The 127,479-nt window shown below is 36.2% G+C and overlaps 1 protein-coding gene across 2 annotated transcripts; it reads right to left on the bottom strand.

Moving 5' to 3' along the window:
- Positions 1 to 7,186: 7,186 nt before the first annotated feature.
- LOC148950003 (uncharacterized) lies at positions 7,187 to 65,978 on the bottom strand. Of its 2 annotated transcripts, none has more exons than XM_089092061.1 (8): positions 65,918 to 65,978; positions 54,572 to 54,701; positions 49,738 to 49,858; positions 47,936 to 48,074; positions 42,197 to 42,343; positions 37,580 to 37,735; positions 15,745 to 15,971; positions 7,187 to 12,773 (listed from the first exon to the last, which is right to left on the bottom strand). In XM_089092061.1, exons 2-8 carry the CDS (start codon positions 54,663 to 54,665, stop codon positions 12,659 to 12,661), a joined length of 999 nt encoding a protein of 332 aa, XP_088948187.1. In that variant the 5' UTR covers positions 54,666 to 54,701; positions 65,918 to 65,978; the 3' UTR covers positions 7,187 to 12,658. The 2 variants fall into 2 exon arrangements, with proteins under 2 accessions (XP_088948187.1, XP_088948188.1); XM_089092062.1 differs by lacking the exon at positions 65,918 to 65,978 and adding an exon at positions 62,685 to 62,708.
- Positions 65,979 to 127,479: the final 61,501 nt, after the last annotated feature.

Raw genomic sequence — 127,479 nt, 5'->3', positions numbered from 1 at the left:
TTAACAATGGACAACTTGCAAATCTTACAGCCCTTGCTTCGGGGGCTGGAAGGGGTTTGTCAAACCCGGAGGCATGATTATTTAGCCTTTGGACTGTTTTGAACAAAGTGGCTATCTCAAAAATTTGATCTGATGCGTTTGGGGAAAGAACGGTATGGGTTGTGGCTTCCCTTCCTCCAATCACTTTTAGCTCTTAAAGAGTACTACAACTTCTAAATTGCGATTGAACGAGCCCTTTCCAAAGTTTATACGACTACCCCTTCCATGTGAAGTGCTTCTGGGAAAAAGAATAATAATACATCGAACCCTTATGGTTCTTTACTATAGGCAACGCTATAGCATTAACTGTGACTTTAACAGGCTTGTAAAACTTTCAATTTCCCTTCAAATGAATATCCAAAAATATCCAGGGGAATTATGCAGGGGGGGGCCTAGACCCATCCTAAATAAGCAAGGGGTACCTTTTTTTCAAACCCCGGTCTGTACACCTTGTTCCACGCTGGCAGAAAAATGCTTCGACATACAGAGCTCATTTATTCAGTCTTCTTTTCAATAAAGAATAATTTTTCAAAATAAAGTAACGTGTCCGTAATAAGAGGGGAACTTCCATCCTCTTAGTATCTATACCGCAAACTACTCATCCATATGTATAATTAGATAAGGTCATAGCTTAAATCCGTAATCACCTGAATATTTATTTGTTTCGCTTAAACACTTTTAATAGAAAGTTTGAAAATGTGTACCCAGATAGTTTCTCTTAGGCCTTAAGCACCCCCTCCCCATAAAACAATCCAATGGCCAACACTAGTTTTTCTGGATAAAAGGTTTGAAGAGGAACTGTATAGCACACGCTAGAATAATCTCTGAGACTAAGAAGCTTTACATTTACCCTTCCAACTGCTCTAAGAATTTCCGCTTGAAAGCATTTCAACCCTATTTTAGCCGAAATCGATGTTTATTGGCAAAAATTTAGCCCTTTTCTATTAAGGAATGTCTTTTGCTACTTAAAAAGTGTTGTAAATCGTTTTATTAGAAAATACCCTCCTTCAAACAACCTAAGACTACTGGTTCGATGTGGTAACGCCTGGGAGAATGAACAAACACGCATGTGTGACGGTCCCTCTTTGGAAAAAATGTGAAATCTAATTTTCTGTACATACTCTTTTTGGCAGTTTCATACTCTTTACGTTTCCAGCAGTTTACCGAAAAAAACAACATTTTTTCCTCATGTTGTATATGATATGGAAACAAAACTATCGTAGGCGGGAAAGTAAACTTTTCAGAACAATTTCATGTCGTACTCCTGCAGAACATTAAATTATCTTTCTGAGAACGGAGTAACGAAATTCTGCATCTCTTCTAGATTTTTAGGAGAATGTTCTGAAAAAGTTGACCCCGAATTCCAATTTTCGGGTTGTTTTCTGAAATATTTGATGCGACATGTATTTTTATTTGAGTACTACTGAGAAAAGTAAGCAAGATGACACGAACTTGCCTATATATGAAATTACTTTGTTCATTTAGACATAATTTACAAAGTTATCATTACGCATCAAACGTTGTTGATATCCTAGAGATATATTTTTTCTAGACAAGGTAGATTTTTTTTTTTCGACCTCGGATAGACAGATCTTGATCTTTTAAGAACTCGATCTGTCGTTAAGTTGAAATAATACCCGTTCTGTCTTCTGTTACTTTTTCTATTTTTAAGTTTGGTTTTGCAAATTCCCTACATTTTGGATGATGTTAACCTGAAGACTATTCGATCAATTTTGGTATACGTTCTTTCTGTGCTAGTGCACCTAATAAATTTGTCAATTGAAAAGTAATTTTTTCCTGAATTATTGAAAACAGCAAAGATTCTTCCTCCCTACAAAGGGGGCACTAAAATGGATATATCGAATTGGAGGCTTATATCCATTTTGCTAGTGTTTTCGAAAACTTATATGAAATTTATCCATGGAAGACTTTATGATCACCTTACGAGCCTGCATGCATTGTATGATGGTCCGTTCAGATTCTGGAAGGGTCATTCGACTTCGCATACTGTACAACATTTTTTGGAAAATATTAATTTAGCTTTGGAAAAGGTGAGTATTGTATTAGTATTTTTATAGATTTAAAAAAAGGGTTTGATACCGTTGATTTCACTATTTTATTGGATACATTAAGATATTTGGGGGTAACACAGAGATGTTTACATTGGTTTAGTTCGTATTTAAAAGGTGGGTCAGTGAGGGTAAATCTACGAGAGAAGTTTTCTAAGTTTTTTTCCTGTGGAGTTCCTCAGGGTTCCGTCTTAGGACCCCTGTTGTATTTAATGTTTGTCGACAGTATGTGGTTCTATATTCATGGTGCGTCTATGACATCTTTCGCCGATGATACAGCACTTATTGTGACAGCGAACTGTTAAAGAATTGGTGCAGAAAGCAAACAGAGCTCTGCAAGGGTTGAGTGAGTTTATAGGAACTAGCTTACTTAGCATTAACGCGGCAAAGAGTAACTATATTCTGTTTAATCGGACTGGCGTACGCCCGAATCTTCCCAGTGAAATAGCAATAAATGGTTCTTTATTAAAGCGGATTGAGGTGTGGTACCTAGGATTCATTCTTGATCAGAACCTTAGCTGGAGAAGACACGCTGATGTGGTTGTTTGTGAGGTAGCGCTTGGCCTTGGGATTTTAAGAAGTTTTCAACATTTTCTACCTTCTCATATTTTCTTCTTTTATATCATCCTTTGATTGCGCCGTATATAAATTATGGATGTATGATTTGGGCTAGTATTTTACGTGCAATTTTAAACGAGTGCAGATTCAGAAAAATAAAGCAGTGAGGTTAATTTGTAAGTATGATACAGGAGTTTTAAGTACAGAGTTGATTTTGTAGGAAACTTAGGATTTTGAATGCGAGTCAGTTTAGAGATTTTCAGAATGGTATTTTTGTGTTGCAGAGTTTGAATGGTTTCGAGCCTGATATTTTTAATATTTGTTTTCGTTCTAATTCATTTTATCACGGATATGCTATGAGAAATACTGATGACCTAGTAAGTGAGCCAAGAAGTTCGATCTAGCCATGTAGCAAGGAACAAGGGTCCGGTGGTCTGGAATACCTTTCCAGACTCAATTCGGCAAGTGGAAAGTGTGCCGCAACTTAAAAACCGATTAAAGAAGCATCTCCTAGCGGGCGGTTGGTGAGTGTGGGGCTATAAGACGAGAGGACATAGCAATTTCGGCTTTTCTTCTGTTATTAATATATTCATTTTTCTTACATATATATGTTTTTAATTTATTATTCAGTAATTTTTTACTATTATCGCTTTTTTTATTGCTCTTTATTTATGTTTATTTCAGTGATGATTTGGTTAGTTGTATAATTAGTAAATATGTACTGGTTGCGTTTTTCAAGCATATTTGTGCTTTGTTTGTAACCGGTCGTCAAGCCGGCATGAATTATTTTTAGTAAAGTTGTTGAATCCTTTTTTTTTACTTTCAGGAATGAATGTCTATATATTAAACTGCTAATATAAATTCATTTGTTATTTTCAGTTGTCTTGCTGATTATTATAGTGATTAAAAAGTTTTTTTGTTGACTTTAATACAAATGAAACATACAGCTCGAAATAAAAATTCTTTTCAGTAAAGCGTAAACTCAGAATTGCTGCAACACTCGTGGAGGTCTAGGACGCACTGGAGGTCTAATTTTCACCCAGATCGCACCCCTTTTTAGTGTGGTTTAACTCCTTATATAACATTATGCAAATTTTTACTTGCTATTAGCTGTTGGTGACGATTTATAGAATTACCAGATTCTGCATATTTAGGATCAACATAGGCAATAGACTTTGTTATTTTGATTCAGCTTCTACTGTCCTGTCAACTGTCCTTGTGAATGTCTTAGGAAGGAAATTATTTATTCATGTGGCTGATATTTACAATAATACATCTCGCAATAAGGATTTCGCAAAGCTTTAAAAATAAGGATTTATACCACCAGTAGAAAATGAAGCAAGAACACTATTTGCTTTTATAATGTTAAACCAATAACAAAATCCCTCATTTTATACAATCTGCCATTGTTGATTGATTTAAAATTCAGCGACATCCGTCAATGTGATAACATTTTGAGCTTGTTGGCGTGCCTCTATTTTAGGTCCTTCGCTACCCTTTTGGCAAAAATTGTACGAGTCTCTCGACAACAGCTAGACTAATTGTGCAAAATATTTTTTTTCTCTGTTTGTTGTTTATTTACTTTTGCTGTTTGATAATTTACTTTTACTACTTTCTCTGTTAATGACCTTAGTCCAGGATCGTTATATATAGAGACAGTTACGCAGAACTTATACCAGTCTATAATGGGATCCCCGAGGAAGTAGTATTAGCTTTACTATAAACAGGTCCCACGTGTTTAACATAAAGTTAGTTATTCTGAACATTTGCCAATGTATATTGCAGTTCCATAATGAAGTATTATTGGTTTTGTTTCGGAATGGTCCGAGGTCGTCAAGTATAAGGACAGTTAAGCGGAACCCTTGCCAATTTATAGTGGATTCTCACAAGGAAGTGTTATAACAGATCGGTCCAAGGTGGTTAATGTAAAGATAGTCATTCTGAACATTTGCCAATTTATATTGCAGTTCCATAACGAAGTATTATTGGTTTTGTTTCAGAATGGTCCGAGGTCATTAAGTAAAAGGACAGTTATGCCGAACCTTTGCCAATTTATAGTGGATTCTCACAACAAAGTGTTATAACAGATCGATCCAAGGTGTTTAATATAAAGATAGTCATTCTGAACATTTGCAAATTTACTCCTTTTTTTTTACAAATTTTTTTTTTTGGGCGATGGAATCGCCCAAGGAAGCAGTATAGGGTTAATTATAGACCTGTCCCGGGTGTTTCAATATAAATTTATTCTGAATCCTTGCAAATTTATATCGGAGTTCCCTAACGAAGTACTAACGGCTTTATTACAGATTGGTCAGAGGTCGTTAAATATAAATACAGTTATGCAGAGCCTTTGTTAACATATAGCAGAAATCACAAGGAAGTGGTTTTTATTGGCTTTATACAGATCAGTTTAAGGTGGTTAAATATAGAGACAGTTATGTAGAGCCTTTGTTAATTTATAGCAGAAACTGCGAGGAAGTGGTTTTTATTGGCTTTATACAGATCGGTTTAAGGTGGTTAAATATAAAGACCGTTATGCAAAGCCCTTGTTAATATATAGCAGAAATCACAACGAAGTGGTTTTTATTGGCTTTATACAGATCGGTTTAAGGTGGTTAAATATAAAGACAGTTATGCAGAGCCTTTGTTAATTTATAGCAGAAACCGCAAGGAAGTGGTTTTTATTGGCTTTATACAGATCGGTTTAAGGTGGTTAAATATAAAGACAGTTATGCAGAGCCTTTGTTAATTTATAGCAGAAACCGCAAGGAAGCGGTTTTTATTGGCTTTATACAGATCGGTTTAAGGTGGTTAAATATAAAGACAGTTATGCACAGCCTTTGTCAATATATAGCAGAATTCACAAGGAAGTGGTTTTTATTGGCTTTATACAGATAGGTTTAAGGTGGTTAAATATAAAGACAGCTATGCAGAGCCTTTGTTAATATATAGCAGAAACCATAAGGAAATGGTTTTTATTGGCCTTATACAGATCGGTTTAAATTGGTTAAATATAAAGACAGTTATACAGAGCCTTTGTTAATTTATAGCAGAAATCGCAAGGAAGTGGTTTTTATTGGCTTTATACAGATCGGTTTAAGGTGGTTAAATATAAAGACAGTTATGCAGAGCCTTTGTTAATTTATAGCAGAAATCGCAAGGAAGTGGTTTTTATTGGCTTTATACAGATAGGTTTAAGGTGGTTAAATATAATGACAGTTATGCAGAGCCTTTGTTAATATATAGCAGAAATCACAAGGAAGTGGTTTTTATTGGCTTTATACATATCGGTTTAAGGTGGTTAAATATAAAGACAGTTATGCAGAGCCTTTGTTAATTTATAACAGAAATCACAAGGAAGTGGTTTTTATTGGCTTTATACAGATCGGTTTAAGGTGGTTAAATATAAAAAATAATCATTCAGAGCTCTTTTCAAGGCAAAATGGAACTCCCAAAGGAAGTGTTATTCGACCTTCGCTCTTCTGCATAATGGTTACTAATTGGCAAATGATATTTTCAGGGGATAAAAGTTCGTTGGCCAATATTTACCTCTTCTATTCCTGGGTACACATCAGCGATCTAAAATAGGATTTCTTATAATGTTAAACAAGCTGTAAATATTAATATTAGACATGCAACATCAATTTTTCAAGAATTCTAGTTTAGACCAAAATCTCCCATTCCCGTTCACTCAAAATTTAAAAATCACTCATTTATAACATGCTTACCTTCTTTGTTATTTTTCTTTATCAAACTATTGTTCCATTTTGGAGTGTTCAAGAAACGGAATTGGGAATAATAGCAAGAGAAGATGAACTGCCGTTCCATTATTTATTCAAAAACTTGAAATTCAAACTTTAGATAAAAGAATCGAGGACTTGTGACTCTCATCTTGAGTCTTGGGATTCTTTGGACATGGAGTCTTTAGACTTGTGATTCTGATTTGGAGTCTTGTGATTCTTTGGACATGGAGTCTTTGGACTTGTGATTCTGATTTGGAGTCTTGTGATTCTTTGGACATGGAGTCTTTGACTTGTAATTCTGATTTGGAATGAGATTCTGATTCTACTCGGTACTTCATCTTCTCGAAGAAAAGAAGAATCCATACCCAACCAATGCGATGTACTCAACCGTAGACTTACACGTTTCAGGTTACACAGGGAGAAGTTACAAACTTATTATCATAAACATATAAATTTTAGAATAAATTGGGAGAAGATAAAAATTGGGAGATAGAAAAACAATATTCTCCTTTTTAAAAAGTTGTTTTGGAGAAGTTATCTTACTATTACCTCAAAAATTAATTACGAACTTTATAATAATCTTATATATTGTAATTAACAATTTATTAAGCATCTTTAAATGCTTAGTAGTTCCACTTGTTACGTTCCTTGCTGTTCTACCTGACCACTGAGAATTGCTCTTCTAATTTTTCTGTAAAATTAACTGATGGATTTTTTTAATTGATTGATTGAAATTCATTGACTGACTATGTTCCCAAATCTATCCTAAAGCTCACTCAAAATTAGTTTTTATTTTAATTTTCAACAGTATATAAAACAATAATCAGCACTTAAAATCCTTAGCTTCTACATATATAAGGCACAGAAATGCTCCATTTTAAACATAAGGACACTTTGCTTATAGCACCACTAGAAATACTATTTCTAACACAAGGACCTGATTAATGATACATTACAAAATTCCGAACAAGCAAACAAATATAAATTTTCTTCTCTGCTAAGTCTTCTTTAATCATGAACCAGAATCGCGTACAGATATGACGCAATGGGACAGAGGAGGGGGGGCCCGGGTCCCGCCTCCACCAAATCCTAAAATTTTCTCTCTTTACATATTCTAATTATTGTATATACTCCCCCCCCACTCCCAAAAAATCCTACGTACATATATGGCCAGGGACGTTCTGTAAGTAGTTTACATGGTTATCAAAACCTAAATGAAAGTATATGATTCTCGTATTAAGGCTATATATCTTATAGCTGCGATTCCGTTTGGAGTTCTACAGACAAAACACCCATTCTCTTTTGTCTACAGACAAAAGACAAAATTCGAATTCGTATCGGCGAAGAAAACACCCATTCCATCTAACGTTACTCAGAAGATCCCAAAGTCAACTTAAAAAACCTAAATAAAACCTTTCCCGAGTTAATTTTTATTTTTATATTCTTTTTTTTTTATTTGGAAGCGCAGAGCATGGAAAACAATAACAGGGGAACTCAAGTTTGTCTCAGAAAAAGAAAGAATGTTGCTACCTGTCGTTACCACGTAAAATCACAAAGTTAATAACAAAAACTAAATATAATATATTGCCAAGTTTATCTCTTCCTTTACTATATAAGTCTATTGGGCAGAAGATACAAGCATTGCTTCTACAAAAAAGGCAGAGATCAATTGTTTTTGGTTTTTCTATCAAAATTGTATCTATATTAAAACTTTTTTTTTTACGCAAAAACTTTTCCCAACAATCCAAAACATATGCTATCTAATACCTTTTTTCTCCTCAGACAAGGTTACTCAAACAAATCAAAACATTGCTCTCCTGATTGTGAGACATACGGCCTTTTGAATTACCGCTAGCGAATTACCAATTTATCAAAACCTAATTACGAATTGTGAGACATAAAGCCTTTTGAATTATCGCAACAGAATTACCAATTTACCAAAACCGAATTACCAATTGTGATATATACGGTATTTTGAATTACCGCAACCGAATTACCAATTTACCAAAACCAAATTACCAATTGTGAGACATACGGCCTTTTGAATTACCGTAACCGAATAACCAAAAATATCATCAAGTAGTTAATAACTAATAATATGCAATAGCAATACAAATAATGCTCTACAGACCGCTGGTGGGCAAAGAATACGAAACTAATAGGAAATAAAATTCAAATTTGTCTCATTGAGAAAAGCAACCAACACTATCTACCGTTGCTCACCTAAGTTACAAAGTAGATTATAAAACCAACATAAAACTTTTGTCCTGTTTATTATTTTCTATCCCTTCCTTTACTTTTGTACTCCGTTGAGCCCAAAATAAAAGAACTACTTCCGTCAATTTTTTTTTTTTTTTGAAATTTTTGTCCCTTAGTAATACTCATTTCAATAGCAGCGTAGAGTAATGAACGTTTTTTCTTGAAGAAATTACTTTTTTAAATGAAATATGCAGGCAACGACTGCAATATGCAGTCTTCCAAGACGAGTCAAACGAAGTAAGAAGACGATTTTATTAGGAAGATATTAGCAAAAGGCATATATTTTCTGGTTTGTTTTTAGAATCTCAAAAATATTTGCAAATATTGTTAAATCACCACTAATAATCTACTAAAGAAAGTTTGAACTGACCATTTGATAGACTATTCTATTTTTTGTGAACTCCACTTTGTGGAAATAAGTGACGCTTGATACAAAATGAGTTGTATATTTTTGAAAACAGGTTCATGTTCCTGTCTTTACGGGAAGGTAAAGAACTGTTTAATGTCTGAAACTAACATAAATTACCTGAACATTAAGATTAAACACAGAAACACAGATAAATACACAGAAACAAACTAGACTAAATATAACAGGCTCATAACAAAACAGCCATGAAAAAAAGAAAAAAAGCTATAACCCTTTCAAAATATATTAAAACACAAAAAGTAAATATTTAAACACTAAAAAATGAAAGTAAACACAAACAGTGAATAAGCCCCATTCCAATTCAACCTCATTGCCGAAAGCACCTATATTATATTCACCAGGAAAATCTCGCAAACATTTTACATGTCAAATGGTCAAGTGTCAAATGATTAGATCTGCAAAATCTATCCTCAGTGCCGTCGATGTCGCACAGACGAAACATCTCCGAAGAATCGAAAGACTTCACTGGACTGACTTCGTTAGCAACCAGACTCTCCTGTCACGTACCGCTCAAACTCGCTTCTCGATGCAGCTCGCCCAGCATACTGTTTGGTGGTACGGCCACCTCCTTCGCATGCCACGCGACGCCCCAGCACGGGTCGCATTCGACTTCGACCCCACCCTACACGGATGGAAGCGACTCAGAGGACGCCCACCCACTAGGTGGTCAGACAAATTCGATGAATTCCTCATCCAATCCCACATCCCGGTGGAAAAAGCTGCGAGCCTGGAAAGCGATAGGTCAACCTGGAGGCGCCTAGTCTCATCGTTCTCTACGCCGAACCCTCAGCAGGAGCCTTAAGTCAAGTAAGTCAAGTCAAATGGTTAAAAAGTTTAATTCGAAAGCATTCACCAGGACTTTAACCTAATTGAATTACAATTGAGTTTGGTGCAACGTTGGTGTAACGATTGAGTCGGGAAACCCCAATTTATACTACAAAAAAATACATGAAGATTAAAAAATGCACAAAAAATAAGCGGAGCAACTTCTCCGAATGTCTAAGGGCAAAATAAAGCTTTTAATACTTCTCAGTTCTGAATAACTATTTGCTAAAACCCAACAGTTAGCCTTTTGAACATTATTCATTTTTGTCGCATCAAATACTATATTTAATATTTTTGTTATTATTTTATGGATTTTACAAATGATTTTTTTTATATGGAGGAAAAACAACTAAACCTAACACACGAAGCAATCGTGTCAACAACAAATTACGTGTAAACTGGGATTCCGACACCACAACTTTTTTACCAAGTTTTTTTTTACCAATTTTCTAACACTTGAAATCGTGAAACGGAATGGTTGGAACATCATTGAATTTCGAATAAGATTTTTGGACTCGTTCCAAGACCCGAATCCTGCGTCTGTACACCGCCTAAGCAGATTTGAAGACTAGACTTTAAACCCACATTACGTGAACAAAATGACTTAAGAAATAAATCTTAAAAAAAGACAATTACAGTCAATTCCATTTTCATACATCTTGGGTATATAACCGAAAGTGGCCAAAGAAAAAGATGATGAACTAGCAGAGAAAAACAGCTCATAGCTATTTTCTGTTATCAAAAGCACCGAAGTCTCGCATTTTGCAGAAAATAAGGAAAACTAATTTGTCCACGAGTATTAAGTTTGGACATTTTTAGAGACTTTTGATGCATAAAGTCTTAATTGAAGAAAATTTTGTTTAAATGCAACATAAACTGATATTAAAGCAAATGCAATATTAATAAAGCACATAATTGTCTTGGATTTAAGGGTTTATAGTTTCAAAAAGTTGTACTTTCCTTGACCGATTTGGAAACGGCTAGAAAATAGATCTCTTAAAAAAAACAACAAAAAAACGCCAAGGTTTCGATGAAAATAAAAAGATATATTTTCATATTAATCACTTTGTCAAATTAACTACCTGACGACAGCAACATTGATGTGGGAGAGCAATATATTTTTTACCTCCTATCCAATTCTTACTGACTAATCAAAGCCCTTAATAAACTATAAGCACTAAATAAATTATTTAAACCTATCTCCAAGAGTTGTTCTCCACGATTAGAAGCCTAAAATTCTAACAATGAAGTTACACTTTAACCCATCAATCCAAAAATTCTTCTAACAGAAGAAGGATAAAAAATACTGCACTTTATCCTGTACATTCTTCCAGCATGGAAATAAAACTATTTTGATTTTATAAATGCAATTTTATCGACAATTGGTGTCTAGTGATATAATGTCTTTGGCTTTAATGAACAACTCAAAACTTTGAATTCACTAAAGCTGCGTCTTAATTGGTGTAGTACTAGTTGGTGTAACTGGTGTAATTAATATAGTGTTAGTTAGTTTAACTGGTGTAGTTAGTGTAGTGCTAGTTAGTTTAACTGGTGTAATTAGTGTAGTGCTAGTTGGTGTAATCAGTGTAGTGTTAGTAGGTGCTTAGTAGGTGTAATCAGTGTAGTGTTAGTAGGTTCTTAATTGGTGTAATTAGTGTAGGCCATGCAGGGGAATAACAGTATAAATAGTCATCAACTTATAGGTGATATCGTGAATAGAGCAAATAGCAGTAATAAGACTTAATTAGAACTCTGTTCTATTTTATCCATGTTATAACTGATGTAATACCTGGTTACAGGTTCCGAATGGCTTTTCTAATCAGCTAATATCTACCAATAAGAAACCAGTAAAGAAGAGATAAAGCAAGGTCTCTTCTAACAGCCTTAAACGTAAGTTAGCACAAGACAAAATCTACGATCCACATTTTGTGCATAAGCTTCCTAAGGTTTAGCCAACCCTTATGACCCTTAATAAACCAATAATACACCTTATTATACCAATTGTCTTTTTAAGACCGGGCTTAAAAACACAATTTTAAGCGTCTTTCAGATCAACGATAAGGTAAGTTAAGACAAGTTAAGTTAACGTAAGTTAAGTCTTAATAAGTCTTAGTTGAGTCTTATCTTAACGTAAGTTAAGACAAGGCAAAATCTACAATCCACATTTTGTGCATAAGTTTCCTAAGGTTTAGCCAACCCTTATGACCCTTATTACACCAATTAAATTTATAATACACCTCATTACATTAATGATGCACCAATAATACACCTTATTACACCTTTTTAAGACAGGGCCTAAAAACACAATTTTAAGCGTCTCTTAGATTAACGATAAGGCAAGTTTCAATAAATAAATTAATGGTATTTCTAATTTTTACGTATATCCTTGCACAACACAAATTCACCTAACCAGTAAATGCAAACATACACAAAAAAAAGTTGTCATGATAAACCCGTCCGTTTAGATATACCTGTCATTCGAAATGTGATTCAGTGACTCACTTAATCAATTAACTAATAAATAGATACTTAAGCAAGAATTGATCGCCAGAGTCCCATCAACCTTCGCCTATATGGACCTCTATATACAGTTAACACCTCTATGGAAATTCACACATACACAAAAACTTGTCAAGATGAGTTAAAATTAGGTCAATTCTCCTTGAAATCAAACTATTAATATTTAAAGTGAGAAAAGAAAAGAAACATAAAAAAAAACTAAAAAAGAGAAAAACGGTTCACGGTTTTTGATTTGCACTATCAGCATCATCTTTGGTAGCTGTATCCAAATAGCTTGTGACCAAATCCAAACAAGTCTTAATCTCTTCAAATTCTGAAATAAAATCATCAAGCCTAAAAAAGAAAAAGAAGTTAAACATTAGATGCAGCACTAAGGCAGCTAGTTGAAAGAAGGCAATATATGGGGAAGAGCCGCGGAGGACATTGTTCCCCAGGATTTATCGATTAGAATGTGTGATAAAAATTTACCATCGTAGGTATTTTAAGTTTACTAGCAACTAAGAAGACTATCTACAATAAATTAAAAATCAATTAATCAAAGCTGATCCGATAAAAGCACATGGATCTATTAAAAAAAGTAAAAAAAAAGGACGAGAACTTGGCACTCGACTTTAGAGTCCCTAACGGTAGTGCAAACCCACGTTTCTTAGCCCTTCAACCAAGAATTGCAATGGGGGTTGGGGGCCTACCATCCTTTGCTATCGCACAAATTTCCTGTTTACCTCTCCAAATTTCTGCAGGTCCCGTTTGAAGCTGAATGGACTCTGGTTAAGCTTGAAAAGTCACACCACTGACCCCCGTCCCAAACACAAGTGGCGACACCAGGACTTTAGCCCTGTCTTGAGGGACATAGGAATACAGGTCTAGCACATCAAATACTCAGCTTGCCCAGCTGAGCCTACTCAGCTTTTTTGGCCCATGCAATGATTTACAAGTGTGCAGGAACAAACATGTACATGTGTGCAGGAACAAAGATGTAGAAGTGTGCAGGAACAGAGCAGTTTTTACTGACATAAAATCTAGGTTATTGTCAGACTTAGGGAAAAAAGTAATTCTCTATTACTTTTCTTCCCGGATTTGATCACGTGAAATGCATCTTGCCCTTTCTTATTTTTACTAACATAATAACAAATTGCAATAAATTTAATAGACAGAAAATGTTAGCATTAAATGGGCAACTATTCAATTTTTCAACCTCAGTAATTGAGCCTCTACCCTAGGTAGCAGAACAATGTGGGCTTGACTTCCACCCGTGGCAAGTTTTTATAGCAAGATGCTGACAATTATATTTCTATCAATTACTTATTTTATTTTTATTCTGGTCCTCATCTATGACTGAATGTTCTCCCATTTTTATTTTAAATTTAAATATAGTCAATGCATTTTCACTGCAACAATGAAATTGTAAATTAAGGATACAGAAAAACCGCCCTTACTTTTTGTAGAGCAGAATAGCCTTATTTCCACAGTCTTTGTCTTAGAATTTGCCTAATTGCTATTGGAGAATTCTTCCTTGAATTCTTAATGTTACAAAAAAAAAATTACATTTAATACGCTATGTAGTTAGGATACAAAAAAAACTTAATGGTAGCACACAAAAAGCAAAATCCAGCTACTTAACCTAACATTATTAAACTAAAAGAAACAAAATTACGGGACATCACTTTTTGTTTATACTTATTAACTGGCTAACAAAAGAGCCTATGGAACAACTGGCACAGGAAAAAAAAAAAAAAAAAAAAAAAAAAAAAAAAAAAGTTCCGCATGCCAGAGAAAAAATAGTCTGCACGGGCCCTCAAATATCCAAGGCCCCAAAAAACCCTCCGCCAACAAAACTTGTCCTCAAATTTTCAAACGGATTTTCGAGCCATGGGACGAATCAAGGTACATTTACCAAACGACACATAAAGTTCTTTATTTAGGTTTGTTAGCTTTTAATTTAGTTTAAGTTACTTTTAAATTACGAGTCGTTACCTTTAAATGAAGCCTATTGACTGCTCCACTATGAGATGTAATCGCTTGGCTTTAGGCCAAAAAAAGAGAAGAAAAATGCATACTTTATTGCGAGCATCTAAAAAGAATCTGGCGGTAAAAGTATCTACCTTTGGTAGAGACTGTTACCCGTTCAATAGCATCTTTAGCATTACATCATAGTTTTCGCAAAAATTTTAAAGCCCTTTGTTACGGACACCAATCCTATAAAGCGGATTCTACTCCTAAATGCCACGCTTTAGCGACACGGCATAAGAACTAATTCACAAACGGAAGCAGTTATGGGAAACATAGTTGTGAGTAGCATAGTTGTATTGGCATAACTATATGTTACTGGCATAGCTATAACACGGTTATTTTGGAATTTCGAAGAACTACTATTGGAAACCAATTATTCTTTTAATTCTCAATAGTAAAGGGTTATTCAACCTACAGTTAAGGAATTATTGGGGGAGACAAGAAAAATCGACGGTGCCACGCAAAAGCAATCCAGAAACTGAAGTAAACGACACTAAGGATTTATACTTCCATTGTCCACCCGCTCTTGAATATGTTTGTACAGTTTGGCATCCTGGCATCTACCGTGAAGAATCAGGAAAAAATTGAATAAAAAAAGCCCTAGGAATAATTTTCAAAGAACCTAAGGTTCTAAACTCGCTCCTTCTAAACAAAGACAGGTTGGAAATACTTGAGCAGAGGAGAGCTATGTTGTACCTCCTTTTTGCAAAAAAAATGCAATAGCGAATCCTCACACAAAAAACGTTTCCCACAAAAGACACTCCCCAAACAGATATCAACCGCCTCGGATTGTTTCTGAACCCATTCCTATCTTGTCCCCCATTCATTGCTTTATCCCCAGATAGAAAAAAGTTTGCCCCTTCATTACAGATAAAATAAACCGCTACTTTTCCTTTTTAATTTTGTACTGGTAATACCCAAGTTTTATGTTCGTTCGTTTGTCTTGTTCCCTCTCCCTTTTATATGTTACTTTATCAGCCTTTTTCAGTATATATATTACTTCATTCTTTTAAAGTTTTATCAGTTTTTATCTTTTTAACTTGCTGACATTTTGCAGTTTAAAAATTTTGACTAAGGAATGACTTGTCATTCTGATATTATTGTTTTGGCACTGACTGCACATTTTTTAGTTGTTGTGTTTTTCTTATGATTTTTTTTTTGCTAGTATTGTTTTTTATGACTCCAAAATTTAAATTCGGCCTTCGGGGCTTTTGAATTTTTTAAAATAGATATATTATCTCTAATACTATTACATAAAAAATTACAGATAAAAGAAAAAATTAGAGCAATTCACCTTTCTTTTATATTTAAAAGTTGATTCCTCTCCCAGATGCCACGCTTTAACGCCATGGTGCAACAATTAACCAGCATTCGGAAACAGTGTCGCCGTACATAGTTGTGAGTGGCATTCTCCCAAATAGGAGTCGCCCTTACATAGTTGAAGGCAATAAGACAATAGCGAACTGCAGCTTGCCATTGCTGGCTATCCGTTAGGGTGCGTCCATGATCATGAATGGCTTTCTGAAAATATGAATAACTAGAGGTAGGGAAGCAGATACAAGAGTCGATAAGGAAAACCAGGAAGGACAAAATTAACTGTTCCCTCCTCCCCCCCCCCAAAAAAAAAATTCCAGTTACTGAATGGCAAAAAAAAAACTACAATCCTCCAACGAGCCGTTCACAATAATATTTTGCTAATTCTGAAATCCCTACAATGCAAAGATTACAACAAGAAAAGTGCAATTTCATTTTTTTTTTGTTTTGAACTTCGGAGGAAGGGGAAGGGTCCTTCAGACTAATATTAGGGTAATTTTATACACAAAAATACTTTGCAGTAACTGTATGTTTTGACCTGCTAAGACCTCTTTAGCAGGGGTCTTCCCCTTATCCTCAGTAACAGAACCAAATCCAACGAACGGTGACGCACAATACAAGCAAAATTAATATTCAGAATTGATTTTCAATTGGCCGGTTTCATCTGTTTCTATAAAAAAAAAACTTCTACTATTTAAGGCCTTCACCTTCAAATTTGAGTTTCTGAAGAAAATAAATATTGAAATCATATGATCAAACAATTCGTGGTAACAAACTGTAAGTAAGGAACGACCCAGCTCAATAGCAACCGAAACTCTAAAAAACGATATTTTGATACCAATAGATACACCAAAAGAATCAGATTTTTATGTTGATTGCAAATATATAAGTTTCATCATGTTTAGTATCAAAATACCCATCAAAAGTTAGGTACCTGAGAAAACTAGCCTTATTTTCGAAAAAAGGAGGAAGAAAAGTCATAGAATCTTAGAACCAAAAAGTCATAGAACCAAAAAGTCATAGAATCTTACTGGAAATCACACAATCAGATTCAGCGTATCAGAGAACCCTACTATAGAGGTTTCAAGCTCCTATCTGCAAAAATGTGGAATTTTGTATTTTTTGCCAGAAGAAAGATCACGGATGCGTATTTATTTATTTTTTTTTTCCAGGGGTGATCGTATTAACCCAGTGGTCCTATAATATCGCGGGAGGGCTCATTCGAACGGAAATTTTTCAGGAAGATTTTTTCTGGTCGGGGGGGGGGGGCGGGGGTTACGTGGGAGGATCTTTCCAGGGAGGAAGTTTTCATGGGGGAAGAGACATTGCTATGACGAGGGCGCCAGATTTCCCAGCATTATTTAAAAAACGATCAAAAAAAAAAATTCAACTGAAAGTAAGGAGCAACATCAAAACATAAAACGAACAGAAATTATTAAGTATATGATTGGGTTCGCCCCCTGGTCAATACCTCGCTCTTTACGCTTAAACTTTCTTTCATAAGAACTATTTATTCTAATTAGCTGCCTTTGTAATTAAGGGGTCATTTTTAAAGAATTGGAACAAAATTCGAACTTTAGCGTAAAGAGCGAGGTATTGACTAGGGGCGAACCCCCAATATACGTAATAAAAATATATAAATATAGAAGTTCGCTACGTAAGTTAATTCGTAAGTTACGTATATTTATTACTAACAAAAACGTTCGTAAATAAAATTAAACAGCTTTCGAGAAAGCCATTTAACCAAAAAAAAGTAAAGTTAATATGCAAATTTCGTTTTAATTATTCATGTACGGTGAGCCAAAATCAAAACCTACATTAATTCAAAAACTTTCAGAAATTAAATAAAAAAAAACATTAATTTAAAGTAAGGAGTAACATTAGAACTTAAAAAAAGACAGAAATTATTCCGTATATGAAAGGGACTGTCCCCTACTCCACGCCTCGCTCTTTACGCTAAAGTTTGACTCTTTCTCACAACTCTGTTTTTTTTAAACAATAAAAAACTTTACAAAATTTTACTCGAACGACAGGCATTGATGCTAGTAAGCAATCGTTTCCCCCAGAAAAGCTTAGAAATTATCTTTTTTTCATGTTTCAATCGAGCAAAAAAAAATATAATAAAAATGATCTTTCGTTAATTGCAAAATTTACTTCATATCTTCATTAAAAAAAAACAAAAAAAACGAAAAACTCGGTATCATTTTCGGTTTTTCATTGAACAAAATCGAAAAAAAAACAAAACTGACGTCACAGTCAATCTAACGTAATTATTGAAGGGGTTCTGACGTTCTTTTTGAAAGCCCAAGTGATACCCTAATTAAGAAATTAGCCTGTATATTTAGTTAACACGTAATTAATTTCAGTTCGTAATATTCAGAGCTTACTAAGCGAAACAGAGGGGTATATAACCATAATTTACATGAGTTGAGGGGAGGGGGGCTACTTTTTGTCACACCATGGGTTCGGGCAGATGTAGTTTTTTTTTTGCAAATGGTAGTGATTATTTACCGTACTAGCGAAATGGGTAGCACGTTGGACTTGTGTCGGTTAGGGCAGGCATTGAAGTCCTGGTGTTAGTAAGCTCAGCCGGACTCGATCCAGCTCCAAAGGGGCACTCGGAGAAATCTGGAGGAAAAGCGCGGGAATTGTCGGATGATTTACCCCAAACCTCGCATTACACTCCCGGCCGAGGGCAGTGAATCAAGAGATAAGTACCTGCACAATACGGACAATTGGTTAGCATGCCAAAACATTTTTTTTTAGCAATTATTTGGCTGGTAAATTGCCAGCCCCCAAAAAAGTATCTCAGGCCCCATTTATATATGATAGCCTTCTCATAAAAAAAATCCTAAAAAGAGGTGATTGAACAGTAATTAATTTCAGTTCTTAACTTTCAGAATTTACATAGCGGAATAAAGGTGCATATATCAAAAATTTACACGCCTTAGACTTAGCGAAGAATTTTGGGTGACTTGTTGCCTTACCCTGTGTTCACGGGAATACAATTTTTCTCATATGACAATTTCTTTTTTTTTTTTTTTTTTTTTTTTTACCAGAGATTCAGTAATTGCGCTTGTCTACGAAATGAAATGGATGCAATTTCGAAAAGTATCGTCAAAGTTCATTATTTTCCGATTCTGCTAAAAACTGGACATAATTCGATTAAGAATCGAAGTAGATTGTAAGAAATCATTCTTTTTTGTACTCGAAAGCTAATATTGGCTATAAAATAAGCAGCTGGTACATGAGCGCGAATTCATGAGAACATGACCGTATCCAGGGTGATAGGGATTTCGAGCCCCCTCCCCAAAAAAAAGAAAATTTGTCCGATGCCTTAAAAACTTAAAAAAAAATATAAATACATTTTGATGTGTTTCTTAAAGATTTTTATACCCTTCTGAAAAAAAATGGATACGGCCCTGCACGAGAGTAGTGTGGTAATAGGCACTACTGAACTTACATGTAAACTTACATCTGAGGCAATAGGCACTACTGAACTTACATGCAATTACACATGAATTGCGCAAGGAAAACCCATGCCTGAGACATTAGACTTACGCGTGAACATTTTAAAAAGATAATCTGCCTTGGAAACAGTTTGATGTTTTCGGGGAAATTACGTTCCTTGGTGTTGATTGGCATTTGGAAAAAAGGGGTGATTAGTAATAGGATAATTTTTTAACATGAAATCTCCGAATAAAATATTTTTGGAGCATGTATTTAACGATGGAGAAAAAAGTTTAAGGTGATTAGCAATTACGAGCGAGGGTTCCCCACCTGTTCTTAAACATTGCAAAAAAGATAGTAAAATTGCGTATTTAGGAATGGTTTTTTAGGGAAACCTGTCAAACACCCAATTTGCAAATACTTCAATGTGTTGTCAATTTTGGAGGGAAAATCAAAAATACTCAGAATCGAAAATAAATGGGATCTGCCTCAAGGGGAAGGCTCAGAGGCCCTTCGTCCCCCCATTTCTGAGGGCGGGGGGGGTCAATTTTGGAGGGAAAACCAAAAATACTCAGAATCGAAAATAAATGGGATCTGCCTCACGGGCAAGGCTCATCGTCCCTTCGTTCCCCCACACCTGAGGGCAGGGGAGGGGGGGGGTCAATTTTGGAGGTAAAACCCAAAATACACAGAATCGAAAATAATTGTGTTCGGCCTCACGGGGATGGCTATGATGCCCTTCCTGCCCCCTTTTATGAGAGCAGGGGAGGGGGGGGGTGAAATTGTGAGTGACAACAAAAAAAGATACGAGGAAAAACTAAACATGAGAGGCCTCAAGGTCACGGCTCAGAGGGCCATCGGCCACCCATATCTGAGGGCAGGGGAGGGGGGGTCAATTTTGGAGGGAGAACGAAAACTGCTCAGAATCGAAAATAAATGGGATCTGCCTCAAGGGGAAGGCTCAGAGGCCCTTCGTTCCCCCATTTCTGAGAGCAGGGGAGGGGGGGTCAATTTCGGAGGGAAAACCAAAAATGCTCACAATCGAAAATAAACGGGATCTGCCTCAAGGGGAAGGCTCAGAGGCCCTTCGTTCCCCCATTTCTGAGAGCAGGGGAGGGGGGGGGGAGGTCAATTTTGGAGGGAAAACCAAAAATACTCAGAATCGAAAATAAATGGGATCTGCATCAAGGGCAAGGCTCAGAGGCCCCTCCTTCCCCCATTTCTGAGGGCAGGGGAGGGGGTCAATTTTGGAGGTAAAACCAAAAATACTCAGAATATAAAATAAACGAGATCTGCCTCAAGGGGAAGACTCAAAGGCCCATCTTTCCCCCATTTCTGTGGGCAGGGGAGGGAAGGGTCAATTTTGAAGGGAAAAACAAAAATACTCAGAATCGAAAATAAATGGGATATGCATCAAGGGCAATGCTCAGACGCCCTTCGTTCCCCCTTTTCTGAGGGCAGGGGAGGGGGGGGGTCAAGTGTGGAGGTAAAACCAAAAATACTCAGAATCTAAAATAAACGGGATCGGCCTCAATGGGAAGGCTCATAGGCCCTTCCTTCCCCCTTATCTGAGGGCAGGGGAGGGGGGTCAATTTTGGAGGGAAAACCAAAAATACTCAGAATCGAAAATAAACGGGATCTGCCTCAAGGGCAAGGCTCAGAGGTCCCTTCCTTCCCCCATTTCTGAGGGCAGGGGAGGAGGGGTCAATTTTGGAGGGGAAACAAAAATACTCAGAATCGAAGATAATTTCCATCTGTCTTAGTTTTTTTAACGATGCTCCTTATTTCTAGTTGAAAAGGCTTATTTTTTAACTTAATTAGGAATGAAAAGTCAAACTCTAACATAAAGAACAAGATATTTTGGAGGGGGTAGCTAACTTCATATACGGGATAATGTCCATTCGTCTTAGTTTTTAACGATGCTCCTTATTTCTAGTTGAAAATGCTTATTTTTTAATTTAATTGGGACTGAAAAGTCAAAGTCTAACATAAAGAACAAGGTATTTCGGAGGGGGTACCTAACTTCATATACCGGATAATTTCCATTCGTCTTAGTTTTTAACGATGCTCCTTATTTCTAGTTGAAAATGCTTATTTTTTTAATTTAATTGGGAATGAAAAGTCAAAGTGCTAGAATGGTTGAAATCCACTAGCTCAGAAGTGGGGTCTCAGTCCACCAGCCAGAATGGTTGAAATCCACTAGCTCAGAAGTGGGGTCCCAGTCCACCAGCCTGAATGGTGGAAATTCACTAGCTCAGAATTGGGGTCTTAGTCCACCAGCCTGAATGGTGGAAATCCACTAACTCAGTATTGGGGTCTTAGTCCACCAGCCTGAATGGTGGAAATCCACTAGCTCAGTATTGTGGTCTCAGTCCACCAGCCTGAATGGTGGAAATCCACTAGCTCAGTATTGGGGTCTTAGTCCACCAGCCTGAATAGTGGAAATCCACTAGCTCAGTATTGAGGTCTCAGTCCACCAGCCTGAATGGTGGAAATTCACTAGCTCAGAATTGGGGTCTTAGTCAGTGTTCAGATTGGAGTGTTGGGGTCCGACTATCTGGGCTTTATTTGTCAAGACCTGAATGCTAAGCGATGGACATGAGCTCGATTGGGACCCCATTGTGAAAGCGGAAAACAAAAAACATATTGTTGGTATGTGTGTAGAGCATGGCATGGTTACAGCTAGGGGCAATAGTCTAACCGTTGACGGTTTTAGGTATCCGTGAATAAGTTCTAAGGCGAGAGTGGAAGTTGGGACAAATTTTTGGAGGTGCCCACAATTCACTAGCTCAGAGTCTCAGGCAAGTGACCCTAAATTTGAAAAAGTGGAAATTGGCTCAGATTTTCTAAACTGAGCTGAGACAATGAATAGATACTATTGGGAAAGTGATTGGAGACGCTGGGCATCCGTGAACAAGTGCTAAATTGAGAGAAGAGTCTCCGGCAGGTGACCCAAAAATTAAAAAAAAAACACAGAGACGACAGACACAAAGAGACGAATCACACACAGAGAGGACAAACACACAGAAACGACACATAGAGACGACACATACACAGAGACGATACACACACACAGAGTCAACACACACACAGAGATGAGACGCACACACACAAATGACAAAAATACATAGAGACGACACATACACAGACACGTCAAACACACACAGATACGAAACACACATAAAGACCACACACACATAGAGACAACACACACACACACAGACAAAATCCACACAGAGACAACACACACACACACACAGAGACAACACACACAAAGTGACAATTTACACGTAGAGACGATACACACACAGAGACGACACACACACAGAGACGACACACATAGAGAGACGACACACACACAGAGACGACACACTCAAAGTGACGACTTGCACATAGAGACGACACACACACAGAGACGACAAACACACAGAGACGACAGACACAAAGAGACGAATCACACACAGAGAGGACAAACACACAGAAATGACACATGCACAGAGACGATACACACACACAGAGTCAACACACACAGAGAGACGAGACACACACACACAGAACGGACAAAACACACATAGAGACGACACATACAAAGAGACGTCACAAACACACAGATACGAAACACACATAGAGACGACACACACATAGAGACAACACACACACACACAGAGACAACATCCACACAGAGACGACATACACACACACAGAGACGACACACTCAAAGTGACGACTTACACATAGAGACGACACACACAGAGAGACGACAAACACACAGACGACACACATAGAGAGACGACACACACACACAGAGACGACTTACACATAGAGACGACACACACACACAGAGACGACACACATAGAGAGACAACACGCACACAGTGGGGGGCTTAAAAAGGCAAAAATGGGTGAACTACATGAGTTTATCTGCCTTAACTTGAGAGTAGTTTTTTAGAAATGCGTCGGTGATAATTAAAAAATCGGATGCTAAACTCAGACAAACAAAAGGATTGTAACAACTGATTGGCTCGTATATTTTGCATGATATTTCTAGCCAATTAAGATGAAGCAATGTCGGAGTGTAGGATTGACATCACCAGGCAAGGAGGAGGGAAATTTTTTGTTGGTGGGGGGGCTTAAAACGGCAAAAATGGGTGAACTACATGAGTTTATAAGACGGTTCGTGAAAATCCCAAGGTTTTTTCTGATTTTTTTGGACAATACCCATACTCCTATTGATGAGGACTGATGGTTTTAATTCAATATTTTTTTCATGAAAACAAACTATTTTTTTAACAAATTTTTTTTTTTACTTCGAAATTATTCAACTTTTTGTTAGAGTTCTAGTTTAGTTTAGTTTTAGTTAAGAGTTTAGAGTTTTACCTTAGAGTATTAGCTTAGAGTTTTTGTTAGAGTTCTAGTTTATTTTAATTTTATTTAAGAGTTTGGTGTTTTATCTTTGAGTTTCAGTTAGAGTTTTAGTTTATGTTAGTTTTAGTTATGAGTTTGGAGTTTTACCTTATAGTCTAAGCTTAGAGTTTTATATTGAGTTCTAGTTTAGTTTTGTTTTAGTTAAGAGTTTAGAGTTTTAGCTTAGAGTCATATCTTAGAGTTTTAGTTAGAGTTCTAGTTTAGTTTAGTTAAGAGTGTAGAGTTTAACGTTAGACTCTCATCTTACAGTATTACTAAGAGTTCTAGTTGAGTTTGTTTTTATTTAATAGTTTAGAGTTTTTACATTAGATTCATAGCTAATAGTTTTTGTTTAATGTCTATTTTAGTTTATTTTTAGTTAAAAGTTTAAAGTTTTAGCTTGGAGTCATAACTTTCAGTTTTTGTGAGAGTTGAAGTTTATTCATGATATTTCTAAATTCGATTCCGATGAAGAATGTTTGTAAAGTCGTTTTGATATTACCCGGAACGTTTAAGGGTAATTTTGTTTCGCGTAGGACTTAAAAAGGCAAAATTGGTTGAATTAAATGAGTTTACAAGAAGGCTCGTGAAAATCACAACTTTTTTTATGATTTTTTGGACAATACCCATACTCCTATTGATGAGGACTGATGGTTCTAATTCAATGTTTTTTTCATGAAAACAAACTAATTTTTTAACAAATTTTTTTTGGACTTCGAAATTATTCAACTTTTTGTTAGAGTTCTAGTTTAGTTTAGTTTTAGTTAAGAGTTTGTGTTTTACCTTAGAGTCTTAGCTTAGAGTTTTTGTTAGAGTTCTAGTTTAGTTTAGTTTTAGTTAAGAGTTTGATGTTTTAATGTTGAGTTTAAGTTAGAGTTCTAGTTTAGTTTTAGTTAAGAGTTTGGTGTTTTACCTTAGAGTCTTAGATTAGAGTTTTAGTTAGAGTTCTAGTTTAGTTTAGTTTTAGTTAAGAGTTTAGAGTTTTAGCTTAGAGTCTTAGCTTAGAGTTTTAGTTAGAGTTCTAGTTTAGTTTAGTTTTAGTTAACAGTTTAGAGTTTTAGCTTAGAGTTTTTCTTAGAGTTCTAGTTTAGTTTAGTTTTTGTTAAGAGTTTAGAATTTTTAGCTTATAGTCTTAGATTATAATTTTTTTTAAATTTCTAGTTTATTTTAGTTGTAGTTAAGAGTTTAAAGTTTTAGCTTAGAGTCTTAGCTTAGAGTTTTTGTTAGAGTTGAAGTTTAGTTATGATATTTCTAAAGTCAATTAAGATGAAGAAATGTCGGAGTGTAGGTTTGACATCACCAAGCACATGCGAGGGAAATTTTCGTTGGTGGGGGGCTTAAAAAGGCAAAAAATTGGTGAACTACATGAGTTTATAAGACGGTTCGTGAAAATCCCAATGTGTTTTCTGATTTTTTGGACAATACCCATACTCTTAAGATGAAGAAATGTCGGAGTGTAGGTTTGACATCACCAAGCACGTGCGAGGAGAATTTTTGTTGGTGGGGGGCTTAAAAAGGCTAAAAATAGGTGAACTACATGAGTTTATAAGACGGTTCGTGAAAATCCCAAGGTTTTTTCTGATTTTTTGGACAATACCCATGCTCCTATTGATGAGGACTGATGGTTCTAATTCAATATTTTTTTCATGAAAACACACTTTTTTTTTTTAGTTAGAGTTCTAGTTTAGTTTAGTTTTAGTTAAGAGTTTAGAGTTTTAGCTTAGAGTCTTAGCTTAGAGTTTTTGTTAGAGTTCTAGATTAGTTAAGTTTTAGTAAAGAGTTTAGAATTTTTAGATTAGAGTATTATCTTATAGTTTTTGTTGAAGTTCTAGTTTATTTTTAGTTAAGAGTTTAAATTTTTAGCTTAGAGTCTTAGCTTAGAGTTTTTGTTAGAGTTGAAGTTTAGTTATGATATTTCTAAGGTCAATTAAGATGAAAAAATGTCGGAGTGTAGGTTTGACATCACCAAGCACGTGCGAGTGAAATTTTTTGTTGGTGGGGGGCTTAAAAAGGCAAAAATGGGTGAACTACATGAGTTTATAAGACGATTCGTGAAAATTCCAAGTTTTTTTCTGATTTTTTGGACAATACCCATACTCCTATTGATGAGGACTGATTGTTCTAATTCAATATTGTTTTCATGTAAACAAACTGTTTTTTTAACAATTTTTTTTTTGGATTTAGAAATTATTCAACTGTTTTTCATAGTTATAGTTTAGTTTAGTTTTTTCTAAGAGTTTGGAGTTTTACATTATACTCTTATATTAGATTGTTAGTTAGATATCTAGTTCATTTTAGTTTTATTTAAGATTTATAAGTTTTTAATCTTTTTTTAATATATAGTTATTTTTTATTTTAGTTTTTTTTAATAATTTTTTTTTTTAAATTATAGTCTTAGCTTAGAGTTTTTTTTAGAGTTCTAGTTTAGTTTAGTTTTAGTTAAGAGTTTAGAGTTTTAGCTTAGAGTCTTAGCTTAGAGTTTTTGTTAGAGTTCTAGTTTAGTTTTAGTTAAGAGTTTAGAATTTTACCTTAGAGTCTTAGCTTAGAGTTTTTGTTAGAGTTCTAGTTTAGTTTGGTTTTAGTTAATAGTTTTTAGAATTTTTAGGTTAGAGTATTACATTATAGTTTTTGTTGAAGTTCTAGTTTAGTTTAGTTTTAGTTAAGAGTTTAAAGTTTTAGCAGAGTCTTAGCTTAGAGTTTTTGTTAGAGTTGAAGTTTAGTTATGATATTTGTAAAGTCAATTAAGATGAAGAAATGTCGGAGTGTAGGTTTGACATCACCCGGCACGTGCGAGGGAAATTTTTTGTTGGTGGAGGGCTTAAAAAGGCAAAAATGGGTGAACTACATGAGTTTATAAGACGATTCATGAAAATCCCAAGTTGTTTTCTGATTTTTTAGACAATATCCATACTCCTATTGATGAGGACTGATGGTTCTAATTCAAAATTTTTTTCATGAAAACAAACTGTTTTTTTAACAAATTTTTTTTTGGACTTCGAAATTATTCAACTTTTTGTTAGAGTTCTAGTTTAGTTTAGTTTTAGTTAAGAGTTTGATGTTTTACTGTTGAGTTTCAGTTAGAGTTCTAGTTTAGTTTAGTTTTAGTTAAGAGTTTGGTGTTTTACCTTAGTCTTAGCTTAGAGTTTTAGTTAGAGTTCTAACTGTTACGTGCGCGAGGTTACGTGCGCGCACGTAACCTCATCTAAATTAACCTTAAAAAATGAAATAAAGCTATGTCGACTTTGCATATTTTATTCAACATATCCGACAATTGATGCAGAAAAAGCATAGTTTGTTACTTACTTACTTAAAAAATTTTTTTCAAAATTTCTTGAATTAAATTTCTGTATTGTGCATCCAAATGGGGAATTCAAGAAAAAAAATTAGACGGGGTTACGTGCGCGCACGTAACACCGTCAAAATGTTTGTTTTTTTTCATAATTTCCTGAATTAAATTTCTATAAGCTATAAGCTAAAACTCTAAACTCTTAACTATTACTAAACTAAACTTCAACTCTAACATAAACTCTAAGATAAAACTTTAAACTCTTAACTAAAACTAAACTAAACTAGAACTTCAACGAAAACTCTAAGCTAAGACTCTACGCTACAAATTCTATAATCTTTACTAAAACTAAAATAAACTATAACACTAACAAAAACTTGAATAATTTCGAAATCAAAAAAAAATAATTTGTTAAAAAAGTATTTGTTTTCATGAAAAAAATCTTGAATTAGAACCATCAGTCCTCATCAATAGGAGTATGGGTATTGTCCCAAAAATCAGAAAAAACCTTGGGATTTTCACGAACCGTCTTATAAACTCATGCAGTTCACCCATTTTTGTTTTTTTAAGCCCCCCATCAACAAAAAATTTCCCTCGCACGTGCCTGGTGATGTCAAACCTACACTCCGACATTTCTTCATCTTAATTGACTTTAGAAATATCATAACTAAACTTCAACTCTAACATAAACTCAAAGTTAAGACTCGAAACTAAAACTTTAAGCTCTTAACTAAAACTAAACTGAACTAAAAATTCAACAAAAACTCTAAGCTAAGACTCTAAGTTAAAAATTCTAAACTCTTAACTAAAACTAAACTAAACTAGAACTCTAACAAAAACTCTAAGCTAAGACTCTAAGCTAAAACTCTAAACTCTTAACTAAAACTAAACTAGAACTCTAACTAAAAAAAAAAGTCTGTTTTCATGAAAAAAATTTTGAATTAGAACCATCAGTCCTCATCAATAGGAGTATGGGTATTGTCCAAATATCAGAAAAAACCTTGGGATTTTCACGAACCGTCTTATAAACTCATGTAGTTCACCCATTTTTTGCCTTTTTAAGCCCCCCACCAACAAAAATTTCCCTCGCACGTGCTTGGTGATGTCAAACCTACACTCCGACATTTCTTCATCGTAATTGACTTTAGAAATATCATAACTAAACTTTAACTCTAACAAAACTCTAAGATAAGACTCTAAGCTAAAACTTTAAACTCTTAACTAAAACTAAACTAGAACTTCAACAAAAATTCCAAGCTAAGACTCTAAGGTAAAACTCTTAACTAAAACTAAACTAGAACTCTAACTAAAAAAAAAAATAGTGTGTTTTCATTGAAAAAATATTGAATTAGAACCATCAGTCCTCATCAATAGGAGTATGGGTATTGTCCAAAAAATCAGAAAAAACCTTGGGATTATCACGAACCGTCTTATAAACTCATGTAGTTCACCCATTTTTAGCCTTTTTAAGCCCCCCACCAACGAAAATTTCCCTCGCACGTGCTTGGTGATGTGAAACCGACACTCCGACATTTCTTCATCTTAATTGACTTTAGAAATATCATAACTAAACTTCAACTCTAACAAAAACTCTAAGCTAACACTCTAAGCTAAAACTTTAAGCTCTTAACTAAAACTAAACTAAACTAAAACTTCAACAAAAACTCTAGGCTAAGACTCTGATCAAAAAATTCTAAACTCTTAACTAAAACTAAACTAAACTAGAACTCTTACAAAAACTCCAAGTTAAAACTCTAAGCTAAAACTCTAAACTCTTAACTTAAACTAAAATAAACTAGAACTCTAACAAAAACTCTAAGATAAGACTCTAAGCTAAAATTCTAAACTCTTAACTAAAACTAAACTAAACTAGAACTCTAAGTAAAACTATAAGCTAAGACTCTAAGGTAAAACACCAAACTCTTAACTAAAACTAAACTAGAACTCTAACTGAAACTCAACAGTAAAACATCAAACTCTTAACTAAAACTAAACTAAACTAGAACTCTAACAAAAACTCTAAGCTAAAACTCTAAGGTAAAACTCTAAACTCTTAACTAAAACTAAACTAAACTAGAACTCTAACAAAAAGTTGAATAATTTCGAAGTCCAAAAAAAAAATTTGTTAAAAAAATAGTTTCTTTTCACGAAAAAAATATTGAATTAGAACCATCAGTCCTCATCAATAGGAGTATGGGTATTGTCCAAAAAATCAGAAAAAACCTTGGGATTTTCATGAACCGTCTTATAAACTCATGTAGTTCACCCATTTTTGCCTTTTTAAGCCCCCCACCAACAAAAAATTTCCCTCACACGTGCCTGGTCATGCCAAACCTACACTCCGACATTTCTTCATCTTAATTGACTTTAGAAATATCGTAACTAAACTTCAACTCTAACAAAAACTCTAAGCTAAGACTCTAAGCTAAAACTTTCAACTCTTAACTAAAACTAAATTAAACTAGAACTTCAACAAAACTCTAAGCTAAGACTAAGCTAAAAATTCTAAACTCTTAACTAAAACTAAACTAAACTAGAACTCTAACAAAAACTCTAAGCTAAGACTCTAAGCTAAAACTCTAAACTCTTAACTAAAACTAAACTAAACTAGAACTCTAACAAAAACTCTAAGCTAAGACTCTAAGCTAAAACTCTAAACTCTTAACTAAAACTAAACTAAACTAGAACTCTAACTAAATCTCTAAGCTAAGACTCTAAGTTAAAACACCAAACTCTTAACGAAAACTAAACTAGAACTCTAAACTGAAACTCAAATTTAAAACATAAAACTCTTAACTAAAACTAAACTAAACTAGAACTCTAACAAAAACTCTAAGCTAAGACTCTAAGGTAAAACTCTAAACTCTTAACTAAAACTAAACTAGAACTCTAACAAAAAGTTGAATAATTTCGAAGTCAAAAAAAAAATTGTTAAAAAAATAGTTTGTTTTCATGAAAAAAAATATTGAATTAGAACCATCAGTCCTCATCAATAGGAGTATGGGTATTGTCCAAAAAATCAGAAAACCTTGGGATTTTCACGAATCGTCTTAAAAACTCATGTAGTTCACCCATTTTTGCCGTTTTAAGCCCCCCACCAACAAAAAATTTCCCTCCTACGTGCCTGGTGATGTCAAACCTACACTCCGACATTTCTTCATCTTAATTGGCTTTAGAAATATCATGCAAAATATACGAGCCAATCAGGTGTTAAATTCCTTTTGTTTGTCTGAGTTTAGCATCCGATTTTTTAATTATCACCGACGCATTTCTAACAAACTACTCTCAAGTTAAGGCAGATAAACTCATGTAGTTCACCCATTTTTGCCTTTTTAAGCCCCCCATTGTGTGCGTGTCGTCTCTCTATGTGTGTCGTCTCTGTGTGTGTGTGTCGTCTCTATGTGTAAGTCGTCACTTTGAGTGTGTCGTCTGTGTGTGTGTGTGTCATCTCTCTATGTGTGTCGTCTCTGTGTGTTTGTCGTCTCTGTGTGTGTGTCGTCTCTATGTGTAAGTCGTCACTTTGAGTGTGTCGTCTCTGTGTGTGTGTGTCGTCTCTGTGTGGATGTTGTCTGTGTGTGTGTGACGTCTCTGTGTGTGTGTCGTCTCTATGTGTGTTTGTCATTTCTGTGTGTGTGTCTCGTTTCTCTGTGTGTCTGTGTTGACTCTGTGTGTGTGTGTATCGTCTCTGTGCATGTGTCGTTTCTGTGTGTTTGTCCTCTCTGTGTGTGATTCGTCTCTTTGTGTCTGTCGTCTCTGTGTGTTTGTCGTCTCTGTGTGTGTGTCGTCTCTGTGTGTAAGTCGTCACTTTGAGTGTGTCGTGTCTGTGTGTATGTGTCGTCTCTGTGTGGATGTTGTCTCTGTGTGTGTGTGTGTTGTCTCAATGTTTGTGTTGTCTCTATGTGTGTTTCGTATCTGTGTGTGTGTGACGTCTCTTTGTGTGTGTCGTCTCTATGTGTGTTTGTCATTTCTGTGTGTGTGTCTCATCTCTCTGTGTGTGTTGACTCTGTGTGTGTGTATCGTCTCTGTGTATGTGTCATCTCTATGTGTCGTTTCTGTGTGTTTGTCCTCTCTGTGTGTGATTCGTCTCTTTGTGTCGGTCGTCTCTGTGTTTTTTAAATTTTTGGGTCACCTGCCGGAGACTCTGGGCGGGTGGGCGCCCCCAAATATTGTCCCAAATTCCTCTCTCAATTTAGCACTTGTTAACCGATGCCCAGCGTCTCCAATCACTTTCCCGATAGCATCTATTCATTGTCTCAGCTCAGTTTAGAAAATCTGAGCCAATTTCCACTTTTTCAAATTTAGGGTCACTTGCCTGAGACTCTGAGCTAGTGAATTGTGGGCACCTCCAAAAATTTGTCCCAACTTCCACTCTCGCCTTAGAACTTATTCACGGATACCTAAAACCGTCAACGGTTAGACTGTTGCCCCTAGCGGTAACCATGACATGCTCTACACACATACCAACAATATATTTTTTGTTTTTTGTTTTCCGTTTTCACAATGGGGTCCCAATCGAGCTCAAGTCCATCGCTTAGCATTCAGGTCTTGACAAATAAAGCCCAGATAGTCGGACCCCAACGCTCCAATCTGAACACTGACTAAGATCCCAATTCTGAGCTAGTGAATTTCAACAATTCAGGCTGGTGGACTAAGACCCCAATTTTGAGCTAGAGAATTTGCACCATTCAGGCTGGTGGACTAAGACCCCAATTCTGAGCTAGTGAATTTCAACAATTCAGGCTGGTGGACTGAGACCTCAATACTGAGCTAGTGGATTTCCACCATTCAGGCTGGTGGACTAAGACCCCAATACTGAGCTAGTGTATTTCCACCATTCGGGCAGGTGGACTAGGACCCCAATTCTGAGCTAGTGAATTTTCACCATTCAGGCTGGTCGACTGAGACCCCAATTCTGAGCTAGTGGATTTCAACAACTCAGGCTGCTTGACTAAGACCCCACTTCGGAGCTAGTGGATTTCAACCCTTCTGGCTGGTGGACTGAAACCCCAATTTTGAGCTATTGGATTTCAACCATTCTGGCACTTTGACTTTTCATTCCCAATTAAATTAAAAAAAATGAGCATTTTCAACTAGAAATAAGGAGCATCGTTAAAAAACTAATACGAATGGAAATTACCCGGTATATGAAGTTAGCTACCCCCTCCGAAATAACTTTTTCTTTATGTTAGACTTTGACTTTTCATTCCCAATTAAATTAAAAAATAAGCATTTTCAACTAGAAATAAGGAGCATCGTTAAAAACTAAGACGAATGGAAATTATCCCGTATATGAAGTTAGCTACCCCCTCCAAAATATCTTGTTCTTTATGTCAGAGTTTGACTTTTCATTCCTAATTAAATTAAAAAATAAGCATTTTCAACTAGAAATAAGGAGCATCGTTAAAAAAGACTAAGACGGATGGAAATTATCTTCGATTCTGAGCATTTTTGTTTCCCCTCCAAAATTGCCCCTCCTCCCCTGCCCTCAGAAATGGGGGAAGGAGGGGACCTCTGAGCCTTGCCCTTGAGGCAGATCCCGTTTATTTTCGATTCTGAGTATTTTTGGTTTTCCCTCCAAAATTGACCCCCCCCCTCCTCGGCCCTCCAAAATGGGGGAAGGAGGGCCTCTGAGCCTTGCCCGTGAGGCAGATCCTATTTATTTTCGATTCTGAGTATTTTTGGTTTTCCCTCCAAAATTGACCCCCCTCCCCTGCTCTCAGAAATAGGGGAACGTAGGGCCTCTGAGCCTTCCCCTTGAGGCAGATCCCGTTTATTTTCGATTCTGAGTATTTATGGTTTTCCCTCCAAAATTGACCCCCCCTCCCCTGCCCGCAGACATGGCGGAAGGATGGGCCTCTGAGCCTTCCCCTTGAGGCAGATCCCGTTTATTTTCGATTCTGAGTATTTTTGGTTTTCCCTCCAAAATTGACCCCCCCCTCCCCTGCCCTCAGAAATGGGGGAACAAAGGGCCTCTGAGCCTTCCCCTTGTGGCAGATCCCATTTATTTTCGATTCTGAGAATTTTTGGTTTTCCCTCCAAAATTGTCCCCCCCCCTCCCCGGCCCACAGAAATGGGGGGTCGAAGGGCCTCGGAGCCTTGCCCGTGGGGCAGATCCCATTTATTTTCGATTCTGAGTATTTTTGGTTTTCCCTCCAAAATTGACCCCCCCGCCCCCGCCCGCAGTAAAGGGGGTACGAAGGGCCGCTGAGCCTTCCCCTTGAGGCAGATCCCATTTATTTTCGATTCTGAGTATTTTTGATTTTCCCTCCAAAATTGACAACACATTGAAGTATTTGCAAATTGGGTGTTTGACAGCTTTCCCTAAAAAACCATTCCTAAATACGCAATTTGACTATCTTTTTTGCAATGTTTAGGAACAGGTGGGGAATCCCCGCTCGTAATTGCTAATCACCTTAACCCTTTTTCTCCATCGTCAAATACATGCTCCAAAAATATTTTATTCAGAGATTTCATGTTAAAAAATTATCCTATCATTAATTACCACTTTTTTGCAAATGTCAATCAACACCAAGGAACGTAATTTCCCCGAACACATCAAACTGTTTCCAAGGCAGATTATCTTTTTAAAATGTTCACGCGTAAGTCTAATGTCTCAGGCATGGGTTTTCCTTGCGCAATTCATGTGTAATTCCATGTAAGTTCAGTAGTGCCTATTGCCTCAGATGTAAGTTTACATGTAAGTTCAGTAGTGCCTATTACCACACTACTCACGAGAAAGCGAGATTTTTTTCAGTTTTTTTTTTTTTAATGGAGATACAAAAGAGCATTTTCAAGATCTATGGATCCAATTGCCTCCTGTATCTCCCCATCCCCTTCAATTGCTGCCCCTGGCTGGTTGTGATAGCATGGGTTTTAGAAGAATTGGTTTTGGAGAATTAGGGCAAACGATCGCATGTTTTTAAATTGACTCTTACGAAAAACTAGTTTTGGTAGCTTAGTTTCCAAAGCTTTTGTTTTTTTCTGTATAAAAGTGAAGCAGCATATATTTTACATAAATTAGCTAGCATTAATTGGCCTAGTAGCTAATAGCCTATTAAGTAAATTTCTAAGCCAACCCAGGGAAAGCTTGTCATGGGAGTTAAATCATGGGCTAGTAAGAGCCTTTCAGGATTGAATTTATAGCAGAAATCTGGTTTTGGGATAATACTCTCAAGCTTTCTTTTTTATCCTTATCAGGCTGTATATGGTGCAGCTGGACTTTAAATCAAATTTATTAAAAAAAACTTTTTCGACAAAATAAGTTTTTCAAAGAAAAGTAAAGAACTCCATTAAACAAAAAATGAGCAAAAATAATTTATTGTTATTTATTGTAATTTCTGTTCGTTTTGGGTTTCATTTATTTATCGATTTTGATTTGTGGTAGTTTCACGCTTCGTAGATTATTTGATTTTATTTTTGCTCATTTTTTGTTTAATAGAGTTCCTTACTTTTCTTTGAAAAACTTATTTTGTAGAAAAAGTTTTTTTTAATTGAATTTCTGTTCGTTTTATATTGACATAGTCTTTTCAGGGAAGAGTAAAGTAGTGCTTTATACCTTTTCGTTTTTTAAGACTTTATACTTCGGTCTGCTATAGGTATGCTGGAGAAAAATCTTCAGCAATTTCTAACAACATACACCCTTTTAAAAATCTGGACACAGTTAGTACTGTTTAATTTAGTTTCATACCTCCTCTAGTTGACCTGAAATGGAAAACTTGATACCATTCGCCAAAAAAAACCTGTTTACTTTCTTTGATAGCTTGGATACACTTACGCTATTTTGATTTGGTTAACTTATAAGAGCAGAAGTTGCCCCAAAATTTTGAACATAATACCCTCAGTCGTTTTTGGGATACTGCTGAGATACCATATTGGGAATTAGCATTATCACAGTGTATTTTGATTTAATCTTAAGGCAACATTTAGTTTTTAAACATAATGGGCAAATGAGAGGGTGGGCGTGGGAGGGTGGGAGTGGAAGGGGGATTGGTTGCCCTCAAATCACTTTCGACTATTAAAAAGGGCATCAGCCCTTTCTATTTTCAGTCGAATAAGCCCTTTTTGAAGTTAGCACGACAACTCCTTCAATACGAAGTGCCCTGGTCTAAACAACAACAACAGCGAAAAATAATATATTATACCCAAATCTATCATCACTCCAAAACTGCCATGACTTCCAAATCATTTCTGACTATTAAAAAGAGCACTAGATCTTTCTATTTCCAATCAAATCAGTGCTTTTTGAAACGATAATGCTTTATATAAGCACCTTACATGTCCCTACTGCATAAATTAGAACCCTTACACTAGGGTCTGTTGTCATCCTCTAAGACCGAATTTCCAGAACTTTCAACTACATTAAACAAAATGGCTATCTCAAAATTTTGATTTGATGTGTTTGGAGGAATGGTGGGCGTGAGAGGGGGGTTAGTTGCCCTCCAATCACTTTCGACTAATAAAGAGGGTACTAGCCCTTTCAATTTCCAATCGAATGAGCCCTCTCTGAAGTTTCTACGACAACACTTTCTATAAAAACATTATATGCACCAAGGCCATAACTTACAACCCTTGCCCTGAGGGTTGTGGGGAGGTTTTCATCCTCAAAGACCTATTTTCCAGAACTTTAAACTACGTTGAACAAAATTGGCTATCTCAAAATTTTTATTGGATGTGCCTGTGGAAATGGTGGGCGTGAGAGGGGGTTCAGTTGCCCTTCAATCACTTTCGACCATTAAAAAGGGTACTATCCCTTTCAATTTCCAATCCAATAAGCCCTTTTTGAAGTTTCTACGACAACGCTTTCTATAAGAACCTTACATGCCCCCAGGGCATAACTTACAAACCTTGCCCTGAGGGCTGTGGGGGGGGGGGGGGTGTCATCAGCAAAGGCCTACTTTTTCGAACTTTCAACTACGTTGAACAAAATGGATATCTCAAAGTTTTGATTGGATGTTTTTGGGAAAATAGTGGGCGTTAGAGGGGGTTAGTTGCCCTCCAATCACTTTCGACTGTTATAAAGGGGGGAGGGGCTCATCATCAAAGACCTATTTTTCCGAACTTTCAACTACGTTGTACAAAATGACTATCTCAAAATTTAGATTGGACGTGTTTAAGAAAATGGTGGGCGTGAGAGGGGGGTTAGTTGCCCTCCGATCTGTTTTAAGCATTAAAAAGGGCACTAAGCCTTTCAATTTCCAATCGATAGAGCCCTTTTTGAAGTTTCTACGACAACACTATCTATAAAAACCTTATATACTCCCAGGGCATAACATTACAGCCCTTGCCCTGAGGGGTGTGGGGGGTTTGTCATCCGTAAAGACATAATTTACCGAACTTTCAACTACGTTGAACTAAATGTCTATCTCAAAATTTTGCTTGAATGTGTTTGGGGAAATGGTGGGCGTGAGAGGGGGGTTAGTTGCCCTCAAACCACTTTCAACTATTAAAAAGGACACTAGTCCTTTGAATTTCCAATCACATGAGCCCTTTTTAAATTTTCTACGACAACGCTATCTATAAAAACCTTATATGCCCCCAGGGCTCAACTTACAACCCATGCCCAAAGGGTTGTGGGGGGGGGGGGTTCCTCCTTAAAGACATAATTTCTAGATCTTTCAACTACGCTGAACAAAATGACCATCTCAAAATTTTTATTGGATGTGTTTGGGGAAATGATAGGCGAGGAAGGGGTGTTAGTTGCCTTCCAATCACTTTCGGCTATTAAAAAGGGCACAAGCCCTTCCAATTTCCAATCGAATAAGTCCTTATTGAAGTGTTATGACAACTCTTTCTAGACAAAGTGCTATGGTCTAAAAGAAACCAAGAAACCAAAAAACCAAAAAAATAAATAAATAATACATCGTGCCAACATCGTTCTTTACTTAGGCAGCAATATTGCGCTGCCTATGATAATTCCTATAAAAATTCAAACTTAAAACGACTAGAAATTACTATCAAAGAATTAATGAAACCCAAATTGATCATAGCTTAAAACAAATAATATATCAAACATGAAGACAACATATACTGATATAGATGAACAAATAAATCCTTATACGAGCAAAAATTAAAATGAATTAAAATGAAAAATCAGGTTAAGCTTAAAACGAACACAAATTACAAGAAATAGAAGTTTGGCTACTGCCCGCCACCTAATCTTAAACCTTTTAAAGCCTATTGCGTCGTTTACACATACTTGAAAACTATATACATTCTTAACAGTGCTTTAATATTTCAAAACATCGATAAAAATAAAGCCCTATAATAATCAAGATAACAGGAAAGAACTAGTGACAATAAACAGAATGTTTATTATATAGTGATATTAATTCTCGGAATTCTCAGCAATTCAATATTTTATATTTTTCAATTTAACAATTACGAAATAAATTTCAATATTTTGTATTTAGGAAAGTGCAAGGGACGCAATAGGCATAGAAGGTCTAAGGTTAGAGAGAGGGGGGGGGGGCAGTAGCAGTTTTTTTCTTATATGAGGCCCTGCTAGAACGTCAACCCTTAACAAGTCGCGTCCTTTAATATGCACAAATATTTTATTTGATTGGTAAAACGGAGAAATAATTTTATATATAACTGATGGGCTAACTAACTTCGTGAACGTAGCCAAAGAAAAGAAGCCCGTCAACCCCTCCTCCTCCCCCCGCTAAAATTTTCCTACCTTGAACTCTAATATGTGAACAGAGGCCCGATTATATGCAGGTGAGTCATTTTTAGATGCAAGACGACTAGAAGGCAAAGATCTGTAGATATTCTTTTTTAATCTGTTCAATTGTTCTTCAAAAGCACCAATATCTGGATCGGGTAAATCGATTTCCTGTAAACAGAAAAAAAGGATGTAGTTTATATAAAAAATATAAATGCTGATAATAATAAAACGAAAGTATGGTAAATGAAGCATAAGAAAATACAACAGAATGTAAAACCTAATAGAAAAATAAGGAACAGTAGAATTTTTTTCCAAGAATAGTCCAAAGTTATCAAACTAACCAGATCAACAGCTCTGAATTGAAGAGTGAATGGATACATAGTGGCTATTGCATCCTTCCATTATTTCTACCATAAACTCCCGATTTTACTTTTTATTTCCAATCTTTAATAGCTAAATGCCTTTGGCTCCGCCTTTCTTACTTTTTTCGTTTAGCCTACTTACCATAGTCAACTGCAGCTTAATAAGCTTGCAGAGCATCGTAATTAACAGTGACTCCTCGAGGAGTCTATCCTTCAACTATTTCTACCATAATTTAAAACAATCGTTTCGACCTTTGGAATCTGCAAGGATTTGGCGTCGGCTATCTGACTATGTTTGTTTGCATCTTTATCATAGTCATCAAGAGCTTATCTTGATCACTGAGCAGGGTAAGTAATAATAAGAAAGCTACAAAGTAGCTTTCGATTTGTAAGTGTTGACAGATGTATATTTGTCTTTGCTTTTCGTCTGGTGAGTTGAGTCAAAAGCAATTGAGTCTAAATTAGGAGCTACCATAAACATTCCATCCAGGTAATACGTCGTGACATCACTTACCAAGTAGCTTCCGACGTGAAACGTTGGGAAAAACACATATTATCGATTATTCCTTATATGCTGGATTTGCCAACGATCTAATTTGTTGTTTAATTTTTCCCTGCTCACCTTGATTTGCTTTCTTCTTATTTAAGAAAAGATTCATTTCTGGACAAGAAAAAGCTGATCACAAAGCCTTCCAAACCTTGATAAAGGCTAAAAAAGGAAATTTAAACTGTGCAGTCGTATGAACAATAATGCATACATTGCTTATGTACGCAGCCTATTTGAAATTTAAGAACTTCTTTCATTTTTTTTACCTCTTGTGTATTACGATCTCCGCGGCTCCATCACAACGATATGCCACTGGTCCTAGAAATTTCCTCATTTTGTTTTTAGCTTTGATGTATGCTTGTTTACCTTCTTAGCTTGTTGTACCTTCACTTGAATGCTTCAAGTAAGGGATTCCAGAGAATACCTCTGCTGGGAAACTCATTCCAGGTGGCGACAGATCGTCGAACAAAGCTCATTTTAAGATATTCCTAACGGGATGAACCCTACTCAGGGTTGTCCTGTCGGGGGGTGTTGTGGCAAATTACTCTTACAGACTTTGCTCCTTCGGGAACGAGCTTCGATAGCTCCTACAAGGCAGGGGAATGCACGTAATTGTAAACGACCAACAGCTACCACGTTGAAACGATGTTTGACCGATTGCACGGGTTTTGGCATCAGGGTTTCGAGAACTTGCTGCACGACCTGGTCAATTTCGAGAACACTCGAGAGTAAAAATACAACTTTTTAGGGCACCAGCAAAGAGGAGACATGCTTACTTCATAACTGGCCAGATTCAAAACGGATTAAAACGGACTCGTTAGGGAGAAGACTTTTGTTTCTCGGGATAACTCCTAGCTTCCTGAAGCAGGAAGATCCTACTTTGCTGGAAGGCAAAGAAAGACTCAATACATCAACACTAAAACTGCCCCCTCTAACGTTTTGTCAGCTTCAGTGTTTTTATTATTATTAATCAAAAAAAATATTTGCACAAACTAAGTTTTTCAAAAAAAAGTAAAGAACTCCATTAAATCAAAAATTAACAAAAATAGAATCAAATTATCTACCAAGCATACAACTACCACAAATCAGTATCAGTAAATAAATGAAACCCAAAACAAACAGAAATTAAAATGAGTCAAACTCAAAACGAGCAAAAATTAATCTCAGTAGGGTTCTAGACCCCATGCTTTCTACAAGCCAGAATATAATTTGTACTTTACTGAAAAAAATGCACATTGTCAGTTTAATATACATATGCTGATATTTATTCATTAAAATCTTAATTAATTTTTTGTTTTCTTAAAAGTTATAAGTGAAAACATTTAAAAGAATTTTTTTTTTCAGTAAAGTACAAATTATATTCTGTCTTTAAGAAAGCATAGGGTTTAGAACCCTACTCAGATTAATGTTTGTTTTGGGTTTCATTTATTTATTGATACTGATTTGTGGTAGTCGCATGCTTGTTAGATTATTTGATTATATTTTTGTTCATTTATGGTTTAATGGAGTTCTTTACTTTTTTTAAAAAAAACTTATTTTGTGGAAAAAGTTTTTTGACTAATTTCTTTTCGTTTCATATTGACATAGTCATTTTCAGGGAGAAGGACTGAGCCTCTTCTGAAGTTAAACAACCATCCCTTTCACAAAAACCTTTAATACCCACTGGTAATAACTTACAACGCTTGCCCCTAATCTCTGGGGTTTCTTTCAACCCCAAAAGCCTTGTTTTATGATATTTAGACTATTTTGAATAGAATGGCTATCTTAAAATTTCTATTAGACGCATTTCGGGACAATATGAAGTGTGTGTAGGGGTGAGAGGTGAGCTGCCCTCTGATTACTTTGACTCATAAAAAGGGCACTAGACCGTCTGATTACCAATCAAATGACGCCCTTTGAGGTTTGCATGACCAAACTTTCTATATAAACCTTATATGTCCCCAGGGCACAACTCACAGCCCTTGCTCTGAGGGTTTGGGGGATCTGTTATCCTCAAAGACATAATTTCCAGACGTTTCCGATACGCTTAACCAAAATTTTGAAGTGTTTGGGAAAATGATAGACGTGGAGGGGGTCATTTGCCCTCTGATCACTTTTGACTAATAAAAAAGGCACTAGTCCTCTCAATTTACAATCAAATGAGCTCTTTTTGAAGTTTCTACGACAAAACTTTCTATAAAAATGTTATATGCTCCAAGGGCATAACTTAGAACCCTCGTCCTGAGGGTTATGGGGGGAAGGTCTTCATCCTCAAAAACATTACTTCTAGACCTTTCAACTACGTTGAACGAAATGGCCATATCAAAATGTTGATCAGACAATTTTTTGGAAATGATGAGCGCTAGAAGGGGGGTCTCCCTACGAATACTTTCGACAATTAAAGAGGGCAATAGCCCTTTCAACTTCCAATTAAGTGAGCCCCTTTTGACGTTTCTACGACAACGCTATCTATAAAATCCTTATATGCCCCAAGCGCATAACTTACAACCCTTGCCCTGAGGGGTGTGGGGGGTTTGTCATCATCAAAGACATAATTTCCAGAACTTTCAATTATATTGAACAAAATGCCTGTCTCAAAATTTTGATTAGGTTGTGTTTTGGGAAAAGGTTAGTGTAAGAGTGGGGTTGGTTACCCTTAAATCGCTTTTAAATATCGAAAAGTGCGGTGTCACTTTCAGTTTCCAATTCAATGAATCCTTCTTGAAGTTTTTATGAAAACTCTTTCCATGGGAAACTTATATGCCCCAGGGCATAATTTAGAACCCTTACCCTGAGGGCCGTGGGGGGGGGGGGGGTTATCATCCTCAAACACATAATTTCCAGGTTTAGTGCTAATTAAACTGATTATCAGTAACAAATTACGTAGTATCTGTACTTACTACTAGTACAGTACAGATACATTACTCAGTACAGATAACTGAATATCTGTAAATAGAACTGATTATCAGGTTTAGTAAGAAATCTTCCTTCCAAAACAAAAATAAAAAGACAATAAAACAAAAGTAACAAAAAAGGACAAAAATAAATTAACACCGAGTTATTTTAGTATAAGTTCATACTTATACTAGTTCATAAGTTCAGTTCAACTGAAAGTCCACCAAAATTACATTGGATAGTGATTCTAAACCTTGGTTTCAAAATACAACAAACGAAATTAATAAAAAAGAAGAAAAAAATAGTCTTAAAACTGAATAATTTTAGTATTTATAACCAAGTCCATAGTTCTTCATCAAATTGTAACTAACCCACAATAATTTTGGTTCTAATGCCAAATCTTCCTTCCAACACAAAAAAAAAAAAAAAAAAAAAAAAAAATAGAAAAAAAAACAATAGAAAAAAAACAAAAAAGAAAACATAATTAACACCCAGTCATTTTAGTATTTAAAACTAACTTCAAACCCATAGTTCATTATACGCCTGAAAGTAAACCAAAATTACATTTAATACACAAACGAAAAAAAAGTTTTTTTTAGTAAAACCAGTAAAACTAACTTTTAGTTTTTTTAGTAAAACTAAGTTCATACTCCAGTGTTCATTATGAAACTGAAACATAACCAACATTACATTTAGCAACGATTTTAAAATCACAGTTCCAAAACAAAAAAAAAAAATATAAGAAAATACGAAAGAAACAAAAGAACAAAATTACAACCAAGCCAATTGGTCTTTTAAATGAAGTCTATGGTTCACAAGCCCACAACTAAAAGTATGATATTTTACCTGTTTTAATTCCGGGTGGGCTACAAGCAGTTTATTAAGAACATTGACTAATTGAGGTTGAGATAGTCCTCGCATCAATACTTCAACCGGGGCATTATTACATTCGGGGCGGATTTCAAATTTGGGCCGCTTTGCATTTGGTGACCCCTGGAAAAGCAAAGAGAATATATATATATATATAATATTAAAAGAAAATAAATGCAGAAGTTAGACAATATAAAAATGTAAAGGATGCAACACTAGGTTATATAGTCCAAGTCGTTGGTGCCAATCTCTGTTTCATGCCCCTTCACCCAAGTGAAACGGTAAGTTGGGGACCAGCCATCCTGGGCTTTCGCACATCCTTTCTGTTTACCTTCCCCAGATTTCTCCAGGTACCTATTTAGAGCTGACTTTGACTGAGCTTACAGTGTCACGCCACTGATCCCCGTCCCAAAATCAAATAACGAGCCACACCAGGACTCGAATCTGTGTCCTTACGGAGGCAGGTTTGCAAGTCTAGCGCGTTAACCAAACGGCTATTTCGCATATAAATATAGGACTCAAGCAAAAAATTAAGCCAACAAAAAAAAATTAAGGAAGGAATAATAAAGAAGGTGGAGATTTGGTTTTACTATTAAGCTGCAGTTATCTATCGATAGCTTGTAAAGAAAATTATAAGTGGTCAGTGGCCAATTTCTTTTTCTTGTCATTTTTAGGTAAGACTTTTTTAGGTATTAAAATAAACAATACCTAAAAGTCATTATTACTGATTATACCAATAATTTTGTATGAAGGCAACCTAATAGACTAGAGCCAATTTGGAGGAGCAGCAAATATTCTTTACGACTTAAGTTACGTCTCTTCAATAGCTATATGCTCTTTATACTCTTCTACGCTAGTGAATGCTAGAAAATGAATCAACAGCTTAAAAAGAGAATTCTTGCATTTGAAAATATAAGCCTAAGGATAATTTTCAATATAAGCTGGCGACAGAGAGTTAGTAACTCCGAAATTCGCAATAGAACTGGCAAGCTTCTCATTACTGCTGTTCTAAGGAAGAAGAGGTGGAAATATTTAGGACATGTACTCCGCATGAAAGATGGCCTTCTTTCTCGGACAGCCTACGACTGGAAACCAGGCGACAGAAGAAGACGGAGGTCGTCCAAGGAACACTATGAGGTGAACTTTTGACCCAGATCTGAGGATGGCTGAAACTTTGTTAGTACCTGAATAGGGAGATGTCATCGCTGCACCATCTCTCCGGGACGAATGGAGAGGCTTCGTCGACGCCCTATGCGCCACTAGTGGCACCGGAGGAACTAAAGTCTAAGGTCAGTCAAAGTAAATTCTTTTTTTTTCAATCGCCAGTGTTGTTCTATTTCAGTAAAACATTTTTTCCAAGTACTTCTAGAACGGAAAAACTGATATCTCCACTTTTCTTTCGATTGCGAGTATGGCAAATACTCTCGTGTGAAAATAGTCAAAGCAACTTACAAGAAAATTATTTAGCAATGAATTCGTCTTTTTTCTGTGTTAATCTTTATTTTTACGAACTTCGTCAAGAACTTTGCTTGGCAATATGGTTCCCAGGGTTTGATCCCAGCTACCATAAGGTTGGGCGACAGGCTTACAACCTGTTTCTGTATATATAAAAAAAAAAAAAAAAAAAAAAAAAAAAAAAAAAAAAAAAAAAAAAAAACTGAACATCGGCAACTGTCGACGTCTTATGTGACATCAATAGCTGTGGAGGGCAGGGTTGCCACCTGTAGCACGAAAGTGCTATTTTAGCACTATATCATTTTCTGTAGCCCGTAATCAAGGTTGCCACCTACAGCACGAAAGAGCTATTTTAGCACTATGACGGTCAATTTTTCTTACTGTAGCACCGAAAATCGCTGTGGGCAATTGTAGCACTTTAGAAACTAACCGTGGGGGCGCGATTTTATCGCTTTTTATCATGATGAACCTGACAAGCTGAAAATCCATCACATAGGATTTTGAATCGACGTCTCAGTTGCTTGGTCTTTTTTTTTTACAGGGATAGGTCCCGACTTTGCGGCAGCGGGAATCAAACCCTGAGCTAAACAATCAATCGACTTCTGGGTAATTGATCATGTTTTTTATAAATAATTATTTCTATAATATCCAGGTATTTATATTTGTTTACGTTCAGCCATCGTCTCCAGATTTGAGCTCCTTGTAGGATAAGTGTTATCGGTGTGTTTTATTCTATACATTATTAGAGATAATTTTTATTTATTTATCATATTATTTTCTTTTCCTATATTTTGGGTTTATTTTTCATTGACTGTTTTTTTTTTCATATGCATATTTATTGACTAAATTTTTGTTATCTAGTTTGTTATAAAGTTTGCCTAGTTTGTTTTCTGCTGGGTAGTGGAGCTCCATATCGCCTGATTTAAGTTTTAGGGCTGCGAAAATTAAATGAACCCTCTCTCTCTCTCTGTCTTTTTTTTCTTTTTTTTATGAGTAAATGTTTTAAACAATATGTGTTTAGCTGTTTGAATATTTTAGTTCATGATCCCCTCCTATACAGGTCAAGGAGCCCTTGCTAGGATTATTAGTTTTATTTATTATTTATTTTTGTTCTTTTTTTAATGTTTTGTATTGTATTGTTTTATAAATTGCACTAATAATTTATGAATTAGCTGTCAACAGTATTACGTCATAATAAAAAGGTGAACATGTTCATAAGAACATTTAGAGACACCATGAACCAAAATGTTAAGGGAGCAAGGGGGGGGGGGGTTCAGTGGGTCTTAAAGATAGGACAGTCTCCTTGTTTTTAGTAACAAACATAACATCTTATTATCTCAAGCAGGTGGAACCGTTGCGTTTACCAACTTAAATCGAAATTTTGGTATAAAGTCGCGGTCCTTTTAGAACAACACATATGAGCAAGTGGTTGCCCCCCGCCCCCCCACTTACAAGTCACCTCGAACAACATCAAGGGGGTTCTGAATCAGAGCTAAAGTACATGACAAACTATATAACGAGGCACCCTTGATTTACCTTTAGTCTCTATTTGATATATACGATAAAAACAGAATCATTGACCATTCGTTGTCTTCTGAACCAAGGTTGCTTGTGGATGCTTAATTCCAGACATTCTAGAGCAGCGATTTTTAAACTGAGAGTGATCTTGGTAGTACAGCAAAAATCACAGCACATTTTAGCTACTTATATTAATTTGTTTATAATTATAGCCTATGGCGTTTCTAGGGTTATATTGTATTATTCATGAATATAAGAATTAACATTCGAAGGACAATTTAATTATTTAGCAAAGAATTAGAGAAAAATAGATACTTTTCCTTAAAAGTTTTGCAGTGATTTTTGGATTATAATGACACAAATAAATCCTGTTATTAATACAAGCGAGGAGCTTTAATTCAGAAGGAGGAGCTTCAGCTATAATTCACTCATTTTAGTTGTAATAACTTTCAAAATTCCACTTGCTGGCTGATCTTCTCCATCATTTTTCTTTTATGTTAACTTTCATGCACAATTAAAATTTCATTACTTCCTCAAACAAAGGCAATTCAAATACAATACAACAAAATTGCATTGACAAAATAGAGCACTGATCACAAAAAAATAAGAAATAAAAACATTTCTCGACAATTAACATTTGGTATAGCTTACTGATAAAATTGTTTGTTGAGCTCAAGAAAAATCCAACCGGCGTATGTGTTACCAAGTATTATCTTGTACTATCAAGCGCCGGTTCTTGCTGATAGCTTGCAACTTTGCCCTCTTTTTTGAGGGATGAGTTTTGCCTGACCAGGCTGGTCTGAAACTGGTGGGTGGGGGTCCCCGGATGTGGAAACGATATTTAATGCCCTGACACAATTAAGGAAGGCTATTCTGCCAAAAGAAAAGAAAAGAGACCAACAGAAAAGAAAACAGATATACAAGCCCTATCTTAAAATGCCAAATTAACGTTTGGTATAGCTTTACTGATAAAATTGTTATATGTTGAGCTCAAGAAAAATCCAACCAAGGCTAAAACATTAAGGCTATCATAAGTTTGTTTTGAGCAAAATATCAATGACTAGCAGGTGACTGCACAACTCTCAGGCATACGAGGGAGGCGAGGCCAAATCACGTTTTTTTTTCTAAGGATTGATACCCCTCCCACAAAAAAAAAATATTGGCAAAAATTGTTCCAGAAGAGGAAGAGAGACAATCATGAGAGGACTCCCTTTCTGTTTTTGTTCTTATTATTATTTTCATTATAGTAGCACAGTCCTATCTTGACGCTTTGAAAATGTCTTTGGCATAATGGTTTCCAGTCCCAGCTACATGTGAAAGAGAGAGATTTTTTCCCATATGATTGTCTATAAAAGCAAATTAGGCGCTACAACATGACATGAGAGTTGTATTGGGTATACAGCTCTGAGCCATGTGCATTTGTATACCCGTGCAAAATGTTTTACCCCTTCAGTTTTCACAAATAATATTGACCTAATTTTTTAATAAAAGTGTCTGTAAGCCACTGAGATAGTTTAAAGGGAGGACCATACAATAAATTTTAAACCTTTGGAAACCGAGGTTCTAGATATACCTAGAAATTTATTTCTCGAAAATCATACATTATCATATGCCACATTTAAATTCCACTTTAACAGCATTTTCTATTTCAAACAAATTACGATAAGATATCAAGGTCTACCATTCATTTTGATATTCTAGAAAAGTATAATTGATACAATCGAATCATGAACTTTAAATAATTTATTAGATTTCGTCTAAGTAATCGAATCAACTTAAGACAATTCAATTCAGCATCTTGTAAATATTTAAAATCTATTGGCAAACCAAAGATGTTCAATTCACGGTAGTTTTTCTTCTGAATTTTTGTATCTTGATTTTTCTCACCGTTGTGAAAATCTCTTTCGTCCTGATCATGCTTACTTTTCTTTTGTTCACGATTGTTTCTTTGCTATTTTTGCCATTCTCAAAGGCCCCTCAACTACAAGAAAGGGTTACATCTCTTCGTAAGAATACAGAAAAAACAATAATAAATCATTTTTGGAAAAATTATAATTTCACAGGGTACTCTAATGCATCACTGCAGTTGCATCACTGCAGTCATTTCCACAAAGAGGGAAAATAGGAGCGGGCAACATGTCTATGGAAAGTAGGGACCACCCCTTTTTAGAATTACAATAACCTTTGCTGGGATTGAGTGTAAGGTCCTTGAACACCCCCCACCACTCTAATGCATCACTGCAGTTGGACCCAGTCATTTCCACAAAGAGGGAAAATAGGAGCGGGCAACATGTCTATGGAAAGTAGGGACCACCCCTTTTTAGAATTACAATAACCTTTGCTGGGATTGAGTGTAAGGTCCTTGAACACCCCCCACCATGTAAAACAATACCGTCCCTGTGAAATAATGCTATTTAAGCGTAGTAGGTACCTAAGGTACCACCAAAGGCCTTTTTAGAGTAACCACCACCTTTACTGAGGATAGGCTTAAAGTTCTTTACTAAGGCTAAAGAAAGATATAAATATGTGTATAGATACGAGGAGTAACTGTTCCTAATCGTGTGAAACAACGCCGTCTTTGGAGCATTTTTTATTTTGCATTAATTTCTTTCGCCATATACACCAATTAATACATAAATAATTTCTAAGTCTAGCAGCATACCATCAAAGTAACTGAGCGCATTAAAAACCATGTAATATTAATAATAAGTAATAATTAAAAATGAGGATATTGGAACATGCCTTTTTGGGACTCATAGCTGATAGATCATATAGAGGTAGTCTTTTGCGTGGACTTTGACGAGTAGAATATCTTGGAGGTGTTCCTTTCGATGGTGTGACTTCCCCTCTTTTAGATGGCGTTACTTGCTTGTTAGGTGTCCTATAATACACAAAATGAGATTATCTTTCATCTCAACTACTTCGTACGGGAAAGATACGATAAAAATCAGAGAATATTAGATGGCGTATGCATTATCAAATATTATCACGCACTATGAAGCGCCGGTTCTTGCTGATAGCTTGCAACTTTGCCCTCTCTTTTGAGGGATCAGTTTTGCCTGACCGAGCTGGTCTGAAACTGGTGGGTGGGGGTCCCCGGATGGGGAAACGATATTTAATGCCCTGACAGAATTAAGGAAGGCTATTCTGCCAAAAGAAAAGAAAAGAGAAGAGATATACAAGCCCTATCTTAAAATGCCAGCCAGAGAGGAGAGGGGAGGGAGTACCACCCCAACAGCTATTGATATTTTTGGTAGGGAGGTAGGGGTGTGCGAAGGCAATGAACCTTTGTGGCCAAATTCTCGGCATAGTTTTGGGAGTCCGCAAAACAATAATAGATTAATAAAATCCTTGAAAAGCCCCGAAAAATATTCACGTATGTTATGATAAAACTGATATCTCAAGTCCACCGTAATACAAAACTTCTTGTCAAACCGGTCGTGATATGGTAACAAACTGTAAGTAAGGAGCGACTCGTCCCAAACGTAACTGAAACTCTAAAATACGGACTTTTGATAACAATTGATATATCAAGAGAATTGGATTTTATACTGATTCCAGAAACATAAAATTCATTCAGTTTTTTTACCCATCAAAAGCTACGAGCCTGAGAAAAGTCACGTGCTTTTCGAAAAAAAATCAAGCGATATTAATAATAACCACTTCAGATTCAGCATATCAGAGAACCCTGATATAGAGGTTTCAAGCTCCTATCAATAAAAATGTAGAATTTAGTATTTTATTTCCAGAAGAAAGATCATGAATGCATGTTTTATTTGTTGTTGCTTTTTTCAGGGGTGATCGTATTGAAAGAACAGTCCAAGAAGATCAGAAGAGGTCTTTTTAAGGGACTAAAAAGATTTGAGGGCAACTAGCCTCCCTCTCACACCTCTTTTTTCCTAAAGACATTCGATCAAAATTTTGAGATAGCCATTTGATTCGGCATAGTTGAATGCTCCAGTAACTATGCCATTGGGGATGAAATCTTTGTCACATTTTCGCTGCCGCTTTTATATGTGTCAGAGACGAAAGACGAAATAACCACTTCTAAGGCAAAAATTGCATATTTATGCTCTCGAAATGTGCTCATAAATATGACGTCATTGAAGTGAATCTTGTTTTTTTCCAAAATTAAGGCTCTTAATGAATTTTCTCAAACTCTTGAACTATCTAGATCGTTTTTTTAGGCCAGAAAATCTCAGGATGCCAATTTTCAAAAAAAAAATAAAAAAAATGGAACCGTTTTCAAGAAAAAAATATAAATGTACAATTATTGCTCGTTTGAAGAGAACTAACTCTATTGTGGATAAAAATTAACTTAACGTTGACATTATCATAGATTTCTTTTTCTCTCAGAAATTTCTAGAAAGAAGTACATTCTTAGCAAATACAGAATTGAGGGACCTAATTCTAATTGAGCAGAAGTAAAAGTTTTTAGATTAGAAACTAGGCATTATTAGAATTGTTTTCAGTTAAGACAGGCAGAGGGTCTGAATCCCGGAGAGGGTCCTTCAAGTCGATATGTCAGCCTCGTTTTTAATTACCTTTGCAGCTTCGTTTCATTTTCTGGACTGTATGTCAGGGGCACTTTCCTTCGACCTCGAAACCTGATTACAAGTTCATCTGGAGATGGCGCCGGTGACAAAACCGAAGACGGTACAAGTCCTAAAATAATAACAATACTGAAGCTACCTCAATTTAAATTTTTGGTAAATAATAAAAATGCATAAGATAATTGGTCCAGACGTACATGAGTCCAGCCGAGAGCCCAATATCATTGATTTTTTTTCTGAGGTGGCGGGGGGGGGGGTAAAATTTGCAGACAATACCGACGAGAAGATATATTATCCATATTTTCAAACAGAAGAGGGAGGGGGAGCCCCCTTGAGAATGACCCATACGATCCCCTAGGAAAATTAAAATATAGTGGCCAAAAATGCCTTTTTTTAACTTTGAGAAAATCAGAAAATATTTCAGAAAACTATTGAATAAGCCAAAAAGTGGGAGGAAAATTCTAAGCAATTAAAAGCAGAGGAGAAAAGACCGCCCATAATTAGACTTACCTAGCACAGAGGTAGAGAAAAAAAAACACATTGCAAAGTAAAAGCAAATCACACGAGAAAAAAGGCAACTTATAAAATAAATATTGGAAGATACTGCACCAGTCTTGAGATACTGGGGAGCCCGAAGGAGTTCAGTGTATCACCCCTCACGGATAATCCCCTTGGAAAAATTCTCCCCACACGTAAAATTGAGCAGCCAAAGGGAAATTAAGACAAATCAAAAGAGTGAAGAAAAAAAACGATAGTGGAATATTCTACCTATATTCCAAAATACATGTAGAATATATGGTGTACACAAAAAGAATTGGCTTTTTATACTGATTCCAATTATACAGTTCAATAAGTTTAGTTTTACACATAAAAAGCTAAGAGCCTGAGAAAATTTGTCTGATTTGCGGAAAATTGGGAAATGACAACGAAAAAACGAAGTTATCTCTATGAAAATCACACTATCACATTCAACATATTAGAGAATCCTAGTATAGCAGTTTCGAGCTTTTATCTACAAAAATATGGAATTTTGCGTTTATTTTCAGAAGAAGATCAAGGATTTTTTTGCTTCTTAGGGGCGATTGTATCGAACTGATGGTCCTAGAAGATCGGGAGAAGGCCTCATTTTAACGGGAATTGACATTTCTAGCTACATTTTAAAGTGACAAAAAAGATGATGCCTAGGGAAAGTGGCGTTTCTTCGATTTTGTGGCACCAATATAAGATTTTGCTCCATGGAGGACTAAGTTGCTATAGATTAAAAATTCTAATATAGCCAATCAATTATTAGTATAAAAAAAAACTATAAATTAAGCTTCCCAGTTGCGGAGGAAGTAATGCCACACGGTTGCGCATTCGTTCCTGTACAGTCAGGTAGTCCATACAAGTAAGGGTACTTCACATGGGAATTCCTTTTGATGTACACCTAGTTAACAATACCCAATATTTTTCTTGTAAACAGAGCTGATGACTTTTTTGAAATTTTCTTTACTTAAATTATTGCTTGCTTATTTGGAATAAGAAGCTCTGCCAATTTTAAACTTGCTAGGTTCTTACTCCTTGTTATTGAAATTAAATTGAAAAAAAACCTCAAAGGTACTTCAGACAGGAAATCTACTCGTATGCGCCTAGTGGACGAGTTCTCAGTAGCAAGGAGTGAACTGCTATTGAGTACTACAGTTGTTGGCCAGGATGCCACGTATGCAGGGAGGGTGACAACCCCTCCCTAACGTTTTCAGCCAGTCGGATAAAAAATTTGAGTTGGTAAAATAGTGGCACAAAGCACTACTAATTTACTGGCTCAATTTTTGTAATTACAGCATATGGGCTGATGGAAATATATGACGTAAGATCAATGACAGAAAATCAGTCTCAATACGTAAAGAAAATGAAAATGAAGTAATTTTAATAGCAATATTACCAAATAAGTTGTTAAAATCCATCCCCCCCCCAAAAAAAAAATTTGGCTAGTGACTCATTTGGGGTACCAGACCAAGTAATTAGTCGTATTTCATAGTCCCAGCCTGTTATATCTGGGTACTTCAATCCACTAATTCTATATTATAAATTATTTTCTTTAACTGTTATATTACCCTGCTATAATAACTGAATCCCCCAAAACACGAAAAAGAAATATAATTAACAAAAAGATAAAAATAAGCATTATATGATGTTCTGAACCATAAATTTTGCCTATATTCTGGAATATAAGTATAATATTAAGTTTCTCTCTTCTTCATTATTTTTGTTTGCCCTTCTTTTCTTCATTACTTTTAGTTGTCCTACTTTCTCTTTGGCTGCTCAATTTTCCATGTAGTGGTAATTCTCGAGAGGGAAGAATTTTCTGCGAGGGGGGGGGGGGGGGGTCTTTAAGGGGGGAAAATTTCCGGGGGGTTCAGGGGGGAGCAACTTCTGTGGGAATACACCTAGCAACCATTACGAAAAATGCAAGCCAACAGTAATTCATCCAATTGAAAATTGAGTAAGTAATTATTTTTCATCTTTTATTGAATCCGTGAATTCAGACAATAATTTCAATTACAAGCATAAATTTTCAGACCATTTAATTAAAATTAGTTTCATTATTAAAATTTTCTAACACAGACACAGAGAGTAGTAAGGATTTGGGGATTTAGTCCTTGTATTGAATTGTTTGGGCTACATCTTGTTCTTTATTTATTTTTGAATTTACATTTAAAATTCTGACCAAGCAATCGCGCATTCTCCAAATCGCTCTCTACTTCTACAATAAATAGGGGTGTAAGGGGGAGGGAGGGAATCACGCCATGCTCTTTGTTTATCTATTCTGTTTACTTATTGCAAAGAAGTGTAACAGATCCAATTTGAGTTACTTTTTGTTTCCTCCAACTATTCAGTTGAAGGTTTGCTCCAACTAGGTTGTCGAAAGAACACTTTGTGGCGAACATTTGATCGAGATCTGAGGACGGCTGAGACCTCGTTAATACCTGAATGGGAAGAGGTCACCACTGCAGCATTGCTTCGGGACGTGTAGAGAGGCTTCGTCGACGCCCTATGGCTCAGGAGGAACTAAGTTCTAAGTAAGTAAGTTTCAACTATTCAACTAAAGCTTTCAATTGTTTGATGCAGGAATGAGACAGAACCAACATAACCAACTGCACTATAACAAAATCTGGATCTGTCACCTGCATCTGATTGGTGGTAAATAATAATAATAAAATCAGAGACAACAAAAATGGATCTACCCTCTTGATGTGAGACCCTCAATTGCGCTGTCTCAATTTTGCTTCATTACACTGAAATTTCAAATCCATAAAACATTCTTATTGTTATCTTATTTCTATTCTTCACCAAGTCAGATACAATATAAAAGCATACTTCTTTTTTAAATTTTGTATTTCCAATGCATCAGTTTCATGTTGAGTTCTTTAGTTTCTAGTTACATGTTTTACTAGTTACACCCTTTCTGTGGTGCTTTTTGTACTTGAGGACCCCCATAACCAACCATACTATCTGAAATCTTGAGTCAACAATTGCCCTCAAAATGGTTAAAACTTACAAAAAAGCATGCATCATTAACGTTAAAATTGAAGCCCATGATACAGTATACAGTAGATACAGTATATATACGTCAGATATATATGTAACATATACATAAGATACAGTATAAAAGCATACCTCTTCTTTAAAAGAAATTTCCTCCCAATGCATCAGTTTCATGATGAGTCCTTTAGTATCTAGTTATGTGTCACTATTTCTACTTGAAAATAATTGTTAGGGGAGGAGGGGCTACAACCTTGATCTCCCCAAGTTTAACTATAAAAAAACCTGTTTAACTACTACAAGAAAACAAGTTTAACTACAAAGATTAAACTTTTTTAATCAATGACAAAGTTAAAAACGATTACCACTTTGTTGAGCACCTTAGAGCATTGTATTTAGTCAGCATTGTTTCTTAAGTAGGCTATTCAGCTTATTATGTGCCTTTTCAGTCCCTAATTGACTTGTAAAGGTGCGTTTCCATTTGCCTTTTTTTGGATGTAATACCAAATTAATCAGCTAACTGAAGATATTGTTCTCTTATGCTGTGTTAAAAAAAAATTATTCACATTTTTATTGTTTGATTCATTTTTCTAAGGTTGAAATCCATGCCTTGATGAGAAATGCCAATAAAGGCACTTTCTAAGCTGCTCAACGCTTCTTAGCAGCTAAGCTGCTCAACAAAGTGGTAATCGTTTTTACCTTTGTCATTGATTAAAAAACTTTAATTTTTGTAGTAGTTAAAAAGGTTTTTTTTTATAGTTAAACTTGGGGAGATCAAGGTTGTAGCCCCTCCTCCCCCCTTCTACAATACAATTGCTTTATAAACACAGGCATCTATTAACCAAAAAATCCAATGACTTTTAACAACTAAAATACAGTTTGGCCAATAGGCATACACAATCTTTAATAAACACATCACATAAGTTAAACAAAAGAGAACCAGAAATGAATGAAACAAATTTGGAGATATCATAAAACAGGATCATGTTATTAATGTCTAGAACATTTGAGGCAACTATATATCCCTTGAAAAACCAGATTAGCATCAGGAATGGGATATTTTCAGAGGGGCCCATCAGCCAATTAGCAGATTTATATGTGTCAATCATCAAGGTTGTTACCTCCCACCCATACCGCCCTCCCGTACCTCTACAATAAACTTGATTTACAGACACACAGACAATCCCGAATCTATAGTCAACAAAACCTCTATTACTTTTTGCAATTCAAAAAATTCTGTTAAGTGTCGAAGTAAACCTTACTGCAATGTATATTTAAGGTTATTATAAGGTAAAATCCTCACTTTGATCCCTCTCAAACCCTGACTGGAATGTCTGTCTCTGCAGTTCTCCAAGTGCTCTAGTAGGCCTTCTTGGTGTCAGCATAAAGTCATCCATCACTGTGTATTAGGATTTTCTTCTGTTCTTCCCTACCTAAAAAAGCAAAGAACAGGAATTAGGGTTGTGCCCAACCACAAATTTTGTGCTAAACTTTATAACTTTTTAAGGTTTTAGAGGATAATAGATTGCTTAAAGGCAAAAAATACTGATTCTCAGTATACTATGTAACTCAGCATATATCAGTATACAACACATCACACGTTGAAAGTTATAATACCCTTTTTAGGGAGCCAGAACTGATTGAGGATAACGTGACATCCCTTAAGCTACCCTCTGCTCCCCTCCTACAGCCCCAAATGATATCACACTAAAATTTCATACATCCATTCTAATCAGAACTGTAGAAAACTGAAACAAATTTTTTCCAGGGGTAACATGATACAAGCACAATTGCCATCAACATTTACTGAGAGTAGCCAGACATTTGCTGAGCTTCATTTTGTTTTTTTCTTTCAACACAAGAAAACAGTTTTTGTCGCTGTGACCCATTTTGGATCTATTCACACCTGAAAATCCTAATTTCCTAAGATCCTCCTTTTGGTTGTTTAAAAATTGTAAAGTTTTTATGGAGGTACCACATTCTTGTTAGTGTTTGCCTTGTTGGACTATGAAAATAAATAAGCAAATCTTCATAAAAATTGCAAAGACAGCTACTTATACGTATATCAAAATTTTGATTGGATGTGTTTGGGGGAATGATGGGCGTGGGGGGGGGGGGTTAGTTGCCCTCCAAACACTTTCGACGATTAAAAAGGGCACTATCCCTTTAATTTCCAATCGAATGAGCCTGTTTTGAAGTTTCTATGACAACTCCTTCTATAAAAACCTTATATGCCCCCAGGACATAACTTAAAACCGTTGCCCTGAGGGTTGTGGGGGAGTGTCCTCCTCAAAAACATATTTTCTATCTGGAAATTAACTACGCTGAACAAAATGGCTATCTTAAAATTTTGAGTGGATGTGTTTGGGGAAATGATGGGCATGGGGGAGGGGGAGGCTAGTTGCCCTCCAATCATTTTCGACTATTAAAAAGGGCACTAGCTTTTTGAATTTCCAATCGAATAAGCCTTTCTTGAAGTTTCTAGGACAACGCCTTCTATAAAAAACCTTATTTGCCCCCAGGGCATAACTTAAAACTCTCGCCCTGAGGGTTGTGGGGGAGTGTCCTCCTCAAAAATATATTTTCTAACTGGAAATCAACTACGCTGAACAAAATGGTTATCTCAAAGTTTTGATAGGCGGGGTGTGCAGGAAGGATGGGCGTGGGGGGGGGCTAGTTGCCCTCCAATCACTTTTGACTATTAAAAAGGGTACTAGCCTTATAATTTTCAATCGAATGAGCATTTTTTGAAGTTTCTACAACAACACCTTCTATAAAAACCTTATATGCCCCCAGGACGTAACCTAAAACTCTTGCCCTGAGGATTGTGGGGGAGTTTCCTCCTCAAATATATATTTTTTATTTGGAAATCAACTACGCTTAACAAAATGGCTATCTCAAAATTTTAATTGGATGTGTTTGGGGGAATGATGGGCCTAGGGGGGGGGGGCTAGTTGCCATCCAATCACTTTCAACTATTAAAAAGGGCACTAGCTTTTTGAATTTCCAATCGAATGAGTCTGTTTTGAAGTTTTTTACGACAACGCCTTCTATTAAAACTTTATATACTCCCAGGGCATAACTTAAAACCCTTGCCCTGAGGATTGTGGGGGAGTGTCCTCCCCAAAAAACTATTTTCTATCTGGAAATCAACTATGCTGAACAAAATGGCTATCTCAAAATTTTAATTGGATCTGTTTGGGGAAATGATGGGCGTGGGGAAGGGCTAGTGGCACTCCAATCACTTTTGACTATTAAAAAGGTCACTAGCCCTTTAATTTCCAATTGAATGAGCCTTTTTTGAAGTTTCTACGACAAAGCCTTCTATAAAAACCTTATGTGCCCCCCAGGGCATAACTTAAAACACTTGCCCTGAGGGTTGTGGGGGAGAGCCCTCCTCAAAAATATATTTTCTATTTGGAAATCAACTACGCTGAACAAAATGGCTATCTCAAAATTTTGATTGGATCCGTTTGGGGGAGTGATGGGCGTGGGGGGGGGGGGCGCGTTGCAATCCATTCTCTTTCGACTATTAAAAAGGGCACTAGAACTCTCAATTTCCAATCGAATGAGCCCCCTTTGAAGTTTCTACGACGACCCCTTCCATATGAAGTGCCTCTGGAAAAAAACATTGGAGCCGTATGGCCTTTACTATAGGCAACGCTACAGCGTTGCCTCTGATAAAGCTTTTTCACTAATATTCTTAGCCGCAGTTCTAGCTTTCTTCCCTAAGACATCTTGAGCAACTTCACAAATTATTTTTCTAAAATTATTCTAACCATCTTCTTTATTATCAAATGTTAAACACTTAAGTTTAGTATTCAACTGTTCCTGGATAGTTTCTCTCAAATTTTTATCCTGGAGACTACCAACATAATAATTTCCCAAGACGTAGTTACCTTTTCGAAATCTCACCTTCAAATTAAACATAGACACTACTATATTGTGATCTTTACTTTTAACGTCAATAATGGCACTCCTATATACCCTAGTATCTTGTATTGATCCTGCCAGTCTATGGTTTACTGTAACATAATTTATAAGGTTTGCTGTCTTACCATCACCTGAATACCATGTTAACTTATGAGCCATTTTATGACCAAACACTGTGTTGGTTATAACTAGATTGTTATACCTACAAAATTGCAAAATTCTGTATCCATTACTGTTTTCTTTTCCTACACCAAATTACCTATACTACGATACCATCTATCCCTATTTCTACTGACATGGGTGTTAAAATCTCCCAGTAAAAACATCATATTCTACCTGGGACCCTGTCTATTTGCTCCTGTAACTGTAAGTAAAATTCATCTGAGTCACTAGTATCTCTGTCGGTCAGTTCTACAGGGGCGTATATTACTATAACTGGTACCCTGAACTTTTTAGTCATAAAATGAGCAATTAGTATTCTATTATTAATACCATCCCAGCCTAAACAAGACTTAGCAGCTTCCTTATTCATCATGAGCCCTACTCCCTGTCTATGTACCATCCTTCCTGTCTGAGCAAACAATTTCTATATCACCTAATTTCATGCTTCCTACCCCTGGGATATGAGTTTCTGAAACTCCTAATAAATCCAGTTCAAATCGTCTGAATTCGCCAGTCAAAATATCAATACGATAGTCATTTTTTAACGCCATAACATTCCAAGCTCCAATTTTCATGTTCTTCAAGTCATTGAAATTATTTTCGTCTCAGGAAAAGCAATGATTCCAGATACCAGTGCAGGACAGGGATCACATATCTTCTCAAGTCTACACCAAAGTACTTAAGCCGGCTTAGAACCAGACAGCAAGAAGTCCCTGGGACCTTTATGAATGGAGGCTTTGTGCAATCTTGGGCCCATCTTGGTCACAACATGGTTTTCAGCCCTTGGCAATGCTCTTCCATCACCAACAGTCAAAATCCTGCACAGACAATCTCAAGCATATTACCTCCAACTCATTATATATTCATGCCTACAAATATTATGCTACTTTGGGAAGGCAGCCCATAATAGACAAATTAGCTAGGAAGAGGTTCTTCAGCCCAAAGACACCCATCAAAACATACCAAACCCAGAAGAAGGTCCCCAGTCTTGCAGGTACCCCAAAAGGGTCAAGGCAACCCTTTGCAAAGGCTGTTGTCCATAGATCTGGATCTTACGCCCTGCTGCAGTTGTCCTCCTATAGAGGATCCTCCCACAATGGTGTTCTGCATCACCATGCAATTTAACCCGTTACTGGGAGAAGGTTTGTAACTCATGGTACTTGTGGACAAACCAGTGGGCCCTTTTTAGTGTACATTTGAGGGGCCTTCTTCCTCCTCCGCCTGTATTTATGATCCTCGGCAAGGGTGCCCCAGTTTCTATTATGGACCCCTGGGGACAAGGTCCCCCCACTTGGTCCGTGCCTCCTATGGAGGTACCCTACATATCTGTAGGGCATTCCCCTATCGCCACCTGGGGACATGCTGAATGGCCATGGGGAGGCCAGGAACATAAGAATGAAATTAATTAAAAATATTGTGTTTTATTTAAACATGGAGAATGATATAGTCTTCTGTATGACTTTTTAAACACCAAATGAATATGGGGAGATATGGAGAGAAGGTATTCCTAGTACATTTCAAAATATATTGGAAATGTACCTCACAAAAAGGTAAAGATAAACAAATTTAAAGTTCAAACATCTTATGAGCACAATTACTGTCCCTTGTACCACTTAAGAGCCAATTGAGAGGGGATAAAATTAAGGATTCTATAAAGAGGAGCCCCACCCCTATCAATACTGTTCATGCAAATATAAAACATAAAATTAAAGAACACAAATGAAAAATGTATTAAAATTTTTTTCAATGACAAACATTGAAAATATAAATAACAAAAATCTAGAAAAAAAAGTTGGCGACGCGGCATCTCCACCAATAATTACTTTTTTACCATAAATCCGTGATATCACATGAGATGCTTAGTTTAGCATCTCGTCCTTGGTTTAGCTTCTTATCATACAATATTTTGTTGCCAACTAAGAGCAATTCTAGAGATGACAAAGACATTCTATATTGTGGTATGCAGAATCACTGTAGTTAAATAACTTTGACTGGCAGTCTTTTACTGCGCAGCATATAGTGTGCATGTTGTAGCCTACACAAGTGATTCCGTTGCTCTTTTACAGATATAATAGCAGTGAAATATGGACAAGGCTTCATACAGGGGGAGAAAGTTACTGGGTTCAAACCCCTTTCCCTCGAAATTTTTGTCTTATTCATTAAAAAGTAATAAAAATGCATATAAATTTATTAGGTGTTAATAATTCTTTTTTTAACTTCCCCCCCCCACCTAAAAAAAAATCCTGGTGACGCTCTTGCATGTGGATCTGTTCAAAAAGTGTGAGAAAGGGGTAGGAGAGCTTCACAGTCCGACCCTTACAAACCATTAGTTTTGGCCTCATTATTTTTATTTTCATGCATTTAAGCATTTTTTACTTCTAAGCTTTACTGAAGAGAAATGGGTATCTGAACTGGTCTTAGGATATATTTACCTTGTTCCTCCCACTCCCTCCTTGATCCCTATGTGTCCATTTATGTAGGGTGATGCTTCTTGGTTAAGTAATTATACTAAGAAATGAGCATAAAGGTAACACAAAGGTGTGAAGGGTGAAATAAAGCAATAAAAAGTCTTTCTTCCTATTCAGCTCCATAATGTTTGTTCTTAACTTGGAGGACTAACTGCGCACCTGCGGGTAAAATATGGGACAAAGTTTTTACTTGTGTTCCTGCAAACTGTGGAGGGGGATTCAAACATCAAAAGCTTATTAATTCCTTAAGACAGCTGCACATTCAGATGAAAGCTTCACCTTCTTGAGCTTTTTTTCTACCATGTGATTTTAGATGATTTTTCAATTACCTTTTTATTTATATAACACCCATTCTATGCTATAAAAATATTGAATAGCTGAAAACGGATTTCTTTTTCATTAAATGTTTGATCTCCAATTTTTCCTAATTTTTAAAGATATGTGGTCAATAAACTACTCTCTCTCTAGAAACTCTCTTCTTACATTACACCCTATCCCCCTCCTGTTAGTCACATATAAAGCCCTAGGAATATATAGCATACAAACTAAAATAAAACACTAAAGCAATGAAATTCTTACTTTATAATATGTAGCATGTTACTATGAATCAGATTAGAGTTTCCTTCTGTTGTTATCAATTTTTTAAAATCATTTCAAACAATATTTATATTCATAATGTACTGTCCTCACTCAGGCAAAAGCTAAATTTTGTCAAAATTCATAATGGAGAAACCCATTTGACATAGAACAAAGATACCATCACAAAATACTACTCCATTCCTGTTATAATGCTTTTTCTAAATATACTAATCAATTCACTTGCAAATACGAATCCTCGTCCCCCTTGATGGTCCCATATATAGCCCTAAAAATAAATTTTTCTGGGGCTATTGAGAAGGAAACATGTTAAGAAAATAATTCTTACTTCATAATTAACTTACCTTAGATCACACTAACTAGCAATATGATGATCCTGTAGTTGCTGGTTCAGTGAAGACAGCTTGCTGACTGATCAGGGGAGTCGCAAATTAATTCCCAGGGCTTGCTGTTCCATTCCTTTTCAACTGATAATTTTAATGACTCAATACTGGCAGAAGAGACAAATTTTGAAACCAATCTTCCTATACTTTACCCCCCCCCCCCACCCTATGATTTATTTGGTGCTGATTAAATTTATGGTATACAGATTAAAACAAGAGTGATGCAAAGGAATATGTAATTTGGGATATATATTTGTACATTAGGAGTGGGTAGAATACAGTGGAAATGTCTTCAAAATGTGTTAACAATTGAAGTTAACACATTGATTTTTTATGCATATTATGAGGTAAGAATTGTTTCTTAAAATGTCTCCTTCTTGATAGCCCCAATTTTAGGCTTATGCTGCTAATTTTTTACATGTAATTTGTTATTAACATACTTTTTAACTTTATATAGGCTAACTCTAAAAATGGTAAGTAACCTATCTTGATTAACATGGTATTCAGATAGCTAAGAAATAAACTCACCTTTACAATCAGAATTTCACCCTAGATCCAAATGATATTTATCTCTATTGCAAATTCAGTTTTAAGCCTTTTACAGGCCCTCAAATATGATAGGCTACCTTTTAGTGTAATGAAACTGAAACCCTCAGAAAATAGATCTTCTGGTTAAATGAAGTATAAGAACACTGTTTTCAGCTTCACAACTTTGCTTAATGCCAATTTATTAGGTTTCAAAGATCTGCAAATACATTTTCTTAATTTAGAAAAAATCCATTGGTATTGCTTAAAATTCTACTCAAATAACAGGAGTTTTTCAGAACTAAACCAGAGAAAAAGAAAGTGATAACTGAAAATTATGATAAAATGTTGTTTTGTCAAAATTTCAATAGACCTGTCAACCTGTCAAGCAGGCAAATTTCTAAGACTTAAAATCAGAAGAGGGTTAACATGGAAGCTTAGAAATACTTTCACAGGGCATTCATTAATGAAAGTTTCATTTTCGGTAAAAATTTAGAATTGTGGCCCCTGATAAGGAGACATGTTAAGAAAACAATTCTGACTTTAAAATATGTACAATGATCCTAGTTAACATATTATCCAAGGGGAGAACCTTTATCATCAAGTCTTTCCTCTATAAATCCTTCTTTTTCCAGCTTAAAAGAAAAAGTTTAAAATAAACCACAATGCTGAGATTCAATGCTTAAGTCTTTTGAAATTGCCGCTATAAATTGCTGAACAAATTGTTTTATAGATAGCACTATCCCAGCTGTTACAGGCTCATATTTTGTATTTTTGCCACTGCTCATTAAAAAAACGGTATTTTTGCCCAATTCATTAAAAAAAAAAAAACAGAATAAGAATGCTATCTATAGAATAACTTATTTGGCAACTCATAGCAGCATTCCAAAAGAATTATGCATCCCATTTTAGAATGGAGAATATTGTAATTTTTTCCTTTTAAGCTGGAAAAAGAAGGATTTATAGAGGAAAGACTTGATGATAAAGGTTCTCCCCTTGGATAATATGTTATCTAGGATCATTATACATATTTTAAAGTAAGAATTGTTTTCTTAACAAATCTCCTTCAGGGGCCACAATTCTAAACTTATACCAACAAATATAATATGGGCTGCATATTTGGATAAGATTAGAAAAAATAAGCTAAATTGAAATTAAATTTGTGATTGACAAATGTTGGTAAATTTCTAGTGGGCTATATAATTTAGTTAAGATGAAAGTGAAAACATCATTTGATGCCTTTTTCATAATTCAAGAATGCTTCTGGGGCTAGTTGCATCTTGAGCCCTTAAAGGGGCCCCAAAGGTATTTTACATTAATAATGAAAGAGCATAAAAAAAATATTTACCAGATATCCACTCTTTGACTATTGGAAAAAATTAGTTTATAAGCTTATATAGAACGGTACTATCCAATCTCCTTATAATTAAAAACATTTTAGTCATCTAGTTGGAAAATTTGACCCATTTGTATAGGAAAAATCTAAATTTGCCATCTAGTTGACAATAAATGTTGCCCCAGCAAAACTTTCATTTTCCAACTAGTTGACTAATATCTTCTCCCCAGCAAAACTTAATTTTTCCAACGAGTTGACTAATAAGTTCTCCCCAGTAAAGCATAATTTTACCAACTAGCTGAAACAAACATTACCTCAAAAAACAATTCGTTTTCCAACTAGTTGACTAATTATAGTAAGAATTTATTCTGAATAGCATAAAATGTGTTAATAATATAGGGTTTTTTCAAATTTAATTATCACTATTGTTTTACAACTTCTATTTCTCTCTCTCTGTCTCCCTTTTAATATGAGATTTATTTTTAGTTACTTATTTGGATTTGAAGCCATGGATTGTTGTTTTGATTCCCAGAATAATTACTCTTATACATGGTCCCAATAGGGAGATCGAATTTGTCAAAGCTTGGAGGGTTATTCCTCCTGTCTGTTTAAGGAAAACGGATGCATATTTGAGGTTTTGCTCATTTCTATCTTACATTTAATGGACATAAATTGTGTCTGTTCCTTCATTTATCTGTCTTTGTTTCTTTTCTGGAGGAATATTTTTGTCTCATTTTTAGAATTTGCAATTAATTTTTTCAGCTAGTTGACTAATAACTTCTCCCCAGCAAAACTTAATTTTTCCAACTAGTTTCTCAATAACTTCTCTGCAGCAACACTTGAATTTGCCAACTAGTTGACAATAAATGTTGCCCCAGCAAAACTTTCCTTTTCCAACAAGTTGACTAATAACTTCTCCCCTGCAAAACTTAATTTTTCCAACTAGTTGACTAATAACTTTTCCCAAGCAAAACTTAATTTTTCCAACTAGTTGACTAATAACTTCTCCCCAGCAAAACTTAATTTTTCCAACTAGTTGACTTTGTTGGACTGGGAATAGTATGTTTTTTGTTTTCTCTTTACGTCACGTCATTAGCTAAGAAACTATTCTGAGGAAAAGTTACTTGCCAACTAGATAGCTAACAAAAGTGTTTATAGGGTAAGTTTGTTTCTAGCTACTTGGATAAAGAAAGTATTGTTGGGGAAAAGTTGCTAGTCAACTAGTTGGAAAACAAATTGTTTTCTGGGGCAATGTTTGTTTCCAGCTAGCTGGCAAAATTAAGTGCTGCTGGGGAGAAGTTATAAGTCAACTAGTTGGAAAAGGAAAATTTTGCTGGGGCAACATTTATAGTTGACTAGTTGGCAAATTTAAGTGTTGCTGCAGAGAAGTTATTAGTCAACTAGTTGGAAAAATTAAGTTTTGCTGGGGAGAAGTTAGTAGTCAACTAGTTGGAAAAATTAATTAAAAATTCTAAAAATGAGACAAAAATATTCCTCCAGAAAGAAACAAAGACAGATAAATGAAGGAACATATACAATTTATGTCCATTAAATGTAAGATAGAAATGAACAAAACTTCAAATATGCATCCGTTTTCCTTAAACAGACAGGAGAAATAACACTACAAGCTAAGACAAATTCAATCTCACTTTTAGGACCAGGTATAAGACTAATTATCCTGGGATACAATACAAAACATTCCAGGTTTCAAAGCCCAATATATAACTCAAAATATATCTTCCATTAAGAGGGAGACAGGGAGAGAGACGGAAGTTGTAACACAATAGTAACAATAGGGTCATCCACCACATGGCTAATATGGGAGTAAATGTGATTTGTGATGCAAATGGATGTTATATTTAAATTGAGGATGCAATTATAGGTATATACTTGCGCATTAGGGGGGGTGGGGGTATATATACTGTGAATATATAGGTTCTAGAAAATCCATGAATTTCTTAGAAAAACAAGGAAAGAAGTGAAGATAAAGGCTCTCCCCCTACAAAATGTGTCAATTAGGATTATTCTGCATATTATGGAGTAGAAATTGTTTTCTTAATATGTTTCCCTATGTCCATCTGGACTCCTAGGATTAAGATACTGGTTGGTCAGGTGGCTAATTAAAAGATTTGTATATATATATACACTGTCAAATTAGCCATCTGGTGGTATCCTGTAACAATAGTGATAATTAAATTTGAAAAAACCCTATATTATTAACATATTTTATGCTATTCAGAATAAATTCTAACTATTATTAGTCAACTAGTTGGAAAATAAATTGTTTTCTGGGGCAATGTTTCTTTCAAGCTAGTTGGCAAAATTCTGGTTTTTCTGGGGAGAAGTTATTAATCAACTAGTTTGTAAAATTAAGTTTTGCTGGGGAGAAGTTATTAGTCAACTAGTTGGAAAAGGGAAGTTTTGCTAGAGCAACATTTATTGTCAACTAATTGGCAAGTTTAAGTGTTTCTTGGGAGAAGTTAGCTAGTTGGAAAAATTAATTTTTGCTGGGGAGAAGATATTAGTCAACTAGTTGGCAAATTTAGATTTTTCCTATACAGATATGCCAAATTTTCCAACTAGATGGCTAAAATATTTTTAATTATAAGGAGATTGGATAGTACCATTCTATATAAGCTTATAAACTATTTTTTCCCATAGTCAAAGGATGGAGTCCCAAATTTACCAACCCCACCCCCCTAATGTGCAAATACATACCCTGAATTGTCAACAGAAAAGTTTTGAGTTGGAAAATTCAGTGCTATTTCTGTTGATGGCATATGAAAAACTTGAAATGGTGGGAAAATGGTTCATATTTAAGTTGCCTAATAAATGAGGTTTGACTTGTTATAAATAAGTGTTTTTGGAATATGTTACTCTTGAACAAGTTATTTTTAAACAAGTGATATGTTTTTAACCACTTTCCAGTAATTTAACTAGTGTTGAAAATTCTTTGTGTGGCTACAAAAATCAAATGAATTTACCCAAATATCATATTGGTAAAGTAGAATTTTACCAGATATAAAAAGGCATCAAGTGGTGGCTGACTTTCTTTTATATGCCTAGCTAAATTAATTTTGCTCAATTGGATACTGGTTTTTTACCCTAATATTTATAAATTTCCCAACCACCTAAATTAGCTACTTTCCAAAACAATAGGCCCAGCAAGAAGACCCTAAACTAAAATTTTCCCGAAAGCTTGAATAGGATAGCATGAAGGCAGGAGTTCTAAATTGTGAACATACTTAGCCTACAGAAAACAAATCCAAAGAGCCTTTTAAGACTTTCCTAGATGTCAAATTTGGCGGGCTATTTCACGGCGGGAAAATTATCAGCCTACCTATAGATGGCGAAAATCCAAAGGCCTGGATAGCGTCTATTTTAGACGTTTTCTAGAAAACTGGGAAAGGAAACCGGGAGACAGACAGCACGATGGCAGTCCACAATGGCAGTCCCATCTAAAATTATAAGTCATTTCAAAGAAACTTCTTTCATCAGACTGTTCGTCTAACTCATATATGATTGTCTTGTATTTTCTAAAAAATGGAGAAGCAGTGGCAACCAGATGGACAACAATTGCTCCTCTCATTTCTTGTGGGAGTAAAATTTAAAGCGAGCAATTGGCAATTGAACACGGGTTTCCAGAGACGAGTGATCTCTATATATTGGTTTTATCCTGATCATTTAAGTTAGTACTGTTTTATTCTTTACAGGAGGGCATGTTTTACCTAGAGACTGTGGAATAATATGGTACTGGAAGCTATATGGTTCTTGGCCATGTCAGTAGGCCGTTGCAGTGGCAATATTTTTATTTAAAAAGTCTGCAAAGTGGCACCGATATCCTGTTTAAAGAGTTCGAAATTCACTGGTACAGCTGACAATAAGGATGAAGAGTAAGCTGAAATTTCTCACTTAAACTGCTGTAAATTAGTTCTTGTTTTCAAGAAATAGTATCAAAGTATTGCAACCGAACATTCCAAGCACCAGATTCATTCTGTCTTTGTAGTGCTTATTGATGGAGTACAAAAGCCACTAAGGTAGCTAAATTAGTCTATTAATTATATTCCATTACCAACAAGATTGAAGCATAGACTTTCTTAAGAATAGGCTCACAATAGCAGTGAATTGCTTGTGCTTTGGAGATGTTAAAGGCCATCCCAATTTGTGCAGTTAAGAAGGAAGAGAAGAGTCTGGTGTGTTTCTTGCTAAACAAAATATTCTAACTGATGTCAGAAGTTTACCTAGTGACTGGAACATAGCAAAAATCTGTCTTCAAGATGTTAATAGAAAACGCTGTCGAGTGATGAAAGACCTGTTGTCTGAAAAATCCGAATCTGTGAACCACTGCAAGAGCAATGGAACGCTTTTTCTTTTCAAAATATGGACTAGTTCACTCCAGCATCTTAGTTACCAGTGCCATCAATTATTATTCGACCAACAAATACGACCTGTCAAAGTAATTAGAAGCATTACATCATTTATGACAGATCATCATACTGCTTAAAACTTACGCACGGACTATCGTGCGACTCTTATACTCTCGACAGAGAATAAATCATATTCTTTGGTAAAATGTAAACCATAGCTCTTAAAAAAGGATCAAACATTATGCAAGCTTGATATCTAGACATCCTAGGATCAAGGTTGCAGGTTCTTATGGCCCATGGACCTCTTATTCTGAAATTAAATAAAAAAACAAGTTTTTTTAACTGAAAGTAAGGAACGACGTTAAAACTTAAAACGAACAGAAATTATTCCGTATATGTAAGGGGCTGTCCCCTTCAAAACGCCTCGCTCTTTGCGCTAAAGTTTGACTTTCTCACAACTCCTATTTTTTTAAACAAAAAAAAACTTTAGCGGATAGAGCGAGGCGTTTAGGAGGGGACAGCCCTTTTCATATACGGAATAACTTCTGTTCGTCTTAAGTTTTAACGTCGTTCCTTACTTTCAGTTAAAAAAACTTGTTTTTTTTATTTCATTTTTGAACGTTTTTGAATTAATGCAGGTTTAATTTTTACTTTTATTACTTTTATTACTTAATTTTACTTTTATTTTGTTAAATGGCTTTCTCGAAACCTGTTTAATTTTATTTACGAACGTTTTTATTAGTAATAAATATACGTAACTTACGAATTAACTTACGTAACGAACCTCTATGTTCTTATATTTTCAATACGTATATTAAAGGGTTCGCCCCCTATTCAACACCTTGCTCTTTAACCTAAAGTTCGAGTTTTGTTCCAATTCTTTAAAAATGACCCCTTAACCACAAATGCCGTTAATTAGAATAAATAGCTCTTATGAAGGAACTAAATAATCTTTGGCTTAAAGAGCAAGGTATTGACTAGAGAATGAACCAAATCATATACATAATGTTTTCTGTCGTTTTAAGTTTTGATGTTGCTCCTTACTTTCAGTTAAAAAACTTGTTTTTTTATATATAATTTCTGATCTTTATTTAAATAATGCTGGGAATCCCGGCGCCACTTTCATAGCAATGTCCCTTCTCCCATGAAAACTTCCTGCACGGTAAGATCCTCTCACCAACCCCCCGTCCCACTCCCCCCCCACTACCAGAAAAAAATCCCTTCTGAATACGTCTGTATACGTCCCAATAACCAATACTATATGTTAACATTGGGTAAAGTTCATAACTTTCAGCCCTCCCCCTGGGGACTTTGGGGGATAAAGTCATCCTAAAAGACATAGTTATCATATTTTCAACCATAATGAACAAAATGGCTCAAAATTTTAATCAGGTGACTTTGGGAAAAAAATGAGCGTGGGAGGGGACCTAGTTACCCTCCATTTTTTTGTCACTTAAAAAGGACACTAGAAATTTTAATTTCCGTTCGAATGAGCCCTCCCACGATATTCTAGGACAACTGGGTCAATACGATCACCCCTGGGGAAAAAAAACAAACAAATAAACAAGTATCCATGATCTTTCTTCTGGCAAAAAATGCAAAATTTCACATTTTTGTGGATAGGAGCTTGAAACCTCCGCCGTAGGGTTCTCTAATACGCTGAATATGATGGTGTGATTTTCATTAAGGTTCTATAATTTTTAGGGGGTCTTTCCCCCTTTTTTCAAAAATAAGCCAAATGTTCTCAGGCGAGTAACTTTTGATAGGTAGGACTAAACTTGATGAAACTTATATACTTGAAATCAGCATCTATTGTATCTATTGTGTATCTATGTATGATGTATCAATTGGTATCAATATTCCGTTTTCCACAGTTTCGGTTACCATTGAGCCGGGCATTACTCAAGTTCCTGAGATAAGATCTTCTGGTTTCAAAATTTACAAATTACGTGAATTGGACGATTGATCTCAAGTGCAACGGAATAGATTAATGAAAGGTATTAGATATGCAACGTTTAAGGACAAATCGAGCAAAAATAAAGTGTTGAGGGTACATGAAAATATTCGACAAAGACTATCGTCAACGGAACACTGCAGTTTTTCACAAGAAAACAGCAAAAATGGATTTTAGCCACTGAACTGTTTACAATCCGTTTGTCACATTTACGCTAAATTTGATCCATGACTCACAGAGGGAATCTCATTGCAGAATACGCCTGCCGCAACACCTTCATATTCCGAATCGAAGGAGCTGTCGTAGAAACTTCGAAAAGGGCTCATTCGATTGGAAATTGGAATGGCTAGTGCCATTTTTAATAGTCGATAGTGATTGGAAGGCAACTAATACCCCTTCCACGCCCACCATTTTCTATAACGCATCCGATTAAAATTTTGAGATAACCATTTTGTTTAACGTAGTTGATTTTCTGATAGAAATTATGTTTTTGAGGGGGACACTCCCCCACAGCCTTTAGGGAAAAGGTCGTAAGATATGGCCTGGGGGTATAAGAGGTTTTTATAGAAAGAAGCTTTGTCGTGGAAACTTAAAAAATGGCTCATTCGATTGAAAATCAAAAGGGCTTTTGCCGCTTTTAATAGTCGAAAGTGATTGGAGGGCAACTAGCCCCCCTCTCACGCCAACCATATCCCATAATACATCCAATCAAAATTTTGAGACTGACATTCTGTTCAACGTAGTTGAAAGGTCCGGAAATTATGTCTTTGAGGATGACACTTCCCCCACAGCCCTCAGGGCAAGGGTTGTAAGTTATGCCCTTGGGGTATATAAGGTTCTTATAGAAAGCGTTATAAAGACTTTAAAACGGGCTCATTCGATTGGAAATTGAAAGGGCTAGTGTCCTTTTTAATAGTTGAAATTAATTGGAGGGTAACTAACCCCCCTATCCCGCCCACCACATCCCCCAAACACATGCAATCAAAATTTTGAGATATCCATTTTTTTCAACGTAGTTAAGAGCTCTGGAAATTAGGTCTTTGAGGATGATAACCCCTCAGATTCCTCAGGGCTGGGATTGTAAGTTATGCCCTGGGGGCATATAAGGTTTTTATAGGAAGTGTTGTTGTAAAAACTTAAAAAAAAGCTCATTCGATTGGAAATTGAAAGGGCTAGTGCCCTTTTTAATAGTCGGAAGTGATTAGAGAGCAACTAACCCGCCTCTCACACCCGCCATTTCCACAAGTACATCCAATCAAAATTTTGATATATTTATTTTGTTTATAATTATTATGTTTTTTGGCATATAAGGTTTTATAGAAAGTGTTTTCGTAGAAACTTCAAAAAGGGCTCATTCAATTAGAAATTCAAAGGGCTAGTGGCCTTTTTAATAGTTGAAAGTGATTGAACGGCAACTAACCCCCTCTGACGCCCACCATTTCCCAAAACAGATGCAATCAAAATTTTTATACATTTATTTTGTTCAACGTAGTTAAAATTTCTGAAAATGAGGTCTTTGAGGTTGATAACCCCCTCAGAGCCCTCAGGGCAAGGGTTGTGAGTTATGCCCTGGGAGCATAAAAGGTTTTTATATAAGGCTTTCTCGTAGAAACTCCAAAAAAATCTCATTTGATTGTAAATTGAAAGGGCTTGTGCCCTTTTTAATAGTAGAAAATTATTGGAAAGCAACTAACCCCCCTCTCCCGCCCACCAGTTTCCCAAACACATCCAATAGAGATTTTGAGATAGGCATTTTCGTCAAATTAGTTGAAAATTCTGGAAATCATGTCTTTGAGGAAGACAAACCCCCCGAACCCCTCAGGGGATGGGTTGTAAGTTATGCCCTGGGAGCATATAAGGTTTTTATAGAAAGGGTTTTCGTGGAAACTTCAAAAAGGGCTCATTCAATTGGAAATTGAAAGGGATAGTGCCCTTTTTAATAGTCGAAAATGATTGGAGGCCAACTAACCTCCCCTCTCACTCCCACCACTTCCCCAAACACATCCAATCAAAATTTTGAGATAGCCTTTTTTTCAGCGTAGTTGAAAGTTGTGGAAATTAGGTCTGTGAGGATGATATCTCCCCTTCCCCTCCGAAGCCTTCAAAACAATGATTGTAAGGGTTGTAAGTTAAGCCCTGGGAGCATATAAGGTTTTTATACAAAGCGTTTTCTTGGAAACTTTAAAAAGGGCTCATTTGATTAGAAATTAAAAGGGCTAGTGCCCTTTTTAATAGTCGAAAATGATTGGAGGCCAACTAAGTCGCACGCCCACCGCTTCCCCAAACTCATCCAGACTTTTTGTTCAGCATAGTTGAAAGTTAAGTAAATTAGGCCTTTGAGGATGAGACCTCCCCCCCCCCCCCCTTCAAAGCCTTCAAGACAATGATTGTAAGTTATGCCGTGGAGGCATATATGGTTTTTTTTTAGAATATGCTATAGTAGAAACTTCAAAAAGGGCTCATCAGTTGGAAATTGAAAGAGCTAGTGTCATTTTTGATAGGCTAGTCGAAACTGATTGGGGAGCAACTAACCCCCCTTTCACACCAACCATTTCCCCAAACACATCTAATCAACATTTTGAGAGCGCCATTTTTTTAACGTAGTTGAAAGTTCTGGGTATTGTGTCTTCGAGGATGCTAAACCCCCACGCCCCTTAAAGCAAGGTTTGTAAGCTACGCCCTGGGGGTATATAAGCTTTTTATAGAGAGCGTTGTCATAGAAACTTCAAAAAGGGCTCATTCAATTAGTTATTGAAAGGGCTAGTGCCCTTTTTAAGAGTCAAAAGTAATCGGAGGAAAACTAATATCCCTCCCACGCCTGCCATTTCCCCAAATACATTCAATCAAAATTTTGAGATAGCCACTTTGTTAAACGTTGTTAAAAAGTCCCAAAATTATGCCTTTGAGGATGACAATCCCACCACAACCCTAAGCAAAAAGTTTTGTAAGTTATGCTTTGGGGGCATATAAGGTTTTTATTGAAAGCGTTGTCGTAGAAACTTCAAAAAGGGCTCATTCGATTGGAAACTGAAAGGGCTAGTCCCCTTTTAATAGTCGAAAGTGATTGGAGGGCAATTAGCCCCCTCTCAAGCAAACAATTTCCCCAAACATTTCAAATCAAAATTTTGAGATGGCCATATATTTATGGCTACTATCAAGAGGTTTAAAAACCTCTTGTCCATACCATCCAAGAGGTAAAGATCTTGGTACTTTCTTTTTTTAAAGGTTTCGGCAGTTTCTTTTTTCTCGTCAAGATTAGTCAAATATTACTTGTTAATTGAACAAGCAAATTAGAAACTAGTAGCCAACTTACCAGTTGTCTACTATAGCCACTAATCCTCTCTTTGATTTTTATCAATTATATTTACTCAAGTTAATATATATATATATATATATATATATATATATATATATATATATATATATATATATATATATATATATATATATATATATATATATATATATATATATATATATATATATAAATACATATCGTTGTTAGAAGCCGGACTAGCTTCAATAACCAGACATATTTGAACAGCTGCAGAGTGAAGACATTAAATTGTGGAAAGAGCAAAAATATTTGTATATAATTTTAACAAGGGAGTACAACAATTCAAAAACCTTAAAAAAGAAAACCAAAAGTTTGAAGCTAAGTAGAAATCGTTGTTAGAAACTGGACTTGCTTTATCAATCAAATATCTTTGAAACGACACAGTTTGAGAAGACATTAAATTGCGTAAAGAGAAAAAAAATGGCAATTGCAAAATATTTGTATATGTTTTAACAAGGGATTACAACGATTCAAAAACCCTAAAACCGTGCCCCAGCCATTTGCCTCTCAATTACTTGGACTATCTGTCTTGGCTTTTCTCTGTCTACAATTACCCAGCCCAGTCTTGATGCAACCTATTGCCCAAAATACTTGATAAATATATATATATATATATATATATATATATATATATATATATATATATATATATATATATATATATATATATATATATATATATATACCGAACAGAAATTAAATAAAAAATCGTAGAAAAAAACATACAACAAGTAATAATATAAACGAATAAATATATCTTAAAGCAATTAATGCTTAGATTGAATATGAAAATCAAGCTTAAAACGAAAAAAAGATTAATATGGCTATTGAAGTATAAATGAAACTTAAAACGAACAGAAATTAAATAAACAATCAATGCAAACAAACATACAATAGATATTAGTGAAAATGAATAAATAAAACTTAAAATGAGCAAAACTTAAATTGAATATGCAAATCAAGCTTGAAATGAACAAAAATCACTACACACAAGAGTTTGGGTATTGTATCCATCTTTCATTGTTTAAGTATAAAATCTACTACGTCATTTGCGCTTTACTGAAAATCAATTTTATCTCAAATATTGTCTTTTGTAATTGATACTTAAAATAAACATTAAAATTACAGCAAAATTTTGAACTGATGAGATTAAAGCAATTAATATAATTGCACATCTAATATTCAATTTAATTTATTAGTTCTTTCTAAAGTTGTTCATGACGATTATAGTTTCACTACAAACAAGAGTTCGGATTTAAACCTTTAATTAACTAAAAAGAAATTTACACAAAATAAGTTTTTTCAAATAAAAGTAAAGAACTCCATTAAACAAAAAATGAGCAAAAATAAAATCAAATAATCTACCAAGTGTAAAACTACCACAAATCAGCATTGATAAATAAATGAAACACAAAACGAACAGAAATTACAATAAATAACCAAATCAAACTCAAAACGAGCAGAAATTAACATCAGTTGGGCTCAAAACCCCTATGCCTTCCCAAGGCCAGAACATAATTTGTACTTTGCTGAAAAAAAAAAAATACAAATGAATGTGCATTGTCAGTTTAATATACATATTAAACTTATAACTTTAATAAATCAAATAATGTTAACATTTTGATTGCTAAATATCAGTATATGTATATTAAACTGACAATGCACATTCATTTGTATTTTTTTATTCATTTGTACTTTTTCAGTAAAGTGCAAATTTTGTTCTGGCCTTGGGAAGGCATAGGGGTTTTACGTCTTACCTATGTTAATTTCTGCTCGTTTTGAGCTTGACTCGGTTATTTATTGTAATTTCTGTTCGTTTTGGGTATCATTTATTTATCGATGCTGATTTGTGGTAGTTTCACGCTTGGTAGAAAATTTGATTTTATTTTTGCTCATTTTTTGTTTAATGGAGTTCTTTACTTTTCTTCGAAAAAACTTATTTTGTGGAAATTTTTTTTAATTAATTTCTGTTCGTTTTATATTGAAATAGTCTTTTCAGGGAAAAAGAAAATAATACTTTAATTTTTTTCGTTTCTTAAGACTATAGTTTGGACTGCTATTTTTATACTGGAGAAAAACTTTCAGCAATTTTTAACAGCATACACCCTTTTATAAATCAGGACACAAAAAGTGCTTTTTAATTTAGTTTCATACCTCCTCTAGTTGACCTGAAATGTAAAACTTGATACCATTCACAAAAAAATCTGTTTGCTTTCTTTGATACCTTGGATACACTTCCGCTATTGAATGAAGGAATGAATGTTATTAATAACCTGTCTTACAATCAGCAGAAAAAGACAGCACAGAAAAGAAAAGAAAGAAAAAGCAAAACTGGCAAGAAAAACAAATACAAACAGAAAAAACTACATAATAACATAACTATTTGAGAAGATGGGCCCACTCGTGATCCAGAAGCTGTAGTTTTTTCACGTAATTCTGAATTACCTCCTCCACGGCACTCAGAGGCTCAACAATTCCACATTTCGCAACAATATGCCAGTTTCTAACAAAAGGCAGCACTTGAAGAAGATATCGGGCATACTTGAAAAATACCGACCTTATGTCTTTCTTGTTTCGTGCACTCAGGAGCTTCCAAAAAGGAGACAGGTACAAGACATGGGGCAAAGCTACTGCATTATAAAGACGAGCCAGATATTTACAGCTTGAGTTGCGATGGCTAGTGACAACACCCGCACAGGCAATGCGTAATTTTTTAGAAAGGTCTTCAATAAGCAAAGACTGGGTCTCTCGAAGATTATGACCAATCGGCAGGCCAAGGTTCGTAATATGACTAGACAGTGTTACGGTACTTCCACCAAGCCTGACTGTAGCATTATCTTCAGGGCAATTAAAAAACAAAACAGCAGACTTTCCTACATTAAACTGCAAACCAATATCAGCATAACTTTTTCGGGACGCGAGAAATTATTTTCTAATGAAGAAAGCAACCGAGACAGATTTAAAAGATCACCTGCAAAACCCAGAAGTGACAAGTCAGTATGCTTGCAAATAAAACTTGGAGAGATAACCTGTTGTGCATCATTAACATTATACAAAGTAGGAGACGTTGTAGCCCCTTGATTAATTCCCATATGTACGGATATCTCCCCACTAAGCTCACCATCTTGCAAACGAATACGAAGCTTGATGTTCCTATACACATCACGTAGTGACCTTAGAATAGAAGAACGCACGCCTCGCTTACACAGCTCAACCAAAATCTGGGCATGAATCCCAGAGTCAAAAGTTGTCCTGACATCATACTTACCTAAGATCAAAGTTTCTCGCGAGAGATGAGCATCAAGTAATATGTTAGCAAGATGATAAAGTACATGGGTGCACCCGAGGCCTTTTCAAAAACCAAACATAAATCTCATCAAACACAACAATCTCGAATAGTTTGCAAAATATTGAAGATATCGTTACTGGCAAATACGAAGAAGGCTGTTCGGCTGGCTTCCCCTTCTTTAATATCGGGATAACCATACCCACATTAAAGCAACTCAGGCCTATCCCTTGCGTCAAAATCATCTGAAACAGAAGGGCAATGTGGTAGTAAAGAACATAACCTCCTAAAGAAAGATGCAGAGCACAAATACTATCGCAGCCTTTTGAGTATACCTTTTTCAGCTTTTTAACGGCCTGGCAAATTAAGACCGGTGACACTGAGAAATCGTCGAAGGTGTAGGTAATTATAGAAACCAGCTCATTCTCGTAATTAGACTGCAGAACTGGATCAGGCACTTTGAACTCGGACTCAAAGTAAGCACTCCACTGATTAGTAGAAATATTAGACGTAGGCTTAGCTTCTTCAGGCTTAGACCGAAGCGACCAAATAAGGTTCGGATTCTTACTGAGCTTTTGCACAAAATTTTCTTTGAGGGTTGTACGGTGGGTATCTAACACTTTATTGAACTTTCGTTTAGTATTGATTCGAATCTCGTTCACTATTCCACTTCGTGGCTTCCTGCTATCATGCCAAACTTTAAGCCATAGCTTCACCAACGCACAAGCCGCCGCTAGCTCCGGACTTCTCGACCACCCTTTCACCTGCGATCTATTACGGATACGCTTCACAGGAACTGCTACACTCTCCGCGATACTCAGAGCATGCGATATTTCTGCACAGTACATGACACCATGCAGTATTTCTGCACCAAATCATTTTTATTTGGTTAAATTTTAAGAGCAGAAGTAGCCCCAAAAGTTTGAACATAATACCCTCAGTCGTTCTTGGAATACTGCTGAGATGCCTTATTGGGAATTAGTATTATCGCAGTGCATTTTCAATTAATCTTAAGGAAATATTTAGTTTTAAACATAATGGTCAAATGGGAGAGTGGGCGTGGGAGAGTGATCGTGGGAGGGTGGGAGTGGAAGGGGGATTAGTTTTCCTCCAATCACTTTCGACTATTAAAAAGGCATCAGCCCTTTCTATTTTCAATTGAATGAGCCCTTTTTGAAGTTCCCACGGCAAATTCTTCGATAAGAAGTTCCCTGGTCTAAACAACAACAACAACAAAAAATAATACATTATACCCACATCGATCTTTACTATAAGAAATGTCAAGCCTTCCAATCACTTTCGACTATTAAAAAGGGCACTAGGCCTTTCGATTTTCAATCGAATGAGCCCTTTTGGAAACGACAACGCTTTCTGTGAACACCTTATATGCACCCAGGGCATAAATTACAACTCTTACCCTAAGGTCTGTTAGGGTGGTTGTCATCCTCTAAGACCGAATTTCTAGAACTTTCAACTACGTTAAACAAAATGGCTATATCAAAATTTTGATTGGATGTGTTTGGGGAAATGGTGGGTGTGAGAGGGGCGGTAGTCTCTCGCCAATCACTTTCAACTCTTAAAAATAGCCCTAGCCCTTTCAATTCCAATCACATGAGCCCTTTTGAAGTTTATACGACAAAACTTTCAATAAAAATCTTATATGCCCCCACGGCATAACTTACAACCCTTGCCCTGAGTGCTGGAGGGGGGGGGGTTGTCATTCTCAAAGACCTAATTTCCAGAACTATCTACTACTTTAAACAAAATGGCTATCTGAAAATTTTGATTGGATGTGTTTGGAGGAATGGTGGGCGTGAGGGGGGTTGCTTACCCTCCAGTCATTTTTGACTATTGCAAAGGGCACTAGCCCTCTTAATTTCCAATTGAATGAGTCCCTTTTAAAGTTTTCGACAACTCTATCTATAAAAACCTTATATGCCCCCAGGGCAGAACTTACAACCTTTGCCCTTGGGGCTCTGGGGGTTTGTCATCCTTAAATACATAATTTCCAGAACTTTCAACTACGTTGAACAAAATGTCTATCTCTAAACTTTAATTGAATGTTTTTTTGGGAAATGGTGGGCGTGAGAGGGGGGTTAATTACTCTCCACTCACTTTCGACTATTAAAAAGGGCAATTTCAATCTCAAATCAAATGAGCCCTTTTTTAAATTTCTTTAACACCTTTCTATATAAACTTTATATGCCTCCAGGTCATAACTTACAAATCTGGCACTGAGGACCCTGAGGGGGTTATCATCCTAAAAGACCTAATTTCAAGAACTTTCACCTACGTTGAACAAATTGGATATCTCAAAACTTTGATTGGATGTGTTTCGGAAAACTGTGGGCGTAAGAGGGGCGTTAGTCGCCCCTCTCCAATCACTTTCAACTACTTAAAAAGGCACTAGCCCTTTCAATTTCCAATTGAATGAGCCCTTTTGAATTTTCTACGCTTTCAATAAAAACGTTACATGCACCACGGGCATATCTTACAACCCGTGCCCTGCGGGCTGTGGGGGGGGGAGGGGCTGTTATCCTTAAAGATCTAATTTCCATAACTTTCAACTACGTTGAATAAAATAGCTGCATAAAATATTGATTAGATGTGTTTGGGGAAAAGATGGGCGTGAGAGGGGGGTTTGTTGCCCTCAAATCACTTTCGACTATTAAACAGGGCACTAGCCCTTTGAATTTCCAATCGAATGAGCCCTTTTTCAAGTTTCTACTACAAAGATTTCAACCCCTGGGCATAATTTAAAACCTTTGTCCTGAGGGCTGTGGGGGGTTGTCATTCTCAAATACCTAATTTCTACAACTTAAAACTACGTTGAATGAAATGGCTATCTCAAAGTTTTGATTAGATGTGTTTGGGGAAAAAGTGGGCGTGAGAGGCGGGTTAGTCGCCCTCTAATCAATTTCGACTGTTAAAAAGGGCACTAGCCCTTTGAATTTCCAATCATATGAGCCTTTTTTGAAGTCTGTACGACAACGCCTTCTATAAACAACCTTATATGCCCCCAGGCCATAACTTACAGCACTTGCCCTAAGGGCTGTGAGGGGGACTGTCCTCTTCAAAAACATTATGTCTATTTGGAAATCAACTACACTGAACAAAATGGCTATCTCAAAATTTTGATTGGATGTGTTTCGGGAAATGGTGGGCGTGGAAGGGCTATTAGTCGCCATCCAATCACTTTCGACTATTGAAAAGAGCACAAGCCACTTCAATTTCCAATTGAATGAGCCCTTTTTCGAAGTTTCTACAACAACTTCTTCGATACGAAGTGCCCTGCTCTAAAGGAAAAGTTAATAAATAATACATTGTGCCAACATCGTTCTTATATGCCCCCAGGGCATAACCAAAAACCCTTGCCCTGAGGTTTGTGGGGGAGTGTCCTCGTCTTTACTTAGTCCCAGTTTCTTGTCTCGTTCTCGAGTGTCCCCTTTCTTTACTTAGGCAGCGCGATCGCGGTGCCTATGATTTATGCAACAACTTTCTATATAAACCTCGTATTCCCCCAGGGCATAACTTACAATCCTTGAACTGAAGGCTCTGAGGGGGGTTATAATACTAAAAGACCTAATGTCCGGAAAGTTCAACTACGTTGAACAAAATGGATATTTCGAAATTTTGATTGGATGTGTTTGGGAAAATGATGGGCGTGAGAGGGGCGTTAGTCGCTATCCAATAACTTTCAACTATTAAAAAAGGCACTAGCCCTTTAAATTTCCAATTGAATGAGCCCTTTTGAAGTTTCTACGGCAACACTTTCAATACATACTTTATCTGCCCCCAGGGCATAACTTACAACCGTTGCCCTGAGGGCTGTGGGGTGAGGGGTTGTCATCCTTAAAGACCTAATTTCCAAAACTTTCAACTACGCTGAATAAAATAGCTATCTAAAATTTTGATTGGATATGGTTGGGGAAAAGGTGGACGTGAGAGGGGAGTTAGTTGCCCTCAAATCATTTTTGACTATTGAAAAGCGTACTAGCCCTTTGAATTTCAAATCGAATGAACCCATTTTCTAGTTTATACGACAAAGATTTCAATAAAAACAATATATGCCCCCAGGGCATAACTTATAACCCTTGCCCTGAAAACTGTGGGGGGAGTATCCTACTCAAAGGAATAATTTCCTGAACTTTGAACGTCATGGGACAAATTGGCTATAATAAAATTTTTATTGGATGTTTTTGGGGGAATTATGGGCGGGGGGGGGGGGCGCTAGTTGCCCTCCAATCAATTTCAACAATTAAAAAGGGAACTAGCCCTTTGAATTTCCAATCGAACGAGCCTTTTTTGAAGTTTCTTCGACAACGCCTTCTATAAAAACCTTATACGCTCTCAGGGAATAACTTAAAACCCTTGCCCCGAGGGTTTAGGGGGAGTGTCCTCTTCAAAAACATATTTCCTATCTGAAAATCAAATACGCTAAACAAAATAAGTACATCAAAATTTTGATTGAATGTGTTTGGGGGAATGATGGGCGTGGGGGGGGCTCGTTTCCCTCCGATTACTTTCGACTATTAAAAAGGGCACTAGCCCTTTGAATTTCCAATCGAATGAGCCATTTTTGAAGGTTCTACGACAACACCTTCTATAAAAAAAAACCTTATATGCCCCCAGGACATAACTTAAAACCCTCGCCCCGAGGGTTGTGGGGGAGTGTCCTCCTCAAAAAGATGTCCTTTTCTATCTGGGGAGTGTTCTTTTCTATCTGGAAATAAACTACGCTGAAGAGAATGGCTCTCTCTAAATTTTGATTGGATGTGTTTTGGGGAATGATGAGCGTGGGGGGGGGGGGGGCTAGCGACCCTCCAATCACTTCTGACTATTAGAAAGGGCACTAGCCATTTGAATTTCCAATCGAATGTGCCTTTTTTGAAGCTTCTACGACAACAACTTATATAAAAACCTTATATGCACTCAGGGCATAACTTAAAACCCTTTCTTCGAGGGTTGTGGGGGAGTGTCCTCCTCAAAAACATATTTTCTATCTGACAATCAACTACTCTAAATAAAATGACTATCTCAATATTTTGATTGGATGTGTTTGGGGAATAATGGCCAGGGGGAGGGGTCTAGCTGCCCTACAATCACTTTCGACTATTAAAAAGGGCACAAGCGCTTTGAATTTCCAATCGAAATAGCCTTTTATGATGTTTCTACAACAACGCCTTCTATAAAAACCTTATACGCCCCCAGGGCATAAATTAAAACCCTTTCCCAGAGGGTTGTGGGTGAGTGTCCTCCTCAAAAAGATATTTTATATCTGGAAATCAACTACGCTAAACAAAATGGCTATCTCAAATTTTGAGTGGATGTGCTTGGGGGAAGGCTGGGCGTGGGGGGGATCGTGACCCTCCAATCACTTTCGACTATTAAAAAGGGCACTAGCCCTTGGAATTTCCAATCGAATGAGAATTTTTTGAAGGTTCTACAACAACGCCTTCTTTAAAAACCTTTATTCCCCCAGGGCATAACTTGAAACCCTTGCCCCGAGGGTTGTGGGGGAGTGTCCTCCTCAAAAAGATATTTTCTATCTGGAATTCAACTACGCTGAACAATATGGCTATCTCAAAATGTTGAGTAGACGTGTAGGGAGGAATGATGGGCGTGGGGGGGGGGTAGTTACTCTCCAATCACTTTCGACGCTTAAAAAGGGCACTAGCACTTTGAATTTCCAATCAAATGAGCCTTTTTTGAAGATTTTACGACAACGCCTTCTATAAAAACCTTTATTTCCCCAGGGCATAACTTGAAACCCTTGCCCCGAGGGTTGTGGGGGAGTGTCCTCCTCAAAAAGATAGTTTCTATCTGGAATTCAACTACGCTGAACAATATGGCTATCTGAAAATTTTGATTAGACGTGTATGGAGGAATGATGGGCGTGGGGGGGGGGTAGTTACCCTCCAATCACTTTCGACTCTTAAAAAGGGCACTAGCACTTTGAATTTCCAATCAAATGAGCCTTTTTTGAAGATTTTACGACAACGCCTTCTATAAAAACCTTATATGCCCTCAGGGCATAACTTAGAACCCTTGCCCCGAGGATTGTGGGGGAGTGTCCTCCTCAAAAACATACTTTGTATTTGACAATCAACTACGCTGAACAAAATCACTATCTCAAAATTTTGATTGGAGGTGTTGGGGGGAATAGGGGGCGGGGGGGGGGGGAGCTAGTTGCCCCCCAATCACTTTCAACTATTAAAAAAGCACTAGCCCTTTGAATTTCCAATCGAATGAACCTTTTTTGAAGTTTCTACGATAACGCCTTCTATAAAACCCTTATATGCCCCCAAGGGCATAACTTAAAACCCTTGCCCCGAGGGTTGTGGGTGAGTGTCCTCCTCAAAAAGATATTTTCTATATGGAAATAAATTACGCTGAACAAAATGGCTATCTCAAAATTTTGATTGGATGTATTTGGGGGAATGATGGTCGTGTGTGGGGGGGGGGGGCTAGTTGTCCTCCAATCACTTTCGACTATTAAAAAGGGCACTAGCCACTCCGATTTCCAATCGAATGAGCCCTTTTCAAAGTTTCCACGACCACTCCTTCGATAAGAAGGTGCCGGGTATGGAGAAGAAGAAAAAATACATTGTGCCCACATCGTTCTTTACTTAGGCAGCGCTATCACGCTGCCTATGAAAGCTAATTTGATTGGAAATTGAAAGTTCGAGTTCACTTTTTAACAGTCAAAAGAGATCTTAGGGCAATCAGCCTAACCCCCGCCACGCCTTCATTTTACAAACCCATCAGATGAAAATTTTGAGATAGACCTTCTGTTTAAAAAATAGTTCAAATATCGGATAAGAAAATCTCCGTTGTCAATAAAACCCCCCAAGGCCCGGGAGAAGGCGTTCTACGTTACGATATAAGGGTATGTATGGTTCTTGTGAAAGAGATGCTCGTATAAACTTCATAGAGGGCTCATTTGATTAGAAATTGAAAGTTCTAGTTCACTTTTTAAGAGTCAGGAGAATTAAGGGCACCTAGCCTCCCCCCCCCCGCCGAGCCTTTTTTTTTCTCAAACCATCCTCATAAGAACTTTGAGATAGCCATACTTTGAAACCAACTTTGAAGACAATATAAAGAAAACTCTGGGGTCGAAACAGCCCCCTAGGGCCCGAAGGCAGGCGTTGTAAGTTATGCCCTGGGGGAATATATGGTTCTTATGGAAGGGATACTCGTATAAACTTCAGAGAGGGCTCATTTGATTGGAAATTGAAAGTTCTAGTTCACTTTTTAAGAGTCGAGAGATATAAGGGCAACTAGCCCCCCCCCCGCTGCCCTTTTTTCTCCAAATTCGTCCGCTACAAATTTGGAGATAGCCAGCTTATTAAAATTGCTCAAAAATCAGATAACAAAAACTCCGGTGTCAACACAACCCCCTAGACCCATGGGGGTAGGCGTTGTTAGTGTTGTCCTGGGGGCGTGTATGGTTCTTATGAAAGGGATGCTCGCACAAAATTCAGAGAGGGCTCATTTGATTGAAGTTGTAGTTCACTTTTTAAGAGCCAAAAGATATCCGAGGGCAACTAGCCCCGCCCCTCCCCCCCCACACACCCTTTTTCCCCCAAGCCTATCCGATAAAATTTTTAATATAGCCATTTCATTAAAAATAATTCAAAGGTCAGAAACGAAAAACTCCTGTATTGACGCAACCCCATATGGCCCGGAGGCAGGCGTTGTAAGTAATGCTCTGGGGGCATATATCGTTTTTATGGAAGGGATGCCTGTATAAACTTCGGGGAGGGTTCATTTGATTGGAAATTGAAAGTTCTCGTTCACTTTTCAAGAGTAAAAAGAAATTGGAGGGCAATTAGCCCCTCCCCCTTCACGCCCTAAATGCCTCAGATAAAAATTTTGAGATGGAAATTTTGTTAAAATAGTTCAAAGTTCAGATAACAAAAACTCCGGTGTCGAAACAGCACCCCAGGGCCCGAGGATAGGCATTGTAAGTTATGCCCTGGGGGGGCATTTATGGTTGTTATGGAAGGGATGCTCGTATAAACTTCATAAAGGGCTCATTTGATTGGAAATTGAAAGTTGTAATTCAATTTTTAAGAGTAAAAAGTGATCGGAGGGCAGCTAGCCTCCCCCCACACTCCACTTATTTTTCCCAGACGCACTTCATATAGAAGAAGGGGTCGTCGTATAAACCTTAAAGGGAGCTCATTTCAAAGAGGGCAAACTTTTTTCACTTGATATACTTACTTTGATAGGCCTACCAGGTTTGATACTTTGGTGAAGATTCGATATTTTTTTCTAAGTTTAATTTTTGAATGAGGAGTTTATAAAATCTTGAACCTTTTTGCAATCAAAACGAACAAAATTTAATTAAAAAAATTTTCCTACAAATAAGTTTTACAAAGAAAAGTTATGGCCATTTTAAAATTAAGCTTAGCAGATAAAAATACCTTTTAAAATTCACAAACAAAACGACCAGATATTACTATTAAAGAATAAATGAAACCCAAAACGAACAGAAATTGAATAAATAATCATAGGAAAAAACATACAACAAGTAATAATATAAATGAATAAATAGATCTTAAAGCGAGTAATGCTTCGATTGAATATGAAAATTAAGCCTAAAACGAAAAAAAAATATTTTGCTATTGAAGTATAAATGAAACTTAAAACGAACAGAAATTAAATAAACAATCAATGCAAACAAACATACAATAGATATTAATGTAAATGAATAAATAAATCCTAAAACGAGTGAAACTTAAATTGAATTTGCAAATCAAGCTTGGAGCGAACAAAAATCACTACAAACAAGAGCTTGGGTTTTGCCATCTTCTCTCACTGTTAAAGTCTAATACCTAGTTCTGTAATAAAGGATCAAGGTGTGGCTAGAAGTAAAAAAAAAAAACTCGAAATACGTCATGGAAAAAGCATGACGACACTCGCTATTACTTCCTGTAAGTCATCTCAAATCTGCAGAAATCCAGCGGTTGAAGTTTCTGACCGATTATGGCGAATTTTGGCTGGAGTGTTTAATGGCGTAATTATTGGTGAAAGTGTGCCTCGGTCTATGATGTGGTACCCTGTTTTCTTCGTGTCTTTTTCGAGGTATTATTTTTTGTTTCCATCTGTTTTTCTTTTTTTATTTTGGAAAATTGGCTCAGTTGGTTTTCTTATTTTCTTCCTCACCTGTTTCTCTTCTTGCCGGTGTGAACTTGGGTAGAATTCCAGATTTATGTAAGTTAGAAGAGTATTTTTCCACAATGAAGTAAATGGGAGTCGTACAGGATCTGATATAGATTTTGCTCCACTAGAAAATGAAAGTTTTGATCTCTCACATCTATTTGATGGTGACGTAATTAGAGATAATGATTTTCAGATTTTTCTAGGTGATGAATATCCCAAATCCCGTTACTATTTTGCAGCTTCAGATACACCAGAATCTTTTATCTCGTCTAATTTTTCTATGGTTCAACTAAACTGTTAAGGGCTATGCTCTTCTATGAGGGATATTCAGCTTATAAGTGAGGTTGCCCAGCCTAAAATTTTTGGTTTATGTGGGACGTTCCTAAGCCAATACATGTCTAATCTGGTCGATTTTACAAATTATCTTTCAGAGTTCGTTCATCGTAAAGAGAAGAAAAAAAGGGGGGGGGGGACTAGAATTTCATATTAGTGATTCTGTACACTCGTTTCAAAATGATAACGTAATGACTAACATTAATGGAGATGTTTAATCTCTTTTTATTGAAGTAAATGTATCTCATAATAAAAAGCTACTAATTGATGATATATACGCCCTCCTTCCGGATCAATCACGGAATTTTTTGCTTATCTGGAAATTATTTTTGAGAGGATACCCCAACCAGAATATATTGAGTTGTTCTTGATGGGCGATTTTAATATATATCTCGGCCTTCCATTAAAAAAGATGCAGTTGGTTTTGTTTTGATGATGGCTGCATTGGGATTATATCCGTCTATTACTATTTCGATGCGTCTGACGCAAACGTCTTACACGATAATTGAAAATATTTTTTGTTCAAGTTTCCCGATTTCTGCTTCAGGTTTTGGGTTTAGATATGTCTGACCATTGCCCCATTTTGGCATCGTACTCAGTTCAAAAACATGAAATTCTAAATCACCATATTAACCAAAATTTGAAATCTGTGAATTCATTGGATGATAACATAAAACTTTTTAAAGAGGAAGTGGGTAAAATAAATTGGTCGTCATTGTATGATCAAAATAATGCGGATACCGCTTACCAGCTGTTTCAATATATTGTTATGAAAAAATGGGAGATTACTGTGAAGAGAGTGTAGTCCGCAACTCTAGGAATTTTTTCCCCGACGTTCGTGGATTTCTAAAAGTCTTCTTGACTGTATAAACAAGAAGATGAGAATTTGGAAGGATTATTCAAGTGAACCAACAAAATGTTCATTAGAAGGATATACAAAATATAACAGCTTTTATCTTAAAATTCTAAGAAATGAAAAAGAAAAGTATTTTTTTAGTAAGTTCCAGATTTGTTGGAACAATGGCAAAAAAATATGGAGTGTTATAAAATATGTTTTAAAACATGGTTCTAGAAGTTTTGATACGCCAAAAAAGGGATCCAGAAGAGTGTTACCATAGAGACTGAAAGAGAAATTCCAGGGATTTTAGCATCTTTTTTTAATAGAGTTGGGAGGGAAACGATAGATGACGTTCCGATCTCTCGTCACAGCTATAAACATTTTCTTCCTCCTTCGTGTAGGGATTCGATAGTGTTTGTTCCAGTTTCTGATTAGGATGTTGTGAATATAATTAAGAATGTATAAAGCGGTTCTTCATCAGGATATGACGGAATAAATGCCAAAATTGTTAAGGAAAGTGATCAAGTTCTGATTGAACGACTCACTTTTTTGTTGATCCTTTTGTATGAAACAGACACTTTTCCAGATCATCTAAAGAAAGCGGGAGTAATTCTTCTTTCTAGGGAGATCCATCAGATGTTTATAATTATAGGCCAGTTTAATTTTTATCTACTTTTTCTAAAATTTCTGAGAAACCAATTCACAAACAACTTGCAAATTTTTTTGAAATTAAAGGGTTTCTTGAATTCAAGACAATTTGACTTTCATCCCGGCCATTCTTGACAAGATACTATTGCTTCACTTTCCCTTTTAAACAGTTCGTGGTAACGAACTGTAAGTAAGGAGCGACCCGGCTCAATAGTAACCGAAACTCTAAAAAAACGGAATTTTTATAACAATAGATGTATCAAAGGAATTAGAGTTTTATGCTGATTCCAAATATGTAAATTTCATTAAGTTTAATCTCACCATTAAAATTTACGAACCTGAGAAAATTTGCCTGATTTTTAAGAAAGGGAGAAACACCCCCTAAAGTCATAGGATCTTAATGAAAATCACGCCATTAGATTAAGCGTATCAGAGAACCCTACTGTAGAGGTTTCAAGGGCCTATATAAAGAAATGTGGAATTTTGTATTTTTTGCCAGAAGAACGATCACGAATGCGTGTTTATTTGATTTTGTTTCCCCAGGGGTAGTCGTGTCGACCCAGTGGTCCTAAAATATCGTGAGAGGGCTCACTTGAACGGAAATTAAAAGTTCTAGGGCCCTTTTTAAGGGTCCTAAAAAGTTTGAGGGCAGCAAGGCCCCCTCCCATGCCCCTTTTTTCCTCAAAATCGTCCGAAAAAATTTTGAGATAGCCATTTTATTCAACATATTTGAAAGGCCGAATAACTATGCCTTTGGGGATATTATGACCCTCCCACATCCCTTGGTGAAAGTTCTTTAAGTTATAAGCTTTGCCCATTATTTATGCATAGTATTTGTTATTTGGAAGTATGCATACATTTTCGGGGGAAGAGGTTGAATTATCTACTGGTAGTATTTTCCACGGGGTTAATTTCTCATGGGAAGGCAAGTTACCAGGGAGTGAACTTTTCAGGGGAATTTTTATACTGGGGAATTTGGCTGAATCCCTATCTGAAATTCTTTTTAAGTCTTGCCTTCTCATTGCCGACTCAATTTTATGCTTGGAGATGTTAAGAGAAATTGTCTAGAGTAAAGTTTCACCAGGATGGAATTGTTTAGAGCATAAATCCTTGGGGAAGAGGAATTTTTCCGGGGAGGAGTAGCATGATTTCCGGGACTATTTAAAAAACAATCAGAAATAAATAAAAACAAGTTTTTTATATTAAAGAAAGGAGCAACATTAAAACTTAAAACGAACATTAATTATTACGTATATGAGGAGGTTAATCCTTCAAAACACCTCGCTCTTTACACTGAAGTTTGAATTATGTCCCAAATCTTTAAGAACGACTCCTGAAATACTATGTTCGTTAAATTAGAACAATACAAAGCTTTTTTTTTAAGTACTAAAAAACTATAGCGTAAAGAGAGAGGTGTTTTGAAGGAGTAACCCTAATTATATGAGAAATTATTTTTGTTCGTTTTAAGTTTTAATGCTGCTCCTTACTATCAGTTGAATTTTTTTTTTTATACAGGCAAAATATCCGTGTCGCTTTATTTTTTTGTTTTACTTCTTCTGGCCATAGTATCGTTTGTTTTAGTACTCCAGAGATTTATCTATCTCTCTCTATCTCTTTGTGTTTTTTACTACCTCCATGGATAATTGTCCACCGAGTTCACATATTTAAGCCCAAAGGGACCAGAATGCGCAAAAAAAATATATTAGACTGGGGACATGAGTCTTTCAAAATAATGGCTTAACCTTACATGGAAAGCAACATACTAGAGAAGAATCATTTATTTAGAACTTACATGGGGTCTTAACCAACAAAACCTTCTAAATGATCGTTTGCTGTAGAATAAAGAGCAGTCTTCAGCTGGGAAGGAAGTAGTAACTATCTATGGAATTCTAAGACGCGCCCGTACCAAACAGGTTTCTGGTAGGTATAATCTGGTTTGGTAGGTACAATCTGGTTAGGTGGGTATAATCTGGTTTGGTTCAAGTTCTTCTGACACGGATTTATCGGATTTCTAATTCATGGTATACATGTCTCTTATGACGCAGCCAGATGGGTTTTTGAAGCACTTTCATCATAAAAAGTTTTATTATTATTTTTTTTGGCAATTGAAATTTTTTTTGTGGGTACATATGGAATCCGGTTAATAGCCTGTAGCTTAAAGGTATCTGAGATCTCGCTCCAGTATCGCATACACTATTAGAGATATCAAAATGATATCTCATTTGCATTAAGCTAACTCAATTTGCGAAAAAGAAATTCCATTTACACAACTCTGATCTGATTGAATTGATGCTGACAATGAGATTTAATCACCGCTAAGCCTATTGTTATTGCGAAAGGGTTACCCAATTTACTTCTTAGTGTTAAATGACAGATTTCCAAATACGAACATTTTGAAAAGCAGACAAAAAAATTGGACACTATAATCAGAATTATTTGATTAACATTTAAAAAGGGGTAATGAGATATGTGGTCTGTATAATACACAAGTAACTTTTTAAAATTATTTTAAATTTAAAATAGGATCTACCGTTCCCTTTGTTCCCCCATTTCGGAGGGGCAGGGGTGGGTAGGAGTGGGGGAGGGGGAGTCAATTTTGGAGGTATAACAAGTACCATTCATTGCGATCATAGCTCTATGTTGGCTCGTTTTAAATACTTCAGCTTGTCTATTCATTTGTGTTAAATAAAAATCTTGAATCTGGAAAATGAAAAAAATGTAAGCAAGTAACAAACTCTTTCCTGAAGTCACCTCTTGGATACACAATGCAGAAACTTCCTTTAAGAAACTATGAAAAAATTGTAAGTAAGTAACAAATTCTTTCTTGAAGTCACCTCTTGGATACACAATACAGAAATTTCATTAAAGAAATTATGAAAAATTGTAAGTAAGTAGCAAATTCTTTCTTGAATTCACCAGCTGGATAAACAAAAAGACATTTCGTTCAAGAAATTATGACGAAATTCTAAGTAAATAACAAACTCTTTATTGTTTTCACGACCTATATATACGATGTAGAAATTTAATTAAAGAAATTATGAAAAAATTCTCAGTAAGTAACAATTTCTTTCTTGAAGTCAACTCTTGGATGCACAATACGGAAATTTCATTCAAGAAATTATGAAAATATTTGTATGTAAGTAACAAAATCTTTATTGATTTCAACTCTTGGATATACAGTACAGATACTTCATTCAAGAAATTATGAAAAAAATTGCAAGTAAGTAACTTTTTTTTCTCTTTATCACAAACAATTTTCACTTAGCTACACGATGTAGAAATTTAATTCAAGAAATTATGAAAAAATTCTCAGTAAGTAACAATTTCTCTTTTGAAGTCAACTCTTGGATACACAATACGGAAATTTCATTCAAGAAATTATGAAAATATTTGTAAGTAAGTAACAAGCTCTTTATTGATTTCAACTCTTGAATATACAGTGCAGATACTTCATTCAAGAAACGTGATTAAACACGTTTTGAAACTACATGCTATTTGCATGCCTTTCCTTGGCACCTTTCCAAAGGAGCGGGGAAAAAACGTGATTGTCTCTTTGGGCTGTTTGTGTTTCTTTGGGCTATGTGTGTCTCTTTGGGCTGTTTGTGTCATTTTGATCTGTGTGTCTTTCTTTTGGATGTTTATGTCTCTTAGGGACAGTGTGTGTCTCTTTGGGCTAAGTGTGTCTCTTTGGGCTGTTTGTGTCATTTTGATCTGTGTGTCTTTCTGTTGGTTGTTTGTGTCTCTTAGGGTCAGTGTGTGTCTCTTTGGGCTATGTGTGTCTCTTTGGGGCGTTTGAATCTGTTGGTCTGTATGTGTCTGTATGGGCGTTTTTGTGTCGTTTGGCTGTGTGTGTGTGTGTCTCTTTTGGCTTTGTGTGTCTCTTAGGGCTGTGTGTGTCTCTTTAGCCTGTGTGTGTGTATCTTTTTGCTGTGTGTGTCTCTTTAGGCTGTGTGTATCTTTGGGCAGTTTGTATCTATTCGGTCTGTGTGTGTCTCTTTTGGCTTTTTCTGTCGTTTTGGGCTTTGTGTGTCTCTGTTGGATGTGTGCGTCTCTTTGGGCCGTGTGCATCTCTTTGAGCTGTATGTGTCTCTTGGGCTGTTTGAGTCATTTTGGTCTGTGTGTGTTTCTTTTGGCTGTTTGTGTCTCTTAGAGGCCATGTGTGTCTCTTTGGGCAATGTGTGTCTCTTTGGGGATGTTTTTGAATCTTTTTGGTATGTATGTGTCTGTATGGGCATTTTTTGTCTCTTTGGGCTGTGTGTGTGTCTCTTTGGGATTTGTGTGTCTCTTCGGACTGTGTGTATGTCTCTTTAGCCTGTGTGTGTCTCTTTGGGCTGTGTGTGTCTCTTTAGGCTGTGTGTCTCTTTGGGCAGTTTGATTCTTTATGGTCTGTGTGTGTCTCTTTTGACTGTTTGTGTCGTTTTGGGCTTTGTGTCTCTCTGTTGGATGTGTGCATCTCTAGGGGGCCATGTACGTCTCTTTGAGCTGTATGTGTCTCTTTAGGCTGTGGGTGTCTCTTTGTGATGTGTGTCTCTTTAGGCTGTGAGTGTCTCGTTGGACTGTGTGTATTTTTTGGGGTGTCTGAGTCTTTTTGGTCTGTAAGTGTCTCTGGGGGCTGTTTGAGTCTTGTTTGTTAGTTTTTGTCCCATTGTGTGGTTTGTTTCTTTGGGCTGTCAGTGTCTCTTTGAGGTGTGTGTGTCTCTTGAGGTTGTGGGTGTCTCTTTGGGATGTGTATCTCATTGGGTTTTTTTTATTTGCTTGTGCTGTTTGTGTGACTCGTTTGTTTATTTGAGTCTTTTTGGTCTGTGTTTGTCTCTTTGGGCTGTTTGTGTCTCTTTGGGCTGTGTGTGTTTCTTTTTGGGCTTTGTGCGTCTCTTCGGGCCGTGTGTGTCTCTTTAGCCTGTGTGTGTGTGACTCTTTGGGCTGTGTGTGTCTCTTTAGGCTGAGTGTCTCTTTGAGCAGTTTGAATCTTTTTGGTCTGTGTGCGTCTCTTTTGGCTTTTTGTATCGTTTTGGGCTTTGTGTGTCTCTGTTGGATGTGTGCGTCTCTTTGGGCCGTGTGAACCTCTTTGAGCTGTATGTGTCTCTTCGACTGTTTGAGTTATTTTGGTTTGTGTGTGTTTCTTTTGGCTGTTTGTGTATCTTAGAGGCCATGTGTGTCTCTTTGGGCAATGTGTGTCTCTTTGTGGTGTTTTAATCTTTTTGGTAAATCTGTGTCTGTATGGGCATGTTTTTTCTATTTTGGCGGGGTTTGTTTCTCTTTTGGGGTTTTTTGTATATTAGGAATGTGTGGTTTTCTATTTATTCTGTGTTTGTCTCTTGGGGCTTTATGTCTCTCTGTCGGATATTTGTCTCTTCTGGGAGAGAGACTATATCGGGTCAGTGGGTGTGTGTATATATTGTCCGTGTATATATTGTTTTTCTGTTTGTCTTTATGTAGGATGTGTGTCTCTTTGGGACGTGTACGTCTCTTTGATCTGGATGTGTCTCTTTAAGCTGTGTGTGTCTCTTTGTGATGTGTGTCTGTTTTGGATGTGTGTGTCTCGTTGGACTGTGTTTGTTTTTGGGGTGTCTGAGTCTTTTTGGTCTGTATGTGTCTCTTTGGGCTGTTTGAGTCTTTTAGGTCTGTGTTTGTCTCTTTGGGTTGTGTTTCTCTTTGGGCTGTGTGTCCCTCTTTGTGCTGTTTGTGTCTCTTGTGGCTGTGTGCGTCTCTTTGGGACTGTTTGAGTCTTTTTGGTGTGTTTGAGTATTTTTGGTCTGCGTTTGTCTCTTTGGGCTGTTTGTGTCTCTTTGGGCTGTTTGTTTTTATTTGGTGTTTTTGAGTCTATTTGGGCTGTGTGTCTCTTTGGTGTGTTTGAGTCTTTTTGATCTGTTTGTGTCTCTTTGGGCTGTTTGAGTCTTTTTGGGCTGTGTTTGTCTCTTTGGGCTGTTTGTGTCTCTTTGGGATGTTTGTGTTTCTTTGGGCTATGTGTGTCTCTTTGGGCTGTTTGATTCATTTTGGTCTGTGTTTGTTTCTTTTGAATGTTTGTGTCTCTTAGGGGTCATGTGTGTCTCTTTGGGCTATGTGTGTCTCTTTGAGGTGTTTGAATCTTTTTGGTCTGTATGTGTCTCTTTGGGATTTGTGTGTCTCTTCGGGCTGTGTGTGTCCCTTTAGCCCGTGTGTGTCTTTTTGGGCTGTGTGTGTCTCTTTAGGCTGTGTGTCTCTTTGGAGCAAATTCTTTCAAAAATATGTTAATACGTTTAAGCAATAAATATCTTTAAGCTTAACCCGTCTTTATTCTTTAGAATAGTTTTATCTATTTCATTAAATTATGAAGAAATTGGAAGTAAGTAACAATAGCTTTCTTGAATAGGTAACACACTCATTATTGAAGTCACCTCTTGTATACACAATGCAGAAATTTCATTTAAGAAACTATCAAAAATTGTAAGTAAGTAGAAAATTGTTTCTTGAATTTGCTTCCTGGATAATTAAAAAAGATATTTCATTAGAAAAATTATGCAGAAATTCTAAGTAAGCACCGCACTCTTTCTTGAAGTCACTTCATGGATACACAATGCAGAAATTTCATTTAAGAAATTATCAAAAATTGTAAGTAAGTAGCAAATTCATTCAAAAATATGTAAATACGTTTAAGCAATAAATATCTTTAAGCTTAACCCGTCTTTATTCTTTAGAATAGTTTTATTCATTTCATTAAATTATGAAGAAATTGTAAGTAAGTAACAATGGCTTTCTTGAATTCGCTTCCTGGATACAATACAGATATTTAATTCAAGAAATCATAATAAAATCGCAAGTAAGTAATAAAGTCTTTATTGTTTTCACCTATTGGATACACAATACTGAAATTTCATTCTAGAAATTATGAAGGAATTGTAAATAGGTAACACACTCATTCTCGAAGTCACCTCTTGTATACACAATGCAGAAATTTCATTTAAGAAATTATCAAAAATTGTAAGTAAGTAGCAAATTCTTTCTTGAATTTGCCTCCTGGATAAATAAAAAAGACATTTCGTTCAAGATATTATGACAAAATTCTAAGTAAGCAACAAACTCTTTCTTGAAGTTACCTCAAGGATACACAATGCAGAAATTTCATTTAAGAAATTATCAAAAATTGTAAGTAAGTAGCAAATTCTTTCTTGAATTTGCCTCTTGGGTAAATAAAAAAGACATTTCATTCAAGAAATTATGACAAAATTCTAAGTAAGTAACAAACTCTTTCTTGAAGTTACCTCATTGATACACACTGCAGAAATTTCATTTAAGAAATTATGAAAAAATTGTAAGCAAGTAACAAACTCTTTCATGAAGTTACCTCGTGGATACACAATGCAGAAATTTCATTAAAGAAATTATGAAAAAATTGTAAGTAAGTAGCAATTCTTTCTTGAATTTACCTGCTGGATAAACAAAAAAAACATTTCGTTCAAGAAATTATGACAAAATTCCAAGTAAGTAACAAACTCTTTATTGTTTTCAGGACTTACATACACGATGTAGAAATTTAATTCAAGAAATTATGAAAAAATTCTCAGTAAGTAGCAATTTCTTTCTCGAAGTCTACTCTTGGATACACAATAAGGAAATTTCATTTAAGAAATTATGAAAAAATTGTAGGCAAGTAACAAACTCTTTCCTGAAGTCATCTCTTCAATACACAATGCAGAAACTTCATTTAAGAAACTATGAAAAAATTGTAGGTAAGTAACAAATTCTTTCTTGAAGTCACCTCTTGGATACACAATACAGAAATTTCATTAAAGAAATTATGAAAAAATTGTAAGTAAGTAGCAAATTCTTTCTTGAATTCACCTGCTGGATAAACACAAAGACATTTCGTTCAAGAAATTATGACAAAATTCTAAGTAAGTAACAAACTCTTTATTGTTTTCACGACCTAGATATATGATGTAGAAATTTAATTCCAGAAATTATGAAAAAATTCTCAGTAAGTAACAAATTTCTTTCTTGAAGTCAACTCTTGGATACACAATACGGAAATTTCATTCAAGAAATTATGAAAATATTTGTAAGTAAGTAACAAACTCTTTATTGATTTCAACTCTTGGATATACAGTACAGATACTTCATTCAAGAAATTATGAAAAAATTGCAAGTAAGTAACTTTTTTTTTCTCTTTATCACAAACAATTTTCACTTAGATACACGATGTAGAAATTTAATTCAAGAAATTATGAAAAAAATCTCAGTAAGTAACAATTTCTTTCTTGAAGTCAACTCTTGGATACACAATACGGAAATTTCATTCAAGAAATTATGAAAATATTTGTAAGTAAGTAACAAGCTCTTTATTGATTTCAACTCTTGAATATAGAGTACAGATACTTCATTCAAGAAACGTGATTAAACACGTTTTGAAACTACATGCTATTTGCTTGCCTTTCCTTGGCATCTTTCCAAAGGAGCGGGGAAGAAACGTGATTAAACACGTTTTGAAACTACATGCTATTTGCTTGCCTTTCCTTGGCACCTTTCCAAACGAGTGGGGATTCCCCCACTGGTTCCTACACATTGCAAAAGACACACAAACAGAATCACAATGAGAGAGATATCCAGAAAGTTGGGTTGATCTAGGTTCACTTAGAGTGGCGCGCCAGAAATTGTTACTTACTGAGAATTTTTTCATAATTTCTTGAATTAAATTTCTACATCGTGTATGTAAGTCATGAAAACAATGACGAGTTTGTTACTTACTTGGAATTTTGTCATAATTTCTTGAATGAAATGTCTTTTTTTGTTTATCCAGCAGGTGAATTCAAGAAAGAATTTGCTACTTACTTACAATTTTTTCATAATTTCTTTAATGAAATTTCTGCGTTGTGTATCCACGAGGTGACTTCATGAAAGAGTTTGTTACTTGCTTACAAATTTTTGATAATTTCTTAAATAAAATTTCTGCATTGTGTATCCATGAGGTAACTTCAAGAAAGAGTTTGTTACTTACTTAGAATTTTGTCATAATTTTTTTAATGAAATTTCTTTTTTATTTATCCAGGAGGCGAATTCAAAAAAGAATTTTCTACTTACTTACAATTTTTGATAATTTCTTAATTGAAATTTCTGCTTTGTGCATACAAGAGGTGACTTCAATAATGAGTGTGTTACCTATTCAAGAAAGCTATTGTTACTTACTTCCAATTTCTTCATAATTTAATGAAATAGATAAAACTATTCTAAAGAATAAAGACGGGTTAAGCTTAAAGATATTTATTGCTTAAACGTATTAACATATTTTTGAAAGAATTTGCTCCAAAGAGACACACAGCCTAAAGAGACACACACAGCCCAAAAAGACACACACGGGCTAAAGGGACACACACAGCCCGAAGAGACACACAAATCCCAAAGAGACACATACAGACCAAAAAGATTCAAACACCTCAAAGAGACACACATAGCCCAAAGAGACACACATGACCCCTAAGAGACACAAACAGTCAAAAGAAACAAACACAGACCAAAATGAATCAAACAGCCCAAAGAGACACACATAGCCCAAAGAAACACAAACAGCCCAAAGAGACACAAACAGCCCAAAGAGACAAACACAGCCCAAAAAGACTCAAACAACCCAAAGAGACACAAACGGATCAAAAAGACTCAAACAGTCCAACGAGACACACAGCCCAAAGAGACTCACAAAGCCCAAATAAAGACACACAGCCCAAAGAGACATAAACAGCCCCAAGAGACAAACACAGACCAAAAAGACTCAAACAGCCCAAAGAGACACACAAACAGACAAAAAAGACTCAAACAGCCCAAAGAGACGCACACAGCCTCAAGAGGCACAAACAGCTCAAAGAGACACAGACAGCCCAAAGAGAAACACAACCCAAAGAGACAAACACAGACCTAAGAGACTCAAACAGCCCAAAGAGACACATACAGACCAAAAAGACTCAGACACCCCAAAAAGACACACAGTCCAACGAGACACGCACAGCCTAAAGAGACACACATCACAAAGAGACACCCACAGCTCAAAGAGACACATACAGCTCAAAGAGACGTAGACGGCCCAAAGAGACACACATCCTACAGAAAGACACACAGCCAAAAACGATACACACAGCCAAAAGAGACACACACACAGACCATAAAGATTCAACCTGCCCAAAGAGATACACATCCTACAGAGACACATACAGACCAAAGAGACAAACACAGACAAAAGAGACAAACACACAGTCCGAAGAGACACACAAAGCCTAAAGAGACACACACACAACCCAAAGATACAAAAAACGCCCATACAGACACAAACATACCAAAAAGATTCAAACACCCCAAAGAGACAATCGCCTCTAAGAGACACAAACAGCCAAAAGAAACACACACAGACCAAAATGACTCAAACAGTCCAAGAGACACATACAGCTCAAAGAGATGCACACGGCCCAAAGAGACGCACACATCCAACAGAGACACACAAAGCCCAAAACGATACAAAAAGCCAAAAGAGACGCACACAGACCAAAAAGATTCAAACTGCCCAAAGAGACACTCAGCCTAAAGAGACGCACACAGCCCAAAGAGACACACACACAGCCTAAAGAGACACACACAGCCCGAAGAGACGCACAAAGCCCAAAGAGAAACACACACAGCCCAAAGAGACACAAACAGCCCAAAGAGACAAACACAGACCAAAAAGACTCAAACAGCCCAAAGAGACACACAAACAGACCAAAAAGACTCAAACAGCCCAAAGAGACACAAAGCCCAAAGGGACACACACAACCTCAAGAGACACAAACAGCTCAAAGAGACACAGACAGCCCAAAGAGACACACAACCCAAAGAGACAAACACCGACCTAAAAGACTCAAACAGCCCAAAGAGACACATACAGACCAAAAAGACTCAGACACCCCAAAAAATACACACAGTCCAACGAGACACTCACAGCCTAAAGAGACACACATCACAAAGAGACACCCACAGCCTAAAGAGACACATACAGCTCAAAGAGACGTACATGGCCCCCTAGAAATGCACACATCCAACAGAGAGACACAAAGCCCAAAACGACACAAACAGTCAAAAGAGACACATACAGACCATAAAGAATCAAACTGCCCAAAGAGACACACAGCCTAAAGAGACACACACAGCCCAAAGAGACACACACAGGCTAAAGAGACATACACACAGTCCTAAGAGACACACAAAGCCAAAAGAGACACACACACAGCCCAAAGAGACAAAAAAAAAACGCCCATACAGACACATACATACCAAAAAGATTCAAACATCCCCAAGGAGACACACATTGCCCAAAGAGACACACATGGCCTCTAAGAGACACAAACAGCCAAAAGAAACACAAACAGACCAAAATGACTCAAACAGCCCAAGAGACACATACAGCTCAAAGAGATGCACACGGCCCAAAGAGACGCACACATCCAAGGGAGACACACAAAGCCCAAAACGACACAAAAAAGCTAAAAAAGACACACACAGACCAAAAGGATTCAAACTATACAAATAGACACACATCCTAAAGATACACACACAGCTCAAATAGACACAAAAACAGGATAAATAGACAAACACAGCCCGAAGATACACAAAAACCCCAAAGATACACACACACACACAGCCAAAAGAGACAAACACGCCCATACAGACACATACAGACCAAAAGATTCAAACGCCCCAAAGAGACACACATAGCCCAAAGAGACACACACGGTCCCTAAGAGACACAAACATCCAAAAGAAAGACACATAGATCAAAATGACACAAACAGCCCAAAGAGACACACTTAGCCCAAAGAGACACACACGGTCCCCAAGAGACATAAACATCCAAAAGAAAGACACACAGATCAAAATGACACAAACAGCCCAAAGAGACACACATAGCCCAAAGAAACACAAACAGCCCAAAGAGACAATCACGTTTTTTCCCCGCTCCTTTGGAAAGGTGCCAAGGAAAGGCATGCAAATAGCATGTAGTTTCAAAACGTGTTTAATCACGTTTCTTGAATGAAGTATATGTACTGTATATTCAAGAGTTGAAATCAATACAGAGCTTGTTACTTACTTACAAATATTTTCATAACTTCTTGAATGAAATTTCCGTATTGTGTATCCAAGAGTTGACTTCAAGAAAGAAATAGTTACTTACTGAGAATTTCTTCATAATTTCTTGAATTAAATTTCTACATCGTATATATAAGTCGTGAAAACAATAAAGAGTTTGTTACTTACTTAGAATTTTGTCATAATTTCTTGAACGAAATGTCTTTTTGTTTATCCAGCTGGTGAATTCAAAAAAAGAATTTGCTACTTACTTACAATTTTTCATAATTTCTTTAATGAAATTTCTTTATTGTGTATCCAAGAGGTGACTTCAAGAAAGAATTTGTTACTTACCTACAATTTTTTCATAGTTTCTTAAATGAAGTTTCTGCATTGTGTATCCAAGAGGTGACTTCAGGAAAGAGTTTGTTACTTGCTTACATTTTTTTCATTTTCCAGATTCAAGATTTTTATTTAACACAAATGAATAGACAAGCTGAAGTATTTAAAACGAGCCAACATAGAGGTATGATCGCAATGAATGGTACTTGTTATACCTCCAAAATTGACTCCCCCTCCCCCTCTCCTACCCTCCCCTGCCCCTCAGAAATGGGGGAACACAGGGAACGTTAGATCCTATTTTAAATTGACAATACTTTTCAAACGTTACTTGTGTATTATACATACCACATATCTCATTACCCTTTTTAAATGTTAATCATATAATTCTGATTATAGTGTCCAATTTTTTGTCTGCTTTTCAAAATGTTCGTATTTGGAACTCTGTCATTTAACACTAAGAAGTAAATTGGGTAACCCTTTCGCAATAACAATAGGCTTAGCGGTGATTAAATCTCATTGTCAGCAACAATTCAATCAAATCAGAGTTGTGTAAATGGAATTTCTTTTTCGCAAATTGAGTTAGCTTAATGCAAATGAGATATCATTTTGATATCTCTAATAGTGTATGCGATACTGGAGCGACATCTCAGATACCTTTAAGCTACAGGCTATTAACCGGATTCCATATGTACCCACAAAAAAAATTTCAATTGCCAAAAAAAATAATAATAAAACATGTGATGATGAAAGTGCTTCAAAAACCCATCTGGCTGCGTCATAAAAGACATGTATACCGTGAATTAGAAATCCGGTAAATCCGTGTCAGAAAAACTTGAACCAAACCAGATTATACCCACCTAACCAGATTGTACCTATCAAACCAGATTATACCTACCAGAAACCTGTTTGGTACAGGCGCGTCTTAGAATTCCATAGATAGTTACTACTTCCTTCCCAGCTGAAGACTGCTCTTTATTCTACAGCAAACGATCATTTAGAAGGTTTTGTTGGTTAAGACCCCATGTAAGTTCTAAATAAATGATTCTTCTCTAGTATGTTGCTTTCCATGTAAGGTTAAGCCATTATTTTGAAAGACTCATGTCCCCAGTCTAATATATTTTTTTTGCGCATTCTGGTCCCTTTGGGCTTAAATATGTGAACTCGGTGGACAATTATCCATGGAGGTAGTAAAAAACACAAAGAGAGAGAGAGAGAGAGAGAAAACTCTGGAGTACTAAAACAAACGATACTATGGCCAGAAGAAGGAAAACAAAAAACTAAAGCGACACGGATATTTTGCCTGTATAAAAAAAAAAATTCAACTGATAGTAAGGAGCAGCATTAAAACTTAAAACGAACAAAAATAATTTCTCATATAATTAGGGTTACTCCTTCAAAACACCTCTCTCTTTACGCTATAGTTTTTTAGTACTTAAAAAAAAAGCTTTGTATTGTTCTAATTTAACGAACATAGTATTTCAGGAGTCGTTCTTAAAGATTTGGGACATAATTCAAACTTCAGTGTAAAGAGCGAGGTGTTTTGAAGGATTAACCTCCTCATATACGTAATAATTAATGTTCGTTTTAAGTTTTAATGTTGCTCCTTTCTTTAATATAAAAAACTTGTTTTTATTTATTTCTGATTGTTTTTTAAATAGTCCCGGAAATCATGCTACTCCTCCCCGGAAAAATTCCTCTTCCCCAAGGATTTATGCTCTAAACAATTCCATCCTGGTGAAACTTTACTCTAGACAATTTCTCTTAACATCTCCAAGCATAAAATTGAGTCGGCAATGAGAAGGCAAGACTTAAAAAGAATTTCAGATAGGGATTCAGCCAAATTCCCCAGTATAAAAATTCCCCTGAAAAGTTCACTCCCTGGTAACTTGCCTTCCCATGAGAAATTAACCCCGTGGAAAATACTACCAGTAGATAATTCAACCTCTTCCCCCGAAAATGTATGCATACTTCCCAATAACAAATACTATACGTAAACAATGGGAAAATCTTATAACTTAAAGAACTTTCCCCAAGGGATGTGGGAGGGTCATAATATCCCCAAAGGCATAGTTATTCGGCCTTTCAAATATGTTGAATAAAATGGCTATCTCAAAATTTTTTCGGACGATTTTGAGGAAAAAAGGGGCATGGGAGGGGGCCTTGCTGCCCTCAAACTTTTTAGGACCCTTAAAAAGGGCCCTAGAACTTTTAATTTCCGTTCAAGTGAGCCCTCTCACGATATTTTAGGACCACTGGGTCGACACGACTACCCCTGGGGAAACAAAATCAAATAAACACGCATTCGTGATCGTTCTTCTGGCAAAAAATACAAAATTCCACATTTCTTTATATAGGCCCTTGAAACCTCTACAGTAGGGTTCTCTGATACGCTTAATCTAATGGCGTGATTTTCATTAAGATCCTATGACTTTAGGGGGTGTTTCTCCCTTTCTTAAAAATCAGGCAAATTTTCTCAGGTTCGTAAATTTTAATGGTGAGATTAAACTTAATGAAATTTACATATTTGGAATCAGCATAAAACTCTAATTCCTTTGATACATCTATTGTTATAAAAATTCCGTTTTTTTAGAGTTTCGGTTACTATTGAGCCGGGTCGCTCCTTACTTACAGTTCGTTACCACGAACTGTTTAAAAGGGAAAGTGAAGCAATAGTATCTTGTCAAGAATGGCCGGGATGAAAGTCAAATTGTCTTGAATTCAAGAAACCCTTTAATTTCAAAAAAATTTGCAAGTTGTTTGTGAATTGGTTTCTCAGAAATTTTAGAAAAAGTAGATAAAAATTAAACTGGCCTATAATTATAAACATCTGATGGATCTCCCTAGAAAGAAGAATTACTCCCGCTTTCTTTAGATGATCTGGAAAAGTGTCTGTTTCATACAAAAGGATCAACAAAAAAGTGAGTCGTTCAATCAGAACTTGATCACTTTCCTTAACAATTTTGGCATTTATTCCGTCATATCCTGATGAAGAACCGCTTTATACATTCTTAATTATATTCATAACCTCATAATCAGAAACTGGAACAAACCCCATCGAATTCCTTCACGAATGAGGAAGAAAATGTTTATAGCTGTGTCGAGAGATCGGAACGTCATCTATCGTTTCCCTCCCAACTCTATTAAAAAAAGATGCTAAAATCCCTGGAATTTCTCTTTCAGTCTCTATGGTAACACTCTTCTGGATCCCTTTTTTGGCGTATCAAAACTTCTAGAACCATGTTTTAAAACATATTTTATAACACTCCATATTTTTTTGCCATTGTTCCAACAAATCTGGAACTTACTAAAAAAATACTTTTCTTTTTCATTTCTTAGAATTTTAAGATAAAAGCTGTTATATTTTGTATATCCTTCTAATGAACATTTTGTTGGTTCACTTGAATAATCCTTCCAAATTCTCATCTTCTTGTTTATACAGTCAAGAAGACTTTTAGAAATCCACGAACGTCGGGGAAAAAAATTCCTAGAGTTGCGGACTACACTCTCTTCACAGTAATCTCCCATTTTTTCATAACAATATATTGAAACAGCTGGTAAGCGGTATCCGCATTATTTTGATCATACAATGACGACCAATTTATTTTACCCACTTCCTCTTTAAAAAGTTTTATGTTATCATCCAATGAATTCACAGATTTCAAATTTTGGTTAATATGGTGATTTAGAATTTCATGTTTTTGAACTGAGTACGATGCCAAAATGGGGCAATGGTCAGACATATCTAAACCCAAAACCTGAAGCAGAAATCGGGAAACTTGAACAAAAAATATTTTCAATTATCGTGTAAGACGTTTGCGTCAGACGCATCGAAATAGTAATAGACGGATATAATCCCAATGCAGCCATCATCAAAACAAAACCAACTGCATCTATTTTAATGGAAGGCCGAGATATATATTAAAATCGCCCATCAAGAACAACTCAATATATTCTGGTTGGGGTATCCTCTCAAAAATAATTTCCAGATAAGCGAAAAATTCCGTGATTGATCCGGAAGGAGGGCGTATATATCATCAATTAGTAGCTTTTTATTATGAGATACATTTACTTCAATAAAAAGAGATTAAACATCTCCATTAATGTTAGTCATTACGTTATCATTTTGAAACGAGTGTCCAGAATCACTCATATGAAATGCTAGTCCCCCCCCCCTTTTTCTTCTCTTTACGATGAACGAACTCTGAAAGATAATTTGTAAAATCGACCAGATTAGACATGTATTGGCTTAGGAACGTCCCACATAAACCAAAAATTTTAGGCTGGGTAATCTCACTTATAAACTGAATATCACTTATAGAAGAGCATAGCCCTTGACAGTTTAGTTGAACCATATAAAAATGAGACGAAATAAAGGATTCTGGTGTAACTGAAGCTGAAAAATAATAATGAGACTTGGGATATTCATCACCTTGAAAAATCTGAGAATCAATTTCTCTAATTACCTCACCATCAAATAGATGTGAGAGATCAAAACTTTCATTTTCTAGTGGAGCAAAATCTATATCAGATCCTGTACGACTCCCATTTACTTCATTGTAAAAAAATACTCTTCTAACTTACATAAATCTGGAATTCTACCCAAGTTCACACCGGCAAGAAGAGAAACAGGTGAGGAAGAAAATAAGAAAACCAACTGAGCCAATTTTCCAAAATAAAAAAAGAAAAACAGATGGAAACAAAAAATAATACCTCGAAAAAGACACGAAGAAAACAGGGTACCACATCATAGACCGAGGCACACTTTCACCAATAATTACGCCATTAAACACTCCAGCCAAAATTCGCCATAATCGGTCAGAAACTTCAACCGCTGGATTTCTGCAGATTTGAGATGACTTACAGGAAGTAAGAGCAAGTGTCGTCATGCTTTTTCCATGACGTATTTCGAGTTTTCTTTTTTACTTCTAGCCACACCTTGATCCTTTATTACAGAACTAGGTATTAGACTTTAACAGTGAGAGAAGATGGCAAAACCCAAGCTCTTGTTTGTAGTGATTTTTGTTCGCTCCAAGCTTGATTTGCATATTCAATTTAAGTTTCACTCGTTTTAGGATTTATTTATTCATTTACATTAATATCTATTGTATGTTTGTTTGCATTGATTGTTTATTTAATTTCTGTTCGTTTTAAGTTTCATTTATACTTCAATAGCAAAATATTTTCTCGTTTTAAGCTTAATTTTCATATTCAATCGAAGCATTACTCGCTTTAAGATCTATTTATTTATTTATATTATTACTTGTTGTATGTTTTTTCCTATGATTATTTATTCAATTTCTGTTCGTTTTAGGTTTCATTTAATCTTTAATATTAATTTCTGGTCGTTTTGAATGTTAACTTTAACTGGTATTTTTATCTGCTAAGCTTAAGTTTAAAATGGCCTTTATTTTTATTTAAAAAACTTATTTGTCGGAAAATTTTTTTAATTAAATTTTGTTCGTTTTGATTGCGAAAAGTTTCAAGTTTTTAAAAATTCCTTATTTCAAAATTAAACTTAAAAAAATCAAATCTTCATCAAAGTATCAAAACTGGTATCAAAGTAACTATATCAAAGTGAAAAAAGTTTGCCCCCTTTGAAATGAGTCCGCTTTGAAGTTTATACCACGACCCCTTCTTCTATATGAAATGTGTCAGGGAAAAAAAATTGATTGAGTGTGAGGGGGAGGCTAGCTGCCCTCCGATCACTTTTTACTCTTAAAAATTGAATTACAACTTTCAATTTCCAATCAAATGAGCCCTTTATGAAGTTTATACGAGCATCCCTTCCATAACAACCATAAATGCCCCCCCAGGGCATAACTTACAATGCCTATCCTCGGGCCCTGGGGTGCTGTTTCGACACCGGAGTTTTTGTTATCTGAACTTTGAACTATTTTTAACAAAATTTCCATCTCAAAATTTTTATCTGAGGCATTTAGGGCGTGAAGGGGGAGGGGCTAATTGCCCTCCAATTTCTTTTGACTCTTGAAAAGTGAACGAGAACTCTCAATTTCCAATCAAATGAGCCCTCCCCGAAGTTTATACAGGCATCCCTTCCATAAAAACGATATATGCCCCCAGAGCATTACTTACAACGCCTGCCTCCGGGCCATATGGGGTTGCGTCAATACAGGAGTTTTTCGTTTCTGACCTTTGAATTATTTTTAATGAAATGGCTATATTAAAAATTTTATCGGATAGGCTTGGGGGAAAAAGGGTGTGTGGGGGGGGAGGGGCGGGGCTAGTTGCCCTCGGATATCTTTTGGCTCTTAAAAAGTGAACTACAACTTCAATCAAATGAGCCCTCTCTGAATTTTGTGCGAGCATCCCTTTCATAAGAACCATACACGCCCCCAGGACAACACTAACAACGCCTACCCCCATGGGTCTAGGGGGTTGTGTTGACACCGGAGTTTTTGTTATCTGATTTTTGAGCAATTTTAATAAGCTGGCTATCTCCAAATTTGTAGCGGACGAATTTGGAGAAAAAAGGGCATCGGGGGGGGGGGCTAGTTGCCCTTATATCTCTCGACTCTTAAAAAGTGAACGAGAACTTTCAATTTCCAATCAAATGAGCCCTCTCTGTACTTTTTACGAGAATCCTTTCCATAAGAACCATATATTCCCCCAGGGCATAACTTACAACGCCCGCCTTCGGGCCCTAGGGGGCTGTTTCGACCCCAGAGTTTTCTTTAGATTGTCTTCAAAGTTGGTTTCAAAGTATGGCTATCTCAAAGTTCTTATGAGGATGGTTTGAGAAAAAAAAAGGCTCGGAGGGGGGGGGGGAGGCTAGGTGCCCTTAATTCTCCTGACTCTTAAAAAGTGAACTAGAACTTTCAATTTCTAATCAAATGAGCCCTCTATGAAGTTTATACGAGCATCTCTTTCACAAGAACCATACATACCCTTATATCGTAACGTAGAACGCCTTCTCCCGGGCCTTGGGGGGTTTTATTGACAACGGAGATTTTCTTATCCGATATTTGAACTATTTTTTAAACAGAAGGTCTATCTCAAAATTTTCATCTGATGGGTTTGTAAAATGAAGGCGTGGCGGGGGTTAGGCTAATTGCCCTAAGATCTCTTTTGACTGTTAAAAAGTGAACTCGAACTTTCAATTTCCAATCAAATTAGCTTTCATAGGCAGCGTGATAGCGCTGCCTAAGTAAAGAACGATGTGGGCACAATGTATTTTTTCTTCTTCTCCATACCCGGCACCTTCTTATCGAAGGAGTGGTCGTGGAAACTTTGAAAAGGGCTCATTCGATTGGAAATCGGAGTGGCTAGTGCCCTTTTTAATAGTCGAAAGTGATTGGAGGACAACTAGCCCCCCCCCACACACGACCATCATTCCCCCAAATACATCCAATCAAAATTTTGAGATAGCCATTTTGTTCAGCGTAATTTATTTCCATATAGAAAATATCTTTTTGAGGAGGACACTCACCCACAACCCTCGGGGCAAGGGTTTTAAGTTATGCCCTGGGGGCATATAAGGTTTTGACAGAAGGCGTTGTCGTAAAAACTTCAAAAAAGGTTCATTAGATTGGAAATTCAAATGGCTAGTGCCTTTTTTAATAGTCGAAAGTGATTGGGGGGCAACTAGCTCCCCCCCACGCCCACTATTCCCCCAAACACATCCAATCAAAATTTTGAGATAGTGATTTTGTTCAGCGTAGTTGATTGTCAAATACAAAGTATGTTTTTGAGGAGGACACTCCCCCACACACCTCGGGGCAAGGGTTATAAGTTATGCCCTGAGGGCATATAAGTTTTTTATAGAAGGCGTTGTCGTAAAATCTTCAAAAAAGGCTCATTTGATTGGAAATTCAAAGTGCTAGTGCCCTTTTTAAGAGTCGAAAGTGATTGGAGGGTAACTACCCCCCCCCACGCCCATCATTCCTCCATACACGTCTAATCAAAATTTTGAGATAGCCATATTGTTCAGCGTAGTTGAATTCCAGATAGAAAATATCTTTTTGAGGAGGACACTCCCCCACAACCCTCGGGACAAGGGTTTCAAGTTATGCCCTGGGGAAATAAAGGTTTTTATAGAAGGCGTTGTCGTAAAATCTTCAAAAAAGGCTCATTTGATTGGAAATTCAAAGTGCTAGTGCCCTTTTTAAGCGTCGAAAGTGATTGGAGGGTAACTACCCCCCCCCCCCACGCCCATCATTCCTCCATACACGTCTAATCAAAATTTTGAGATAGACATATTGTTCAGCGTAGTTGAATTCCAGATAGAAAATATCTTTTTGAGGAGGACACTCCCCCACAACCCTCTGGGCAAGGGTTTCAAGTTATGCCCTGGGGGAATAAAGGTTTTTAAAGAAGGCGTTGTTGTAGAATCTTCAAAAAATGCTCATTCGATTGGAAATTCCAAGGGCTAGTGCCCTTTTTAATAGTCGAAAGTGATTGGAGGGTAACGATCCCCCCCCCGCCCAGCAGTCCCCCCAGCACATCCAATCAAAATTTGAGATAGACATTTTGTTTAGCGTAGTTGATTTCCAGATATAAAATATCTTTTTGAGGAGGACACTCACCCACAACCCTCTGGGAAAGGGTTTTAATTTATGCCCTGGGGGCGTATAAGGTTTTTATAGAAGGCGTTGTCGTAGAAACTTAAAAAAAGGCTCATTCGATTGGAAATTCAAAACGCTAGTGCCCTTTTTAATAGTCGAAAGTGATTGGAGGGCAACTAGCCCCCCCCCCCCCCCGCCCATTATTCCCCCAAACACATCCAATCAAAATTTTGAGATAGTCATTTTGTTTAGAGTAGTTGATTGTCAGATAGAAAATATGTTTTTGAGGAGGACACTCCCCCACAACCCTCGAAGCAGGAAATTATTCCTTTGAGCAGGATACTCCCCCCACAGTTTTCAGGGCAAGGGTTATAAGTTATGCCCTGGGGGCATATATTGTTTTTATTGAAATCTTTGTCGTATAAACTAGAAAATGGGTTCATTCGATTTGAAATTCAAAGGGCTAGTACCCTTTTTAATAGTCAAAAATGATTTGAGGGCAACCAACCCCCCTCTCACGTCCACCTTTTCCCCAAACATATCCAATCAAAATTTTTAGATAGCCATTTTATTCAGCGTAGTTGAAAGTTTTAGAAATTAGGTCTTTAAGGATGACAACCCCTCACCCCACAGCCCTCAGGGCAACGGTTGTAAGTTATGCCCTGGGGGCAGATAAAGTATGTATTGAAAGTGTTGCCGTAGAAACTTCAAAAGGGCTCATTCAATTGGAAATTTAAAGGGCTAGTGCCTTTTTTAATAGTTGAAAGTTATTGGATAGCGACTACCGCCCCTCTCACGCCCATCATTTCCCCAAACACATCCAATCAAAATTTCGAAATATCCATTTTGTTCAACGTAGTTGAACTTTCCGGAAATTAGGTCTTTTAGTATTATAACCCCCCTCAGAGCCTTCAGTTCAAGGATTGTAAGTTATGCCCTGGGGGAATACGAGGTTTATATAGAAAGTTGTTGCATAAATCATAGGCACCGCGATCGCGCTGCCTAAGTAAAGAAAGGGGACACTCGAGAACGAGACAAGAAACTGGGACTAAGTAAAGACGAGGACACTCCCCCACAAACCTCAGGGCAAGGGTTTTTGGTTATGCCCTGGGGCATATAAGAACGATGTTGGCACAATGTATTATTTATTAACTTTTCCTTTAGAGCAGGGCACTTCGTATCGAAGAAGTTGTTGTAGAAACTTCGAAAAAGGGCTCATTCAATTGGAAATTGAAGTGGCTTATGCTCTTTTCAATAGTCGAAAGTGATTGGATGGCGACTAATAGCCCTTCCACGCCCACCATTTCCCGAAACACATCCAATCAAAATTTTGAGATAGCCATTTTGTTCAGTGTAGTTGATTTCCAAATAGACATAATGTTTTTGAAGAGGACAGTCCCCCTCACAGCCCTTAGGGCAAGGGCTGTAAGTTATGGCCTGGGGGCATATAAGGTTGTTTATAGAAGGCGTTGTCGTACAGACTTCAAAAAAGGCTCATATGATTGGAAATTCAAAGGGCTAGTGCCCTTTTTAACAGTCGAAATTGATTAGAGGGCGACTAACCCGCCTCTCACGCCCACTTTTTCCCCAAACACATCTAATCAAAACTTTGAGATAGCCATTTCATTCAACGTAGTTTTAAGTTGTAGAAATTAGGTATTTGAGAATGACAACCCCCCACAGCCCTCAGGACAAAGGTTTTAATTTATGCCCAGGGGTTGAAATCTTTGTCATAGAAACTTCAAAAGGGGCTCATTCGATAGGAAATTGAAAGGGCTAGTGCCCTATTTAATCGTTGAAAGTGACTTGAGGGCAACAAACCCCCCTCTCTCGCCCATCTTTTCCCCACACACATCCAATCAACATTTTATGCAGCTATTTTATTCAACGTAGTTGAAAGTTATGGAACTTAGATCTTTAAGGATAACAGCCCCTCCCCCCCCCACAGCCCTCAGGGCAAGGGTTGTAAGATATGCCCGTGGTGCATGTAACGTTTTTATTGAAAGCGTAGAAAATTCAAAAGGGCTCATTCAATTGGAAATTGAAAGGGCTAGTGCCTTTTTAAGTAGTTGAAAGTGATTGGAGAGGGGCGACTAACGCCCCTCTTACGCCCACAGTTTTCCGAAACACATCCAATCAAAGTTTTGAGATATCCAATTTGTTCAACGTAGGTGAAAGTTCTTGAAATTAGGTCTTTTAGGATGATAACCCCCTCAGGGTCCTCAGTGCCAGATTTGTAAGTTATGACCTGGAGGCATATAAAGTTTATATAGAAAGGTGTTAAAGAAATTTAAAAAAGGGCTCATTTGATTTGAGATTGAAATTGCCCTTTTTAATAGTCGAAAGTGAGTGGAGAGTAATTAACCCCCCTCTCACGCCCACCATTTCCCAAAAAAACATTCAATTAAAGTTTAGAGATAGCCATTTTGTTCAACGTAGTTGAAAGTTCTGGAAATTATGTATTTAAGCATGACAAACCCCCAGAGCCCCAAGGGCAAAGGTTGTAAGTTCTGCCCTGGGGGCATATAAGGTTTTTACAGATAGAGTTGTCGAAAAATTTAAAAGGGACTCATTCAATTGGAAATTAAAAGGGCTAGTGCCCTTTGCAATAGTCAAAAATGACTGGAGGGTAAACAACCCCCCCTCACGCCCACCATTCCTCCAAACACATCCAATCAAAATTTTCAGATAGCCATTTTGTTCAACGTAGTAGAAAGTTCTGGAAATTAGGTCTTTGATAATGACCCCCCCCCCCTCCAGCACTCAGGGCAAGGGTTGTAAGTTATGCCCTGGGGGCATATAAGATTTTTATTGAAAGTTTTGTCGTAAAAACTTCAAAAGGGCTCATGTGATTGGAATTGAAAGGGCTAGGGCTATTTTTAAGAGTTGAAAGTGATTGGAGAGAGACTAACACCCCTCTCACGCCCACCATTTCACCAAACACATTCAATCCAAATTTTCAGATAGCCATGTTCTTTAACGTAGTAGAAAGTTCTGGAAATTAGGTCTTAGAGGATGGCAACCAGCCTAATAGACTGTAGGGTAAGAATTGTAATTTATGCCCTGGGGGCATATAAGGTGTTCATAGAAAGCGTTGTTGTTTCCAAAAGGGCTCATTCGATTGAAAATCGAAAGGCCTAATGTCCTTTTTAATAGTCAAAAGTGATTGGAAGGCTTGACATTTCTTATAGTAAAGATCGATGTGGGTATAATGTATTATTTTTTGTTGTTGTTGTTGTTTAGACCAGGGAACTTCTTATCGAAGAATTTGCCGTGGGAACTTCAAAAAGGGCTCATTCGATTGAAAATAGAAAGGGCTGATGCCTTTTTAATAGTCGAAAGTGATTGGAGGGCAACTAATCCCCCTTCCACTCCCACCCTCCCACGATCACCCTCCCACGCCCACTCTCCCATTTGACCATTATGTTTAAAACTAAATGTTGCCTTAAGATTAATTGAAAATGCACTGCGATAATACTAATTCCCAATAAGGCATCTCAGCAGTATTCCAAGAACGACTGAGGGTATTATGTTCAAACTTTTGGGGCTACTTCTGCTCTTAAAATTTAACCAAATAAAAATGATTTGGTGCAGAAATACTGCATGGTGTCATGTACTGTGCAGAAATATCGCATGCTCTGAGTATCGCGGAGAGTGTAGCAGTTCCTGTGAAGCGTATCCGTAATAGATCGCAGGTGAAAGGGTGGTCGAGAAGTCCGGAGCTAGCGGCGGCTTGTGCGTCGGTGAAGCTATGGCTTAAAGTTTGGCATGATAGCAGGAAGCCACGAAGTGGAATAGTGAACGAGATTCGAATCAATACTAAACGAAAGTTCAATAAAGTGTTAGATACCCACCGTACAACCCTCAAAGAAAATTTTGTGCAAAATCTAAGTAAGAATCCGAACCTTATTTGGTCGCTTCGGTCAAAGCCTGAAGAAGTTAAACCTACGTCTGATATTTCTGCTCATCAGTGGAGTGCTTACTTTGAGTCCGAGTTCAAAGTGCCTGATCCAGTTCTGCAGTCTAATTACGAGAATGAGCTGTTTTCTATAATTACCGACACCTTCGACGATTTCTCAGTGTCACCGGTCTTAATTTGCCAGGCCGTTAAAAAGCTGAAAAAGGTATACTCAAAAGGCTGCGATAGTATTTGTGCTCTGCATCTTTCTTTAGGAGGTTATGTTCTTTACTACCACATTGCCCTTCTGTTTCAGATGATTTTGACGCAAGGGATAGGCCTGAGTTGCTTTAATGTGGGTATGGTTATCCCGATATTAAAGAAGGGGAAGCCAGCCGAACAGCCTTCTTCGTATTTGCCAGTAACGATATCTTCAGTATTTTGCAAACTATTCGAGATTGTTGTGTTTGATGAGATTTATGGTAAGTGTGAGACGCCTCCACACCAGTTTGGTTTTCGAAAAGGCCTCGGGTGCACCCATGTACTTTATCTTCTTGCTAACATATTACTTGATGCTCATCTCTCGCGAGAAACTTTGATCTTAGGTAAGTATGATGTCAGGACAACTTTTGACTCTGGGATTCATGCCCAGATTTTGGTTGAGCTGTGTAAGCGAGGCGTGCGTTCTTCTATTCTAAGGTCACTACGTGATGTGTATAGGAACATCAAGCTTCGTATTCGTTTGCAAGATGGTGAGCTTAGTGGGGAGATATCCGTACATATGGGAATTAATCAAGGGGCTACAACGTCTCCTACTTTGTATAATGTTAATGATGCACAACAGGTTATCTCTCCAAGTTTTATTTGCAAGCATACTGACTTGTCACTTCTGGGTTTTGCAGGTGATCTTTTAAATCTGTCTCGGTTGCTTTCTTCATTAGAAAATAATTTCTCGCGTCCCGAAAAAGTTATGCTGATATTGGTTTGCAGTTTAATGTAGGAAAGTCTGCTGTTTTGTTTTTTAATTGCCCTGAAGATAATGCTACAGTCAGGCTTGGTGGAAGTACCGTAACACTGTCTAGTCATATTACGAACCTTGGCCTGCCGATTGGTCATAATCTTCGAGAGACCCAGTCTTTGCTTATTGAAGACCTTTCTAAAAAATTACGCATTGCCTATGCGGGTGTTGTCACTAGCCGTCGCAATTCAAGCCGTAAATATTTGGCTCGTCTTTATAATGCAGTAGCTTTGCCCCATGTCTTGTACCTGCCTCCTTTTTGGAAGCTCCTGAGTGCACGAAACAAGAAAGACATAAGGTCGGTATTTTTCAAGTATGCCCGATATCTTCTTCAAGTGCTGCCTTTTGTTAGAAACTGCCATATTGTTGCGAAATGTGGAATTGTTGAGCCTCTGAGTGCCGTGGAGGAGGTAATTCAGAATTACGTGAAAAAACTAGAGCTTCTGGATCACGAGTGGGCCCACCTTCTCAAATAGTTATGTTATTATGTAGTTTTTTCTGTTTGTATCTGTTTTTCTTGCCAGTTTTGCTTTTTCTTTCTTTTCTTTTCTGTGCTGTCTTTTTCTGCTGATTGTAAGACAGGTTATTAATAACATTCATTCCTTCATTCAATAGCGGAAGTGTATCCAAAGTATCAAAGAAAGCAAACAGATTTTTTTGTGAATGGTATCAAGTTTTCCATTTCAGGTCAACTAGAGGAGATATGAAACTAAATTAAACAGTACCATTTGTGTCTAGATTTTTAAACGGGTGTATGTTGTTAAAAATTGCTGAAAATTTTTCTCCAGTATAAAAATAGCAGTCCAAACTATAGTCTTAAGAAACGAAAAAAATTAAAGTATTATTTTCTTTTTCCCTGAAAAGACTATTTCAATATAAAACGAACAGAAATTAATTAAAAAAAATTTCCACAAAATAAGTTTTTTCGAAGAAAAGTAAAGAACTCCATTAAACAAAAAATGAGCAAAAATAAAATCAAATTTTCTACCAAGCGTGAAACTACCACAAATCAGCATCGATAAATAAATGATACCCAAAACGAACAGAAATTACAATAAATAACCGAGTCAAGCTCAAAACGAGCAGAAATTAACATAGGTAAGACGTAAAACCCCTATGCCTTCCCAAGGCCAGAACAAAATTTGCACTTTACTGAAAAAGTACAAATGAATAAAAAAATACAAATGAATGTGCATTGTCAGTTTAATATACATATACTGATATTTAGCAATCAAAATGTTAACATTATTTGATTTATTAAAGTTATAATTTTAATATGTATATTAAACTGACAATGCACATTCATTTGTATTTTTTTTTTTCAGCAAAGTAAAAATCATGTTCTGGCCTTGGGAAGGCATAGGGGTTTTGAGCCCAACTGATGTTAATTTCTGCTCGTTTTGAGTTTGATTTGGTTATTTATTGTAATTTCTGTTCGTTTTGTGTTTCATTTATCTATCCATGCTGATTTGTGGTAGTTTTACACTTGGTAGATTATTTGATTATATTTCTGCTCATTTTTTGTTTAATGGAGTTCTTTACTTTTATTTGAAAAAACTTATTTTGTGGAAATTTCTTTTAGTTAATTAAAGGTTTAAATCCGAACTCTTGTTTGTAGTGAAACTATAATCGTCATGAACAACTTTAGAAAGAACTAATAAATTAAATTGAATATTAGATGTGCAATTATATTAATTGCTTTAATCTCATCAGTTCAAAATTCTACTATAATTTTAATGTTTATTTTCAATATTAAGTACAAAAGAAAATATTTGTAATAAAATTGGTTTTTAATAAAGCGCCAATGATGCAGTAGGTTTTAGACTTTTACAGTGAGAGAAGGAGGCGATACCCAGACTCTTGTTTGTAGTGATTTTGTTCATTTCAAGCTTGATTTGCATATTCAATTTAAGTTTTGCTCATTTTAAGTTTTATTTATTCATTTTCACTAATATCTATTGTATGTTTGTTTGCATTGATTGTTTATTTAATTTCTGTTCGTTTTAAGTTTCATTTATACTTCAATAGCCATATTAATCTTTTTTTCGTTTTAAGCTTGATTTTCATATTCAATCTAAGCATTAATTGCTTTAAGATATATTTATTCGTTTATATTATTACTTGTTGTATGTTTTTTTCTACGATTTTTTATTTAATTTCTGTTCGGTATATATATATATATATATATATATATATATATATATATATATATATATATATATATATATATATATATATATATATATATATATATATTTATCAAGTATTTTGGGCAATAGGTTGCATCAAGACTGGGCTGGGTAATTGTAGACAGAGAAAAGCCAAGACAGATAGTCCAAGTAATTGAGAGGCAAATGTTTAAATGGCTGGGGCACGGTTTTAGGGTTTTTGAATCGTTGTAATCCCTTGTTAAAACATATACAAATATTTTGCAATTGCCATTTTTTTCTCTTTACGCAATTTAATGTCTTCTCAAACTGTGTCGTTTCAAAGATATTTGATTGATAAAGCAAGTCCAGTTTCTAACAACGATTTCTACTTAGCTTCAAACTTTTGGTTTTCTTTTTTAAAGTTTTTGAATTGTTGTACTCCCTTGTTAAAATTATATACAAATATTTTTGCTCTTTCCACAATTTAATGTCTTCACTCTGCAGCTGTTCAAATATGTCTGGTTATTGAAGCTAGTCCGGCTTCTAACAACGATATGTATTTATATATATATATATATATATATATATATATATATATATATATATATATATATATATATATATATATATATATATATATATATATATATATATATATATATATATATATATATATTTAACTTGAGTAAATATAATTGATAAAAATCAAAGAGAGGATTAGTGGCTATAGTAGACAACTGGTAAGTTGGCTACTAGTTTCTAATTTGCTTGTTCAATTAACAAGTAATATTTGACTAATCTTGACGAGAAAAAAGAAACTGCCGAAACCTTTAAAAAAAGAAAGTACCAAGATCTTTACCTCTTGGATGGTATGGACAAGAGGTTTTTAAACCTCTTGATAGTAGCCATAAATATATGGCCATCTCAAAATTTTGATTTGAAATGTTTGGGGAAATTGTTTGCTTGAGAGGGGGGCTAATTGCCCTCCAATCACTTTCGACTATTAAAAGGGGACTAGCCCTTTCAGTTTCCAATCGAATGAGCCCTTTTTGAAGTTTCTACGACAACGCTTTCAATAAAAACCTTATATGCCCCCAAAGCATAACTTACAAAACTTTTTGCTTAGGGTTGTGGTGGGATTGTCATCCTCAAAGGCATAATTTTTGGACTTTTCAACTACGTTTAACAAAATGGCTTTCTCAAAATTTTTATTGGATGTGTTTGGGGAAATGGCAGGCGTGGGAGGGATATTAGTTTTCCTCCGATTACTTTTGACTCTTAAAAAGGGCACTAGCCCTTTCAATAACTAATTGAATGAGCCCTTTTTGAAGTTTCTATGACAACGCTCTCTATAAAAAGCTTATATACCCCCAGGGCGTAACTTACAAACCTTGCTTTAAGGGACGTGGGGGTTTAGCATCCTCGAAGACACAATACCCAGAACTTTCAACTACGTTAAAAAAATGGCGCTCTCAAAATGTTGATTAGATGTGTTTGGGGAAATGGTGGGTGTGAAAGGGGGGTTAGTTGCTCCCCAATCAGTTTCGACTAGCCTATCAAAAATGACACTAGCTCTTTCAATTTCCAACTGATGAGCCCTTTTTGAAGTTTCTACTATAGCATATTCTAAAAAAAAACCATATATGCCTCCACGGCATAACTTACAATCATTGTCTTGAAGGCTTTGAAGGGGGGGGGGGTCTCATCCTCAAAGGCCTAATTTACATAATTTTCAACTATGCTGAACAAAAAGTCTGGATGAGTTTGGGGAAGCGGTGGGCGTGCGACTTAGTTGGCCTCCAATCATTTTCGACTATTAAAAAGGGCACTAGCCCTTTTAATTTCTAATCAAATGAGCCCTTTTTAAAGTTTCCAAGAAAACGCTTTGTATAAAAACCTTATATGCTCCCAGGGCATAACTTACAACCCTTACAATCATTGTTTTGAAGGCTTCGGAGGGGAAGGGGAGATATCATCCTCAAAGACCTAATTTCCACAACTTTCAACTACGCTGAAAAAAAGGCTATCTCAAAATTTTGATTGGATGTGTTTGGGGAAGTGGTGGGAGTGAGAAGGGGGTTACTTGGCCGCCAATCATTATCGACTATTAAAAAGGGCACTATCCCTTTCAATTTCAAATTGAATGAGCCCTTTTTGAAGTTTCCACGAAAACCCTTTCTATAAAAACCTTATATGCTCCCAGGGCATAACTTACAACCCATCCCCTGAGGGGTTCGGGGGGTTTGTCTTCCTCAAAGACATGATTTCCAGAATTTTCAACTAATTTGACGAAAATGCCTATCTCAAAATCTCTATTGGATGTGTTTGGGAAACTGGTGGGCGGGAGAGGGGGGTTAGTTGCTTTCCAATAATTTTCTACTATTAAAAAGGGCACAAGCCCTTTCAATTTACAATCAAATGAGATTTTTTTGGAGTTTCTACGAGAAAGCCTTATATAAAAACCTTTTATGCTCCCAGGGCATAACTCACAACCCTTGCCCTGAGGGCTCTGAGGGGGTTATCAACCTCAAAGACCTCATTTTCAGAAATTTTAACTACGTTGAATAAAATAAATATCTCAAAATTTTGATTTCATGTGTTTCGGAAAATGCTGGGCGTCAGAGGGGGGGTTTGTTCCCCTTCAATCACTTTCAACTATTAAAAAGGCCACTAGCCTTTTGAATTTCCAATCGAATGAGTCCTTTTTGAAGTTTTTACGAAAACACTTTCTATTAAAACCTTATATGCCAAAAAACATAATAATTATAAACAAAATAAATGTATCAAAATTTTGATTGGATGTACTTGTAGAAATGGCGGGTGTGAGAGGCGGGTTAGTTGCTCTCTAATCACTTCCGACTATTAAAAAGGGCACTAGCCCTTTCAATTTCCAATCGAATGAGCTTTTTTTTAAGTTTTTACAACAACACTTCCTATAAAAACCTTATATGCCCCCAGGGCATAACTTACAATCCCAGCCCTGAGGAATCTGAGGGGTTATCATCCTCAACGACCTAATTTCCAGAGCTCTTAACTACGTTGAACAAAATGGATATCTCAAAATTTTGATTGCATGTGTTTGGGGGAAGTGGTGGGCGGGATAGGGGGGTTAGTTACCCTCCAATTAATTTCAACTATTAAAAAGGACACTAGCCCTTTCAATTTCCAATCGAATGAGCCCGTTTTAAAGTCTTTATAACGCTTTCTATAAGAACCTTATATACCCCAAGGGCATAACTTACAACCCTTGCCCTGAGAGCTGTGGGGGAAGTGTCATCCTCAAAGACATAATTTCCGGACCTTTCAACTACGTTGAACAAAATGTCAGTCTCAAAATTTTGATTGGATGTGTTAGGGGAAATGGTTGGCGTGAGAGGGGGGCTAGTTGCCCTCCAATCACTTTCGATTATTAAAAGCGGCAAAAGCCCTTTTGATTTTCAATCGAATGAGCCATTTTTTAAGTTTCCACGACAAAGCTTCTTTCTATAAAAACCTCTTATACCCCCAGGCCATATCTTACGACCTTTTCCCTAAAGGCTGTGGGGGAGTGTCCCCCTCAAAAACATAATTTCTATCAGAAAATCAACTACGTTAAACAAAATGGTTATCTCAAAATTTTAATCGGATGCGTTATAGAAAATGGTGGGCGTGGAAGGGGTATTAGTTGCCTTCCAATCACTATCGACTATCAAAAATGGCACTAGCCATTCCAATTTCCAATCGAATGAGCCCTTTTCGAAGTTTCTACGACAGCTCCTTCGATTCGGAATATGAAGGTGTTGCGGCAGGCGTATTCTGCAATGAGATTCCCTCTGTGAGTCATGGATCAAATTTAGCGTAAATGTGACAAACGGATTGTAAACAGTTCAGTGGCTAAAATCCATTTTTGCTGTTTTCTTGTGAAAAACTGCAGTGTTCCGTTGACGATAGTCTTTGTCGAATATTTTCATGTACCCTCAACACTTTATTTTTGCTCGATTTGTCCTTAAACGTTGCATATCTAATACCTTTCATTAATCTATTCCGTTGCACTTGAGATCAATCGTCCAATTCACGTAATTTGTAAATTTTGAAACCAGAAGATCTTATCTCAGGAACTTGAGTAATGCCCGGCTCAATGGTAACCGAAACTGTGGAAAACGGAATATTGATACCAATTGATACATCCTACATAGATACACAATAGATACAATAGATGCTGATTTCAAGTATATAAGTTTCATCAAGTTTAGTCCTACCTATCAAAAGTTACGCGCCTGAGAAAATTTGGCTAATTTTCGAAAAAAGGGGGAAAGACCCCCTAAAAGTTATAGAACCTTAATGAAAATCATGCCATCATATTCAGCGTATTAGAGAACCCTACGGCGGAGGTTTCAAGCTCCTATCCACAAAAATGTGAAATTTTGCATTTTTTGCCAGAAGAAAGATCATGGATACTTGTTTATTTGTTTGTTTTTTTCCCCAGGGGTGATCGTATTGACCCAGTTGTCCTAGAATATCGTGGAGGGCTCATTCGAACGGAAATTAAAATTTCTAGTGTCCTTTTTAAGTGACAAAAAAATGGAGGGTAACTAGGTCCCCTCCCACGCTCATTTTTTTCCCAAAGTCACCTGATTAAAATTTTGAGCCATTTTGTTCATTATGGTTGAAAATATGATAAATATGTCTTTTAGGATGACTTAATCCCCCGAAGTCCCCGGGGGGAGGGCTGAAAGTTATGAACTTTACCCAATGTTAACATATAGTATTGATTATTGGGAAGTATACAGACGTTTTCAGAGGGGATTTTTTCTGGTCGTGGGGGGGGGAGTGGGTCGGGGGTTTGGTGAGAGGATCTTACCGTGCAGGAAGTTTTCATGGGAGAAGGGACATTGCTATGAAAGTGGCGCCGGGATTCCCAGCATTATTTAAATAAAGATCAGAAATTATATATAAAAAAACAAGTTTTTTAACTGAAAGTAAGGAGCAACATCAAAACTTAAAACGAAAAAAAAACATTATGTATATGATTTGGTTCATTCTCTAGTCAATACCTTGCTCTTTAAGCCAAAGATTATTTAGTTCCTTCATAAGAGCTATTTATTCTAATTAACGGCATTTGTGGTTAAGGGGTCATTTTTAAAGAATTGGAACAAAACTCGAACTTTAGGTTAAAGAGCAAGGTGTTGAATAGGGGGCGAACCCTTTAATATACGTATTAAAAATATAAGAATATAGAGGTTCGTTACGTAAGTTAATTCGTAAGTTACGTATATTTATTACTAATAAAAACGTTCGTAAATCAAATTAAACAGGTTTCGAGAAAGCCATTTAACAAAATAAAAGTAAAATTAAGTAATAAAAGTAATAAAAGTAAAAATTAAACCTGCATTAATTCAAAAACGTTCAAAAATGAAATAAAAAAAACAAGTTTTTTTTAACTGAAAGTAAGGAACGACGTTAAAACTTAAGACGAACAGAAGTTATTCCGTATATGAAAAGGGCTGTCCCCTCCTAAAAGCCTCGCTCTATCCGCTAAAGTTTTTTTTTGTTTTAAAAAATATTATTTGTGAGAAAGTCAAACTTTAGCGCAAAGAGCGAGGCGTTTTGAAGGGGACAGCCCCTTACATATACGGAATAATTTCTGTTCGTTTTAAGTTTTAACGTCGTTCCTTACTTTCAGTTAAAAAAACTTGTTTTTTTATTTAATTTCAGAATAAGAGGTCCATGGGCCATAAGAACCTGCAACCTTGATCCTAGGATGTCTAGATATCAAGCTTGCATAATGTTTGATCCTTTTTTAAGAGCTATGGTTTACATTTTACCAAAGAATATGATTTATTCTCTGTCGAGAGTATAAGAGTCGCACGATAGTCCGTGCGTAAGTTTTAAGCAGTATGATGATCTGTCATAAATGATGTAATGCTTCTAATTACTTTGACAGGTCGTATTTGTTGGTCGAATAATAATTGATGGCACTGGTAACTAAGATGCTGGAGTGAACTAGTCCATATTTTGAAAAGAAAAAGCGTTCCATTGCTCTTGCAGTGGTTCACAGATTCGGATTTTTCAGACAACAGGTCTTTCATCACTCGACAGCGTTTTCTATTAACATCTTGAAGACAGATTTTTGCTATGTTCCAGTCACTAGGTAAACTTCTGACATCAGTTAGAATATTTTGTTTAGCAAGAAACACACCAGACTCTTCTCTTCCTTCTTAACTGCACAAATTGGGATGGCCTTTAACATCTCCAAAGCACAAGCAATTCACTGCTATTGTGAGCCTATTCTTAAGAAAGTCTATGCTTCAATCTTGGTGGTAATGGAATATAATTAATAGACTAATTTAGCTACCTTAGTGGCTTTTGTACTCCATCAATAAGCACTACAAAGACACAATGAATCTGGTGCTTGGAATGTTCGGTTGCAATACTTTGATACTATTTCTTGAAAACAAGAACTAATTTACAGCAGTTTAAGTGAGAAATTTCAGCTTACTCTTCATCCTTATTGTAGATGATGTCATATGCGTGGGAGAAGACGCGGAACAAAACTTAGCAACATTAGCTAAGGTGTTTGAGAAATTCAGAGAGGATAACTTAAACTGCTAGCCTGTAAAAGTAAATTTATTTCACACAAAAATTCAATTTGTAGAAGTAGTGGTAACGCAAGAAATGATACCCCTAGATCCTGATAAAATAACATGTGTTAAAAAACTCAAACCCCTTAGAACTATGAAGGAATTAAGAGGAGTTTTAGGCCTTACTGGCTACTTTAGAAAATTTGTGCGTAATTACGCCCAAATTGCGAAACCACTCACGGAGTTAACCAAAGGGAACTCCCAAAGTGTTGCCTGGTCCCGGGAAGCCCAAACTTCCTTAGACCGTCTCAAGAAGGCACGCACTTCGGAACCAATATTATCACTGCCTGATTTTGAAAACGGACAATTCGTGGTCACAACCGTCGCTAGTTAAAAGGGCATTGGCGCTATTCTTTCGCAAATAATCCCGGTAGAAAACCCTAATTCTCTAGAGGGAACGCCTAAACAAAAAAAATAGAAAAAATTATATGCTATTCAAGTAGAACCTTATCAAAAGGCGAAAGTAGTTATTCCTCCACAAACTTAGAATTATTATCTATAATCCACCACTTGGACAAGTTTAGACACTATTTAATCTGTAGAAAATCTATACTACGATCACACCATAAAAGCTTGCAGTACCTGCGAACATTTAAAAACCCCACGGGAATTCTTACTAGATGGATTATGAAAATCCAAGATCTAGATTACGAATTTGAATATTTAAAAGGTAAACAAAATGCAGCTTGTGACTTTTTGAGTAGATACCCAGAAAATATTCCGTCGGACGCCGAGGAAAATGAAGTTAACGCTATCAATACTACGAGTAAACATAAATGTAAGAAGAACAAAGTCATTCACACAGTAAAAGAAAATAAGGATAAGTATTGTCCCTTGTCTTTAGAAAATATAAAAAGAAATCAAAAAAGGACGAAATTTGTGTAGCACTTATTAATTATTTTGTGAATAAGGATGCATTACCAGATAAATTTAAAACCCTTAGAAAAGAAATAGATAATTTTTACTATGATCTTGATGAAGAAATACTATGCAGAATTGTGGCTGCTGAGGCAAATAGAAACCAAACATCAATAATACCTGTATTACCCCAAAACTTAATAATATCTGCCTTCGAATATTTTCATTCAGACATAGGTGGACACTTAGGTATAACGAAAACTTTCCATAAATTAAAACAATATTTTTACGTGCCGTCGGTAGTAACAAAACTTAAGGAATTTGTAAGTACATGCGAAGTGTGTAACTTAAGAAAAAAAACCAAGCTTCTCGTAATCCTCCAATTGGAAAAGTCCCGGTAGCGAGATTCCCCTTTGATTTTGTCTCATTTGATTTGTATGGAACCAGTGGAGGCTTACCTGTTTCCAACAGAGGCCATACTTGTATTCTTTCAGTTATAGATCACTTTTCCGGATTTACTTTTGCAAAAGCATTAAAAAATCAAGGCGTATACGCCATGAGTAAGGCGTTAGCGAAATTATTTTTAAAATTTGGCATCCCAAATAAGGTTATAAGTGACAACGGAAGCAATTTTGTTTCAAAAGTAACAAAAGACTTAATGAGTTTTCTTAACATAGAGAAATTGTTGACTTCCCCATATTACCCACAAGCTACTGGTAAAATAGAAAATACTTATAAAATATTTTCGAATGATATTAAGCATTTATACAAAAAACAACAGGAACGATTGGGATCAATTCTTACCTTATTTAACTAACACAATCAATACTGCTTATTCAGAAACAAGCAAAGACCACCCTTTTTATTTACTATTTGGTTGTGATTTTAAAATCGCGTATGAAGAGATTATTGAGTCCCGGTAATATTACAAGCAATTAGAGGATTACAAACAAGAATCCATAAATATGATGAGGAAAACTTATAAGACAGTAAAACAAGAGTTGGAAAAATGTAAAATAAGTCAAGAGCTAAGAAACCTACCCAAAATCAAAGGGAATTTAGGTTTTAAGTTAGAAAATTGCGTACCTAAAAAATGAGGTAAAGCGGAAGGCAAGAAACATTCCAGCAAATATTCTGGACCGTACAGAATAGTCAAAAAGTACGATAATGACTATACTTTTGAAGTGGTGAACCCCGATAGTGAAAGAACTTACAAGGCGCATGTTAGCCGAATAAAAAGAGCAAAATTTCCAGAAAAATGGGTACCGCGTCCCTCGTCTACCGATTTGTCAGATGCAGAAAATGAGCCCCCTAAATCAAGATTGGCAGAGCTGAAACCCTTTAATTTCAAGCAAGACTATTTCGAGAATGATAGTGACGAGGAATACTTTGAAGAATTTTTAACTATGAAAAATCTAGTTATTCCGAAGAGAAAATCCCTAATACCAGTAAGAATAAAAACGCCAAAAGACCCAAGAAGTTAATCATCAGAGAGCGCAGGAGAATTAGATTATACGATATCTCCAAAAACCCAATTTTTCCCTGAGAGAATTTCAACCCCTTGTCCCCCCAAAAGATTCCCAGATGATATGGTTTCCCCTGCATCACCAATAGAGAGGCCCCTGTCATTACAGGAGGAATTTAACAGAGCGGTAGAAACTCCGGTTATTATTGTAGAGAAAACTCCTCCCAAAGATTCAATTAAAACAAATCTGCGGGAACCTAAAAAGAAAAAACCGCAAGAAACAGAAGAAAAAGTAACGACACATTCAGGTAGAACAGTTAAGAAACCGGACAGATTAAGATACCCTTAGTCAGTATAGAATTAAGAGATTTTTTATGGATAAGCGTCATAAATAGAGTAAAAATCATACAATTTTAAAAATACTGTAGAAAAATTTTGTTCAACATATGTCACGGCTTCGCACGAATCAAAACCGTCTGATACCGTCTGTTCAACATATATCAGTTCCCGAAAACAAATTCTAATTAAAAAGTCACATTGCATATAATTAATTCGAACAATTGCCTTTAATATAAAAAGTCTACCCGTACCATTCCAGTACGATGTATCCAGTCCAGCTGGAAGAAGCCGTAAAAGAAAATACTAAGCGAGAAATATTCATACACCTTAGAAATGATTTTTGGTTCTTTTCTGTCCCTACAAAAACTGTTGGAACTTTGCCTTGTTATAACAATACAGAAATAATAAATCTAAGTTACAGGACAGAATTACTATTACAAGATGTGGGTGCGGTAACCATAAAACAAGGATATCGACTTGTAACTAAAGAGTCAACTGTTCGAACGCCGTTAATTACCACGAGCGCAAATATAATAAGTCCCAAAATAATCAATTTCAAGTCAATTAACCTGTCGGACACTATTCCCGATATAGAGAGCGAGTAAATTAAAACCTCGATATGGTTCAAAATAGAAAATAATAAGGAGACATTCAGGCTTAAAAAAATTAGAGAAGCAGTAGACTCCCAGATCCCCCTATTTACAAATGAAGACCAAAGATTAACGTATGTGGATAATAGATACGGATTATTCTCAACCAATTTCTGGTGGAACATACTACTGACTGTATGTCTCGTGTTCGCGATTTCCCTGACCATGAGAATCTTACTGATATTTAATTATGGAAAAATCCTGAGACTAAGAAGGCAAAACCAAAAGGGAGAACACAAGGAAACCGCTTAAATGCAAAAGTTAAACCCGAAACCCCATGAAAACATCTCAGCCAAGAAAAAGGGAAGACATTAGAAAACGAGTGGGTACAGAGGTCTCCAATTGTCCTTGCTATGTCTTGTTCCCTCATTGTAAGTGTAGTTTACGTAAAACCGTGTGGTTACGACACTGCAACATTCTATTCTTAAACAGCAGGGACGTGCGTGAACATTGAAGGCATGAAATATGTTGTAAACTGAGACCTCAAATTTAACAATGTAGAGTAACTTATGTTTAAAGGATTGTTTTAAATCTAACGTAGAATTAAATAAGTGTTGAAGGATTAAATAAGTCTTGTATCGTTGTTTTTTTTAAACAAATTAGAAGACATCTCTGTTTTAGATTTCCCAATGGGAATTCTATGTATCTGAAACCAACATGATAATAATGTCGTTTTATTAAAACCAATGTTTATGTAGTAACATTAGAGTATCTATTTGATATTGTCTTGTAGGGTAACATTCACCCTAAAATGCACCTAATCGCATTGTTTAATATGTATTATGACGACTTGTTTTAAAGAACGTGTGATTCTGCCTCGTTATTTTTATTACAGGAAGTGGAATGACATATATGAAATCGATCATTACAATGCATAGTCCAGTGCAGATACAACGCATCTATTTTCATCATACCTCAACCAACGAAGAGCACTCACCATAGACTCCAGGCACTTTTCATTCCAGCTTCGTTTACGAAAATTATAGTTACCTTTTGATCATTGTTTCCTCGACCACAAACCATATTACGTATCAGGTAACACTATATTTGAATCTCAGTATCCAGTACATTATCGAACTATATAAACACATAAATCCTGAGAACCCCATCGACCAGTACAAGAGATATGTACATAAATATCACCCTTGATAATCCTTATGGACCCATGTACCATATGACTGTATAGTTACGATATTTGATGAATCCAAAGATTATTTATGTGTTGCAGATTCACGCGTCGAATCCCTTTCGACCATCTCTCGGAATCCATCCAATCACTTCTATCAAATGCGAAAAGTTCTTACCTCTGATATTCCATAAATGTTACGAGATAATTTCTGAAAAATGGACCTGGAAACCAACCATTGAATTGCAGAAGCCAAAATTAACCCCAGTGACTAACCCCTCGGTGACAATATACCCCTCCCACAAGTTATAGACAATATGTTGAAGGAGTCACTAAAGTTTGATGTCGACCCATTCCAAATCCAAACATCAATTCCCCTGTGATTAACCAAGGAATCACCGCAAAAGTTAATGAACGCAAGCCATGCACCAACAGTTTTATAAGAGAACTGTAATCTCTAAGTGCACGAATGAACAATTTATACGAAAGTACATTATCTATGTTCTTTAAAATATCCAAAAAATGATATGCGGAGAAGAAAATGAACGCAGTCCCAGTGTTCAACCCCTTAACGATAAGGCACCTTATGAACTATCCACAAAAACAGTAGGTGAGAATGAACTCTGATGTCAAAATTCCATACACCTGTACCAGGGAGTATAATTTCCCGTTTAACAATTAGAGAAAGCGTTTCGTCCAAGATGAACATAACCATGCTCGAACTGTTCCGGGAAGAAACTATATTGTAAGTGTTTTAAATTTTCTTTTGCACAAGACGAAAAGAGTGAACGACCATAATTTACAACAGAAGGAGTGAGTACGCTAAAAGACATGAATGGTGATGAAATAGGTGTGAATTTGCATATGTTACATTTTAATAACTTCGATAACTTAACAATTCGGATCCTACCGACCGCGCCATATGTGGCATTAGATGTCGTGGCTTTGAATGTTGTGGCGTTAAGGATTGCCCAACAGCAATGGGGGGTAAAGTAAATGCGTGACCGCGCCACTTGCTGAACGCGAGAAAATAAAATACGAAACTATATAAATGTAACCTCTTTTCCTTGAGTTATCTTCTTGTCAATTACCTCTAATGTTAAGTAGAAATCAGATTCCCGGGAGCGTTACCGATAGAGGCATACGAACTAGTTACCTGCTGTGCGATTAGATGCAGACATATAAATAAAACAAACACAAATAGAAAAGCAATAGTTTTATTGAGACTTACATTTAGGTGTGCAACAGTGCTTCACTTCAACTGACAACGACAGAGGCAAAGATGATAATCATTAAATTGACTCTCAAAAATAATGATGATGGCAATAGAGGAAATCAATAATTGACACGAAAAACAATTTTCATCACTATATCGCACGAGTATAGATCCTGCGCCCTACTAGCTATTTCACGATTGGAAGAAAATCACTAAATCAGCCAAAAAATCACCAGAATTATAATACTATTTATCAGTGTAATGAATAGTTATTTTGCTTCTTTACCATGTTCTATACAGGCGCACGTAAGGGAAGGGTGTATAATTACCCCCCTAGATGTAGAAAAAAAAACTTTTATATTGGCGTTTTTTTTTTTCTAAAGCGAAATTACCATTGAAATTTTGAGAAATGCCTTTTTGCTTCTTTATGCAGAGAGTAGAAAAAAATTCTTGAAAAAACTGCAGTTTTCCCCCAAGAAATGTGAGAACTATTTTGTTTTTACTCTAGTTGAGCTAGTGTAATTACTGGACACCAGTAGCAATTTCGAAAATGACCTTTTTTATATTTTTATTGAAAAAATTTGTCTCGCCCTTCACAAATTTTGATAAGCA

This window comes from Artemia sp. Qi Xiang Cuo, chromosome 7, assembly GCF_049724085.1.
Source record: "Artemia sp. Qi Xiang Cuo chromosome 7, ASM4972408v1, whole genome shotgun sequence".
NCBI lineage: Eukaryota > Metazoa > Arthropoda > Branchiopoda > Anostraca > Artemiidae > Artemia > Artemia sp. Qi Xiang Cuo.
The sequence above is the reverse complement of the archived record's forward strand: the minus strand, read 5'-3'. Positions and strand labels throughout refer to the sequence as shown.

Bases quoted from the DNA above. Each gene is read 5' to 3' on its own strand.
- LOC148950003 (XM_089092061.1), bottom strand. From the start codon at position 54,665: ATGGATGACTTTATGCTGACACCAAGAAGGCCTACTAGAGCACTTGGA. The intron at 49,859-54,571 runs GTGAGGATTTTA...TTATTATTTTAG, and splicing joins AGGGTTTGAGAGGGATCAAA to GACTTGTACCGTCTTCGGTT. The intron at 42,344-47,935 runs GCATGTTCCAAT...TTGCTTTTCCAG, and splicing joins CAGCTATGAGTCCCAAAAAG to GGGTCACCAAATGCAAAGCG.